This window comes from Sparus aurata, chromosome 22 (genome assembly GCF_900880675.1).
Source record: "Sparus aurata chromosome 22, fSpaAur1.1, whole genome shotgun sequence".
NCBI classification, from domain to species: Eukaryota; Metazoa; Chordata; class Actinopteri; order Spariformes; family Sparidae; genus Sparus; species Sparus aurata.
In genome coordinates, this window is record NC_044208.1 from 23,968,761 (window position 1) to 24,112,353 (window position 143,593).

The 143,593-nt window shown below is 44.2% G+C and overlaps 5 protein-coding genes across 7 annotated transcripts; 2 read left to right on the forward strand and 3 right to left on the reverse strand.

Annotated features, from left to right (window-relative positions):
• Positions 1-10,240: 10,240 nt before the first annotated feature.
• Positions 10,241-13,675, reverse strand: rhov (ras homolog family member V). Its single transcript, XM_030404254.1, has 3 exons — positions 13,321-13,675; positions 12,945-13,003; positions 10,241-12,086 (listed from the first exon to the last, which is right to left on the reverse strand). The coding sequence occupies exons 1-3, from the start codon at positions 13,523-13,525 to the stop codon at positions 11,640-11,642; spliced, it is 711 nt and encodes a 236-aa protein (XP_030260114.1). The 5' UTR covers positions 13,526-13,675; the 3' UTR covers positions 10,241-11,639.
• A 1,383-nt stretch (positions 13,676-15,058) lies between these two features.
• vps18 (VPS18 core subunit of CORVET and HOPS complexes) lies at positions 15,059-20,356 on the forward strand. The gene is made up of 9 exons (XM_030405801.1): positions 15,059-15,496; positions 15,648-15,789; positions 15,972-16,063; positions 16,378-16,628; positions 16,814-17,167; positions 17,277-18,539; positions 18,669-18,878; positions 19,031-19,267; positions 19,423-20,356. Exons 1-9 carry the CDS (start codon positions 15,394-15,396, stop codon positions 19,717-19,719), a joined length of 2,949 nt encoding a protein of 982 aa, XP_030261661.1. The 5' UTR covers positions 15,059-15,393; the 3' UTR covers positions 19,720-20,356.
• Positions 20,357-21,006: 650 nt separating this feature from the next.
• Positions 21,007-58,273, forward strand: ino80 (INO80 complex ATPase subunit). Of its 3 annotated transcripts, none has more exons than XM_030405661.1 (37): positions 21,007-21,175; positions 22,603-22,668; positions 23,096-23,287; positions 23,434-23,591; positions 23,688-23,755; positions 23,885-24,031; positions 24,165-24,285; positions 24,372-24,577; positions 24,672-24,725; positions 24,924-25,127; positions 25,248-25,452; positions 25,775-25,842; positions 25,937-26,158; positions 26,362-26,442; positions 26,806-26,901; positions 27,584-27,643; positions 28,175-28,317; positions 29,617-29,701; positions 29,814-29,931; positions 30,159-30,244; positions 31,790-31,957; positions 32,227-32,360; positions 32,565-32,632; positions 32,864-32,957; positions 33,174-33,390; positions 35,647-35,787; positions 36,476-36,701; positions 44,613-44,740; positions 49,694-49,788; positions 50,360-50,432; positions 51,638-51,796; positions 51,910-52,012; positions 52,111-52,199; positions 52,581-52,736; positions 53,146-53,317; positions 55,444-55,659; positions 56,622-58,273. In XM_030405661.1, exons 3-37 carry the CDS (start codon positions 23,136-23,138, stop codon positions 56,834-56,836), a joined length of 4,728 nt encoding a protein of 1,575 aa, XP_030261521.1. In that variant the 5' UTR covers positions 21,007-21,175; positions 22,603-22,668; positions 23,096-23,135; the 3' UTR covers positions 56,837-58,273. The 3 variants fall into 3 exon arrangements, with proteins under 3 accessions (XP_030261521.1, XP_030261520.1, XP_030261522.1); XM_030405660.1 differs by having other exon boundaries at positions 21,008-21,175; positions 56,619-58,273; XM_030405662.1 differs by having other exon boundaries at positions 21,008-21,175; positions 23,434-23,585; positions 56,619-58,273.
• Positions 58,274-60,790: 2,517 nt separating this feature from the next.
• Positions 60,791-62,598, reverse strand: chac1 (ChaC, cation transport regulator homolog 1 (E. coli)). Its single transcript, XM_030406015.1, has 3 exons — positions 61,922-62,598; positions 61,741-61,776; positions 60,791-61,622 (listed from the first exon to the last, which is right to left on the reverse strand). Exons 1-3 carry the CDS (start codon positions 62,090-62,092, stop codon positions 61,239-61,241), a joined length of 591 nt encoding a protein of 196 aa, XP_030261875.1. The 5' UTR covers positions 62,093-62,598; the 3' UTR covers positions 60,791-61,238.
• A 4,996-nt stretch (positions 62,599-67,594) lies between these two features.
• dll4 (delta-like 4 (Drosophila)) lies at positions 67,595-77,558 on the reverse strand. The gene is made up of 11 exons (XM_030406292.1): positions 77,090-77,558; positions 76,672-76,932; positions 76,256-76,313; positions 75,344-75,607; positions 72,769-72,829; positions 71,568-71,698; positions 71,165-71,334; positions 70,857-71,076; positions 69,721-70,426; positions 69,362-69,470; positions 67,595-68,887 (listed from the first exon to the last, which is right to left on the reverse strand). The coding sequence occupies exons 1-11, from the start codon at positions 77,141-77,143 to the stop codon at positions 68,882-68,884; spliced, it is 2,040 nt and encodes a 679-aa protein (XP_030262152.1). The 5' UTR covers positions 77,144-77,558; the 3' UTR covers positions 67,595-68,881.
• Between the last annotated feature and the right edge of the window lie 66,035 nt (positions 77,559-143,593).

The following is a 143,593-nucleotide window of genomic DNA, read 5'->3' on the forward strand; positions in this document are numbered from 1 at the left end:
GACTTGATTGTCCTCGTTTCCTCATGACATCACTCTACTGCTGTGTGTTGACAGCTCCTCAGTTTCTCCTCTCTGAGTGGTGCCGCAGTGTCTGTGACCAGCGACTGAGTCAGACAAATAATGTGGTTCGCATCAAACTTTAAAGGCCGCTCGCAAACAAATGTGACACCAGAGAGGGTCTTCTCATCCCCCGTTGAGTTCATTTTAATTATAAATCAGGCCGAGGAAGCAGACCGCAAACAAGCCCATCGACTCGCGCGATTACGTTGACGTCACTTTGCGCAATAATGTTTTTTGTCTGAAGCCCCATGAGAACTGATTGTGAATCATCCCAACGCTGAAACCTCACCACACTACTGTAATGACAAGCCTGACAATGTCTGATAATTGATATGCTCAGGTATGTGTGTGTGTCGACGATAAATACAGCACGGACGCTCTGCAATCAGCTGTCGAAGAGATGGATTTTCGAAGATGCTATGTCACTCGTCCAGTAGTGCCCCCATGGTTTCCACGCGCCCCACACGCGAGATGACATCACATGCAGCAGACAGACCGGATGAGTGACGGAGGGCTGCGATACAATCACACTGAAGATGGAACGACAGGATTACTGGACTGTAACCTGTGTTCCCTTTTGAGAATATGAACCTGCATTTCTATAAGGTCACAGTAAAAACAATGAAATGATGACATGAAAATCCTCAACCAATCGTAGAGCAACGGGGATTTTTTAAAAAGACATGTGACTCGAAAGCACGGGTGTCCACGTTTTCCCCTCGTAGGGCTGAATCTGAAACTTTATTTTGTTTTATTGTATTTTATCATCTATTTTTTTCCTGTTATGATTTAAGATAAAAATGGAGCTTAAGTTCCCTTAAGTTTGACTTTGTGAATTAGTTGCACTTCCAACTGAAATAAATCATAATTATGGATCCTAAATATTCAAAGAGCATTTTACCTCACAAATGATAAAAGAACGGAAATAGTAATTTATTTGCAACTAGTTTTATATATCTATATGATTTCTTTTAGGCCAAATTGAACCTTATGGCTGCCAACTTTGGCCCACAGGCCCCTCTTTGGACAGCAGCAATACTCCTAAGAAGGAAAAAACTAGATTTCCTTGGAGACATGGTGTTTTGGATTAAACCGACGTCATGTCATAGGATTAACGCGGTTATCTTAGATCTTTGTGGAATTAACAGTGAAGGCAACATTCACTGGAAAGTATCTAAAGAGAGTTAATCTCTCGGGCCGTGTCATTATTCTGAGGAAGCCCTGCAGCAAGTTTCTGTTGCGTCATGAATCCATGACACATCTGCTCTTTTCCCCAAAAAAGACTCAGAGGAACACTTTCACAAAGCTGAGGACTCCTTAAAAAGCATGTTTCCAAAAAAACAAGTCATAAAAGCATGTTGTTGTGTTCGGGTCTGGTTCTGTGACAGTGTCAATCCACAGCTGAAGCTCCTTCTTGTTTTCCTGGGGTAAACAGCCGTTTACGTAACTCCAGTTGCGTTGACATGGAATAAATTAGCGCTGTTTGCCTAATGTCACAGCGTGTACATCATGTTCTGTAGAGCTGTGAATGTGTGCTGTGTGTGAGGCTCCTCAAAACTAAATAAACAAGTGTCTTCTTCAAGCTTAGCACACTGTGTTCAACACGTAGCATCTTTTTTTTTTAGCATCTTTGGGGTTTAAAGCGGACATTTGTTACATAAATGATGAAGTAAAGTTTTGAGGTAATCGTGCATTACTTGTGTATTTCCATTTTGTACTATTTTATATTCCTAGGTGCCATTTTCCACTAAGTCAGTTTGGGAAATACACTCTATCGCCTTCTTGCTGAGAGTTAGATGAGAAGATTGATACCTCTAAGCTCCCAAAACCAGTAGCTGGCTAGCTTAGCTTAGCACAAAAACCAGATACTTGGCGCTTGCCTGACTTTTTGTCCAAAGGTAACAGGATCCACCAGCACCTGTGCGGCTCAGCATGTCTTGTTTCGCCTTGTAACACCACTGTGATAACTTTCACAGGCCCTGTCTCAATCTACGTCTCTAATTTATGAAAATATTTTCGAGTGTGTAGTTTTACTCGCACTTTTATATGCATTACACCATGTTATCTACATATTTACTTTGCATATCATCAAGGAGCTCAACATTTAATCTTAATTTTTGTCGCCGATGAGGCTGTCGGATCACAAACAGGCCAATGAAAACCCTGAAATACGAACAAAAACACAAATCTGTGCAGCAGGTTCTGGTTCAGAGAGGTGAACGTGACCACTGAGCAGAACAAAGCGGGAGTGGACTGATTTAGACAGCTAAATTAGATGGGGAACTGTTTGGAAGGTAAAAAAAAAAGAAGCAGATTGAAAGGACTGTCCCAGCATCAATCAGATTACTGAAGAGCTGACCCGGTCTGGCTTGTGTGTGGGGGTGTGTGTTCGTGTGTGTGTGAGCGTGTGGATGAGTGTCCTTCTCTTTTTAACATTTGTTTTGTACTTCTTTTGTATTCACCTGTATGTATTTATTTGCTTATTTATCTTATCTAAAATTTGCACTGCACTGACGCTTTTTACAAATGAAGTTCCTAACGGAAAAATAAAGTTCTTTGAATTTGAATTTGAATTTGAAAGGACTGTTTTACCTGAAATCTTCCCTGTAGCTGCTTAAGTAAAAGAGATGACACGCACCATCCACTTCAGTCGTTCAAGGCTTCAACGCTGTTTTGCTGTAACGCTCTAGAAATGTTTAATGGACAACAAAACTTTACCGAACCCTTCATCTGCATGGAGGTGAGCAGAAAATGACTGAATTCTCGTGTTGTTATCCTATAATCAGTCATACAACTGGTAAGAAAACAAAAAACACAGTTTCATTCACTGGTATCCTGACATCTCTGACTCACCTCTCTGCATTGATCTTCTTATCTAATTCTCAGTATGAAAGTAAGAAAGTGTTTTTTCCCAAGGTGTGGAACTGTTCCTTTAATTGAAGGAGCTGACCCCTTTTTTCCACCTCTCCAACCCAATCAAAAATAATAAAGATAAAGGTTTAAGGTCACATCCCGTCCAATCACACGTCTGATTTAATCTCTGGTGTTTAGAACTTCTGATTCGTATGAATTTTCCCCTGAATTTTTCTTTTTCCTCCTCTGTATGAGGACACACTTGTTTGATGGTGACACAAACAGGCTGAGTAAGCCACTTTACTGCGCTCTGAGTAAGCAGAGAGAGCAGCCAGCCACTCTCGGCTCAACAAGTCCAGACACACCTTATCGCTCTGACTGAAACACACAATATCTATTGTCATTTACCCGTGAGACTACATCATGTGTTGGCCAACAGTCATCGGCGACTGCCTGCCCTATGAGCATGTGCTCATGTACCTTCCACTCCTCTTCCACTGCCCGTATTCCTCTGGTCACGCATCATCTAACTGTGTATGTGTGTTTATTGTTGTTTATTGCTGTATTGCGCTGTCGCCTTGCATCATGCCCCCGCTTGCTTCGCTGCCACCACGTGTGTTTGTGTGGATGTCACAACAACCCCTGCCTCCCTCCTTTCCTGGCTCCCCCGACGCCACTGTGAGAACACCTCACCCCCTTGATTCCCAGACGTGGGGACACACCCAGTTCACAGGCTCGCAACCAATCGAATCACACGTGTACCGTATGCAAATGGCACTCAGTGTTGGCTCTCGAACGTGGTTAACTGTCACTTTTTCAGAACTGTGATTCAAAAACACTGACACAGTTAGAACATGTCTGTTTATCTGTCCATCTCTTCTTCCAGCTTGGCTGCAGATTAAGATGCGGCTCGATGAACTGCATGAAACCACACTCGTTATTACTGCTTGATGTGTCATCTTTACCTTGTTTACTTGCTGTACCTCTGATATGATATAAGAAACCTCTTTGGGACAACAGCACAGCAAACACTGAGGTCAAAGATCTGCCAGCACATCTTCAATGTAACTGGAATATATTCTAAAATATACCATTATTATTGGATTACCCAATTCTAATTTACTCAGACCATCTCATTTTTTAACTGTTTTACTCTCTGTTCCTGTTTTGTTAAGTGAAAACATAAATACAGACCATCTGCACAGGCTGGAGGAAGTAGTCAGATACTTTGCAGTTTAACGGTAACTCCACCACTTTTACACATTGCAGTTGTTGACACATCAATTCAGCACTCAGCAGAAATATCAGTTTTTTTCTATTCCATGCATTCCTCTTCCTTTTCGAAACCTGATGCCTACATTACCCACAATGCAATGTATCGATGGGGGCACTTTATCAGATTACATGCAGCTCCCAAAAGTCTTTAGGTTACTTTTTCCACATATGCAGTACTAATGTTCCTCAAGACCTGTAAACACACATTAATGTGTAAAATTGGCAGTTACCCCTTTAAATGGCACTGCTAAAATTATGCTGTAAAAATACATTAAAACAGTACTCTGTTAAAATATTCAGTTGAAATATGTAAGTATTATCAGGTATCCAGTGCAGAAAACTACTCATGAGTGGAATTTTTAATTATAACAGGATTAATCTGCTGATTATTTTCTCCATTACTTGATTGATTGTGTTTTTTTAAACAGCGATACCTTTACAAAGTTATTCATATCCAGCAGCCCACAAATCATAAATCAATAATTAAAATTATCAAAAGGAGAGGTAAATCTGCATTTGTGGGGTTGGAAGCAATTTACAGAAATCGGGTTTAAAATAGTTGCTTATTTGTTTTCTGTCCATCGTCCGGTTGATTAATGGACCAATTGTTTCAGATTAACTTGTCAAAACTGTTGGGTAGTTTAATTTGGTATTCTTATTCTTATTCTATAAACTCTTCAGGATTTTTATGTGTAAAAAACTTAATTTGAAAACTAATTAGTAACTAAAACTGTCAGATAAATGTAGGGAAGTAAAATAGTACAATGTTGCCCTCTGAAATGTGGAGTATTGGAGTATTGAACAGATCATTTAAAAGAAATGATCAATCAAAGTAAATATCTACTTAAGTAAATGTACTTAGTTACATTTGACCACTGCTCCCAGTATCACAATATCCTGCAAAAAAAAGGATCTGCACCTCCACCGCTGACTTCTGTCACAAAAGCAAATACAGTTTTCAGAAGTATTTTCTAAATCCACAACCAGCTTGTATCTCACACTTGATAACGATGCCTCATCGTCTCATTATACGCGGCGCTCAAACAAGGCATTCTGCGCTTCTCACAACGTCAACTCTTTAAAGTCGCATCAGAAGCAGGGTGTTGAGATCTGACGTAGATCACCCCCACTCTCTACTCTGGGAAGATAATACAGTCGTTGAGTGGTGATCATCCAGAGAATGGGTTGGCGGTGTGTCCTGCAGAGAGGACAGTGTGTAGATAAGACTGTCACACCTTTAGTGAGTAAACCAACACTCAGACATGCGTAAGATCACGTCTGATTTTCCATCAGGGAAGTAAAGCTTAAAATAGCCTTGGCGATATCTGAATAAACAACATTAGATGAGCAGAGGTGTTTTTCATAAATGACTCTCCTGGATGTTTATTTCAAAGACACTAATGTTTCATCTGTGGGAGCAACATGTTCGAAATGAAACAGGCTGATATATTCTGACTGTTCAAGCAACTTTGTTCATTTTTAAAAGAAAATACAACTTTAAAGGTCCAGTGTGTAGGATTTAGTGGTGTTAGGTTGCAGATTAATCCGACTAAACACCCCTCGCCTCACTCTTGCCCTCTCTAGACGCAGCGTATGGTTTGTCCCTTCGAGGCCACCATAGACAAACACTGTGGCGCAACACGGACTCATTCTAAAGTAACGAAAACATGACAATTCTAAGTTTCAAGTGAATTTACAGCTGTGAAAATATAATTATGAATATTTTATTCAATTTTTGCCCTTAAATCAGACACTGGACACTTAAAGGAACAGTTCAGCACAAAATGAAAATGTAAAAAGTACACATAGCACATCTAATAACTGTCACTAGCCTGCAGCATGTGCTGCTTCTGTCTGTATTATATCATGAACGCATATGCTGATATATATACAGACGCTGCAGACAGTTGCTGCACAGCGTTCTGTCTGTTTGATGTTGTGTTGTTTTTCTTTAGACAATATTGAGGCGTCGCTCATGTATAGACTTGTTTTATGTGTATTTCCTTTCATATGCCTCCGCTGCCAACACCACGTGGGACTGTAAAGTGAATCAACAAAGTAGTTTGACAATATGATCGTGAATTCAGTGACATTGTGCACCAGTCGTCTCCTTTTGCGACGCTTCACATCTGAGCTGCAGGGAGCTGATAGCGTCCTGGATATCTTTGGGTCATCAGTGGCATAATGAGCCCCGACGCGGCCTGTTTGAAGTGCTAAACGCCTCATCGTTCACAGAGTGCTAAGTGCGCTCTTTCACTTCTCAGATCTCAGGAGCTGCACCGCTTTGATCATGTGCGGCCATTGATGGTCATTCAGAAGTCATCAAGTCCCTTGACGACTGCAGATTAACAAAATCTGATAACGTCCCGCAGACAGAAGCGTATCTGATAATAATGTTGCTGCAAATGACATGACACTGTGCTGTCCTGCACAATGAGCAAAGGTTTATACGCTGTCTGCTTGCGACTCTGTCTGCAAGTGGTGGTGTTGGAGATAAGTTTGCACGTTACCCTCCCCGTGCATTACCCAACTGCACGGGTGACGAGGGCGGCAGACTCATGGAGGCGAGCTGAAGCTGTTGACTGTGGGACAGAAATACTCGTTGTTGCCTGCAGGCACAGTCACAGCCAGTAAACTGGGACGATTCTCACCGGCTTTGCTCGACACCGAAACTGACAGTTTATGTTTTGACAGCTTTTTTTTTTTTTTCTCTTTAATCAACAGCCGCTCGCACACTTAACGTGACTGACAGGTTGTGCTTTTGTTATGGAAATGAACCCTGGAGGTGAATTACATGTGACACACGGGGACAACAGTTATAGCCACCGTGTGCATTGTTCGGATCCGTTGATTCAAATATTGAGTTGAAATGAGTCATTAGTCGTGTTTGTGTCTTTCCAGGTTCAATTAGAAACATCTCCAGGCAATCGCAAAAACAGTAGCCAGTTAATTCATCGACGACAACAACGACACCGCAATCGACAGTGTAATCTGTGTGAAACAGTCACTGCGTGCCGTGCCAACACTTCCCCTAAGCGAGAACTACTTAAACTGTCATTTCAGGTGGCAGGGGCGCAGCAGCGAGCGAGCCAATTGGCTTTGTCCTGGGCCAGGCAGACCTGTCAGTGCACCTGCTGATTCCCAGGCCTCCTTTGCCAATCTGCGGCGACAGTGAAACCCAGCGAGAGTGAAACTGGCCCTGAGCCAGGGGAAGACCTGGTTGACTACTCCTGACACAATCGCTACAAGCAGGAGATCCTGGGAGGAGAACCGGCCCTGTGTATGGATGAGAACAAATGGATGACTAACCATGAGAAGAGAGAGAGGAGGAGGAGGAACAGTGCGCTGAACTCCTGGGAACCAAAAACCAGTCCGACGTGGCCCTCATTATTGCTCAATTATGAGTGTGCAACCTGCACGGGGTGTCTGTGTTTTGCATTATGTGTGTGACTCATGCGTCCACCGTATATCATATATGGAGCGCACGAAGCATCCGTGACAAATGGCTCGAGTGGAAAACAGTCATAAATAAGACGTGACATTCAAGTGCGATCCTCAAAGCAGCCTCGCGGCCTGAGTTGACCCGGAGGCCGCTCCCTTTCAAGACGTTAATAACCGCGCTGACCTTCACCTGCCCTCAAACAAAGCTGAGCTGCCCTTACCTTTCTGCAAAACACAGACACACACACACACACACACACACGGGATAACGATAAACACGGGATAAACCTTTTTGTTTGACAGCGATCACGTCTCAAAGGGGTTCCCTCGACTCCTCCTGAGCCCTCTAAACAAGTCGGGGCTTTAGGAGGCCCGTCTGCACTTAAAGGATCATTGTTCTTATTTTGGTGATTGTGTACATCATATCTGTTGTACGCGATAGTATCGCGCTTTGGGAACATGGCAGTACCGCCGCAGCGATGTCTGACGGGATAAGCAACTCGAGCAGGCAGACAATCAGACGTGTTGTAAACAAGCCGATTCTGACGCACTTCATCTGGAGGTCAAACGGAAAATGATGTGGGTAATTATCCCTTACTGCTCAGGAGGACGGTGTGCATGGACAACTATAGGTGTATAAATACTCTGAGTATCACTGTGAAGGTTGAGCAAGGAAGTTGTTGTAAACTGTAATGCACGTTTGGGGGGTAACTGTGCCGTCTGATGGTCGGATTGCTTGTGTTTTCTCTCTTGTTGACCTGGTTTTAGCCTCATTGGCCTCATCAGCGATTAATCCAGTGAATGCAGTGTTATTATTACTAATTGGAAAAGTGGCACAAACTACAAAAATAAACTGACGCTGTGCTGAAGTGTGCTAGCCCATCAATAGTGCCTCCCTTCCCTGGGGTTGAAGGATAAGTTTACCCAAAACTGAAAATTCAAATGAAAAGTTGGGGGAAGTTTTGTTGTCCACAAAACATTCTTGGAGCTTCGCAGCAAAATGGTGTTGAAGCATTCTCCTTACATGGGGGTGTTCACTGTAGCTGCCCCGCTAAAACTGTTAGCACACACCACCTCTGAAGTTGAAGCTACACAATTCTTCCATGTGTCGAGTGTATAAATAAAGTATTTTTCAGACACATTTGGGAACACCGGGCTTCTGGATACTTTGAATATGCCGGACAAGCTTTATACAAGTTGTTTTTTTGTAAGTCCACATCTACTGCAGTTGTTTGGGTGAACTTATCCTTGAAACCACTGGTTAGACACGTATTGTTAGGCATCGCAGGGATCACTGGTTGTGGTCAGGATGTGGGTGGGTTGAGCTTGTGCATCATAGAGATGACTTGTTGGGCTTAAGGCTAAGGTTAGGTGTGGGAAACATAAAACCAAGGGACAACGCACTTCAACAAAACAGCAGATAAGATTCCTCAAAACTTCATTAAATGCTTAACTGGACAGCTGAACGAAGCACAACGACCTGAAAACAAGACAAGGGATCACCTTAAACATTTCCAGCAGACCAACTAGCTAGTTGTCGGCCATTTGTTGCCGTGCACGCTGGGTTTTTAGAGGTTTTTCCACTAAAACAGCTGCCTGTTGCATCTGAAAACAAAGCTGATGGGAGCGAACCAGAGCAGTTAAAAAGATGAAAGAAGATTCAAAGCTCCACTGTGTATGTAAAAATATTGATGAGAGCAGCTTTAAATCATTATTTACGTTTGAAATCCCTCCTGAGCACAGCAGTGGATCAAGCTTCCCAAACCCTCATGGCTGGCCCCAGGTGATCCCCGAGTCAAAGTTCGCCATGGGTCCAACTGTGTCAGCGGTGTCCGATGACAAAACACCAGCTCCTCTCTGTGACCTCTCCATACGAGGTCATCCGTCCGAGACGAAGGATGTCCTGCTTTAACCCGTCGCTAACAGCCGCTTCAAACAGAACGCCGACACGTGACAATCGTGATGGACGGCACTCTGACTAATGGCAAACAGATTGCTGATGTATTGGGGTGAGTGTGTTTTTTTATTGTCTCGCTCATCTATGACTCATCCACCCTGTCCTGAACAAATGCAGCGCAGAGCTGCCCGGTCCAACATGTCTTCTCTGTCTTCAAGTGCACAAAAACGCCTCCGTGTCCGTGTGTTTTTCTTTTTATAGTCACACCTTTACGGACGAATGTCAGCGACGGTGTGCACACCCCATTGTTGTGATAAACCTCCACACGGCTACTGTTTATTCTCAATCAGTGAGTGCGATTCAATCACTCTCCCGTGTCTCTATAGCCCTTTGGAAGGAGCCACAATCAGACACAGCTATCAGTCACAGCATGGCACTGCCAAACCCCATCAGCAGTCATGTGGATTGCATTAGAATTGGTGGACCTGGAGCACAGCGGGAGGCCAGAGGTTACTTATCATATCTTTGGCCGGAGAGATGGTTCAGGAAAAGTACCTGGAGTGGTTGAGCTGGATTACTCCGGCTTCCCTGCGGAGAACAGCGCCCGCTCTTGAAAAACTCTTCCCTGAGCCTAAAGCAGTCGCTACTCTCGGTCTTGGCAAGTGATTGCTTTGTGAGTTGCACTTCCAAAAAGTATACACGTTACACAGACGGTATGATTTGCACTTCATTTATTTGCATCACATCACTCCGACATGTAAAAAAAAAAAGACACACAGGTGAGAGAGGGAGATAAGTGACAGTGATACCAAACATTCGTGGAGTACATCAACGCTTTAAAATCCATGTCTTCTCTTTACATTTCATATACTCAGACATGACAAGTAACCTGTTTTAACAAACAGAGTCTTATATACATTAAGCTCACTTCCACAAGAAGCATAGAAAAAGCCACGCTCACATGTATATATCCAGTGAGTGGAAAATGTGACGCCACAGGCACGAGGCTGTGTATTACTTTACGCTTACATTCAAGGCAGAGGCCGAGCAGCGTCCTCCAACTCTGTACACACCGGGCTATTGAGGAGATAAGGAGTGTATTGAGCATACAAACAAAGAGGTGTGAATGAAAAAAAAAGGCCGGGCTGTCGGAGGTGGTGGTGGGAGGATCAGCAGGGTGGAAGTTAAGACTCCTGCAGTGCTTTGCTTTCACAGATGCAGATTGATGGGCGAGAGGGACAAAGAGCTAAAGGTTTGCTAAAGAGGATGATTGTCAAACAAGTTCCTGCCCCAGTCTGAGGGAAATACGCTTGTTTCCAATTCGTCCCAAAGTACAGGGGACGCTGCTCGGCGAAAGACAAATTACGAGGTAATACCGCGGACGATAAGGTCGTCACTTGGTTTACCTGAGGACCAGATAATAATCAAGACAAACCAGCCAGGGGAGCTTTCACACACAGGTGAGGAAGAAGAATGTGGCACCTCGCACCGCAACCTGAACTTGCAGCTGCTGCATATAAATAGGACGCAGCAGCCAGCAGACAGCGAGAGCACAACAGAGAAGTGGCTAACGCCCATGTGCCTGAACGCAGCGCGACACTTTCTGTCAGTCTCTCGCTCTCGCCTGCGTTAAAGGCTGCAGCTGGCCACAGAGCACGCAATGCAAATTCACAGCATTTACATGACGGCTTGTCCTTTTCTCCCTGCGGATGTGAGAAAATATCAAGTCTGCTCGATATGTTTTCCCTCCTTTAAAGTCTCAGTTCACTCAATTCACAGCCCCCCTTTGATGCATTACACATGAAAGCTTTCACAGAAGTTGATTTTACATGTGAGACACATTTTTTTTTTTTCTTTTTTATAAAGTAACACATTTCAATATAAAGCAACAACACTGCTGGCCGAGAATCACCCAGAATCCTCTCTGCTGTCCCCACAGATGTTAGTTCCCAACGCTCACTGTGCTTATATCTGGTTTTTTCCTCGCACCATTTGGCATCCCAGCATAAAGTATGCCACTTAACAGGGAAGGATGCTAAATTGCCACAGGCGGGAGCTGTGACATCAAGCAAAAGTCAATAAATTAAAGAGTCTTGTCCACATTCTGGTGAGTTCAGATGAAGCAGAAGAACTTCTTCCAGCTACACCTGGAGAAAGCTTTGGTGCGCCTGTCCGAAAACCTCCTCTTCTTGCTCTTGCGAGTTTTGTTCTTAATGGCGGCGAAGATGGCCGCGTCGAACGCCTCCTTCAGGTTCTTCTGCGTGAGCGACGAGCACTCGATATAGTCCGCGGCCCTGATCTTCTCCGCCATGCTGCGAGCACGGGAGCTCAGGACGGGCTTGACGTTAGATCTGTCCAGGTTGATGAGGACGTTCACGTCCAGCAAGAGGTCCGACTGGGTCCCGACGAGCACGATGGGCGCGGACGGGTTGTGAGCCCTGATGTCCGACACCCACTTCTTGGTGATGTTGTGGAACGAGTCCGGGTTGACCATGCTGAAGCACAGGAGGAAGACGTCCGTGTGGGCGTAGGACAGAGCTCTGAATTCATCAAACTCCTCCTGAAGGGATCAAAAAAAAAGACAGGAAGCAAAATTTAGTGTCAATCAAAGTGAGTACAGACGTGACAGAGGAGTGAGCAGACAGACTGAGTCACTGATGTGTTGGGAAATGATCATCTATTAACATTCTGGGTGAAACTTTGTTACTGAGTCACATATTGGATGAAGCAAGGTTGTGGCGTTTTGTACTCTCATCCATCATGACACAAACAAAATTACTCATTTGATTTCTCCATTCATAATTTCCTGAGACAGTGAACATTAGTTCAGGGCTGCAACAGTTAATCGATTAGTTATTTGTTCAATTAATCACCAAATATTTGGATAATCGATTAATTAAAGTCAAGATTTCTCAGTTTCATTTTCTTAAAATTGAATTATGTAGTTTTGGGGAAGGAATTTTAAATCAGAAAGTAAAACTACTTTGTTTACATGTGGCGGACCCTGCCACCTCTCTAGCTACAAACTGTGTTCTGGGACCTAATTTTCCTCTGTCAACAGCTTGTTTATTCAGTTTCGGAGAGGATAAATATTTCTGAGTTTGTATTATTACCTCATTAAATTATGCAAATGTCAAAATTCTGAGTTTGAATTTCTTCTCCAAAACTACATTCTGCTCCTTTAAATGTGAGTACATCCTGGTTTCTTTACTGCCTAGTGACAGGGAACTGAAAATCTTTGGGTCGTGGACAGAACGAGACATCTGAGGATGTCATCTTGGGGCTCGGCAAACAATTTTCACCATTTCGTGACACTTTATAGACGAAACAACCAATTAAGTAATTGTGAAAATAATCAGCAGTGATTGCTAGTAAATCTTTCTTGTTCAAAATAATAATAACAAGTCTCCGGTCTTACCTGTCCAGCAGTGTCCAGAAGCTGAACTTTGTACGGTGCTCCTTCCACTTGGACCTGACCTGTTAGGGACCAACAACATCTTCGGTCAGTATCAATTAAGTTCACTTTCTAATAGATTTATTTCAAACATGAAAATCACACCCATGCATGCACAGAACCTACATGTACATCATTTTAAAGCAATCAAATTACTCTAAAATATCCTCAGAACAACTTATTCAGACTTGTGTAACTGCAAACTGAATTGTTTGTTAACTTGTAAGCAGTGACACAGTTCCTCCATGCTGAACCAAAGCAAACACACCAGCCTCCATGCAAATAAATGCCATTTTTACTCTCACTCTTAACTCTACAATAAAATCTCCTGGTGACTGACCTGAGAAGACGTCAAAGCCTGTCTGCTGGTACTCGGCCGGGTATCCGTTGGAGGTGTAGCTCACTATCATGCTCGTCTTCCCGACGGCTCCGTCACCGACCAGCATGCAGCTGATGACCCCGGGCTCCAGCTCGTCCTCCCGGGTCAGCCCGCAAGCGGAAGGCACTCGGGACTCGTGGTAAAAGTAATCCATGTTAGGTGGCATGTCGAGCTTCGCATTAAAGGTCGTGAACGCAGCCTCTCCTCCTGTGTGATCGCACTGAGAGTCGATACTGAGAGAGCCAGCTGAGGGGAGAGTCTGTCACCGCCCGGCTACTCGTACTGCTCTGACTGATGAGCGACATGTGAGGGGAGGGAGGCTTTAAAGGGGGGAGTCGGTGCTCAGACAGGTTGTGATTTGCATGGACACTCCCACCCAGAGAGGAGAGAGACAGACAGAGGAGAAGTGTTTGCAATGCTGAAGGTCTGCTATCCATCCTAAAAAAATTTACTTTCTAAAGTTTTGATTTCAACTTTTATTTATTTTTTTTTTTTCAGAAAAAAATCAGAATTGAAAGGCTTATTGCGACGTAGGTTTGCACATCCATGAAACTTTCCCTCAGTACTGCGCGCAACAATAAACACAAACATAGCCCACAACATCGTGTAGCAAAACTAACAACAGAAAAACTGGAGGAAATGATTTAACAAAAAATGTACGACAGGTTTTTAAAGATGCAACAGCCCTTGTAGGAAGTAGTCTGTCTATTTCAGGGAGTTTCGCCGACCGGGATGGGCTGGGTTAGCATTCGAACAAAGTTATCCATACAACACATTACAGACGGCATAATGTCAAAACTGCTATGTTTCTTCACATATTGTTGATCATTTCAATTTTATGTTTTCAACTAGAAATTTTACATATTGTCCCTTTAAAATAAATACGCGTAAGGGAAATCTACAGACATGATAATCCAATGTAAATGTGTTTTTATTTATTCATTTTAGAGCCTGACTGATACCTGATTTTTGAGGCTGATGCCGATACCGATATCAATAAAAAATCAGCTGATATTCACACATGTGCATTGATCCTTCAAATGTGGTTATGAAGCACTTGTGACAAAGATGAACAACAGAGGCAGGATATACACTTTAACAATACATACATATACTGTCTGAAATGACATCAGTGCACTGAAACAGTAAACTTACTGGGAATTGAATGATAATTATAAATGTTCCCAAGCATCTTTTTCTTCATTGTAACTTCTAATAAGTTGTATAGTTCTATGTATAAGTATATATATTGATACGGTCCCCAGAGATCTGTTTGAAGCTGGAAAAGTGGCAGGGTCCGCCACATATAAACAAAGTAAAACAGTAGAACTATTCTTGTTCTTTCAGGTCAGTTTGTTTATTCAGTTTATTAATTCATGAAGGCAGAGAGAGTTTGTTTATTTTCTTTGTTTATGCATGAAAAAAAAAACGTTCTGGTTTAAATCTCTCCCCCCAAAACTACATAATGCACCTTTAATAAAGTATATAAAAAAGATCAGATCAGAAAAATAATTAGGTAAATCAAAAGCTATGATATGCAAAGCCTCTACAACCATTCACTGCACAAAAACCAACACTGTGGAGGCGCACAGAAGTTTATTTCTCATTATCTTCATGATGATCTACCTGTTGTGAAGTTTGGACGAACTGCGCCACCCAGCGCCGAAGACGAGCACTACATCCAAAGTGATCACATGATTCCTTGTGTCACCTGATTCTCCGGGTCCACCCTGTGTTGTGCAGTCGGAAGCTAAGCTAGCTATTGTGAGAGGATGGATGGTTGAATTTTTAACATATTCCTGCGCGTCCTGCAGATATTCACATCATATTCGACATCTTTAACTCTTCATTTGGACGCATGCGCGGAGAGGAAAGTGCGCTCGCGTGCCATTAACGGGTGGAAGTTGTACTAGCTAGCTAGCTAGCTGCTTAGCCATGTCGTCTTAGGACTGTTTATTCGCCAGTGTCTCTCTTTTTTTCTTTTAACTGGGGAGAAATTAATTTACAGGTGTTGAAATAAGGTGAAATACGACCATGGCGTCGATACTTGACGAGTACGAGGACTCGCAAAACACCAGGCAAAGTGCGCAGCAGCACGGCCGCTTGTCAAGTGCCAACATCGGGCTAACACATTCAGGTAGGTCGCTCTCCTGCCTGGAGCTGCGTCAAGGATGCTACAACCTGATAATAATTAGGTTTTTTTAAAAGCAATGTTAAAGCACACAGTTAAATGTCGCAGTCATTGTGTTCACTCGCTGATTTCACCGATATTTCTGTGTGCTTCATAGGTTTTGTGAATGTGAGACTTGAGGAAGAGAAGCCGATATTCAACAAGCAGCGGATCGATTTTACACCGCCGGAGAAGATAAACCACCTTTCAGTCTGCAGCAATCAGCTCTGCATGAGTCTGGGAAAGGACACCCTGTTGAGGCAAATAGCACCATAATAAGCACTTAAAACCGTGTGATAGTGGTCACTTGTGTTTTTGTTTTGCCATGATCGGATTAGTTTTGCTTAATGTCTGTTCTTCATTGTGATTAGTGCTCATCTGTTTGTAAAAGATTTGTAACACACAATGCTGATACCAGTCTATCATGTTCTGTTTCTCGTAGGATTGATTTGGCCAAGCCTGATCAGCCTAATCAGATTGAATTAGGAAGGAAAGATGAGAGTAAAGTGCACAGACTGTTCCTGGACCCCACCGGTGAGAAAACCACAATGCTTATTCGAAGTCTTGATAGTTTGTTTTGATGAGACTGTCTTTCTATCTGTCTTATATCATCATAATATCCGCAGAATCTCTCTACGCCTTTAAAATGTGTATTGATTGTAAACATTTTGTAGGTGTTCTGCAGAAATGTTAGTAGTATGGCTACCTCAGAGACTGCAGCAACACATCAACCCTTGAATTGAACGCCCAGTGCTACTACATCCTTTTATAAGATCAATGTGGCAGTATCATGGTTATGACTCATTAACGGCAGCAGCAGTACCCACCTCCATATTTTCTCTCTGCAGGATCCCATCTGCTGATCAGCCTGACCACCAGCGAGTGTCTGTATCTCAACAGGAACACGCAGAAGGTGCGCAGTCTGTCCCGCTGGAGAGGCCACCTCATCGAGAGCGTGGGCTGGAACAAGCTGCTGGGCAATGAGACCAACACAGGGCCCATCCTGGTTGGCACCAGCCTGGGCATTATCTTTGAAGCAGAGATCTCTGCAGCCGAGGGCAGCCTGTTCAACACCAATCCAGATCAATACTTCAGACAGGTGTGACCATTCGTTAGGCATTGTGTTTTAGTACGTGTATCAAGTTTCAACATTAAGTTGGTCATGTTTATACATATTGTGTAAACTATTAAAGGTTTGTCCATACTACTGTAATCAAAAGTCATAGAAAATACTGTTAAAAAACTGTCTTTCTCTTGGTGAATAACATTTTTTTCACGGGACAGGTCCACTCCCTGGAGGAGGATGGCAAGCCTGCACCAGTCTGCTGCCTAGAGGTGGAGCGGGGCCTGGAGAACAAGTACTTCATCATCGCCACCACCCGCAAACGCCTGTTCCAGTTCGTGGGTAAAGTGGCCGAGGGGTCCGAGCAGCAAGGCTTCAGCTCCATCTTCAGCCAGAACCAGGACCTGCTACCCAGTTTCCAGGAGTTCCCAGCCAACATGGGCTACAGCGAGATCACCTTCTACACATCGAAGCTTCGCACCTCCCCAAAGGCATTTGCCTGGATGATGGGTAATGGAGTTCTTTATGGTCAGCTTGACTACGTCAGGCCTGATTCCCTGCTGAGTGATGTTCAGGTAAATGTCCGCGTGTCCCTCGACAATGTTTAGTTCTACCCACTACGTGTTTGCCTTTGCTGTCTTTATTTTTATGATTTGATGTACTTTCCTATTCACTATCAAACAGGTATGGGAGTACACCCCTGACATTGACCTTAGTGCCAACCGTCCCATCTCCATTGTGCTGACACAGTTCCACTTCCTGCTGCTGCTCCGTGACCGAGTTAAGGCTATCTGCACTCTGAATGGACAGGTGGTATATGAGGATGTATTCCCAGATAAATTCGGCGCCCTCAAAAAGATGATCAAGGACCCAGTTGGCGGGTTGGTGTGGATATACACCGAGCGAGCAGTTTTCCGGTACCACGTCCAGCGAGAGTCCAGGGATGTCTGGCAGATGTACATGAGCATGAATAAATTTGATTTGGCCAAGGAGTACTGCCGTGACCGGCCGGAGTGCATGGACATGGTGTTGGCTAAAGAGGCAGAGCACTGCTTCAAGAACAAGCGATACCTAGAGAGTGCCAAGTGCTATGCACTGACACAGAACTACTTTGAAGAAATAGCGCTCAAGTTCATTGAAGCCAAACAAGAGGATGCTCTAAAGGAGTTTCTGTTGAAGAAACTAAATAATCTGAAACAGAGCGAGAGAACACAGATCACCCTGCTAGTCACCTGGCTAGCTGAGCTCTACCTGAACCGGTTAGGCCAGCTGGAGAGTGATGGTAATATCATCATCTTCCAGGAGACCCGTGATGACTTTCGCCAATTCCTCAGCAACTCCAAACACAAGGAGTGCCTGTTCAACAACCGCAGCACCATCTACGACCTGCTTGCCAGCCACGGCAACGTTGACGACATGGTTTACTTCTCAGTCGTCATGCAGGACTATGAGAGAGTGATATCCCACTACTGCCAGCACGACGACTACAGCGCCGCTCTGGAGGTGCTCTCTAAGCACTGTGATCAGAAGCTTTTTTACAAGTTCTCCCCCGTCCTCATGCAGCACATTCCCAAAAACGTGGTGGATGCGTGGATTCAGATGGGCAAGCGGCTGGACCCAAAGAAGCTCATCCCGGCTCTGATGAACTACAGCCAGATGGGCAGCACCCAGCAAATCAACGAAACGATCCGCTACATGGAGTTCTGTGTGTACGAGCTGACTGTGACTGAGGAGGCCATCCATAACTACCTGCTGTCACTCTATGCGAAGTATAAGCCGGACCGTCTGCTGTGGTACCTGGAGCAGGCAGGTACACATGCCTCAGAGATCCACTATGACCTGAAGTACGCCCTCAGGCTGTGTGCAGAACATGGCTACCTCAAAGCCTGTGTCCTGGTTTATAGGATTATGGAGCTGTATGAGGAGGCAGTGGATCTTGCTTTACAAGTAAGAGATGTATTATTGTTTTGGGGGGTCAACATTGCATGTATATAAATACTATCAAGAATATGGTCAAGAATCTTGAATAACAATTTGACAAATGCATCTAACTTAAAATGTATTAATCGTTCATAGGTCGACGTAGACTCTGCCAAGTCATGTGCGGACCTGCCTGAGGATGACGAGGAGCTGAGGAAAAAGCTTTGGCTAAAGATCGCCCGCCATGTGGTGCAGGAGGAGAAAGATGTGAAGAAAGCCATGAACTGTCTGTCCAGCTGCAATCTGCTCAAGATCGAAGACATCCTGCCCTTCTTCCCCGACTTTGTCACCATTGACCATTTTAAGGTCCGTACATATTTTGAATTAGTATGGAAAGCATTCAAAACCACACAATACAGTCCGCCTCATTTTTTAGGTAGAGATGGATGTGATGCATGGTCACGGTACGGTTAACATAGAAACATGTTTTTTATCCTCTGTTGTTTGCGGTTTCTCAGGAGGCCATCTGCAGCTCCCTGGAGGAGTACAACCAGCACATCGAGGAGCTGAAGCAGGAAATGGAGGAGGCTACAGAAAGCGCTAAACGCATCAGAGAAGACATCCAGGAAATGAGGAACAAATATGGTGTAGTGGATTCTCAGGAAAAATGTGCTGCTTGTGACTTCCCATTACTCAACAGGCCCTTTTATTTGTTCCTGTGTGGACACATGTTCCACTATGACTGCCTGTTCCAGGTAACTGACTGCCGCTTCCTACTTTGTCAGTGTCAATAAAAGACTTTCTCTTTTGTGCCCTTTAACTAGCTAAGTAACTGTAAGTGCCATGTTTGAGAGTTGCAAAGCTCTGTTTTTTTTTTAACCCAGTTTTTTTGTTTTTTTCTGCCTCATAGGAAGTGACCCCTCACCTCACAGCATATAAGCAGAGTCGTCTGGAGGAGCTGCAGAAAAAGCTGGCTGCGACCGCGCAGTCCTCGAAGTCACGCCACCGCGCAGCAACCAAGGACGAAGGAGACACCTCCAGCCTGGGAAAGGGCAACGCAGGCACAAGCCGCGAGCAGATAAAATCGGACATTGATGACATCATTGCATCTGAATGCGTGTACTGCGGCGAACTGATGATCAAGTCCATTGACAAGCCTTTCATTGATCCACAGAAATTTGAGGAGGAGAAATCCAGCTGGCTATGAATGAATCCTCTCAATGTGAAAAGACACGGCAGCCCACCATCTGTATGTCAGTTACACTGCGCCATATTTAGGACTGGCCCATTCAGTGGATACAGACATTCATCTGATGGCCTGTTGGTAGTGCCTACTGCTGAAAACTGCATCAGCTTCAGTTGTTCTCTTCAGCGTACATTCATTTGTTGGCAGTATTTGAAGCTGATTTAAAGACCTTTGCACTTTGTATGGGACTGTGTAGCAAAATGTCAACATTGTCAGCAAAGATACAAGATGGGGTGATGTAAAATATTGCCAGGGCTGCACAGTGCATACAATGTGCCTGAACCTCTAATTATAATGGTAGAAAATGATTCAAAAGCTGCACTATACATCTATTAACTATATTTGGTCTTGCACTTGCTTTGTCTATTGGAAACATTACCTGCACTTAAGACAATATCTGTGATTCCTTAGTTTAGTTCATCCACTCCACTGTACAGATCTTTGTTGATGTTATCGTGGGGCCGATTAACAAACTGTTATCTCATGTATTCACTGTTCTGCATTTCAACTGTGGCAAATTAAAGCTTGGCAGTACTGATTAACTGATTGTTCTGGTTGTTTTAAAGTGTAATAAATATTTAACAAGTGATTTTAACAATCTGCCGTGTTGTGCTGAGAGTAATCAATGTCCTTCATCACAGTTCGTCAGGGGGATACGCCAATTCTCTGGAGTAGCCAAGAAAATCACATTTCACAGTAGAAGTAGGGCCTGGAAAAGACTTATTATTATTAACAATACTAAAGTTGGAGCCACAGTTACAGGAAGCATCATTGTCCAAAACCCTACCAGGGGAAGAAAATGTTTGTATCATAATTGTCACAATAAACTGGACCGAAACGGCCTTTTATATGGTCTATATATATTTTTGCAAATTGACATTTTCATTAAGTTAACTGTAAACACTTAACATCATAGAATAGCTTTATAATAGCCATATTTTATTGTGAATATCCATCAGTCCCACCATACCTAAAACGGAGTTCCCTTCTGATGACGTAAGACGTAGCTCGGTAATCTTCGCAGTGAGCAGACGCTGTTAATCGACATCGGAAATTCATCGATGAATTTGAAATGGTTGTGTATTTACGGCCGTAAATGGCACACACTGTAGCCATGTGCCTAAATGTATTTGCCAAATATACCGCTTGGATTTCTTTTTACAGCTGTGCCCTCGGAGACTCCGATAGACGAGCGTCCCTTTATCTGCGATTGATTAAAACGCCTGCTCCTTGCTGTACCCTCGCCATGGCGTCGTGTCTCTGCTCTCTCAGTAACAGAAAGTGGCCGCCTCTCTGCTGTTGCTGCCGACTCAAAGCTCACAGACTCGCTCGGCGCCCCAAACCGCCATTTTGGAGTCAGAGAACCGAGAGTCGGCAGCAGCGAAGAGAGAGACGGAAAGGGGGACACGGGGCCGAGGTGAGAGACTCCATGGTGGTTGTTATGGCGAAGGAGCAATGGGGGAAGATGGCCGGGAGGGAGAAAGAATTAAAACATGGGGATCATTCGTTCCGAGTCCCCCGCTCGTATCCGCAACAAGGGTACGAGAGGCGCGGGCGGAGGGCCTTGCTGTCGCTGCACCGCGGCTAGCCTGTTTTGAAGAATTGCTATTAAACCAATATCATATCTTAATACATTGTTTAGGAAGGGAGGTGGTGGCCTTAAAGAGACAGAACCGATTTGAATACTTCATATTAATGGTGCGAGAGGACGTCTGTGTCAAAACGCTTAGTGTCGGATAAGCTAACGTCTGTGATGAAAAGCTACACTAGAGGAGGGATAGCGAGGATGCTGCCGCTCTGCCACACAGGCTAGCTGTAAAGAAAACCAACTAGCGACGATAACTAACGCCTGTGGTGTGGTTTACTCTAACCAGTAAGCTGTCAGCGTGTGTGTAAACCAGCACCTTGACCCTTTACTATCATTGATCGGAGGCAATGCTACCGTGCTGACACAGCGAGGCTGCTAACGGTCGTTAGCTGGCGAGCTCACAACCCGGTGCCCCATCCAAGGTTAGCTAGCAGAACCCCCGGCTAATGCTAGCACGGATTTGCTAGCTAGCTAATCACAACATAACGGTGCCTTAGCGAATGAAGCTAAATAATTATCCAGGTGAACACAGCTCTCATATTTTCTTCATTTAGAAAAAAAAGAAAGAAAGGCCAAACTCCAGCTTGACTTTAGCTCCTATTATCCTCCCCACACTTCAGGCAGTCAGCAAGTCAAGTGAATATGTAAATGAGTAGTAATTACAGAGGAAACCACATTAAAGGTTAGCATCTGTCAAAACAATCACACATGCAGCCAAAGATGAAATTACAAGTTGAACAGCAGTGTAATACTCTGTTATGTCCCGTGTGTAATAGCCTTGGGGAAGTGAAACTATTAAAAGTTTATTTCCAGTTTGACCTTTTAACAAATTGAATGGAATGATGTGAAACTTATATGCAGTGTATTGAAACAAGTGGGGAAACAACTCTTCTTGGAAAAGTAGAAATGACCACCTTCATTAAACATTTACATTATAAACATGAGTTTAAGCCCTGTACAGTTTTAAAACACAGTGTTGCAGGTGCTTGCTTTCATTTACTTCATTTAATTGTATTTATTATTATTTTTATGAAAACATTTTGAACTTGAAAATATATGTTTATGGAAAAGCTCCTTATTTGAGAGTGGTGTACTCACGCACCGCTCACACTGTCAGTATTGCACAATGAAACAAACTCCATAAATAGAGAAAAAAAAAAGAGCACAACACGTGAAAGAGCGCGAGCACGCCATTAAAACACTTTGATATTGACACGTGAATATTGGTTTGTGACTGTGGGTTTCTTCTTCTGTAGGGGTGTTCATCGTTGTCTTGTCATTAATCTTGGAATCGAGAAAAAATGACATCCCTTCCTGAGAAGGTAGGTCCACTGTTTGTTCTGCAGCTTGCTCAGTGAGCCACGTGCTGGCACCGTACTGCACGCCCAGCCATTTGAGGAGAGTATTCTTGATATTTGGAACCAAATGTCCCGTTTTGTTACCATGACAAAATTTGAGATGTTGGCTGCGACTGAGATGTGCGGAGAAGGAGAATATCTCCCACATGCTGGACTAGAACATCTCTTGGGATAGTAAAGGCGAAAAAAAAAAAACCCCTCAGTAACTGCTTATAAACGCCTTGTGAGTCATTTACAAATCCTTTAAGTGGTATGAACCGTCACACCACCAGTTCTTGCTATGATTTAGGTGAATTATGATAAAACAGCAGTGTTACTCACCCCATAGTTAGTCTGTCCTGTGCTGCTCACTCTGACCTCGAGCCATCTGCCTCTGCTTCTCTCTCTTCAGTAAAAGTTGCTGCCCTGCTGGGCAGAGGTGCGTGTGCTGCATGGCGTCAGGGCAGGGTGGCCGGCTGGAGGCTGGGGCATCAGGGAGCTCTGCCCTGGCCAAACCTCTCTACCTGCAGCGCTTAGAAAGAACCCTGAGGTTGGACACGTTCCTGCGCCAGACTGCCGCCATCTTCAACAGAGACATTACCAGGTAACAGGCACATCCTGGGATCAGTTCTGGTCGGCTCTGCAGTTTTATCCGGCTCACGCTTGGATAGAGAGATTAGTCGTCCAAATGCTGTTTTTGTGTTGTTGGACAAATGGCGGGCTTAAAGCTGCATATTTTTCATGTTGTAGTGATGACAGTGATGACAGCGATGGTGCACTGGGGAGAGGGCTGTCCCTGGATCCCTCCGGTCAGCATACAGCTTTGACTGTGAAGACTGAGCCATGTGAGCAAGGGGAGGGGTTGGCAGAGGGGAAGCCCCTCAACGGAGTTCTTCTGCAAGGTAAAGGTAAGACATATCTAAACATGTTAATGTTTATGTTATTCACATATAACAGTGGAAGATATCATTTGATGTTTTCTTCTCTCCCTGTAAACTCCACAGACCAAAAGGCAGATAAAACTAGCTTCTACAATTTCTCCAAGCTGAAGAAGAACAGAAAATGGCTGAAGGTTTTTTTAATATTCTCCATCTTCCTACAGATTTAAGCATTTGATTGATTGACACATTACACGATTCCTCATTCCTTCGTGGTTTCTTTCTCATTCCTTCCTCCCTCGTTCCCTCTCTGTCTCCTGCAGAGCATCCTGTTGAGTGACGACACCACAGACTCGGACACAGACTCCGACGACTCCGACTTCAGTTTGTCACGGGAGGAGCTGCATGACATGCTGAGGCTGCATCGCTTCACCAGGCAGCATCAGAGCAAGTTCCACTCTGACCGAGAGGTACAGCCACACACACGCAACCACACACGCACACACACACACGCACACAAAGACAAAAAGTAGAATCGTCTGATGTGTGTTTTTTGTAACATCTTCTTTAAATTTTTCCATCTTTTGTATATTTCTCCTGCAGCTTCACCAGTATCAGTATTACAGCACTGGACTCCTCTCTACTCATGACCCGTTCTATGAGCAGCAGCGCCACCTACTGGGCCCAAAGAAGAAGAAGATTAAAGATGAGAAGAAATTCAAGGGTAAAAACAACATAATAATAACTGAATAATTCCTGGACCAGTCGATAAGATTTCACATCGATCATTCACATGCTTTCCTCTTACAGCCAAACTAAAAAAGGTGAAGAAAAAGAAGAAACGCGGAGAGGGAGACTTTTTGGACGAGGGGCGTCCTTACGTCACCAAGATCTTCGCAAAGTTTTCCCACGATGCTCCGCTACCCGTAGTGAAGAAGAAACACCTCACCATCGAGCAGCTGAACGCACGTCGACGGAAAGTCTGGCTGACCATCGCTAAGAAGGAGATCCCCAAGGTTAGTATGCACAATGCTGATAAACAAGCTCGTGCTCAAGAATTTCTGGTGAAACATCCAGTAACTAATTATTGTGTTTATACCTATTTTGCAGTCTTTCAAGCAGAAGACGTCTGCTAAGAACTTAGTACTGACCAATGCTAAAAAGGTAAGTCACATATACACACTACTCTGTTTGTTTATTCTGGAATATTCTGAATATTTTGTGAAATAAACTTGGTGAAGTTCCACATATTTTTGTTCCTGGTCGAGTCATCACACCAACTCTTCATTTTCAGACTGTGCAAAAGCTAATTGTAGATTAAGTTCATCATTAAACCTCTTTTTTTTTTTTTGTTTGTCCTAGTTGGCTCATCAGTGCATGAGAGAGGTTCGGCGTGCAGCTATCCAGGCCCAAAAGAACTGCAAGGAGACGTTACCGAGGGCTCGCCGCCTCACCAAGGAGATGATGCTCTACTGGAAGAAGTATGACAAAGTGGAGAAGGAGCACAGGAAGAGGGCGGAGAAGGAGGCGCTGGAGCAACGGAAGTTAGATGAAGAGATGAGAGAAGTAGGTGGAGCGGAAATTGTTTTCTTTGGTCATTTAGCACATTTTCTATTGAAGTATTTGCATCGACATACGTTCTGGAAACATGAAAAAAACATTGCTGCTCTCCTTCCTCTCCCGCAGGCCAAGCGTCAGCAGCGCAAATTGAATTTCCTCATCACCCAGACGGAGCTGTATGCTCATTTCATGAGCGGTAAAGCCAGCATCGGGGGTCCAGAGGGAGATACAGCCCAGGAGGAAATTCTGAGAAAGCTGGAAGACACCGCGGCGCAGAGACAGATCGATATCGGAGGAGGCGTAATGGTCAACATGGGACAGGAGGACTACGGTATGAACGGCTCAGTCGGGTTTATTCTGTTACTGGAGCGGAGTCAGCGGCTGAAACTCAATACCGAGTCCGTTGCTACAAACAGACCTGTTATTATTATATTTCTTACTTCTTCAGCCTCTTTTCTGTCTGTAAAATATATTTCATGTTTTTTTTCCTCCTCACAATGTTGAGCAGCAGGATATCTGTGCAGTGACCTACTAAAACTAAAAAACAGGTCACTGAGGAGTCACTTTGTTATCCAGTTTTGATATTCTACAGTTTCTAATAAATGAGAAACTACACGGGTCATTTTTTATCTTGGAATTGTATGCCATTTCAGATAGTGAACACTACAAGTCTCAGGCCTTGAGGAATGCCAAAGAAGCCTACCAGATTCATCAAGAGAGAGTAAGTCGATGCTCGCACAGCCTCAGAGATGAACTCATCATACACACACACACTCACACTCTGTGGAAAATAATCCCCAAATCTCTCGCCGTAGACGCGGATGTTTGATGAGGAGGCGAAGGACAGCCGCTGCGCTTCGCTACACGCGGCCTGCAGCTCATCCTCGGGCGCCGGCTCTGGCTTTGGAGAGAGCTACAGCCTCTCCAACCCGTCCATCAACGCGGGTGAAGACATTCCTCAGCCCACCATCTTCAACGGCAAACTCAAAGGCTACCAGCTGAAGGGCATGAACTGGCTGGCCAACCTCTACGAGCAGGTACCCACGTCGGCCTCGGACACGAGAAACAAAACAATATTTACTTCTTCTTTCTCTCAGTGCTTTCAGTTGGCATCGTGTCGGACATGTAAAATGTGTATCTGCTTATTGTTTTTGGTTTTTCAGGCACTGCAGAGCTTTCCACATTATTATGTGCTTTTTTAAATTCACACTGACAGATTTATTTTCTTCCCTCTCTGCAGGGAATCAATGGAATCCTGGCAGACGAGATGGGGCTGGGGAAGACAGTCCAGAGTATCGCCCTGCTGGCACACTTAGCAGAGGTGAGAGATTTTAACAAGCTTTGTGGAATATTCAGTTGTTCCCCCCCCCCCCCCGTACTCGATCACAAACATCCAACATCTTTGTGCACCTGCATCCTTTTAAAGAGTCCCACTGAATGACTCACATGACTTATTCATTGTTGCGAGTCGCCGATTCGCAGGTCGAACAGTCTCATAACACCAAAAGGAGAAAAAGTGGAATTCAGGGGAAATACGTGCTTTCACTGGCAGGAAGATGCACGGCGTGTTTCCCCGTTGCATCCTGTTATTTGGGCGCTCACACATGCACAGACACACACACACACGTGCGCGAGCACCTGTTGTGGCGGCTGACGATGTATTCTCCTCTTTGTTCCCGCACAGAGAGACAACATCTGGGGCCCGTTCCTGATCATCTCCCCTGCATCCACGCTCAACAACTGGCACCAGGAGTTCACCCGCTTTGTGCCCAAATTCAAGGTGAGAATGCACAAAGCGGAAACACCTTCGAAAACGCGTCCGCAGGAACCTCTGGCATCCCCGTCTCTGCCGTCCCCATCTGAGAGCCAAGAGGATGAAACCTGTCTGGGACTAATCATTAGGGGGCAGTATTGTACTACCAGACCGTGTGTTTAAAAACCTGTGTGTGTTCTTAAATGTTAAAACACAACATTTATCAATTACATCAGCTGTCAGCAATGCTTACATGCACACGCGCGCGCACGCACACGCACACATAGCCACTACAACGCGCACGATTCTTTGTTGTGCTCAACACTCAGCTATGCCAGTTTGAAAATAAATCAAATCCAGTCTGTTTTGCTAATGAGGTGTGAAAAGACCCCATTACACAATTTGAAGATAAGCTTCCTGAACACTCAAAGCAAGACTGACCCAAAACAATGGAACGCCAGCGTGCGTTGAGCGATGCAATGATGTGTAAATCTTTTCACATCGCATTTCCCATCAACGGCTCGCCAACTGGCGCAGTGATTCATACGTGATGCTATGTCTAAGTGTTTCTTCTGGAAACATCACTGTGGCTCTGTTTTCGTTTTGCATTGCTCGATGTCAATGCAGGCGGTTTGGAAAAGCTTGAAAATAGGAATCACACACAACTCGAGACTCACTATTCCCCATTTTTTATAATTTTGTCTCTCAGGTGTTGCCGTACTGGGGGAATCCTCATGATCGTAAGGTGATTCGGAAGTTTTGGAGCCAGGTAAGGAAGAGATGGTGACTATGAACACACAGATACAATGCTTTATTGTGTTATTTTGTAGCCCTGTAACAATTAACTATTTTTATTATATGATATATTGTCTGCCAGTGGTATATGATACAATAGCAAAGTAGTGCAGGAAGAAGATTTTTTTTCTTTTTCTTTTTATGTCAATGTTTGTTTTTAATATTCTGTGATGTTATTCTGTGATTTTATGCTTTTATCTTATGAAAGGTGACCTCGGGTGACTTGAAAGGCGCCATCAAACAAATAAAATGTATTATTATGAAATGTATTATAATCTGAGAGCAGTCACCTCTAATTTCTTAGGAAGATTCAGACATTGGAGATTTTAAAATATCCCAATTAAATAAAAAATAAATCAAATTAAACCACAAAACACAAACAAGTAAAACAAACTCTCGGAATCTGTTAACAAAAATGTACGGCACAATAGGTCACTTTGAGTTGAGTTCAGTCATTTTCTTCTGGTCTGTAAGTTGTGTTATGTGTTTGTCTGTGTTTCAACAGAAAACCCTTTACACACAAAACGCACCTTTCCACGTGGTGATCACGAGCTACCAGCTGGTGGTCCAGGACGTCAAGTACTTCCAGAGAGTCAAGTGGCAGTACATGGTCCTGGATGAGGCGCAGGCGCTGAAGAGCAGCACCAGGTAAAAACACGAACACGGCTGCCGTGTCACCATGTAACTCTGTATTCCCAAAACACATCGCAGAGCTCAGAGCTACGTGTTTTTTCGAATTAGTTTTTGAATGTTTCAGCCCAATGTGTATATATACATCTCTACATTAAAGGTTTCTCTAGCTTGTCATCTGCATTTTTTTTTATCCTGTGTTCGACTGCTAGTTTAAGCAGATAAACACACCATCCAAAAGACTGTCCTGAGCCCTATTTGCACAGGACTAGTATTACCAGCAGAGCTTGTGTCATTTAGAAATCACCTCCCCATGTTTGTGATTCATGTGGTGCACTCATACTGGATCAGCAAGGTCTGTATTTGACTCATATTTACTGACCGTATGTCCTGGATATGATGTCGAGGCTCCGTGTAACAACAACAAAGCGAGGCGTCTGTTCTGTAGCAGCCACATTATTAGTAGGGTTTAGAGTTGAACCTCCCACTTTCTGCATGTGTTACAAGCATAAATACGCATTTACAGCTCATTAAGATCAAATAGCAGATGCTTTGTGGCTGCACTTTAATATTACCCTGTGAAGTTCTTGTTGATCCTAACTGTGTCCGTCATCACTTTTAAATGTCAGTATAGTTGATATCACAGCACAGCTGCTGACTGACGGCTGTTCAACATGTAATGCGTCACGATCAGGTTTCTTACTTGTTCGTTTGTCTGACAACAGAAAAAAATACCGCCCCTAATCACGAAGATGCCGATTGGCGTGGGACTAGCTCTATTACACGACCTCTGAGTTTGTCAAAAGATGGCGGGTAATTTGCCGTAGAATTATTACATTGTGAATTGCGGACAAGGCAGAGTGGCACGGGATTAAGATCACATGTGGCCTCTGTATTTTTGTTATAATTTACTCGAGGTCCCCGAGGTAATATTGGTCCCGTGCGAATAGGGTTTAAGCTAACATGAACAGAGGCCAGCAGTTATTTTAAATAGTACAGTGGCTGGAACATGCTGAATAGCAAAATGTCTATTTTGAAAATCAACAAAACAAATTACGACCTGGAAAAATAAAGTTTCCTGTAATTGCATAACCATGCTTAATGTCCTTTTCTTCTATGACAAACTGGCCAAAACCTACAAAACCAGTCTGAAAATATCTTGAAATGAGAAACATACTCGCGCACATAAACAGCGTTCCACGGTTTGAGTAAGTGGTGTGATTACAGCACAGTTGAGTGCTGAATAAACATGATAAACTCGTGGAGCTGTTGCACCAGATCTCCCAACGTTCAACGTTTCCTTCTCTGTGTGTTCAGCGTTCGGTGGAAAATCCTTCTGCAGTTCCAGTGTCGAAACAGACTGCTGCTCACCGGGACGCCCATCCAGAACACAATGGCTGAGGTGAGCAGTGTGTGAGTGTGTGTGTGCGTGTGTGTGTGTTTACGCCAGCGCATGTGTGTTCATGAGATCCAGACAGAACTGTTGACGGCCGTATGTTATTACTGTCTCTCAGCTGTGGGCCCTGCTGCACTTCATCATGCCCACGCTGTTCGATTCCCACGACGAGTTTAACGAGTGGTTCTCCAAGGACATCGAGAGCCACGCCGAAAACAAGTCGGCCATCGACGAGAGTGAGTAGAACTCTACAACGGTGGGGGGAATAATGTTCCTCTCTGCTGACTGTTCAAGTTTTTTTTCCCCCCCGTCTTTTCCAGCCCACGACACGTACGATCTTCAACTCATTCGTATGGAAAAATTCCGTCATCTGTTTGCCAATGTTTGAGCTTTTATTTCTGCCCACAGTCCCATGTGATACATCCTGAAGCTAAACATCGACGGTTTAATGTTTGTGTTTCAGACCAACTGTCCAGGCTGCACATGATCCTCAAGCCTTTCATGCTGCGCAGAATCAAGAAGGATGTGGAAAACGAGCTCTCGGACAAGGTAGAGGAGCATAAACATGATTTGGATAGAATGCAAAAGGCTTAGAGAGTCTGGGCGTTCAGTGTTCAGGCACCTGGAAAGTGCTTGAATGTGTGTATAGTTTATGTAAAGATATTTGATTTAAGAACAATGCGGTATTCTATTTTGTCATTACAATGCATCCCTTCGTCTTTCCTTCCCTGCTGCGGTCTGTCCAAACGACACACAAGGTGTTGTAATAGGCTTGTGAATGATGCTCGCGCTGGCAGATCCCCTCGACAGATGTTGGACTCGGGGTCTCTCGCTGTCACACGCGGCACACACATACTCACTCACCGGCTTGTGGGAGTCTCGACACGCACAGTCAGAGGAATGGCAGAGTTCACGGCTCCCCCACATCTGTCTCTTCCCCGACATGCAGTCCTGCCAGCCCGCTTCCTTTTTTTCCTTCCCCGCTCTCGTTGGCTTTCTCTTGTTTTGTCAGCACAGTTCACTCGCGGTTCACGGTCGGGTTTTTACGCTTTGTTGTTGTTCGGTTTCACTGCTCTCGTTGACGCGCGACACTGGATAAACCAGAGATTTTTAAAGCTGGGCATCAAGTCCGCACTCATAAATATTGTTTTAGTTGAGCCCATGTGAAAGTGCTGTGTGTGTTCTGACGGAGGCATAACATGAGGCGGTAATGCTGAATTATTTGACTGTAGTGTAGCCACATGTTATATATGCAGCCTTTTTTAATTTAATTTTTTATAATGTAAGTCAATCTTTTGACTAACCAGGTCCAACTGAGGATATTTCCATTCACGTCTTATTACACATGCTCCCTCTTTTGTTTTATTCCATACCAAAATGCATGCAACCGCAGTGACTGATCATGACTTATAGCCCTGAACTTCACAAAACAAATTCAAGAAAAACCATAGAGACAGTTTACAATGTTATCAGGCCACTTCAAATGACATTTTATGATCTAATCATTCAGTTTTGCAGACTTAGTAGCCAAAACAGTGTCACAAGATACTCTCCGGGTGTTCACAAATATGGCCCGAGTTAGCGGGAGACTTGGGATGGGAACCATGTGAGGCCTGCTGGAAGACTTTTATAACCCAGTGATGGAATCACTTACTTGATATGAAAGAAAATTGGCGATAGAAGAAAGCTATTAACATACAATAAAGAAACGACTGGCTCTTGGTCAAAAGATGTGAGCACATTCTTTAATAATAAATATTCTGATGAGAGGCTCGGGACCATGAATACTTTTCACAATATCGACCAGCTGTGTTATTCTTCACACTTGTGGAAATTCATTTTTTAATTTTTTGCTCCTCTAAGTATTACCAGAAGCAGCTTGTCTTGTAAATATGGTCATGTCTTGTAATTCCACGTTCGATGGGCCTCAGATGTTTGTCATTACAAAACTCAACTAAACTCCATTAAACTGAAATCAAATAGCTCGTACAGGAATATTTCAATACGCCGTCTTTTACTCACTGAAGAGAAACAAGATGATAAAAACGACGTCGTATCCTTTAAACACACTCGTTCTGCTCTCTTTCCTTACAGATTGAGATCCTGACCTACTGCCAGCTGACGTCGCGACAGAGGTTGCTCTACCAGGCTCTGAGGAACAAGATCTCCATCGAGGATCTGCTGCAGTCCTCCATGGGCTCGGCCCAGCAGTCCCACACCACCACCTCCTCCCTCATGAACCTGGTCATGCAGTTCAGGAAGGTACGACCTGTGGCCTGCGTTCAACTGTCCTTAAGGTTTCCAGCACAAAAATTGAAATAAAGCAGTTTGGATTATTTTGTCAGAAGTAGCAGCCATGATGATTGATCACGGTTATTAGTTATAATAATTTCAGGAAGTATCGTCTCTGAATCTGAAACTCGGTATGAATAGCTGAACAATGAATTGGCAGTCTCAGAACAAGCACGAGTGGCGCCAGGATCCTTGCCTTTCTTTATTAAATCCACCGTCTTGTGTCTGCCTGTGTGTAGGTGTGTAACCACCCCGACTTGTTTGAGCGCCAGGAGACACGCTCTCCTTTCCACATGTCCCTCAAGCCCTACATCATGTCCAAGTTCCTCTACCGTCACGGCCTCCTCCACGGACACAACCAGGCCAAAAACAAGTAAGTGCTTCCACACGATAGAACTCACAGACACTCTCAAGGACAAGGAACATCCAATACAAACTAGTTTTAGTGGACATTTGTTGATTTGGGAGCAGCAGAGGGCTATTATCTCAATTATAGCTATTAGCAGAATCACTCTGGGTCGGATTTTGCTTCTTCTCGCATTGAGTGAGGTAACTTTGTCCACCGCTTTCTCCTCAGATTACTCCAAGTGCTGTTGTCTCCCTTCTCTCCAAACCACATCCAGCAGTCGCTCTTTCACAGGAAAGGTGAGCACGTGTGAAGCTACGTATACAAAGCCCTTGATGGAGCCGGAAGTTTGTTTACTCACCTGAGTGGATCTCTTTCATTTGACTTTCATTCCTCAGATTCACCCCAGCGCCTCCCTTCCCCCAACCCATTTCATCTTGTTTGTTATTTCCACATTTCTCTCTTGTTTTTCTTTTCTGTGTCTGTTCTCGTATCCTTCATTCCGTATTCTGTTTCTTATACTGCTCCAGGTGACGACAAAGGAAGCTGTTTCTCCTTCCTGCGCTTCATCGACGTGTCCCCAGCTGAGATGTCCAATCTCATGCTGCAAGGCACCTTAGCGAGGTAGGCTTTTAAGTTTCTCTCTTCAGATCTGTTTTCCCTTTTTGTTTCTGTCTGAAAGATGTCAGATAAGGTGGCTTAGGGGGTAAAAAAAGAACCTGTCCAAATGTATCTTAGCAGGGCTCCAAAAGTAGCAGAATTCTTTTTAAAGTGTTTCTATGAAAACTCATGTTCTGACTTCGGTTTTCTTCTCCTGCCTCCTGCTTCTTTCTTCCACAGATGGTTAGCTCTTTTTCTGTCCCTCAAAGCCGCGTATCGGCTCCACCATCGGCGCCTGTTCGGCCTTGAAGAAGAGAGTCGGGAGGAAACCAGAGACTTGCAGGGGGGCGGAGAGAGGTCACAGCCCAGGAGGAAGTGTCTTTCTGGCAAGGACCTGATTCTGTGGCTGAACAGGCCGACTAGTTTCCCGAATATGCACAACAGCCCTGTCCTGCAGGTAAGAAACCGACCAGACGCGCGCACTCGCACAAAAGTCTTTGAACAGTCGGGCACACTGGTGTGTGACAGACAGGTGAAACTCCAGGAGCGAGCTGTGTGCTTGCTGACAAAGCTGAAACTGTCCCCAGAGCATCAGTCAGTGTTTGGCCACACAGCCTGCCCTCTGCCTCGGGTTTTCTCTCCCTCCTCTGGGATCCAGCGTGGAACCAGATCCCTCTGTAGCCTCGCGACCCAGGAACACTGTCCTCCCTCCCCTCTGTATGTCTCCAGTGTCAGTGCTGACCAGCCGTCTCTGTACTTCTTCTGTCAGACATTTTCAAGATTGAAAAATAGTTTCACCATTTGCAGTCGGTCTTTAAGAGGAGGCGCGCATCGATTTCTGTAAGTCTGTCTAGCCACATCCACTGCGTCAGATCAATACGGAGCCCCTTCTGTTTTTTTCATGCTTTTTTAGTCTATTTTTTGTCTTGCACGCTCAATAAACAACCATTTATATTCCACATATCTCCTTTTCATCAATGATATGAAACCAGTTTGGCTGACAGCTGTTCTTTCAGCACCTCAGAGGCTCTAATGCTCACAGGAAAGCTGATTCTGAGGACGATTTTAACAGAAACCATATTGGTATTGAGTTAGTGCATGGTTAGTAATACTGTGACGGCTCAAACTGTTGAGTGGTACATTCAAACCCTTCTGGACGCTTGTTGCCACCACAGTTCTTTTAATTCGCACTCAAATGCTTTCAGACGTGTTAGATTTCCTCCATTTTGTTGTTTTATTTGGCGGCGTGGAAACCCGATTTATTACTCAGAAAGACAAAGTACAAAGCGTAGGTGCCAGTTCAAACACACACAGACCACCTCCAAAAAAATGTGCACAGCTGCAGCCTGCAGATGCACTACAAGGTCACTGCTGCAGGGATGTTTTAGTCATTCTGAATCCCATCAAGCCTTTCGCACAGCGATGAGTTAACCATCACCATCCTCCACCGATTCTAACTCAGCTTCTCGTGTGGAAAATACTCAAGAGAGAAAGCTGTCGGAGTAATTCCATCCTCCTCTTCCTCTCCTGGTCTCATCACTCTGAGTCAGGCAGCTGCCGAACGTCTTAGGTTCACCCCCCCCCTCCAGAGCGGCTTAAAGGAACGAAAGAGCAAGCACAACCTTAAGAAGCAACTTCAAATATGAGATAAAAAGAGAAACTTGCAGACACCTGGAGAGCCAGTGCTGTAAGCGTACCGTGTGACTGCGCTGACCCCCAGACTCCCACTTGAGCTCCTAGAAATTACTCGCCCCCACAGAACGTCTTTCAGCTCCTCATTTTTCTTTTGAAGCGGCGCGTCGCTGGCACACGGTGCCTCCTCTCTCTGCTCGGCTCATCGCTCTCTGGCCGTGCACTGAAGAGTTTGGTCAGCGTCGCCTTCAGCTGTCCTGCTGCTGCAGTGAGGAAGTGAGGCAACGCTGAACACCTCGACGTGTTTTCACATGGAACACATGCACTCACATATGTTTGTAAATTGAATGGACTTTTACCTTTTGTGTTATATGCTTTTTGCAGTTGTTTCTGATACTCCAACGAAGGAGAGAACTTGCTCACTCATGGTGACGATGACCTGAGCTTGCCATTTCTAATTTCTGCCATTAGATGGCACTGTGTATCCACCATTTCTGTGTCGTCACACAGTAACATACACATAACTTTTCCTCTTCCTTTAACACCTACTGCTGCGTTATATCCAAATTATTCATCATTATCTCCTCAGCATCAACCTTTACTCAAAATGTATGTATTTAATGTCTTTGAAAAAAAGAGCTTATACGATCAGGCTTGCAAGCGCAATTAAAATGATTTAAGTTGCGTAATCATAAGTTTTATATAACGTTTTAATCATTGAGCTGATATTTTATGTAACGTGCCGTCGAACGATACCTAAATATCCTGTTGGAGCCGTTTATAAAAAACAAACATGAGTGCTGCACTCGGTAACCTCTGCAGGCTTCGGTTTGTTTGCCTCTGTTTGCTGCATATTTCTTTTACATTTCCTCCAAATTGAAGATGTTGTTCTTCCATCTCCACAATTCTCGACACAAATCGGAGCAGGAATCAGTGCAGCAGGAGGCGTAACATCATCTGTGATGATTTGAAATTGCTAGCTGAAATCTAATAACTGTATTTGTGATTTTTTTTTTTTGGCTTTAATGAAACTGGATACTGGGAAGTAATGTAGAATTGTGTGTGTGTGTGTGTGTTTCAGGATCTGGTGTTCACAGCCCTCAGGCCGGGCACGATGGGACTCACAGACGTGATGATCCACAGCCGGAACTCTGCCACCTCCTCGCTGCGGCCCTGCCAGTCCGTACCGCCACCCAAGTTCCTGCTAGCCGCCACGCCCAGGGTATGTATGTGTGTATGTGTGTGTGTATATCTGTGTCTTTCTTTGTGCGTGTGTTTGAGCAGCAAGTGGGCCAATGAAGGCACTCTTGCATATCCTCTGTGTGCTTGTTAGGACAGTCTGTCTGTGTGTGTGTGTTTGTGTGGTGGCCCGTGGAAGACAGAGAAGCATTTGGGTGGTCGTGGAAAGGGAAGAGGGAAGCGCTGTGCACGGTGCTGTTGTAGGCTTTTCAACAATGAGTTACCCTTATCTGTGTGTGTTTGTGTGTGTGGTTGGGGTGTGGGGGTCACCACTGTGGTTTCCAGCTGCATTTAAAACAAACAGCCTCTTAAAAAAAAGGGCTTCTTGCTCAGGTTGTTCAGCAGCTGTTGAGCTGAGCGCACACACACACACACACACACACACACACACACACACACACACACACACACACACACACACAGAAAACCTGCTGATTCAGTGAAACCAGCCTTCATGCAGTAGTTTTACTATCGATCATTAGGTGGTAAATTTCAGTCAGAGGTTCTGTTTTTCATAATTAACATTTTAATTTAAAAGGTCTGAATATACAACCACACGCAAACAAAAGTAATAACATTGTATATCCTAGAATCTTCCCTCTCTCTCCACCAGGCAGTGTTATCCTTTGTTTCAGATATAGACATCCCTATCTTTCCTTTCGGTTTCCTAGGTGACAGCAGTTCCCATGGAGCGTTATTGTGACGACCGCAGCGCAGAGTACGAGTGGCGGGTGACACGCGGCGGAGGGGGCACAGTCTTCAAACAGTGTTTCCTCTACGGCTCCCCTGAACTCGCCTCAGACTGGCGCACGAGGTCCAATACCTTCCACCCACAATGCCCTGGGGGTGTGATGGCGCTTTACCCGCGGCACGGATGGTCGTTCATTCGGATACCTGGTGAGGACTTCATGTTTGTGTATTTTCCTCTTTGCAGCGTTTGGTTTTCTTTTGCAGTGTCTTTATCAGTCAGGTGTGCAGCCCTGCAGCCTGCAGTTGTTTGTAATGGACAGCCTGATGCTGTGTAGTTAAAAATGAGTGCCCATTAGTGAATACCGACATTTGTGACTGTCAGCAGCGGAGGAAAACACAGATGAAGCTGTCAACAAAAGCTCATAACTTCTGTAATGCTAGACCACGGTTTGCTTTGTCTTCATTCATAATTCAACTGACAGTTTTATCAAACTGGATATCCAGTTTTTGACCGAAGGGTGAAACAGGGGCCCGTGGGAGAGTCCAGAGAGGCCGAGCCCAGGGTCAGCAGGGCAGAGCCAGGCACATCGCCCCCCCCCTCTGTCACTGCCTGTGTGTCTGCCAGGCAGCCGATCCCTCACGGTCTAATGGACCTGCCGAGATAAAGAGGCTTCTGCGAGAGTCCGCTCGCATAAACACCTGCCAGTCATTTCCATTAAGGTTCGGCGGAATCGTAGGCGTACGTGCGCCTCGCAAGCGCTTTATCAGGAGCGCTCGGGCTCGCTGAGTTAAGAGTCAGCCGGAGCAGAGCGGGCGCTGAGTCTCTGCCAGGGTTCAGATGGCTGATGGATGTCCAGGGTGAGGGGGGCCATTACAGTTTTACAGACAACACTTCCCTTCTCACTGACCTGTGCAGCCCCTCTACGTCTGATAAAACGGTCTCTGTCATGGATCACGATGACTGCTTTTCTTTTTGTTATGTGGTGAGGCAGAGATTCCTGGCAAAGAAAACATTCTGATACGCCTGCAAAACACTCATTTTAAACTAACCCTAACCCTGGTACGTAAAAACACACTTTTACTTTAAGTTGTGTAATCCCTTAACGTGATACAAAACCATTTAACTTTGCCATAGACACTCTCCCTCAGATTTTAATATTGTAATGGTTGATTTTTGTCCTCTGCCCATCTGTGTGTACATGTGCTCGTGAGAGTGTTTGTGTGTAAAAATGAGAAACAAAACAAGTATTTGTGTGTCTGTGTGAGAACCGTCTGAAAGCTCTTGTGAAGTTAAACGGAGGCAGACAAAGCGAGGAAGTTTAGCTACTGGTCATTGTTCAAGTGCTTAGTTAGGTAACACTAATAGATGGTCCGTCTGTGTGTGTGTGTGTGTGTGTGTGTGTGTGTGTGTGTGTGTGTCCATTCAAGGAGCTCACACGGGTGCCTGAGGTGTCTCTCACCTCTCCCCACACACTCTCCCACGCTCAGCGGTGTTGCCTTTTCTTCACACACACACACACACACACAAACACACAGGGTGCCGAGGAGGACAAGCTCAACCCCTGTCCGGTCCCGCTAACCTACGGGAGCTGCAAAACTGATCTGAAATCAGCATCTAGCCACGGCCTCTAAAACCCGTCTGGTCTCCCACTTCTTTCTCAGCCTCGGTAGGAAGGAAGTGACCCAACACTCCGGCTGCCGTTCTCCGCTGAACACATTGTTGCCACATCAAGGCCCAGATATGTACAGTAGCCCGGCTGAAGTTTCCCAGCCTCCCTCTCCTCTGCTCTCCCAGCACCCACACCTTTCAGAACAAATGGCAGAGCTGAATAACTGTTTGTTTTGAGCGCCATGGCGTGAGTACGGCTGCCCGCTGATATCGATGGGGGAATCTAATCAGAGGACTTATTAGGAATCAGGCCACAGAGGAGGAAAAAACAATTGAGGCTTGTAATGTCTTGGGCCTTAGATTGTTTTTATTTGTTTTTGATGTTGTTATGATGTCGAGGACAAAAGCATTTCATCCATAAAGGCAAAAAATTAGCTGCTCCAGTGATTATGTGAGAGCGCTGCACCTTTCTGACAGGGAAGATGAACGCGGGGTGTATTCTCAGCCGTGCACTGAGCCCATGCAGTCATCTAGTCTGAGCCACCAGGCAGTGACAGCAGAAGCGGAGGTTTTCACTATAATTAGAGGGACATTCCAGCCTTGTTTGTTTGCTAAATTCCTGCATTGCTGCGGTCGTCTCTCTCTTTCACTTTTTCGCGGAAAACCTCACATATAGCAACAGTCGGGTGGCGTTATATTCCAGCCTCATTTCATGCTGTTATGATGTGTCAGGGTGAAGGAAAAAACGCATTTTGAACATGCGTGCCGCAGGATTATTTGCAGAACATTCCAGCGTGACACAGAAATAACCCCCCTCGCTGTCTGTGTGGCCCCTGTGTCGCTTTCAGTAATTAGAGGGAGCCGCTCCGCAAAATGACGGCCTTCTCACTACAGCGCCGACTCCTGACTCTTTTTCTAGCTTTATCGTGAGCTGGGAATGGACTGTCACTGCTGAGAAGGAGATGGCAGAGAGTTTGTGTGTGTGTGTGTGTGTGTGTGTGTGTGTGTGTGTGTGTGTCTATGTATCAATCAGACTATGAGAGAGCGAGAGAGAGAGAGGCCAGTCAGGTCTGGCCCAGGCAGCAGCCCACATCAGGCTGTGGGAAATGCAGTTCTGCCTTCCTGTCCCTTCAAAGAAACTTTGCTCTCCAGTAAAATGGCAGGAAGCTTCCCCCGGGCTCTCTGATAGACAGGCACAAAACAACACAGACGGCCAGTTTCACCACATCACCGTCTGACTCTACCCTCCTCAAGCTGCGTTAAACTGGCACCGGTACCCGTCTGCGGAATTTAGCAAATAAAAAAAAAAATGGAACAAAAACATCCAGCCAAGAAGTGAGTGAAGGGACGGAGATGTTTTGATTTCCTTGTCCGATTTATGGCCAATAATGTGGCCGTGAGAAGGGGGGAAAAAAAACCAGCTCACCGATGCTTAATGAAACTTAATCCAGAAGGAGACTGAAGGGGGAGACATTAGCCACATTATACCTCCACGATGACATCTTTTGAACATGGAGGCCAAGGAGCATCCAACTCACTCCCTCTCCCATAGCCAGCGAGCTTTTATCTGTGGTGTGTGTCGAGTCGCTGCCGGGCCAGGGGTAACTAGCGGTAATCTGTCTTAATGACAGAGTTCACAGTGGGCTGCTGTGGTGTGGTGAGATTCCCCCGCGAAACCTTCACAGACTGTCTGTCTCTGCCCCTGCTTAACGACTCCTAGAGAACCGAGGGGAGTGCTCGTCGAGGGGAGACAGTGATGTATTTGCAAACAGATTCCATAGATATATATATATGTATGTGTATATAAACGCACACAGATATAAATGCAGTCCATCATTCACTTTCTCTCACAAGTAGTCACGCAGACATGTTTTTCGGTGCTCTCAGGAATTCATGCTTGTCACTTGGCTCGGCTCCAGAGTGGAGATGCTGCGTGCTGGATGCAGACGGATCGTCATCGAGCTCTAACGAGACACTCAGATCTCCCCGTTTTTCTTGTCTGTCGCCTCACTCCCAGCATCCAAATCCTCCCGATGGCATCTGGCTCTTAGCTCCGCTGATGCCGCGGCGGCGAGAAAATTAAGTTTAAGTCCCGATTTTTGTCGATACGTGCAGAAGCAGCAAAGTAGTGTCGGGCTAATATTTCCATCATCAGCGGTGCTGAACAAGTGTTGCCCATTGACTTATTGATTTCACAGTGTAATATATCATTATACAGTGAGGGGCTGACGCTCGGTTCGATCGTTGATTCGACCTGCTCTGTGGCCCCCCATCTGTCTCTCTTTCTCACATAACCATCCATCCATCTTCTTTCATCAGCTCCGGATTCTTTTTTTTTTTTCTCCTTCCATTCTGCAATCTCGCTGCTGTTCATCTCCTTTCTCGATCGCATCTGGCCCACTTCCACCCCGGTTAGGGGGCGGCTCCGCTCTTGGCTTTGGCAGTAGCAGCAGCAGCAGCGGCAGAGGGGAAGGGGACAGGACAGGGCAGAAGATTCTAGTGGCGTATTAATGAAATTAGCGCCGTAGTTGGTTTGGGAGTATCAGGCGCCAGGCACCAGGGCTGGGCCGGGGTTAATTAGCTGGCAGCAGGCCTCTAATTGGGTCAGGACCGTGTCAGGCCCCTGGCTCTGGCCCTACAGGGATTGGATTACACCGTCAGGGGACAGACAGTAGGGGGAGGGAGAGAGAGGGTGTGTGTGGGGAGAGGGAGCTGGAGGGCGCAGTGGATGCGGTGGAAAGGGGGAGAGAGGAGGGACAGGGGAGTGTAGCCTAATCTGCCAGCAGGAGGTACGGGATCGGAGGAGACGGGGAGGGCTGGCTGGGCGAATACCGCTGTTAGGCTGGATTGGATTTAGGCGGGTGGGTGGTGGGGTGCTGTGAAAAGGGGGGGGGCAGGGCAGGTGGTGAAGCTTGATATGTGTATCCATAGCAACGGCAGAGTGGTGTGACACCACATGGGATTTGCTTGTGTTGTCGGGGTGTGGTCTCAGCGCAGCCCTCGTCCCCGTCAGTCCGCAATTAGAAAGTTGTTTTGTGACCGTTTTTTTTTTTTTTTGTTTTTGTTTTTGTGCGCTTTCAATCCACATTTTCCCTCCGAGAACGCGAGCTGATCCGAGGCTCCTTTTCACGCCGCTGCTTCTGTGCAAACTCGTCTCGATTGAATCTCAACTGGGCAAATCTTGAGGGCCAATTCATTTAAAAGTGCCACACGAGTTCGACGTGTGTAAATATCCGTTTAAATCCCTTTTAAGCCCCTCGCAATCCGTGTTACATGCACAGTTGCTGCATCCAGTTTGCTCACATTTCTGACCCCACGGTCGTGCATTTCGCTGCAGCCACATGCAGCTTATAATGTAAGCCATAAGTGTTATGTTGGAGTGAGACAGACCACCAGAGCCCTCCCAAATCGCAATTATTCATTTTCTTGGCCGTGCTTTACAGGGTATGGCAGCGATATTTAGAAATAGGGATTTTCTGTATGCAGCTCTAAATGTTTTGAACTCGGCCACCTCTCTCTGTAAGCCACATCGCTGGGCTTTAGGGAGTTTGGATAGTTGCAGGGGCGGGATATATACATATTATTTTTAAGGTCTTATCATTTTCTGTCCTGCATCCGTTTCTCTGTTTCTCTGCTGCCTTTTCAATATTTAGAATTGTTTTTGTATCGCTCATTCTGTCTATAGGTTGATTGTCACTGTCAATATGTCAGTGATCCGATGCCATGTGTGCCAGCTAAAAGGGGGCGCTGGGGCTTTAGCTGGCACACAAAGATCAAAATATGGGGAGATCCCATCAATGTAGTTAAAATGTCACAATGTGGCTTTCTTAAGAAGCAGAGCAGCTCTCCTATTAATGGTCTCCTTCATAATCCAGGCACAAACAAGAGGATTATCCAGACTGACATGTCTCTTCGTACAGAAATAATAGTATCCAACTGCTTAATATGGGATTTTCAGATTTACAGTTTATGCCCTTCAAGAATTAGTTTAAATACATACCACGTTTTAGTCGTGTTGGGCCGCAGAAATCCTCTATAGGGGGGTTGAACCTATCTTCAAACATGACATCGGAGTCTGCAGGCTTAGATATAATCTGCTAAACAGAAACAGATTGGAGGCAGGGGCTGAGCAATATTGCCTTATATGAGCATTTGCACCTTTGCCAAGTGGTGGTTTGCATTTGGGTGGTTGGCGGCGCGGCCCGCAGCGCTGGTCGCTGCCCTTGACTGAGCAGCGGCCCTGGTTAGACTGGCACCTGCGGTAAAGAGGCCCCGTCTCTTCTTGACCACAACATCACCGCCGCCGCCACCGTGCTAATACCGCCTCGCTGCAGCCGGAGCCACCACAGACCCCCTCTCACTCTCCGTCTGTCCCTTTCTGTCTGGACCTTTTTCTTCTGCTGCTCATGCCTACTCTTCTGCACGTCTCACGCTCTCCTCCTTTTTACTTTTCAATTCAGCCACTTTTCTCGACGCCAAGGCTAATTATAGGCCTCTGAAGGCCGGCTACAGTGTTTGTGTATCTCAAGGATTGCGGTGCTCTGCTGTCTTACTGCGCACTAAAATCGTGCCACAGCAATGCATAACAGCTGCATACCTTACAGTAAATCTAAAGTTAGCCGGATCTGCTTCAGATTAAGTTTACTGTCTCTTGCCATACGTGTGTTTTGACTGCCTTTTATTATCCTCCCATGCCCCTTTTCCCTTTTTCTTCCCTCAATGTCTTCATTTCCTTCGAGTTTCACAATTGCAGCCCACTTCATGTCAACTTATTCACTTGAAATATAACGAGGATTGACAACAGTAGTGAAAGGCATACTCTGCGTGCACCAGCTGTTTGGAGGAAACCCAAACAAGAGAAATAGGCAATGATAAACTTTGACTGAGAACTCATCCTGTCAGCGTTCGCACAGGATGAGGCACGGGACAGCGTGAGAGCTTCATGTCACGATTATCCCGGCCAAAGTCATTTGCGTTTCACGATATCCAGTTAATCATCAAACCGTGCTTAAAGGTGCAATACGTAGGAAATTAGCCACCTGTCGAATTCACACACCAAACAAGTAGAGTGTATCCGCAGTGTTTTTATTGAGATCCGTGAAACAATCTTATCCTGCCCGATCCCTGCTGAGAGGCTCTAACACTGTGTGACCGGGGCTGAGTGTGTCTGACAGGCTTACCCACCACTCCAGAGTGACCCGTAGGTGAGCCCTCCAATCCCTCCCCAGAGTGTTTCCCCTGTTCATCTGTTCTATTAGTTCCTCTTTAACACCTCTACAGGCCCTGACCTTGTTTCGGGGGGCTATACTGAAGGGTCACAGGTCAGGGTTCAGCCTGAGTACACATTAGCATTGAATGGTACCAGTTTAAAAAAAACAAAAACGGAGAAAGATCCAGTTGGTTTTGTGAGTCTCGTTGGATCATTAAGCGTAATGGCTGTCGGAGGGGTTTACGTATATTGTGGCAGGACGTTGTCGTATGCATGTTTTTATCACAGCCTCGGCTTCCTGACCTTGTGTTTTGGATTGATAGCACGTGATTTTAACGCGGTTGGTTACATTACTTTGACAAAGCAAGGAAATAAGACTGGGAAATATTTATTCGGCCAGGTTTTCACTGTGCAAAAGGGCTTGGGAACAAGTGTCCCGGCTCGAGTGCGAGGCGGCCAAGCCTGACTCCCCCTCAGGGACTCTCTTGTAACCCTTGGCTCGACCCTGTCAGCTGACCCTGGACCTGGCCTTAGGTTCTCCCCACTTAGGGTCACGACCCCTTGGTCAAACACCATAGTGTGCCTGTCACTGGGTCGATGGCAGCCCCGGCCCCCTTCTCATTCTGCCATTGTGCCAGATGACGTTAATTCCTCATCAGCTGGACGTGGAGGGGAACCACTTGAACAGCAGACCCCGGGTCAGATCGTTGAAGAACGCGCGATGTGGCGGCGGCGCTAACGTGACGAAGACCAACTGCTAGGCCGTATTTGTTTGTCTTTTGTGCCATTGTTGTGAAATGGAGTGTAAATCACCTTTTTCTCCCAATTTCTCTTTCTTTCCGTCCCTCTCTCGCTCTCTCTGCTCTCATCAGCACGTCCAGTCAATAAGGGCACATGCTTTATTTAAACAATCGGCAGATCAGGGACAGATTTAGGAGGCTGATCCGCTCCGGTGAAAGGGTCTTTATCCCGGAGAATGCTGCCCCGTCGAAGACTTATATTGATTCGGGAGGAGTTAATAACCTCTGAATTGATCGGGCTGCTTTCCTGTATTCAGTGAGGGTGCAGATGTATCACATTATGATATTATGTAAAAAGACTAAATCTTTGCAGCGAGGGGAAAAAAGTGACACGACGAGCTTGTAACTAATACATGCGTCAGCGTTTTCTCATGTTTTCTTAATAAACTTCACCAAAAATGTATTTTTAAATGTCACGCTGGACATCCTGACTGTGTAAAATAAAGTGGAACGAGCAGTTTTGGTATTCATTCATGTCTTTTTCTCTTTCCCTCTTCTAGATAAGGAGAGCCTGATCATGGAAAGTGGCAAACTCCACACATTGGATGTCCTGTTGAGTCGGCTAAAGTCCCAGGGACACAGAGTGCTCATCTACTCCCAGATGACCCGCATGATAGACCTGCTGGAGGTGCAAACACACACACACTCTACTGATGTTCATTGTTAATCAAAAAGTGGTTTAGTTTCATTTGAGTGCGCACACGTTACACAGACACCAACTACCAAGAATAATCTTTTCTGACGTTGCACCTTCGACGTGTCATTCGCCTTCATCCGTGCTGCTCCGCCTTCATCAGCAAGGTATTGAGCTGCTGTACTCCTAATCAGCCTGCCTGTCCCTCGTTAGTGCACTCATTAGACGGCTAATTAACAGGTCAGGCCTAATTAGCGGGGTCTCATCTGCAGGGGAGGCAGCCAGATGGGAGGGATGACTGGAAGGAGCGAGGGGGAGAGGAAAGGTGGAGGGGGGGAGATGCGAGTGGCGAGGGCCGCAAGGTTAGAAGAGGAAGAAGTGCGACAACAAAGTGCAAAATTTTATCCGTAGTGTTTTCAAGGTTAGGAATATGTTTGTATTCCAATAGAATCTTTCAAAAAAAGCTTGTTGACATAATCTGGTGTTTCATCTACACACCAACAATCTTTTGATAATCTAAAATAAATTGTTGTTTGTCGCCTTCTAGCGTCGAACGTTGCAAGAATTGAATAATCACGATGAAAACAAACAAACAAAGGAAATATATACAGCCCGAAAATAAGATAAATAAAAGTGTCAAATATAGTGGCCAAAATGAACAAAAACGTTTCAGCTGTTGGTTACTTTTTCATTGGTGAAATAGACATATTGACTCCTGTGGCTATAAAGCAGTTAGTAAACTGCAATTGCACGTATAGCATAAATGTAGATATGATCATATAGCATTGAGACTTTGGAAATTTTTGGTTCAGGTACTTTTTAAAGTGTACGTACCCTGAAAATAGTTGTAGGAGGGGCAGAAAGACAGAAAAAGAGATAAACCAGGGTGAGTTTAAGCCACTCTTGTTTCCCTTATCACCACAAGATAAATGATTTAATGGGCAGAGAGACAACGCAGATACGTCTTCATACCGTTAAGCTGATTTATGAACCTGGACTGTAAGAGAAGAAATCCACTTCATCACTTTCTGTGTCTTAATCATTTCTGTTTTCAAATAAGTTGGATCGGCGTTGCCGCTCTCTATGGGAAAAACAATAACGCAGAGCAGTTTCGCCGGCGGTCATGTGTCGATTGTCGAAAGTCTTGGCGCAACGCTCCATTGTTGCCTCCGTATTTGTTGCAAACATCGCTATGGAGCCAAAAGTCCTCGAGCATGATGTCATTGGGAATTCCTTCCCCATTCACACGGCGCGGTGCTGTTTCCACAGCCAAACCTTTTGATGGTAGATGGACCCAGCCCAGGTGGTTAAGGACCGTCTTCCTGTGTGTCTGAAAAACAGTGGGAATGCCTGTTGTGTTTAAAGGCCAGAGGAAAACGGCAGCGCTGAGGAGATGGCTCAGATAACGTGAGTCAGTCATTCTGTGTTAGTGTTCTTCTCACCGACTGTTCACCTGTAGTCGTCCCTCCCAGGCTGTGAGTGTCGGTGACCTCACACAGTGATTGGAGGCTGAGACAACATCTCTTCTGCTCAGAAATCCACAAATGAATTCTTATATTCAGCCAGTCTGGCTTCAGCTTTCCTCGGCCATATAGAAAAAAAAAATAAAAAATTCTGCAGATGGAGTTGATTTCCTGAACATGAGACTGTGACTAAGGGACAGAGTGGAGGAGAGGCCGACGCTAATCTCTGTCATTAGCGTCATTGTTTTCGTCGCCGGTCGGCTGCCGGTCCTTCTGGTGACATCACGTCGTCGGGGTGATGGATCGCCGAGATCCGGGTGGCCTGAAGAAAAATAACATTGTTGGCTTTCTCTGGCAGCAGCCGATAGCGGAGCCGGACCGCCAAGTCACTGCCTCCCCTGCTTGAGTTGTGCGTCTGCGGCTGCTTAGAAGGCACTTTACTGTACTGCAAGTCTGCGGCTTAGATTACAGCGCCTGGCGGGAATGCCCACACTTACTCCCCGCTGCTGCAGCCAGAAAATCAGCAGCAGATTTTTATCAAAGAATACAGATTGTAGATATAAAACTCTGACTGTATTTGCCTGTCACTTCCTCTTATTCATTACTAACCAACAGAAAAGCGGGGCACGGTGACACACTCAGAAAAATATTTATTACCTGTTATATTTTTCTGCCCCACTGTGATTGTAAATTCAAGAGAATAAAATAAAAATGTATCTCGTAACAACGCATTAAAGAGCCATGTGATAGGGGATCATGGGTAGTGAAGTTTTATTTATTGAGGTTGTTAAAGTCGAGGCTCTGGATAGACGGACGCTGTCGCAGTATTTTCCAGGCGGCTATCATGGCACACGCTCATGCAGCGGTCTGAACTGGGATGCTGTTCTGCTTTTATATGATATGAAATCACTCAAAGGAGAACTCTGCCAGTGTAGCTTTGCACCCCTTAAGCTTTGTTGGACTCGCGACGCACTGCTGCTAAAAGATATATGAAACACTATTCCACGTGTTCACGCGCGCCCACATTTGCCACAACCCGCCACAGACAATTAATTCCGAGTTATGCGTAGTAGCGGTTAATGTAGCCTCAAGGAGTGCGAGTCAGGAAAAAGAAAACCTGTAGTCTTAGGACCCCCACTGATGCTTCATCAAATGACATCACTTGAGGCAGTTTATCAGCCTCTAAGAGCTCCCTCTGGAGCCACAAAAGGCTTTAACTTGTAAACAGAGTCTGATGGGTAAAATTGCTGGAGTCCCCCTTTTAATTAAAAGCGGCTCTGTGTAACAATTTACCTGTATTAATCACTTTTTTTATTGGTCATTTATGAGTGAATTGTGTAAAAAATGAGACATTTCCTGTCTCTGCTGGTCGCCTATTCAAGGCTGAGGATGATCTGTTCCAGTTGTTAATCGCAGCAGGACTCTGGATTTCTTCGTTAAGGACTCGGGTTGGATTTCCACTCCAAAGGATGTGACTCTCTCTGCTGCGCTAACAGAGCAACAGTAGCTAACGTTACTTTTCAAATGGAGTCTGCTAACATAAAACAAACAACCGACCAAGTTCCAAAAAGCCCCTTTGATTGTGGCACTCGAACAAGTTCTCTTTCTTCTGATCTCAGGCTGGTAAAAAATGTTCGTGTCGTGTATTATGGCACTTACAGCGGTTATGACATATTGATGTGAAGTGAAGGGCATCTCCGTCCTAATGAAGACCTTTGTGACAATGTTGGCAGTCTACAGTTTTACTGGCTTGAATGTATTCACGGTGCCATTACGTCATGTTCTTTTAAGTAGTAGCTCTTTTGTAGCCGTTGGGTCGGAAACAGACTGTGACGGCGCGCTCTGTGTTCCCGACCTCAGACCTGCAATAAATACACAATGCAAAAAGATTTTTTTTCTCTCTCGACCGTGGGGACTCATTATCTTTTGGGAAGTTGAGAACAACCTGGCTGCCACTCTGAGAGGTTTTTTTTTTAACGCACATGCCAACTCTGAAGATTTAACGTTAAAAAATCCAGAAATATTACACAGGAAAGAGGAAACTACACCGTGCTTTTTAAACAAATGTCCGTCCTCCCGTGGCTCTCTCCTCCCATACATCATCTCAGGTTTGTTTGTCAGATATCACAACCTTAGAGATTTTTTTGTTTTTACTTGATATGATCCTGCTGACAGTTCGTTGAACAAGATCAACATTTTTTTCCAGGCAACCTACACCCTGATTTATAACATTTCGCAGTGGAACACATTACAAACTCGGTGGAAAGCAGCAGAAACACAGCAGTGTCACTTATGATTAACACCGGCTAGAGCAGAATCGGAGAGAAAATTGCCAGCTGTTGAGGTATAGGTTTCAGTGCGGTAGCTTGGAGAAGGTCCACAAAAAGCTTTGCAGTCGCAGAGCTTAAAACAGATCTCAGGTGATCCTCCTCTGAACGTTTTTATTCCTGATGATTTAGACTTGGATGAATCATTAAGATTAGGAGGAGCTGAGTAAGGCTTTCTGCAAGAGCAACATCCTGCTGGCACGCTATCAAACCTCAATTGAACAAGGTCAGCAGCAGTTTGGCGAGCGGCGGGCTAATGGTCCCTAATGTGGTGTTCACTCGGAGCAGATGGGGCTGTTGGGAACAGAGCCAGACGCACAGAAAGAGGAGGGCAGGAGGCCCCCCACCAGTGTCATGACAGGGGTTTGGGGGAGGTCACCGAAAACACTGTGTCAAATCATTGCTATCATTGGTAATGATGGTGAGAGGTGAGATGTGATGTGTGCCAGTAATCGTAACCACCTCGTCAGTTGTCGGGGGGGCACTGACATGTTTGATTGAGGGGGGTCAGGGGTCCGGGGGGCAATGCTTAAAGAGAGATCAACATGTCACCTCATCACTGCTGTTGCACTCGAGACGCCCACTTGCAAACACACACACACACACACACACGCAGAGACATTTGGGGGGATAGAATATCAAGTTCTGCATTTCTCAGAGTCTCTCCGGGCTGGGATTGAGGTTTCAACTCCAGCAAATGCGCATAAGAAATGTGGGATTTTGAGATTTTGGACACGAAAGTTGCTGTCGGACGGAAAGTCTCGCATGAAAGTTGAGTGTTTCCCACCCCTGGAACTCAACTAGTAGACCTGCAGGGCATGTCAGCTCCTTGGAGGGAGACTTAAATAGCACTGCATGTTTGAGAATATGTTAAATTCAAGAAAAAAAAACAGTTTTGAGATTTCAGTTTTTATTTTCAGCTTTGGGGGGTCTGTAAGTTTGTGGAAATGAAAACTGAAATGTCAAAATAATTGTGGATCATATCGAAATTGTAACATCTGTCTCAGTAATCGCAGTATTTATTTATTTGTACACATCGAGGAACACTAATACACACTTACAAACATGTCCTAATATTTGTTTTGTTTTTTTTGGAGACGATGTGCAGAATTATCTCATCAGTTTTTTTCATCCTCACCCTGTCCCGTCTTCCCCAGGAGTACATGGTTTACCGTAAACACACCTACATGCGCCTCGACGGATCCTCCAAGATTTCGGAGCGCAGAGACATGGTGGCCGACTTCCAGAGCCGGTGGGTAATGATAGATATGATCTACGGTGTGTGTTTATGAGTGCGAGTGCGTGCAGGAAACCAAACACCCCCTCCATTGGCCGGTAACTAACCGTAAATCTGCCTTTTTCGTACATCGCGGCAATCAGTGAACAGTTTAGTCTTACATGTATACGTCCAAATATGTGCACTTGTGTATATTTCATCCGCATGCTCTGGTTTACATTAGCGTGCAGCTCTGAGGCGCTGGGTTTTTGCTCTGGTTTTAGATGTAGGTTAGAGAGTTTTTGGTTTGTTTGGAGGCAACATGACTCCACCTTTGATATCAAGTACATGTTCCATTTGGCCTCTCTCCTCTTAAAGTTTTAATATGTTTTACTACTGTGTCATTGTCGATTATGCCCAGTTTTGCTGCCAGGCTTTACATCTGTCTCGACATTTTTGGAGACCGGTTCTTAACTTACATTATAACTTAATTTTGTGCCATTATGCTGCGTATGGATATTTTTTTTACTGTACCGCTGTAAATGATATCTTTTGATTTTTTTCTGTCCCCCTCCTGTTCCTCTCCTCCCCACACTGGCCTCTGCAGGACGGATATCTTCGTCTTTCTGCTGAGTACGAGAGCTGGAGGGCTCGGCATTAACCTGACCGCTGCTGACACTGTGAGTCGCTCAAGGAAAAGAAATAATCAGATTTCTGAATGTTGACAAACATATATATATATATATCTTGGTATTTCCTGTACAAAGTGAGTAAAATGTTCAGATGTAAGAAGTAAGAACTGTCCACCTGTTAAAGTCATGCTCAGAACAATTAGGGGAAGCATATCACCAGAGTAACAGTCATTCTTTTGTGTGCTAGCTAGCTGCTATTAAGCTCAGTTGGGCCAGTTATCGATGCAGTTAGCAGTGGAGCTCAGAGGAGTGTTGGTGTTTACACTGCTAGCCCAGAGGCTTCGGACTGGGACGGGCTGTGGCTAAATGTTTAGCATGCTAACTTCAGTAGATCTCTTTGCAGCATGATGCAGAGATAATTAATGACATTTTAGGCAATTTTCAAAACTAAACTAAAATGTTGCCCCTTTTTGAAATGGACTCATAACAAAACGCAAAGACAGGGTTTCCTTCCCTGTTTGAAAACACACAGCTGCACATTATATCAACATGTAATTAAATTTATTTAAAATCGAAAGCCTGTGTTAAATTTCAAGAGGACCATCCCTGAGAATACTCCTTCGGTTGTTTTCAACAACAATATTAAACGAGGGTGGTCTTCACAGCCTTTAAAATCAGGAAAAGCAAACACTTATTTACGTATCATGATAACGACATAATATCACCGTAGTGCCCGGCCCTACTTCAACAGCAACTCATAATTCAGAAATGCATCAAAGCCAGTGCAGCGTTGGGTCTCTGCCATGTGTTTTTCTGTGTCAGGAAACGGTCTAGATCGTTTGGGATTAGCCATAATAACATGTTGACATTGTGACTGTACAGTGTAGATGTACTGCATGTGGACTGAAGGAGGAGGGGCTCGGGCGTTGCATATATGAATGATGATTTCTCTTTATGTTTGTAAACATCTCTCAGTATAATCTCCCTTTGTGTCCTCCTATAGCCCCATTCTAGTGGGATTAGCTTTCACGACAATGAGTTGAAGTGACTGTTAACACAGGACATCTGTCATGTTAAAGGGCAGTTCACATGGGACAACACATCCTCAGAAATGACAGAGGAGGGAGTGTCCGCGCCATGTTCGTGCTTACGTCGCAGAAACTAAACTGCCTGGTTAATAACGACTGGCGCGAGGGTGACCTTGATGTTTTGGGTCGTTACAGACAAGTAAAGATCATTTTAATTCCCTTTAGGTCATCTTCTATGACAGCGACTGGAACCCCACAGTGGACCAACAGGCCATGGACAGAGCTCACAGGCTGGGTCAGACCAAGCAGGTCACTGTCTATCGCCTCATCTGTCAGGGTACCATCGAGGAGAGGATCCTGCAGCGGGCCAAGGAGAAGAGCGAGGTCTGAAACATTCAAGACTGTCCCAGTAAAACCGTTTCAGGAACGTTAATCACACTGCAAGTATGATTTCATTACAGAGTTGAATAATGCTTTATTGTCCTCGTGTTTTAAAGATCCAAAGGGTGGTGATCTCTGGAGGCAACTTCAAACCAGACACGCTCAAACCCAAAGAGGTGGTCAGCCTGCTGCTGGACGACGATGAGCTGGAGAAGAAATGTGCGTTTGCGATTTTATTCCGTTTTCTTTACCGTAACTTTAAGGAGGAAGGGGGGGGACATAGAGAAAATAATCAATTGTGTTTTCTCCTCTTGCAGTACGTCAGAGACAGGAGGAGAAGAGGCAGCAGGAGGAGTGCAGCAAGGTGAAGGAGCGCAAGAGAAAGAGGGAGAAGTACGCAGAGAAGGTACAGTGCAACATGTTTCTTATATTTAAGAGGAGAGTTTGACTTTAAGCTAGAGGAAAGGTCAGAGTGTCTCGTTGAAATCCAACCATTTGTTTGATGTGAGGTCAGGGGGCTCACCAAAATCATTGGATGTCATTCTCTGGGGACCGTCCCCGTACCGGATTTCACGGCAATCTGGCCCGTCTTTCTTGAGTTGTCTTGCTCTAGACTCAAATGTTGGACAGACGGGCAGGACAAATGACTGAACACTCCACATAGTCGTCCGTAGGCCTTGTAGAGGAGACTGAAGCATGTGAGATTTTAGCTGCAACAAGGAATGAACGTGACATGTGTGAAACCTAACCTCCCCTTCTCCTCCTTTTTCTGTTTTCTATCATGCAGAAGCAAAACCAGGAGTCGGAGAACAAGAGGAAAAAGGAGGTCAACCTGGTCATCTCTCACGCACCCTCAGCCGACAACTCCAACCTCTCTGCAGACGGGGACGACTCGTTCATCAGCGTTGAGATGGACTCGGCCATGCCCAGTCCGTTTAGTGAGGTGAGGGAGTTGGGAGGAAAACCTGAAGGGAGTCGGTGTTGTTTTATCAGCGTGCTGGAGGAGGAATGAAACTCTAGTTGTGAAAGTGATTTATGTTACGGAGGCATGAGTCCACAAACTGTCTCCGCTTAATATTCACTCCTTTTTCGGTTATTGATTGCTCTCTTACCCTGTGTTACTTTCTTCTTTCGTCTATCCTGTCTCAATTCCTTACTTTTCCTTATTTCTTAATCTCTACATCCTACGCACTCCATACTTCCTCTACTCCCGTCCTTCTTCTTCCTCATCGTTCCTTGCATCGTTCCTCTACTGTTTCCCCTTTTGCCTCACCGGCCCGGTTCCCTTGTTTTCCCGTGGTGCTGACCCCCAGCCTGTGTGTATGTCTGTGTGTGCTCCTGTGCACGGCCAGATCTCCCTGAGCAGCGAGCTCCAGCCCGGCTCGTTACCTCCGGATGCCGACGCGGACGAGAGCAGCAGCGACATGCTGGTCATCGTGGACGATCCGGTGTCGTCGGCGCCGCAGTCTCGCGCCACCAACTCGCCCTCCTCTGTGACCGGATCAGTGTCGGACAACATGAACGGTGAGAGGGCAAATAAGTTTCAGCTGACCTTTGACCTTCATAATTGAGGGAGTGGAGCAGTGGACTGTTTAGCTGCCAGTGTCTTATTTCAGGATCGTACAAGAATAAATATCATTATATTTACACTACAAAAGAAATTGTCAAACTTAGTTACAGTTACTCAAGTTTTGATTAATATTCCACTTCTTATCCATAGAAGAACATTTTACTCCACTAAATTTATTCGACAGTTGAAGTTACTGTTTAAATTTAACACACGTTATTATTTTAACATAAAGATTGATTATTTAGAATTTCTTGGTTGCTGTTGTAAACACGCTATTCAAAGTCGGCCCCGCCTCCCCGGCACAACTGTCGAGACTGCAAGAGAGCAGCTGTTGTTGAGTGAGTTAGAGAGTGAATGAAAGGAGTAAGCGGCATTAGCAAGAACAAAGCGGTTAATTAAAGAGATAAACATTGCAGCGCACGCTTCATCCTGTCTGCTGTTTTGCTCTCTGTCTCGGCTGTGTGTGTGTGTGTGTGTGTGTGTGTGTGTGTGTGTAGCCCTGCCCTCAGTCAAACAGACTGCTGGTCTTTATACAGCCGTTACAGTCAGAGAGCAGAAGAGAGATTTAACTGGTCGCAGTGTTTCTATAGAGTCACACTGATATTGACTCTTCAACACAGCAAAAATATGAAAAAAATCAGAAAACAGACAGCAGAGCAGATGCTGACCCTGCCACACACTTCCAGTGGGACATAAGTGATAATTGAGAGGAATTACTTTTATCTAAAGGACCTGAAGACTCCTTCTACCGCTGAATTTGAGAACGTCAATTAGCTGCTAAAAATATTCAAATCAGTATTGACTTGAAAAACCTTAATTCAGCCCTAAAGTAGGATCAAGGATCTTGAAAATGTAATTAGTACATAAAACTGTTTTTCCTTGCTAGAGGGACTATTTTTTTACAACCCAAGCAGTCTGACCCACACTGTCAAAATGTTCATGTTTCCTAATTTCGGATAATCCTGGTACATGCAATCCGTGCAGCCGCCCGTCATCCTCGCTGCTCCAGTGGTGCCAAATAAAACGTGACCTGCGTTATCCGACTGACATAAAGGTCATTACTGCGCACAGGAGTCATGCTTGTTATGTTCCCCTCACTATCAGGACTTGTGTTTTTATAGGCTTACGTGCATCGAGACAAGTAGTGCATTGCCTCATATGTATTATGCAGCTGATTATTAGATTTATGAGGCTTTTATTTGGCCTTGGCAGCCGTGTTTCAGTATGTTCTGTACTACGGTATCCAGATCAGCAGTCAGCCTATAGTTGACATTGTATATTTGTACTTTGGATGCGTCGCAATAAGGTAATCCCTCCTAAATACATGCAGCTTCATTGAAACCCATTTGGGATTTTTTTTGCTGCCATGCTAAGAGGCTCCTGCCAGAGAGATTATTTATGGCCCCTGCTTAAAAAAACCGGGAGAAAGTTGGTGCCCTCAGACACGTGAATGACGTTATAATGGAGGGTTTCAAAGACAGAACGAAGGTTGAGAATATGGGAGCAATTGGTAAACTTGGACGAGTGAGTGAAAAGGGAGGAAGAGTGAGATTAAGGCCTGAAAGGAGGGGAAGAGAGGGGGATTTAGAGAGGGGTTTTCATCTCATCTGTGCCTGGGTGTCAGTGATAGGATAGGCTCATCTCCCCCCACAGAGAAGGGTTGAATGCCACAGTGTCTGGATGGAAACATGCAAAACCCAGCGGAGAGAGTGGGGAGTCAGACGGGGGTGAGGTCGGGGGGAGAGAGAGAAGGTCCGGGAAGGATTAGACTCGTAACCAGTGAGGTGAGGCAGACACTGGCTCTAATTCTGCACACCATACGGAAAATAAGAGCAGTATTCCAGTTTTTGCTCGAGCCTGTAGTTATGGTAGTGATGAGTTATGGTTAACGTGATCGTAATGATCATTTTATTTTACAGTAAAACTTTATGAATGACTGGGTTAAGGCCAAGTCAGACAGAACATCTCTCTCACAGCAGTGTGTGTTCCACCTAACTTGATTTCAGTGATGTCTGCCAGGAATAAATCATAACGTATTCATGAGGATTATTCCTTTTATATGTTTGCCTTCCCCCTTCAGGTGTTTCAGCCTCAGACGCCATCAGTCCGGGCAGAGGCAGGTCAGGGCGGAGTCGGGGGCGGCCCAAAGGGTCAGGAGGCGGGACAAAGTCCGGAGGGAAAGGGCGCGGGCGCAAGTCGACAGCGGGCAGCGCGGCGGCTATGGCGGGAGCGATGGCTGGTGCCGCAGCTGCATCAGCAGCAGCGTATGCTGCTTACGGTTACAGTGTTTCTAAAGGTTAGTTCATATTGTGCACACTTACACACATCACAACTGTCCAATACTACTTGTAAAATGTCCTTTAATTTATATGTTATTACATTTCTTAGTCAAATGTCGTAACTGACCGTTATTGTCAGGTAGGATGAATGAATTTCTTCAGCCTGGTTGCAAGTTTTCTTCTCCTGTTTCACATTTTGGGAAGGATTTCACATTTTTGCCTCTAAATATAATCAAAAACAGGCTAAACTATGTGAAGAGGCTTTTTTAGCTGACTTTAGGAACAGTGTTGTTGTGAACTACAATGCTTGGCGTGTTTGTGGTCTTTTCTGCTGACATGGTGTAAACGTCATTCTCAAAGCTTCTTTTTAAGTGACTTTGTTGTTTCGGCCAAAGACGACAATGCTTTGAGAGTTATTTCTGAACTGAGATCTATAAAATTATAATAGACGGCATAAACATTTCAGCTTTAGGCCAGCATGAACATGTAAAGGCTGAGAAATTAAAACATTGAGTGAGGTGGAATAACTGTAGTCTGCTACAACAGCTCACATGGTAAATAGGGTATATAAATATGTAAATTCCTGCAGTGCTTATTTTATCAGTAATACAAAGAAAGTCATGTTATACTCACCGCTCTGCTGCTGTGAAATAATATCTTCAAACTTCCAGTAATTCCACTCTCTGTCTATCTACAGTCAGCAAAACTCATCAACACTTGATGTTTTTTCACATTAAAAGCCTATGTATTCAGGGGAAGGCTCAAGTCATTTTATTGTGAAAAATGTAGAGGAAGTGTTGTGATTCACTGGTAGTAACCTGACATTCAGAGAAAATGACTCATGATTTACCTGTGAAACAACACAGTGAGCGTATTAACACAACAGATAAACATTCACAAAGTGTAAACTTACAATGTAGTATTGAATTCTGACACACTGAGAGTAACCGTGCACCTGTTCATCCCTTTTTCCCAGCAGGCCTTGCTGCGTCCAGCCCCCTGCAGCCTTCCCTGGGCCGGTCTGGTACCAGCCCCGCCTTCAACCCCAGCAGGAGCTCCTCCCCCCAGGCCAAAGGAGGAGCCTCCACCCCGAGCCCCCACAAACAGCTGACCCAAGGCCACCACCACCACCACCACAGCGGCCACGGCGCAGTCAGGAAAGGCAAAGGCCCTGGTGGTCCCGGGGCCCGATGATGCACTCATACACCCATGAATGTGCCCTCACACACATGCACGCACAACTGTCTCGACATAGAACACACACCCATGCAGAAAAACTGACCTACTCTCACTGTGATCCCGACAGACGCCCCCTACGCCTGGCTCAGCAACTAATAGGACCCCCTTCACTCACACACACACACACACAGTCATTTAAAGGTACAGCCACCCCCCCACCAGCCTCCACATTACTTGTTCCACATTTTAGTTTTACGTGTCCTGGTCGATGCACAAAATCTGCCTTGAGTATGTTCTGTTTGCGTTGTGACGAGAGTATTTTCCAAGTGCTTTTTCCGAGAAGACAAACTGTACTTTTCTACCCGTGACAGGAAACTCTTTTGATTCACTACCTAGTTGTGACGTTGCAACACAGACGTGAACCGACGCGTGCGGATTCAAAGGGCTTCGAAATCCTCGTGATCGCCAGTCGTTAGGGAAGGCGAAGGAGTTTTCTGTCGGATGCACTGAGCCACGTCTTCCTTTTTTTTTTTTTTTTTTTGGTGTCGATGTTATTGACTCTCATTCGTGTACATTAGGGTTATTTAATTGTTCTGTAGATATGTTTCGATGGATGATTCTGCATTTCGGAGCTCAATGTGAAACCCACACCTTACCGACGAGAAACAGGTTACCAAACAAAAAAAAACGTTGACAGCTTTTCTACTAAAGCTCTTATTTTTGTAACGATGACGTGAGCGCCCGCACCGACGCGGCAGGTCTCGGCATTTTGAAGATTTCCTGTCCATAAAAATATATTCCCGTACAGAAGGAAAAATGAAAAATTGATTATATATTTTTTTGTCCAATGAGAAATTGAATGAATGGATGTTACAACAAAAAAAAATTATATTCCAAAATGAGGGGTACCGGTTGATACGGCAATGCTGCTAACAATAAATTTATGGATTACTTTTATTTTCTAATTATTTGGTTGTCTAATATTTAAGTTATTTGAGTTGTGTTATTAGAAATTATTCACTATAATTGCCGGCGGGATGTTTCACCTGTAGAACAGTGTAAATTGTACTGAAGCCATTTTTACTTTTCACAAGTTGTTTTTTTTTTTTTTTTCGTGATGAGGAGTCTGTGGTTCTCTTTGATGTCATTGATGTTTTGGGAGGGAAAAAGGAAAGAAAAAAAAGAAAAGGTCCACATCAGTGTCCTGAGTTGAGCACTACATCTGTTCTAGGTTGTTTTTTTTTTGTTTGTTTTGTGTCTATAGTGTGATTTAAAACAAAAAAAATACGATGTTCTATATTGATTGTACATAATGATGAGAGCGACATTTCCTCTGGCTTTTCCCTCATTTGCCTGTCTATTTTTATAGGTCATGTGTACATATGAAGAAATGCGTCGGCCATTTTACTAACAGGAGGAGCCAACTGAAAATAAAGGAGTGCTAAATCTGAATTCCCGTTGTGTCTGTGCTCTCGTAAAAAACGGTGTCATTCGCTCACATCGGATGGAAACATGAACAATATGAGAATATAAAGAAGCAAATAGGAGTTCTTGACTGAACAATTTAAAGGTACAGTACCCCAAAATTAAAAGAACATATTTTTCTCTGATGACCTTCAACTGGTGGTGCTCAAAGTGCCAAAAACATACATTTGAAAAACACCACAGCGATGTCTCCTTCCAGAAATCATCAAGATAATCCACAGAAATGGTGAGCAGCTCAATGCGGGAACTACTTTCTTTCTACCGAAATACACCCGCCATATCACCGCATAGAGGAAAAGATGCATCCACTAATGTGAGACAAGCTTTTAAACATTAATAGCGTCCTGCGTAGCTGAGCTGTAAGGTTAGCTTCCCCAGATAGCCTCTCTTTGATAGATGCACGTTTCCATTCCTCCTTCGGTAGAGAGAAGATCGTTCCGTCACGCTACTGCTCACAACAAGGCTGTTTGAGAGACGTTGCTGTTGAGTTTTTCAAACATATATTTTTTGGCGCTTCCGGCACCACAAGCTGAGTGCCTTTTAGTCCCATTATATTCAAGAGAATGCAGACACCTATGCAGCTGATACCTCCAAAATACAGCATATCACAAGAAAACCATCTAGATGGATAAATGTACACGACAGCTAAAAGGGGAAATATGAAGTTTTGATTTTGGGGCAAACTGTCCCTTTAAATACTGGGAACTACATTAAAGGCCGTGAATTTCCTGATATTGGTGCAGCTGCTGTGACCTGCGCTCTAACGTGGCTACTGTCCTCAGACTTCAGGTGAAGATACCTCCGTAACAACCGCAGCGTGTCCTTGAACAGAAGCCCTCCTGCACGCAACACACGTCAGAACGTTTCCTCCTCGATGCTCCTGCGTCCAGGTTTCGTGTTTCGCACTCCAGGTTGTTCGGCTTTTTGCACAGGTTTTTTGTTGAGACTATCACCGAGGTGCTGTGAATCAACCGTGGCCTTTTTTGGAAGCGCGGTTTTGTGTTCTTTGGCAGCTCTCCTGTAAAGCTTCAGGTCCCTGTTCTGTTCCCGTTGCCATGTTGAATACTTTTTTTTTGCACGGACTCAAAAAACATGCGCAATCACGGAGCTTAAGAAATGTTTACACACCAAAGCCGGAGCTGAAAGTCGATGGTTCATTCCAAATCTTTTCACCGAGCCTGCAAACCGCAGCCGCATTATGTTCACTTTGTGTTCAGTTTACGGTTCCAGATCACACGCTCTCTTTACAAAATGCTGCACAAAGCTCTGTATGAAGTCAAAAGTCCTGTTAATACACCCCCAGGTTACAGCCAGTGTTCGAAATATTCCTTTTTAAAAAAATCAAATCAATTCACTAATATCCTTGTATTGGAACTTCTTCACACCTCAGCAACTTGAGGGCTTTGTTTTTTCGGAAAGACATGTTGACATCGATTCCCGATGTGGTGTTTTTTTGTGTTCTGAGCAGCACAAACCAAATCCAACCCCCTCCATTGTGTTGTTGGGGTTGGAGGAAATCGCAAAAGCAGATATCCAAAATCCTGTCGCTTAAATCTGAGACTATCTGCGAGGCTCGGCAGCACCGCGAGTTCAAGAGAAAGATGCTTTTTTGTGTTATTTGGTTGAATTGACCCTTTAACCTATACATACATACATACATATATATATATATATATACTGACACACGTGGATTAAAGTCAGCATATTTTCACATGGTCTGCTGAGATTTCCATCTTGATGAGCGCCTCGGCGGCATGTTCTTCCTGGTGCACTCTGACATGAGCCGCGGAGCAGACTGTAAACACAGGACTTCCAGGTCTGGGCTTGTTCCCATGCAGCCAGCGGTTATATAAGCCTCTGCACCTAGATAGACTCTTGACTTGAACCACATCCAAGGTACAAGCTGCTCCAGCCAACGTTTGGGAGTGTCCGACGTATACTTGTATGCGTATAAACTGCACGAGCCTCTTCCAGAAAAGCACCGAGGCTTCTGGGTAATGCTGCTAAATCTGCAGCCTGGTCGAACCTGGAGCGTGGACGGATGTGTGAGAGTTATCTAGCTAACTTCAGCTCAGACCTGCTTCAGGCCTTGTATGGTTGTCAGATGTGGAAGCCGACATATCCATAAAAGTATCATCTAGTTTTTGACCTTTTCAGGCTTCGATTAGGGATGTAAATAAGTCAACATTAAAGGGGTGCTACGTAGTTTGAGAACTGCAGACTCAGAATTTTTATATTTACAATAATAAGGTAATACTCATTTACTTTTCTCATAACTGTATAAACAAGCTCAGAGGAAAATAAGGGTAAAGATAGAATGGTGGCAGGGTCCACCACATATAAACAAAGTAAAATAGAATGAAATTGTCTTCTTTATTGTTTAGATCATAACATTCAATGAAGATTTCTCTCTGATTAGAATGTCTAAAAGAAAACAAAGAGTTGAGTCAGTAACAGGAGGGAACAAACACAGGTCTTTTTTTCTTTTAACGTTTTTTTATTTCGTTCTTGTACACCTGATGGACAAACTGCCACAAGAAACGTTAACAGGTCTACACCTCGGGGGGGGATCAAACCCCCACAGCAAATGGGCAACAGATTCAATCGGGTGGACGGAATATGAACTGTGCAAATAAAGAGACATTGATGTGCCATTTTAAAAGAAACTAACAGATGTTTACAGTCAACAATTCAGTGATCATACATTTAGCAAATGCACAAAAACACGTACCAGGTGCAACGCTACAATGTTAACATGAGGTCATGCGTCAGTAAAAAACAAACACCACTGTCGTGCTTTCCTTTATTACTTTTGCAGCATTCGATGGATTCACTGCTGTAGCGGGAACCTACATCGCTCAATAAAAACATAGGTGGACTGCATGACAGGTGGAAAGCCTCTGTCGTGTGTGTAGTGTATTCAGGGTACGAGCTACTGGGCTGCTAACAGCAGGGACACCACGGTCAACGCCGCCGCCTCGATGGAGAACAGGTGATTGTCATCCACGTGCGGGCAGCTCCTCCTCATGAACTCGGCCAGCCGGAGCAGGTACTCCAGGTTGTGGCCCGTCTTCCCTCTGCTCATGGCGATCTGGCAGCCGATCATCTCGGCGCTGGCCGGCCCCAGGTAGAGGGGGTTGTCGGTGGTGGCGATGTACAGCAGCGCCTGAACTGGAGGCTGGCTCTCGCCCTCTGCGTAGAAATCCACCATTTTGGTGACGTAGCCGCCGCAGACCGTCTCGCGCACGTTTAGGTACTTGAGGGACTCCTCGACTTGAGGGCCCGTCACCTCGAACGCCACACCCCAAGTGCTCGCCTGTGGGGGGAAAAACACAAACAAGACGTGTTCAATGACTCTGTAAATCTGGAAACTCCGGTGTACTTTCTACAGCATCACTGGCTGAACCAAAAAGGAAGTGGAGCTTTCCACTTACGTCATCATCTTCAATCAGCGTCACCACTCTTCCGGGCTGCGGGGGAGAGGAAAAGAAATGGGTCACGTCACGGACAACGCCTGAAGATGTCCGAGCCAAAACTGCATCACAGTGTCGAACACAAGCAAATAAACCTCATGTTGTAAAAACAAAAAAAAAGTAAAACGTTAAAGCATCTCACCAACTCGTCGTTCCCGCGATGGAAGTTGTCTCCGTGCCAGAAACGCCTCTTGTAGCCTTGAATGTAGCCGACCTTGCTCCTCCTGTACTTGAAGTCCGGCTTCCACACCAGTGACCCGTACCCGAAGATCCACAGACTGCTCTTCCCGGCGACGATGTCTTGAGGCTTCATTTTTTTTGTTCGTTGTTCTTGATCGGTAGTGTTGACGACGTTCGGATGAATCGATGGATCACTCTTTCACAATTCGCTAGCGTTATCTTAGATGGCTGACTAGCTAGCTAGTGTTAGCTTCCTCCGGTCCAGGAGCAGTGGTACCGGCTCGCTGGCAGGTATACCGCGGACGGTATTCGAGCCCGACTGCTTGGCAGGGGCGAAGATGGAGTTTCGCGTCTTGTTTTGCCTTGCACTATGCATTGCCATTGCATTAGAGGTGCCGCATTATGCCTTAAAAATCCATGGCAGCCGTTAGGCCTTCAAATCAATTCGAAAATTAAAAAAAAACAGCTTCGGCCAGCTGCTTCGCCGGCCGGAGACGTTACTAATGACTAAACTATGACCGGACTGATCGAGGTTTGATGTCGCGGTGTCGGTGTTTAAACACCTTTCGGTGGATCTTCTCTCGGGCCGAGAGGCGACGGTGATTTGAAGCGTTTCCTCGATAACATGGCCGAACTGGCGCTCACGTATTTATACAGTCCAGGGCAGGTGGGCGAATCCGTGCTCGTCCTTTCGACCAATAATATTCAAGCTAGGGTCTTCCTCTGTGAGATCTCACCCAATCAGACTTCGGTGCGCCGAATGAGGCGGGATTTCAGACCAATTCGCCAACGCTATTGGCTCACAGTTTTCCTGAGCAGCACCGCCACATTTAAATGTGATTGGACGCTGAGCTGTCACTCCAACTGACTCGTGTCATGATTGGTCGCCCGTGTTGTCATTCTGTGAACACGTTTCCATACGGTTCAGACTTGATCTGGCTGATGCAACTTGCCTCTGCATTTCAGGGCCACAGCAACATACCAAGACATTGCATCAGACTACATAAAGCCTGTATATGGCCATGTAGTTTCTTTCACCATATATATCTCACAGAGAAAATTAAGGAAAACGATATGAAATGATTAGTGAAGTTACACACAACACAAAGTGAATAAATGATTCTTTCTCTAGGGAATCTGAATGCATTGACTTGAATATGGTGTGAATGGAAATCAGTGCTGACATGTAAATAAGCACCCTACATGGGTGTTTACATGAGCCAGGGCAGGAGAGGCTTGTAATCTAGACCCACAGCTCAAAGATCCAAAGGCAAGACACAGGTCACTGACAACTGAGCATCCTGTTTGCAGCCACCACGTTCATTTTTTAACCACAGGGAGAAAAGCTGTTGAAGGGAAAAGGGTACAGTTTGTTTTTAGTTGACATTTCCAGCAGACAGGGTCATTTTGACCTGCTGCATGTGATTGACCGGCGCAGCATTGGGTTATCAGCAGAAAATCCTACTCTTGCAGATTTATTCGAACTTTGTAAACACACATACACCCTTTTTTTTTAATAGACAGTTTGCTTTGGTAGCCAGATGCATGCTCGTAAGCAGACTTGGTGTTTTTCTGAGTTTGATAACCACCCCAAGCTGTTTGCCGACAGCCCATACACGCTCCTAATAATCTGAAATCTTGTAAATATAAAGATTGCAAAAGTAATTTAAAGACAAAGGTGAATCCCAAAACACAGCACACAGCCGAGACACATCAAGAGAGAACCGTGATCAGGAACATGGAAGACCTGATCCGATGTGCAAAGATGCCTACCGCGCCCGCTGGATCTGATATAGTGTTTATAGCAGAGGCTCATCTGTGCTCAATAGATAGATTATCTATAAATAGCTGGCATTATCTGCCTTGATACGAGGACAGACAACTGTATCAGCTCTTCATCAATCTAAAGCGCCACACAATCCAGGCCTTTGAGCAACCCTGTGTCATGCACAAGCTTCCATCCCATTATGCCGTGGCCCTTCATGTCCGTCCTCTCCCGGAGCCTGCTGCTACAGAGTCTCTGCTGCTAAGCCACCCCGACAGCACCGCCTGTAATCTAATGTACTGCTGTGATTGGATGTTTTGACCCATTGATGTGTCTGTTCGCCTTCGCTGGCCAGCATATACATTTAAGATAAGTCACCTTTCAAAAATATAAACTTATGTAGCAACTCGTGTGGACTTTCCCCTCATATCCCCGTGTTTCTTCTTGTTTTTCCAGCTCACAGATATGAAACATATGTGCATAAACACTTTCGGCTGCATAGCTACGGTATATCACTCCTGCGGCAATAGAGCCTGTTTTTCTAGTACGATGTAAACATTCTCTAGCAGGTTGGCAGCTTCTGGTCGGGTTAGTGGGACAAAACATCCACAACACAGAATTGTCTATGAGTTGCTGGATGCATCATTTATTTAAAGGTGCACTACGTAGTTTAGGGGAAGAAGAGAAAGATCTCCATTGACTGATTTTGTTCATGCCTCAACAAACCAAATAAACAGACTGTCTTTGTTTTCACGACTGAATGAACTGAATAAACAAGCCGACCTTAAAGGACAACACAATTTCACGCTGTTTTATTTTGTTTATATGTGGCGGACCCTGCCACCTTTCTAGCTTCAAACAGCGTTCTGGGGACTTCATTTTCCTCTGAGAACAGCTTGTTCATTCACTTATGGCAATAATTAATATTTCTGACTTTCTTGTATTATTAGCTCATTAATATTGCAAATATTAAAATTCTCCTCCAAAATGACACAGTGCCCCTTTAATAGTTCTGCTTGAAATTGTGTCAATCATCAACTCGAGTGCACCCGGGGTTTTATTTTGGCATGCACTGACCACTTATTTCCTGCGTGTGGGTTTCTTACTGACACCTAGTGTTAATTAATGAGACGACTACAAGTGCAGGAAGGGGCAAGGTTGCAGAGCGGTGAGTGACAGCGTCGCGATGTGTGAGTGCAATCTGCACGCGCATGCATGTACACAAACACGCACAGTCAAGAGCCGAGCGAGGCGTTCAATGAGAAGAAAGCAGAGGAGCTTCCGAGCTCCTCATGAAGAGAGAGTCAGATTTGACTTACAAATCTGCCTCCTGATTCCCCATTCACCAGATCAGTATCACACATTCCCCCAGCTCTTCCTTTCCTCAAGATAAATAGTGCTGATTGGCGTGTTTGTTGTCGTCGTCTCGCCTGTTTTGAAGTTGTTTCCTGAGAACCCCGAAGTCGTCTGCGCGAGCGAGTGCGATGCGTGAGAAACCCCGTTGGCCCGCGCCGGCATGTTCTGCATTTTTTAATCAGGGAGGAAGCAGGAACTGATGTCACAGGGTCACAAACAGGATGCTGTGATTATAACACAATGAAAAATGCCTGGCCATGCTATGGAGACCCCGGAGGCCAAAGAGCAGAGCCCTAGCATGTGTTTGCGGCCGCGGTGCGGGTGTGAACGAGGGCGTGAGTCTGCCTGTAGGTGTGAGCATCATGATGGTGGGAAGAAATTCTTAAGAACTATCGGGCTCGCGTTGGGGGGCTTTGACCGCATGATTAATCATTATGATAACGTGTGTTTTTCTCGAGGCAGGCCGGAAGCATCCTTTTTCCAAACTGTTTTTTTTTTTTTTTTTTTCAACAACGCGAGCCTTTAGATGAGGATGCCTAGGTCAACAGGCTGACAGGATGTGTGCGAGGGAAAAGCCGTCCAGATCCTCTGCCGAGTGTTGATTGCTGCTGATTAGGGGGTGTTGACTGTCGCAGGATTTCTGTTAACTGGAGGCAGGAGAGCTTTGATAATGCGGATGACACGTTTTTAGTGGATTTTCTGACACACTGGGAGGAATCTTACGACTAGACCAGATTGCTCTGACAAGTCAACTTTTCTTCTGTTTTTTTTTTTATTTATGTGGATCCAGATCCACCAGCTCCCATCTGGTTTCCCCTCCCCTCTGGTGCCAGGCCCTCTCCCCCTTGGTTTTGTCTGCGCGAATGGGTAGTACCGAACCGGGCATTGAAATATTGCTCTTAACCCTGAAGGGGAGGCAGGCAGTTGGGGAGCCTGTAAGTGCTCGAGTGTGTGTTTTTTTTTTTTTTTTTTTTATGGGAGGAGGTCTGTGCACTCTGTGTGTCATGCACACGGGGCGAGAGGCCTGGCATATGCTGCTGTTTTTATGGCACTACAGACTCACTCCGTGCTCCCCCCACGGCATCTGTTTGGTCGGCTGTGTGTATGTGTGTGTGTGTGTGTGTGTGTGTGCGTGGACGCGTGTGTTGCAAGCATCATGAGAGGAGGGGTGAGGGGGGTGTGTTCCCCTTTGCCCTGCGCCTGGCTTTGTTTCGCCATTTCCAGCTTGAGGGGGTGGTATCCGTGGAAACGGATTTGAATTTCAAGCCAATTTAGGGCCCAGAGAGAGGACGAGGAGTGGGTGAGCGGGGCTGGAGCCAAAGGCGTTTCCAGGAATTGCTCGAAGTAGTGATGGCACAAACAGGAGGGGGGGGGGGCTTTATGTCTCTATCTAACGTCCAAAACATTAAAGGGCCAATATGTAACTTTGTTTCAGTGGCAAATTTGGACTATATCACCATAACTGCAAATCAAGTCCATTTTGCTCTGATTTTTTTACAAATTTAAACACGTCTCAAAAGTAGATTAAAAATTGTTGCAAGCAAACTGCTATTCCCCGTATCAAGAGCTCTCTCTGTTTATTCATAGGCTCAATCCCAATTCCAATTTTTACCCCAACCCTCCTTTTTAGCCTGCAGCCTCGCCCCTCAGAAGACAGGTAACAAGGGTCGGGGGCTGAAATCTCCTCAAATGAAATTACGTTTGGACGTTTCCAATATGGCGTCCTCAGCCGCGGTGTTTTCTATTGCATCACCATGGCAACCCTGGTATTATCACAATGCATTTGCCATTCATCCGATGTAGAAGAAAAGCATGGATGCTTGTAATTTGTTCACTACTTCACTTTCATCGACTAAAAAAACCCAAGCAACTAGCAATGCTTTAGAGGCTCAAGTTAGCAACCAGTGCTGCTCAATTGCCAGACGGCGCAGATATCAGAGGAGCGGAACCAAGTGCAACAACTCCGCAGCTGGACTTTAGTTAAATTTCAGGGATCATATGCCATCGAAGTGGAGGAACACAACACTGATAATACTTTAAAATGAGAGGCTGTCATGCACAGATCAGCAATAACGGCATGTTAGCTAGCTACCAAGACATCAGCAAACCAATGGCGCTCGTTTTAAAGAAACGGTGCAGAACACATTTATACGACAGAGTTCTCATAACCCTCGGTTCAAAGAGAGCCTCTGAAAAACCTCCATATGGACGGCGCTAACACTTGGCCCGACCCCAACGAGAATCAGGACACCCTACAGCTAGGCGTGAACCCGCAAAACAGAAGGCCAACACTAGGCGGTAGGGTAAAGGGGTGTATTGGGAATTTGGCCTGGCGCTCATAAAAAGTTGCGTAGTAGAGCTTTAAATATGATGTGTGAATGTATGAGAGCGTCTGGATTTCATTTTCATAAAGCTGCTCATCAATTTTAGCATTGAAGTTTCCCCCTTTTAGATGAAGCCAAAGATAAAAAAAAACAAACAAAAACAAAACAATGAAACACACATACCATCATCATTTGTACGCAATTTCATTATTTTCAAAACAACCTCAAAAATAATTTCCTTTTCCATTCGCTGACATCAAATTAAAAACATTTTCCAAGGAAGTTTTATTCTTCAGAAGTTTGGTCCTTATAAATATGCATTATATACAAAATAATATTATAAAACATATAAAGAGCAGTGTGTCATATTTAAATTAAACTCTGGAAATAATCATTTTAAAAAATTACATTATTGGTTCTGTATTTTTTTGAAATTTATCATAGGCAGGCAGTGGTGTGACAGTCTTTTCTCCTTGTTTTTGAGTCTTTCTCAGTCGCGTTGCATAAAAAAAACCCCAAAAAAAACAACACGCATTTTTCTATGCAATCTTTTCCTTCCTCTTGGATCTTGCTGGCACGGCAATGACTATTGCGCTCCCGTGGTTTTTCTCTTCAAATCCCTGTTGATTAAAAACTTGTCCCCCCCCCCCCCCCCCACCCCGATCTACTTTGTGTAGTGCAAATGATCCAAGAACACACAAGGGCACAATTTTTTAAGCATTCAAACCCCCCTCTCTTTTTTTAAGGCTTCTAGTGAATTTGGGCGGCATACAATCTTCAGCGTCCAACCGGTCGTTTTTTTCACATGATTGACAGTCGAAGATTAGTTTCAGACATTCATAACTCTCAGTGTTTGTGAGGTTGGATTGCGACGGTGGGCGAGTTCACTCGTCTCGACCCTGAGTCTTGCATAGCAGGCGAAGATGGCATGAGTGAGTGTGTGTGTGTGTGTGGTGGGGGGGTTGGGGAGTTGGGGGTTTGAAGGTGGTCAAACCTTAGGCACCTTTTTTTTTTTTTTTTTTTACTGATTGGTTGGCTGTCAAAGTCATCATGATTATCACACAAGGCCGGGTCAGACACGAGGGCAATGGGGGGGCAATGATCCACCTTCACCTCCTTCCACCGCTCCAAGGATGGCCGAGATTATAAATTAATATTTCACCGATGCTCTGTCAGTTCTGTTCGCCACGCATTGTCACAACAGGTCCTTCACTGTACATGTTTTGCATACAAACACTCGGTCAACATAAAGTTTTCTCAGTTCTTGTTTTGTTTTTGTCTTTTTTTTTTTTCCCCGCAGGGCAGCCGTTTCTGCCCTCTCCAGTTCTCAAGTGTTCCAGAGCAGCAGTGGACATCTTAGAAACAATCTCCAGTCTCTTCTCAGCATTTGTAAACAATCCAGAATGTGAAATTCTGCCTCGATTGTGTCTTTTTTTCCCCCCTTCCGTCCCTCCTCGCTTTTCAGACCCCTCACAGTTTATACCTGCAGGGAAAACAAGGAGAAGAGAGAGAAACCGCATCAGAAAATGAAACGACAAAATTATCCCAAAGTGTTTTCACAGTTTTTTTTTTGTTTTTTTTAAACCATTACAGGTCATCGACATTATATTTTTCTTGGAAATGAGCTTCTTAAAAATTTCGCTAAATGCCACAGCAGTAAAACATAGCACCTTTGAGACCGAGCCGAGCCAAACATGTGTGAGGAATCAGCGTAAGTTCATACTTTGGGTCATCATGTGGCCAAGATAAAGACTGGCCGGGGTAATTTACAGAAACAAATAATGCAGCTGATTGGGCTTTCCCCAGCTCGGGCTCGTACACCAGGAACGCCACCATCGCCCCGTCGTCGGTGAGCGATTGTGCACTCGGGACCACATGATGCATTTCGAGTGGAGGACTTTTTGCGGAAATGCTGATGAAGATGTGATTTTTTAAAATTTATTTATTTTTGGCTTACCTCTGTTGCTATGACGCATTCCCTCCTCTCCTCTGCTATAACGAATACCGACTGGTACATGGAGTCTCTTGAGGAACATATCGTTGATATCCTACACTCTGGCTTTTCACTGCAAACACAAATCACACTGTGTGTTAACACAAACTAGAAGCACATGGCGGAGCTGTGCATTAGGTGCGTGCATATAGAGTGATGCAGCGGGGAGGAAACGTCTATAAACTCCGTAAATGATGGTTTGCGAGTTTGAAAGGTAAAAAAAACAACAATTGGGGCTCATTGTGTTTAAACAGAATCGGATCAACAGCACTGTATGAACACATTAAATGAAGGCGAGTGAGAGAGAATATAGTTCCTCTCACCTGTACAGTCGACTCGACGGCATTTTGTCTTCTAAACATTTGTCATAAATAAGACTTTTATCCTCTTGCGACTTTTCATCCTTGAACTCCTTTGATTTGGAGTTGTAAGAGTCCAAGTGATAGTTTTTGTGGATAAAGTTCGACTTCTCCGAGTCGCAGTCCACCTCCAGGCTGATTTTCTGGTTGGTGTTTTTCAGCTGCGACGCCGGGATCAGGTTGTCCCTCTGAACATTGGACAGGTTGTTCATAGTCTCCGTGTCCCCGCTCTCTCTCTGGGCCTGCCTGTGGATGTGCCTCAAAGCCAAGCCCACCATGCACAGCAGCACCAGCAGCGCCACCAGCCCCACGGCCAGAGAGACCGCCGCCCACTGGAAGCCAGAGTTGATTATGGTATCGCATTGAGGCCCGGTGGACCCTGAAGGGCACAAGCAGGTTGCTGGGGGCTTGCCCGGCCCGCCGCCTCCCATGCAAACACCCCCGTTGAGGCAGGGACGAACGGTACACTCGTCCAGGATTCTGTCGCAGTTGCGTCCGCCGTAGCCCGCGGGACAGTCGCAGGTGTAGTCGTTGATTCGGTCTTGGCAGTTGCCGCCGTTGAGGCAGGGGTTACCGGCACACTCGTTGATATTGATCTCGCAGCGCTGGCCCGTGAATCCTGCGCGGCAGCTGCACACGCGCATGCCGCCGTGGATCAGACACAGACCACCTACGGGAGAGGAGAAGAGGTTGTTGGTATGAATGACACGGCATTGCAACATCAAGCGTTTCAAAACCAGAAAGACGAGGCCCCCTCAGTTCACACATCTCCATCGAATCCACAGTGTGACCGCAGCACTGTGTATTGTTCTCCCAGCCCCACAGCCCGCCATGTTTACAAGAAGACAGAAATCCAGCCTGCGCTGGATATTTGTCCCCTTTCATCAACAACCGCAGCGAGCTGTGGCGACATTTACAAGCTGCTGCTCTGAGCTGCCGAGTGTTTATACGGAGGACAATAGACACCAAGTTCCCACCAATTCCTGTTGTTCCTCGCTGCTTCCAGTTGCAGGAATTTGAAGGGGGGGGGGGGAGAAGAGCGAGGGGAAGTTCAGAAAGGTGGGGGAGGGGGGGGGGCAAAAAGGGGAGGAAGACTGTACCATTAGCGCAGGGAAGCGACGTGCACTTGTCCACTCTCTTCTCGCAGTTGAGTCCGGTGTAGCCGCGGGGACACTCGCACATGTAGCTGCGGCCATTGTCCTTCTCCCAGCATTTGCCACTGTGGAAACAGGGGGAGTCGGCGCAGGTCAGCAGGCTGTGCTCGCAGTGGGAGCCCTCGAAACCTTGGAGACACTTGCATGTGTAGCCGCTCTCCAAATTCTGGGGAAGAGAGGGAGGAATTAGTCCGAGGAGCAGAGCGGAAAAAGCAACTGTCAGCTTGACCACACAAAAGGCGCCGCCGACTCACGGTGCAGACGCCGCCGTTCCTGCAGGGGTTGCTGTCACACTCCTGCATCTCCAGCTCACAGTTGACCCCCGTGAAGCCGGGCAGGCACGTGCACGTATAGCTGCCCTGTCCTGTGTTCATGCAGGTGGCGCCGTTCACGCAGGGATGGTGATGGGTGCAGAAGTTCAGATCTGGCCGAGACAGAGAGAGAGAGAGAAGAGTGTTTGTTTACAGGGGAGAAAAAAAAGAAAAAGAAAAAAGCCATCTACCCCGGATGTGCCCGGAGCTATGAATGGAACACTTCAGAGGAAACCTAATTTACTAATGCTTTCAAGTTAATTCAAATGAAAACACTGCGCAAGTAATACGAGAAGTTGGTCTTTAAAAAAGGAACAGCAGCAGTGGTCCAAGTTGTGTGGTGTACCTTGGTCACATAATAGGCCTCCCCAGCCCTCCTGACAGTTACACTGCCACGGCAGCTGGCAGGTGCCGTGCTTGCAGGCCGGGTACTTCTTACACTCGTCACAGAACGTGCCCTGCCAGCCCTCCCTGCATCTGCAAAAACAAGACAAAACAGGCCATTTAATCCATTTCTCCCGCTGTATGTCTTACGGCTGCCATGAACAACAAATCCGAGTCTGGTCCTTTCAGCATTATTTGATTTCGAGTCGACGTTGATTAATCGAGAGCAGGCTTCTTTCGCTTTATAGCGCTGCCATGGATTACATTATAAAATCAGTCATCAATCATGTAACAGGACATTAATAGCTGCTTCACAGTTGGATACAATCATTTAACGCTTGTATCAATCCATCACGAAAACAGTTTTTTTCCGCGACGTGTCAGGGCCGGAGACGGTGTTACACATTGGCTCCTACAAAATAAAAGCATCGTCTGTGTTCATGAGGATATGTAACGCGTATTAAGGATAAATAATGATAATATAATGAAATAGTGAAAAGTGACTTCAAAACATCTGGCAGAACACTGAAAGTCATTTTTTCTCACTTCCCATGAATATCTGTTTCTCAGCGCAGTGTTTCAGCAACCTTGACATGTACTTTTAAGGTTCCAGCATTTAATTATTTCATTTTTATTTTTTCCTGAGTGAGCAGCTTTGCAGCGTCGGTTATCTAAACGGGGGATTTAACCTCAATTTGGGTCCGTTCTGGCGGTGGGAATGATGGATTTGCATCTGAAAAAACGAGGGCAAAATGGGATTCAGGAGGAATTTCTCACAGCGAGCGAATGTGTGTGTGAATTATCCTCGCTGGTGAGTGAGTGAGTGAGACAGGGTAGTGACAAGAAGGGAACATGGGAAGCAGAGAAGCCAGCGAGTGACGCAGGGAGAGACATGAGAGGGAGCGGACCGAAACCCTGTTGATTTAGTGGACTTTCGTGGACGGCTCAGATTGGTCGTGTGCAGCCATGATGATGTTAATGTGACAATAATCTTAAAAAAAAATAAAAAAAAATAAATGGATTTCTTGGAGATGAAATCGCAGCCAAAGCTCTCCACGCGGCTGTAACTGGCCCCATTTCGCACCGCTCCCCCATATGTGTGTTTTCCTTCCTACACGACGGCCAACACCTATTTCCCACACTTCATAATTATTAATACTTACACACACTCGCCAGGTTTGGAGCAGTTTCCATTCCTCTCGCTGCAGCCTTCCAGACAGATAGCTGAAGCAAAAGAGAGAGAGGAGAGAAGAAGAAGAAAAAAAAAAACAGACATACAGTGAGTCTGCTGCTCTTTTTTATGCATTTAAACTTCAAATAAGAAGTCAAAACAATGAGAAAACACTTAAAACAACAGTCACACTACATTACAACAACAACCAAGCAGTTCCCTTCTAACAGGCCTCAGTGATGTTCAAGTGCAACCTGTCTCCATCTGATCCTGACCCTGTCCGCCACACCCCGGGCCGCGGCTCTGGTTTGGTCCCGTTTTAAGTGCGCCGCCTCTCGCATGACACTGATTCGCGGGACGACATATCAGGCGGCTGACGGTAAGCGGTCGGTTTTAGTCCCGAACAGATGCTCGCTCTCAATAGCAGACAGCTGTCACTATTGTTGTTTGTGGTCCGCCACAACCATATTTGCAGCTGCTACTACCGCGCGCCCAACAATGAAGGGGAGGGAGGGGGGGCTAAAACATCGATGGCGCGTGGCGGATAATAATGCCGCGATTAACCTTGGCGCGTGCAGTCGGCCGGGCTCCTCCCACCACCACCACCCGGATTAAGTTACCGGGCAGGCGCCATACTGTACTTAATGAAGGTAGAGGAAATACTTTTTTAATCTTATTTTTTAAGTAAACACAATCACTGACTTGAATGTGACTTCCTTAACTTTTAAATTGTGATAAAAAGCTGGAGTTAAAGACGCACCTGTTGAAGCCAATTTGAACATTGACAAGCTAGCAACAGGAAGTTAGCCCTCATATTTAGCTAGCCCCTTACAGTTGTGTTCATTAGCCACTTGTTATCTATCTATCTATCTATCTATCTATCTATCTATAATGTACAATGTGCATTGTATTGTGCTTTTGAATATTGACTAGCTACGACGAGAAGTTAGCCTTCATATTAAGTAACTCCTATAGCTATGTTCATTAGCCACTTGTTATCTTAGCCCTTTCAGCTGTGTTCATTAGCCATTTGTTTAAGTTTAATTAGGATGACTCTAATGACTGTCAATCTATGTATGCTAAATGCATTTAGCCCCTACAGTTGAGTTCATTACCCAACAACTATCTATGTGTACCTGAAGAGTACAATGTGTAAGCAACATTTTATTGTGATTAGTGTGATTTTGAATATTGACAAGCTAAAGGAAATTAGCCCTTACACAGCTGTGTTCATTAACCATTTATTCCAAGTTTAGTGACAATGACTCTATCTATCTATCTATCTATCTATCTATCTATCTATCTATCTGTCTATCTATCTATCTATGCATAATGTGTGCATTTATTGTGCTTTTGAATATTAACAACCTAACAGTCATGAGCTCCTACATTTAGCCCCTGCAGTTGAGTTCATTAGCTGTTTGTTTTCAGTTTAATTAAGATGACTGTAAAGAATACTTATCTATCTATCTATCTATCTATCTGTCTGTCTGTCTGTCTGTCTGTCTGATTGTGCTTTTCCAAACACAACGTTTCTCTGTCCTTGAGTAGGCGCAGACGTGTGGCCAAGCTTGTTTAAATTGATGTATGGCAGTGTGAGAGAGGAGGGAAATTATAGTGTCTGAAAGATGCCCAATCTATCTTTCTCATGTATATTTTCTGTAGTCACCGACGATTGATGTGTCTGTAATTGCGACACGTGAGCCCATCTGGTTAGAATTTGGCGCCACAGTCAAAATAGCACATGCCAATTTCTCTTTCACCACCGAGTGACACGGATGACAGATCCGCTGTCGCCCATGTGGTCACACATCCAGCACATGGTAACTATTACTCTCACGGTGCCTCCTTCCAATCTACTCTTTGATTAATTTGTTTTGGTGAAAAGGGCCCTTGGTATTGTGGAGCCAAATGGCACCAGGCCTCCTTGCGGGCCCATTCAGAGCTGTCCAAAACATGCAAGTGTTGGTCTATGATTTGGCCGAGAGGGTTTGCACAAGTATAATGTGCCTGTTGTCATGCTAAGCCGTCTGTCCCTCAACCAAAATTCAATGAGTGTTCGCAAAGCCACAACCAATTACATGACAGAATTATATGATTACAAATAATATGAGGCAAATAGGTCTGAAAAATGCATTCTACACCAAAATTGCCTATCAGACCTGCCAGATATGATGACATCATATGTTATTATGGCACTCATCATCTTGTGGCCATAAAATGATGACCTATTTGTAATCTCACAACTTATCAATTACTGATATGTTATGCACGCTCATGACTCTTTATTCTCTCTGATAACTAAAGCGTAACGAGGAAAGGGCAAAGGTCGCACGCCACAGGAAGACTTTGTATGGACTTGTGAGTGTCCAAACAGCCCTAACAAAGCTCCACAGCTAGGCCGAAACAGGTTCCACTATTTATAAGTCATCTGCAAACATCTGGATGAGCCTCTACATTGACACAAGCTCAGAAAAACAAAACTCCAACCATGAACTGAAAGAGATATACAGGAAGCATGCCAGGTGTGAACAGGCCTACTAGACGATAATTTATTGGTCGCTTACGTTCTTCACAGTAGTTCCCCTTCCATCCAGGCAGACAGGATAACTGCCCATCACGGTTGCAGGTGTAGTGGCCAAATCGATCGTCCCTGGGCGTGCACCTTTTGTTACAATTCTCTCCGTAGTAACTTTCGTTGCAGATGAACCGGTAAGAATATCTCAGCTCTGTCTGTTTTCCAGCCTGCATATCCTGAGACCAGTCGGTGCCGACACCCAGCTGTCTTTGGATGGCGAAAAGGCTAATCAAAAAGTCTGGGTTGTTTGTATCTGAAAGAGGAAGAAAAAGAGAAAGAGGAAGTCAGATTAATGTAGTGGTGTTTGCGTGATTATGGTTTTATGTCAAGAACATCATAAATGGCTTTGGGGTTCAAAAGTCATCCACTTTCTCTTTAATAATCTGCCCAGCACCAAGCTGCATCCCTTATCAAATCCCATACAGCTTAGATGAAAGATAAACTCAGGTTGAAATTTCCTCTTTCTTTCCGTCAGCAAAAACATTCCCAGGCCCAGTCCCCTCTTCCAAAGGGCGGAACAGAGTAAGGTGTAAAATACAGGAAGATGTAGTCAGGGGTTTTTGGCAGGCACTGCATATTCTCACCAAAGCCCACAGCTCTTTCCCACGCCAAAAATAAACCAGAGGAAGTTCAATTGTATTGGGTATAAGAATGAAAAAGGTGTTCTGAAGTTCATAACAAAGGGGTGAATATAGGCGTGAAAATGTGTGAAATCGTGAACAATTAACAAGAGGTGGAGAGAAACATGACGAGTGACTGAGCTGTGTTTAACTGCCTCATTTTTTGGGGGTGCTTTCTTTCTTTTGTGCATGTATTGAGAATGGGAAACTAGTTGGAGAGCCTCATGATGTTAAATGTACAGACAGAGCTCCCTCCTGTGGTACAAAGATGTTGCACTTACCTACAGGTAGATTTCCATAAGGTGAATGCCAGGCTTCAATAATTAATGAAAATGACCCCTAAGGAGAAAAAACATGCAGTTAATTAATGTCCATTGTACTATTTATTTATTTTTAGTAACCCAGAATTTAGAGAGAAAAGCTGATATTATGTCTTATTCTGCTGTTTTTGATAGGCTGCTGATTGTTAAAGGGAGCTATTTAATTTACACTTCATGGAGACATTTACAGTCATGCCCCTCTGGTATTTTTAAAATGAACGACGTCGTAGCGGTCCAATCTTGTTTATCGACACACTGTTACCTAATGATATGGATTAGAAGAGCTGACCAATAACCGGTGCGCTCCCAAAATGCATAGCAGCTCCCTTGAAACAACATTTAATAGACAAAGTGGACGCGCTGCTCCACGCTCTTACCGGCCATCCAAAGTTGAAGGGTATTTGAATCGGTCTAGGTAAAGTGCCACTGTCCTTGGCGCTGAAAGAGTTCGTCCCCAGCACCGCTGTCATTGTACTTCCAAAGATGCATTCACCTGGCGAGACCACAGCCTGATAGTTCTTCAGGCAAATTCTAAAATAAGTCCTGCAGTTGGGCTTGCACGCGTTCCCGTTCGCCAGCAAACCCTTGTGGTTTTTAAATTCGTGCAGATCGAGCTCAAAAACACCGGATCCAAATACCTAAAAAGAGAAGGAGATATGGTTTAGGAACACGTCGCTTCGGGTACACACAGCGTAGAGAAATTAAACAAGTGGCTCTCCATGTGTGGTTTTTTTGTTGTTGTGTGTGTGTTGGTCTGAGGACCACCGGGGGAGATGCGTTCATCCTCCTTCATACCTGTGATATTAACGTGGTGCTGAATGCGATGGTAAAGGTGAACCAGGCTGCCATCCTTCTCGCTTCTCCAGGGCAGCCGCGTCACCAGCCAGCTAATAAAGCAGCAAAACCTTCCTACTCCAAAGTATTTACACCAAGGTAAACAAATGGAAGAAAAAAAAAAAAAGAAAAAAAATCTCTAAAAACACGTATAAATCCTTCTTCACTCCCAGGGAGTTCACCCGTAGCTCCTTGTTGGCGTGCGTCAAAAGCGTCCAGAGAAAGCGTTTCCAACCCTCCAAGTTATCCAAAAGGTGAGGGAAGAGCAATATCCACAGCCTGGAGCTGCTTCTTTCTGTCAGCAGGCGTCCCCTCCTCGCATGGTACTGTACTCCACAATGGTCACTCGGCGGTGTGCGCGCGTCTCAGAGCTTGTTTTGGTGCTGAACTTGGTGCGTCAGTGCGCCACGGACGTTCATCACTCGTCTTATTACTCGTGAATGAACCGTAGTGTGTCTCCTCCCAGATATATAGACTTGCACTGCGCTGCTCATTACATAAACTGCCAATCACTCCTCTGACACCGCCCACTCCACATATTCAACCCCCTTCCCTTCCAACCCAACAACAATTATCCAGATCTAATACCCACTGGCACTGCACTGCTGACTGACCACCATGGATACTGGGCGATTATTAACAAGCCCTAACATCTGTTGACTTATTTTTAGCGCACAATACGCCGGACGCACATTTACACATTGTGGACAGTGAGTAAGGACAATGAAGGAGAGCTGAAACTTCGAGAATAGAAAGCAGGATTTCAATTACAGTCTCTACTCCTTCCCTGCCCCTCGGTTCCACTCAATTGCACGCCTAATTAGGCCTTACTACAGCGCTGGAGCCGTGCGCACGGGTTCCTTTCAGAGCCCCTGACTCTCTGTGGGGTCATCTGCGTCTCTCCCCTCGGGCTGTATCACAAACAATGAAACGAGAAACGCGATTAAAAGGAAAACATCTCATCCCAGAATTTGTTTTAATGGCCGGTGACGCAGAAATTCACTTTTACCGTTTTATTCTTTTGAGGCAAAGCAGACGCATTTAAAGCTCATGGCACATATGGAGAAGCAATGTCCTCATGCGCCTAAATCAACCTACAGACTTCAATTTAATATACATTTCTTCTTAATATTAATTATATACACATGCGGTTTCCTTTTACGCACGGACACACGGGCCTTTTCTACGTTACTCCGGGTGTGTTTCATCTCGTCGGCGGCGTGTGCCCCTCCATGCCCACCCATGCGTTTTACGGTTTAGTGGCAGCGTGCCTCCTATTGTTGCGGCGCGTGTCCCTCTCTCGCCCTCATGCGGGTGTAATGTGCGGGACGGGAGACATAACTATTCAGCTGTATGCAAATGAGCCCTCTCCCTCGCTCTCTCCCTCTCTCTCCCCCCCTCTCTCTATCTCTCTTACACACACACACACACGCACACACAAACACACAATCACCTGCATCCGTAAAATTGCTTTATTCGTCCCTGTAGCCTTTAACAGCTCTCAGCAGATTGAGATAAAAGATTTAATTTGATGGCCTGAAAGTGACAGTGGTGATAATAAACGGAGGTGTTCTCTCTGTCTCCCTGAATCAGTTTGCCATGACGATAAATAACTTTACACACTCCTAAATATTCAAGGAAGCTATCAAAAACACAACAAGATTAATTAAATGTGTCTCTCTGGTGAATTAATTAATTTTTATTTCACTCACAAAAGGAAATCGCCTCCAAAGAAATTCACCACAAACCATAAAATAACATTCTGCGCATCCTCTGCTTGCATATTCGCCTGAATAATCGCTCTCCCTCAGTGTTTCTCCCTGCATACATGGCTTGTTTTTGATCGTCTGATTGGTTGTATTTGTTATTCGATCGCCAGTGTCTCTCTCATTTACCATCTGGTGGGAGACTGGCAGCGCGACGCACCGTTTTGTATCGTCTGTTCACGGAGGGGACAAGCCAATTTTCTCCAACCTGTTCATCTAAATTCTGTTTGGCATCGGCGTGTCCGTTTGTGGAGAAGAACTACAGTAATCCCCTAAAAACATTCAGAGGGATTTTTTTTTTTTTTATTCCCCCCCATGTTGTGAGAAAGTGGAATCATCATGCAGCAACAAGATTTTGTTCTACATGAGGAGAATACAGTAGGCTTGTGTTAAAGATGATAGTAAGGCCACTGGAGATAATGTTTTAAGCATCAAATAGGTAGTAATACTGTTATTATTGTTAATGTTATATATGGTGCAATTGTGCATTTTTTTTTTTATGGTAATTATGTTAGAAAGTATCATACAAAGCTATAAAGAGCACTCATTTTGCTCATTTGCTATTGTGTCATGGACTAATTTGTGGCCATTTTCATAAGTGTTCCATGTGATAAGAAATCAGGATAGTCTGAAAAGCTGACACAACTTTTCTGTGACAAAAAAGATACAATTTTATAGAGACATGTGTGTATTTTCTATGTATGATTGCGTTTTAAAGTCGGTGTGATTTTCCCTTGAACTCCACACGATCTCTGCATGTTTGCGCTTCATCTGTTGTTTTTTGTACTGTAGCTGTGCACCGCCAAGAGTGAAAATGGAAAAGCATCTATATTTATTCAGTGTTTATGTGGGGCAGACAGAGTGGGTCGGTTGAATGCTTGTCATATTGACACACCTGTTGTGTCTCCAATGGGTCCACAGAGACACAATGGCGTTGACTCGGCGAGGCTGTGTGCCATGCGGCTCCTGTCTGTGTCTATATGCCCTCGGCTGCTGATTCTGTTACTTGTTGACTTTACAATGTTGATGACTCTTTGTGATTTCATCAAACGAAATCTCGGACTGAGAGCAGAATATATGAGGTGATGGTAAAGTGTGGTCAGGTTTTGATACTACATTTACTCAGATACTGTACTTATGAACAATTTTGAAGTACATGTGTTTTCATTTTTTTTTTACTACTTTAAACTTCTACTCCACTGCCTTTAAGATGCCAATAATGTACTTTGTACCTATTTTTGACAGCTTGCACCCACTTTAGATGGGGTGGTGCGAACGCTTTTTGGCTTAACAGCTACAGTAAAGATTTTTCAGAAGTGGCCCAAATAACATCTCTTCAAATCAATTTGGAATCTCTGGGTTTCCAGAGACTTGGATTACACTGTATGAGCAGTGTGGAGCCATTTTATGTTACTTGACATTTTTTTAAATGTTTTAAACAAGTCCCCACCAACTTCAGTCGTTAAGGAGAATGCTGCAACGCTGTTTTGCAGTTAAGCTCAAGAAATGTTTGGTGGACTAAGAAACTTTTCATGTTGGGTGAACTCATCCTTTAGGTAAACATTTTTAATGCATGCAATCTTACTTGTAACAGAGTATTTCTTCAATGCACGCTTTGCTACCTTAAGAGAAATATCTGAATTTTTCTTCCTTCGCTGCCAAACAGCAACGTGATTTGTCTGCACTTATCATGTTTGTCCTCGACGGGTGAATTGAGTTGCGGCTCCAGGTTTGCCCTCATTATTGCCCCGTCTGTCCTGCCAGTAATGGTTTCTAATGGAGAATATTGCCCAGCTTATCTCCTTTTATAGCCGTATGTCTCCAGTCCAGCTACCATGGAACGGCCATAAAAAAGGGTGACAATTGTCGGTTTATAGTAGGTTTAACAGGTGAGCGCGGCTGATAACACAAATCTCCCTTCACTATGAGGAATAGTGAGTGACATGTGAGCCGTATGTGCTTTTTCCACACAACTCGAACAAACCATACACCGGCTATACTTTATCATAATGCTGTCAGATGGCCTCGGTTTTTATTACACTGCTTGCGCTAGACACACATCTCATTTATTGATTTACCTTAACGGCCTCTTTATTCTTTGTGAACCGTGTGTTTTATAAAAAGAAGTGTGAACAGTAAAATGGTAAAGAGGAATGCTTTATTTGAATAATAGTGCGGACATCAAAAGCAAGCAAACTTTTAAAGCTTTTTGAAAACACGTTGAGCGGCGTCTACAGTCACCAGCATCACTGAGGGCGAGCTGAGCCGCTGTCAACAGATGCTTTCTGTGGTTTTATTTATAACGTGCCTCGCTGAAAAAGCATTGTATTATTACACCCTTATGCAATGCCAGGCAGCAACTGGAGCCTTCAACAAACCAACTGCTCTGGTGCGGCTCATACCGATGCTATTTGGACCCATTCACTAAACCGCATGCTGCGACCCCGCATAAATTGAGATGTCGCATCAAAGCTCTCTGCTTTCCAGCAACACAGCAGGCTACGACTGACCAGACTTTAGTTCATTCTCAAATCTTCATCCAAATGCTTTGATGTGTGTGCACAAGCTTGTACGTGTGGGTGTCATGGAAGATGAAGAAGGCATCTCGTCTGTCTCATGTCTCCTCTGCTTCCCCTGCTGCCTCGTACTCCACAGAGGCCATTTCAAGATTGTTCCATCTGCTTGACGGATGCTTTCCCCAATTGTTTGTGGATTTGAGGGACGCTGTTGAGAAAGCCGCAGTTCCTGTTCTCACCATTCTGGCCAGTTCTCATGAATAAACCGCGATCTTCTGACAAGGAAGCATAAACAGGTTGATTGGTCGGAGAGCGGACACGAGAATATCTATTGTTGTCGATGGAATGCGGAGAATGCTGCCGTATTAAATATGAAGCGAGAATGCTGCCATGACATCAGCCTCTCATTCTATCACCATCATCATCATCATCATCATCATTTTGAGCTTGTTATGAGTGATTTGAAAACATGGGGTGAAAGCTACTGTGAAGGCAAACTCAGTAATGCAACTTAAATTGAATACATTTTAGACAGGTGTGTTTTCTGATTTGGTGATCTTCTTTTTCAACCTCAGCCTCATTTTAACTACGGCCTTCAACCAAGATGGAAAAACTAAAACTAGCACAAGATTAGACGATGCTGAAGGAGAAATATTGGAAAAGGGACTAACAAGGACTCAGGTGTAAAGAGTTTGCTGAGAATTAAGAACTCATTTTAACCTTAGCTGCTGCTCTACATTTTAAAATGGGTTGCCAGGCCAGGTTGCCATTTTACAGAATATTCTGATGAATTAAGATACTATGCAGTTATACTTAATAATCAAAATGTGGAGTAAAATAATCTTTAAGGAGCTTTATTAGTTTAACCAAACACAATTCTTTGTAGCTTTGTTTTTTACTCCACACTACAGAATTTAAATCTTGAGTGTCAGTTAACACGCCCACCCTCAGTTCCTGGTAGGCTTATAACAAATAGCACTAGTGCAGCTGTTGTTATGTTCCTCATGGCACAGCATAGCAGGATCCAGCAGGTCACTCAATGCTTCTGCATTGTCTCTAAAACAGACACCTGTGTGCACATGAGTAAATGCACCAATGCATGAGCAGCTTTGTGTAGTTTTGACTGTGACAACAATGTTTAAATATTTCTATTGTAGCAAATAATAAACATTTATCTGTTTTTGAGTGCATGTTTTCCACTGACCTATGACCTATGACCAATGAAAGGGATTGAATTCTACTGTGTTAGTCTTGTAACTAACATGCATATTTGAAGTTTAAATCGAGTTTCATGTCAGGACATGATATTTTGTTGCCAATGGCAACCTGGCAACCATTAGAGTCAAGCTCTGATTCTTGAAATGAAACATAAAAAATGATCTCATGCAACAAGATGCATGCAATATCGACCCCTAACTGGTACTTGTCCATCTTTGGAGTTGTTCTAGCTCCTGAGCTCTCTAAGAATGTGCAACAGAATACTTCACAAAGAGATCAGTGAGAACTGCAACTAATCTTCTAATCGTAAAGTGACATGAAAATGAAATTCGAAAGAGTAATTCGTCATGCATTTGTTTGTTTGTGTTACTCATAATACATCATGTAATTCTCCAGAGATAATCTCTTTAAAACTGTGTTTATTGGCTTTTGTTCATTTCGAGTGAACAGAACAAACATTCATTCTTTGGACATAATTGAACTCTTGCACGTAGACATTATGCGACAACACGTTCCCTTTTAGTCTTTTAGTATGCAGACAATGAGAGGAGGAAAGTACCACATGTTATCAGATAACACATGGATTCATTTAAAGCCTCGACACATTTTACATGTCTTAACTGCAGACGAGTTGGACGCACATTATGGAAACGAAACAGAAGAACAGCAGGTGAAATAGATTTAGACTTCATATCATGGGAGTATGACAGTAGATTGACTTGGCGCTATACGCTACATGTCTGCGCAGTCGGACATATTTATCTGATCCCGTTAAGCTGGTTGGCGGGACACCTGTTATATTGATCAGGAGGCCCCGGTGATATTTGCTCGCCTTAATGCAGCTTATGTTTGAAGTCCAGCTGGGCTTTATCGTAAAAGTATTATAAATCTTGATTTAAGTGAAGGGAGGCCAATATGTTGCGGCGGATTGACAGTGACGTCGGCAGTAAGACCAGAGGAGGACGGGAGATTTACGAGCTGCTCTCCAGAGGCGCAGGTTCAGTTCCCGGCTGTGCGACCTCCCCCTCTGAGCCACACCTGAGAGGGCTCCTTTTAGGAAGTCACCGGTGACCTGCATAAAAGAAAGTCAAAGAAAATCAGTCATCAGGTCGGAGTCTCTCTGGATTTCTCATTTGCTCCGGTTGCAGGTGAAGGAAATGACCCGCAGAGGTGGAGTAGTTAAGATCTGTTGGCCTCGCTGATGAAAGCCAAATGAAGGTTAAATGTTGTAAAGCTTTTTAAAAGCTGAAGTCCTTTATGTCGTATGATCTGATTGAAACGTGTTCCTAGTTTTCTGTTAGTTGGACCCAGCAGAGTAAAAGTCTGTTGAAGGTAATTTGAGAAACTGAAACATGCTGTAGATAAATCCATGAGTGGGTGCTTTTACTCAGAGGTTAGTTAGTTTCTCACGATCTAAAACCAGAAACAAGTTCTCCAGTTCATTAGTTGACATTTTGGCATCACAGGATCATAATGGCGCTTGAATCTCATGTGTCTGCCTTGATGATGTTCTCCCCCATGCTCTGTTTTGGAACTTTCTTTTCCTTTCTTTGACTTTTTGCTGTTTACTACAAACAGCGGTGCACCAGCACTGACCTGGCCTTTTGACGAGTACACTGGCAACATGAACCAACAGGGCTGCTCACTGCAGGGAAGTTGTCGTCACCAAAAGTCACCTTTTCTGAGATCTGGAGGAGGGGGTGGAGGTCAGCTTAAGTAACTTCACATGGGGTATATGTGACTATTTAAACGTTTAATCGAAGTACAGTGAGGGTTAAATTGAATTAAGGTGTCTTAGCTGTCAGGCTATAAATAATGGATTTGGGAGTGAGTGTAACTGAAGAGGGGCTTTGCAGGATTCACTCGGCCCATTTTGGTGAAAATCAAGCCGAGCACAGAGCACTCGGGGTTGTAGTGAACTGTTAAAAGGCTATCCCATTTTTATGGATTTAAATCAAAGTTTATGTTTCAATTTAAATAAGAAATATAGTGCATTTCTAGAAAGCGGGCAAAGAGAGTTTTGGAAAACCCCTTTAAATTGGATGGCGCATGCAGACTTAACCACATTTAGGTGGGATCGTATTATGGGACCCAGGTGGAAATAATTCAGAAGTCAGACACACATGCTGCGATCACTGACGTGGTCTCAGAATATATAGATTGTATAAATTTGCTGCCTTCTCCACACTTCAACTCTTGTAGCCATGGAAACACACGGGCTATATAGGCTAAATTTAGTGACAGCGGCTCCTGAAGTTGATAAAAGCATCGACTATCATTCACTGTGAACAGAGAACCGTCATTATTCATTCAGATAAGTGGAGGGGCTCACACCACTCGCTGGTAATGAATGCTCAGAACGAATTTATGAGCATGTAGTCCAGCATCGAGAACATACATTAGTATTAGTAGTGATCATGTGGTGAACAAAAAATAACACAGTTAATACCAAATTTATCCTCCTCGTTTTGCATGTTTAATATAAAAAAGTAAGAACTGATCTTTTTTAACCTGCCTGAAGGAAATTAATGTGTTTATTTTCACTTTTCTTTTAATCTTAGTCCTTTTTCAGGAGTTCATATATCACTTATTTAGAAATGAAATCTATGACACCCATCAGATGAGCGGCGAGTTAGAGAATCCACTACTCAAATCCCTCCGCGGGCGTGGACGTCCCAGCGGATTGGTGCCACAAATGCGAGTGTTTAGGAGTGAGAGTGAAGTGGGTGTACACAGTCTCTCCAAAGCCTTAACCACAATGAGATTAGTGTCAGTCGGCAGCATTAATCCCAATAGTCTCCCAGCAGCAGCAGCAGAACCAGGCTGGCCCACCGTTAGCCGAGGAAAACACCATGGGGAGACCGAAGGGAGTGGGGTAGAGCGACTTAACCAAATAATGGATTAATCAGATACAGCCATAGAGGAGGAGGCGGCTTTTTGAATAATATGTAAAGCAAAACAAATGCTAGGATGTCAGCGATACAATAGGGTCAGATGGAGCAGGCTGGAGGGAGGTTTGGGTGTCTAATTAGGGTCCAGTTTTGAAGGCGGTGTAAAAAAAGGCTTAACAAAATCCAGTGACCAGAATAAAACAATGATTAGATGATTAATTGATTGTTCAATTGATAACAAAATAAATAACCTGCAACCACTTTGATAATCAGTTGATAATTTTTAGTCATTTACAAGCAGAAATAATTAACATCAGTTTCCCGTAATCTGAATTTTAGGCCCCAAATTGTTGACAGGTCTTAAAGATGGATTGGATTTTAAAGTTAACATTAGCTGTTATAAAGTTCAGTGGTAACACTTGACATGACACCTGTGATCAACATGAAGGAGGTTTTTGTCTTCGCTGTCAGGAAGCATCATTCAGCCAGTTCTGTCACTTTTAATGCAAAGTTGACATTGAGTTGTGTTTGTTATGAAAACCTGACAGTAACCAAGACAACATAAACTGTAATAAACATGTCAGAGCAGACCTAATATGTTGATGTCTGCAACATATGACACAGGGTTTGGTGGACAAATAAATGCAGTCATAATCTACTCACCTCCTTAGTTCCTTAGTTCACAAAACATATCTGGAGCTTTGCAGCAAAACAAGGATGAAGCATGCTCCTAAACACCAGAAGGAGACGGGGACTCTGAAAACATGTTATTTACACCCTCAATGCACTGTCGAGCTTGTGCACCCACTTCAGACAGGGTGTGCTAACAGCTCAACTAATCTTAGTAGCTACAGTGAAGATTTCAATTTAAAAAGGTGTGAATAGAATCTTTTCATATGAATTTGGGATCTCTGGGCTTCCATAGACTTGCATCACATAGGGCGAGCTGCTTTGTGTTTTTTACTTCAGTTGTTTTTAAGATTTTGAAACCATCTACTTCAGTTGTTAAGAGTTTGTTTGCAAAGTCGTTTTGCTGCGAGGCTACAGAAATGCTTTGTGAACTCCAAAACATGACCCAGCTTTCCATCCCTATTAGGGTGAGTAGATAAGACTGAATTTTCATTTTTGAGTGACTCTTTCCTTTGACTTTGACTTTTTTGGAAACTGCAGAAACCCTGTGTGACTACCACATATTAGAACTAGATCATTGCAAAATTACATTCTTATGGAAAGTGTTTTTTAACCACTGTTGGTGACCTTATAAACACAGCTATCTGTTTTTTCAGAGATTAAAACCTGTCCTGCTTTTTTGGCAAAGCAGCAACTCTTCTGCAGAAACTCTCTTCTACCCACTGATTCCCCACCAGAGACATCCCCAGGCTCCCGTCCCCTCCCTTCCCCTCCGACGTTGGTACGATCCAAAAGCCCGGCAGTTTGTTTGCTTGGGAAAGGAGAATATCCTCTGAGGTCAAGTCAAACAGGATGTGCTAGAGTGTGGTCCTTCGGTCCTATTGGCTCTTTGTAATAACGCTCTCAGTGGGGCTAACACACACACACACACACACATACACACAAACACGTATGAACATGTGCACGCGTGTGCACACATCTGAAATGCCATACCTAACAACCACAAACTCAGTTTTGCAAAATGCCTATCTGACAGGCTATCCAGTTGTATTTACCTTAAAAGAGGAGTTTGTGATTACAGCAGCGTGCTCGGGGCAGGCTTGTTTGAATAAGACGTTGCGTTGGGAAAATGTCAAACACTAAAACTAATAAACAGAATCTGCTGCAGATGAAGACGCCACTTAGTGAAAGCAAGAGCGCAATCAGAGGAATAGCTGCATCAGCAACTGGTCATGGCTTTTTATTTTTTTGTGGCTGACCTCCAGAGTTAATCAGCAATCCTGGAAATGTTTGTTAGCTGCAGTGTATCCAAGCAAACATGAGATTTGGTTCTTTCATAAAGCGTTCCCTGAACTGTAATTTCCAAAACCCAGAAATTCTTTCGCCCACCTCAGGCTGAGTGCCAATAGAGTAGGAGAGAGAAAGGAAAGGCAAATTAAAGTTGTTGTTTATTTTTGGCAACATTGCGGTTTATAGATTCTGCTAAACAGCTGCACAATACACAAGATTCATAGATAAAGCCTGATGAATAACTATCTGTGTAAGTGTACTTTTAGTAAGGTCTACTACTGGCCAAATTTCACTGAAGGGTAACTTCACCAATTTGCATTTACAGGTCTTGAGAAGTAGTTCTGCGGATTGTTGCTTTCCAGTAAAAACCACATATCTCCAAAAATGAAATGTTTTCATGAGCTAAAAAAAACAGCCATGTTTTCAGCTTTGTGGCAATGCATTTTTCAAATGTCATACAATGGCTTTGTAAATAGTTAGTTTGGCTTAAGGAATAGGAGAATTGTCTCAACTCGTGGAGCAGTCCCTCCTTCAGTTTGATCAATACCTGAAAAAACACCAAATTTGGAGGTAAGTGTGTGAAAAAGTATCGATTCTTGTAGTCGGGAGGAAGGTTCTTGTAGTCTGATAAATTGCCTCCAGTGATGTCATTCAGTGGCTAAGTTGCATTGTGGGTAACTGGTGTAGACAGTTTAAAAACAAATGATCAAAATCGATACAGCCAAACCAAAGATATCACCATCTTTCCAGACCCTGGAGTGCACATTACCCACAATACACCCACAATGCAATTTAGCCACTGGAAGCAATTTATGAAATTACATGTAGTTTCCTCTAGTGACACAAAAGGTTTATACTGCTTTTCATTTATGCAGTAGTACTCCCCAAGACCCTGTAAACACACTGTAATGTGTAGAATGTTGTGGAGTTATCCTTTAAAAATATTCCAGTTATGCTGATGAGGCGTAAACTCAAATTTTATTTGCAGTATATAGTCAAGAATCATAAATAACAATTTGCCTCAAGGGGCTTTATAGTCTGTACAGAATGCAACACCCTCTGTTGTTCAACCCTCAATTTTCTGAGTGAATTAAATCCTCCCTAAAAAACAGAATTCAAGAATCCTCAGGCAACAGAGAGGGGATACCTCTCCCACGGACTGATATGCAATATGTGTTGCTTGGACACAACAAACTTACAAAATCACACCAAGCAAATTACAGAAACATGTTAGATGCACGTAGATTGTACAATTTGTAAATAACGGTTCCATGTGAAACAAAAGGCCTGATTAAAAAACAATAGAATGAAACCTCATCCAACATGAACTAAAAGTGAAGTTTATAGCACTCAGCAATGCAATGATGAAATACATCACTCATCCAGAATTCAATCCATACTGTTGAGTCATATTGACATGGAAATACAAAATGGAAAAACCTCACCTCGGGCCATGTGATGTAATTCTCCAGTGTAGTTGTGGGATGTATTATCTCCCATCAGAGGTTCTGTCAGATTCGATGAGTGGTTGGTTGCATGAAGAAGCAAATGCACAAAGTCAATGGGAGAATAAACTGCAACCAAAACAAACAGAATGAACCAATATGCAGTCCTCAAAACAAGTTTACCCAGACAGCAAATTGTGTTTACATATAGAAATGGGTCTGAGTTGGGTTGAGATGTTTATTGATGTTAACACCAGTCTGGCGCATTTCCTTTATACATATCTCAGTATTTTCGTCATAGACACTGACCTAATGCAGGATGTTGAAGTAGTGTCTACGTCATCATGCACATACTGCAGAAGCATTACTGCTATCTACCCGGTGCTTGACTCGTACAGCAGTCAGCCTGGAGCCTCAAACAGGCAGCGCCTGGAGGCAAAATAGTGGTCACATGGTCCCTGCCACTGAACTGTCTGCAACATATGTCAGAGGGTTTGCTGGACAAATGAAATTAATGTAAGTTTACATAAATGTGATCACATGAATTAGCATTTGTGACATTCATATAGCACAGCAGTTTTATAATTGACACTTCTAAAAGTACTTTTAGCTTCTTATCCTTTCATTGTCACATGGTTAAAATAAAGCTTTATGTAATAATATGGAAATAATACTTTGTATTAGTTGCTTATGAATCATGACACAATGAATGTTACAGGCTATAAATTGTACTGAGTTACGTATTTTCTTGATCTTTTATGTGTTGTATGATAATAAGGTGATTGGGTTTGAATTAGATACCAGATATATACATTACAGTTGCAGTACGGTACAGCAGATTAAAAAAAAACAAAAAAACATTGATCCTGCATGCTGTCATTGAGCTCAGGTAAACGAGAGATGACTCAATCACCACGTGTTTTGCAATCCCACATCTACAATGCTCCGCTTGAGTCCAACAGATGACGTGACTATGTCTCTGAAAGGTCAATTATGTCATTTAAAGGTTATTGGCAGTTTTTCAGGGTTAGGAGCAAACGTGAAGGGATGGAATTGTGCATTTAACTGACATCACATGCGTATAGGATGACAGAGTTTAGTGACACAAAGTGGACGGCGTGACAACTTGTCCTTTTTTTTGGAGACAAATGAAGGGGATATTGAAAAGGAGGTAAAGGTCCATTAGAACATCCTAATAGGAGACCAATGGCTAGGAAATTGAATCAATCAGGAAGAAGAGGTCAGAGGAAATGACCTCCGGGTCAGTGAACCCCACCTCTCAGCCCCAGGAAGGGTTCTGTCACGGTGCTGTTCAGCCGGCTTAACTTATATCTGTTGAAAGGAGCAGGGCAGCCTCATTTTTTAAACGCTGCAGAGAATCAACACTGAATATCTGCTTTCCTACAAATGTCAAAATAAACGTGCCGCAAGAAATATTTTGAATATAGAACCTGGCGTACGCTTTCCAGTGCACAATTTCTTTTTATAACTCCAAAATCAAATTCACATGGATCAGTCTGATATCTTGTACTTTCCACACCCACATTCAAACATAAGTGGTCATTGCTGAGCGCTTAATGAATATTAATGTGTGGAAATTAGCCTGCTGATCAATGGTTCCTCACAGTGAATCATGGTCACATAGGTCAGAGATTCCTTAAATGTATGCACAACAAATATATGTACATTTAACAGTTGTTGGAAACATTCCTTTTTTGCAACATTTCCTCATTTCTTCAAACGGTTTTCTTCAGACTTGCTCCACAGTTAGATGGGAAAATAGCTGTTTTTCAATGTAAAACCTTATTACACCACTTACGGAAGATAAAGGGCGCATGAAAAGGGTACAACATGTAAGAGACCAGACTCATCCCCCACCAGGGATGACCACTGGTCTGGGGGTTTCAAGTCTGCTGTTGGAAGGACTCAACGGCCCCACTTAGCACTGATTAGCTCAGGGCTTAATGAGGGTCATAGTTAGACCTTCTTGTGTGGCTTTCCTGGTCAGTGTGAGGCCGAGGAAGCCTGCGAAGAAAGATCTAAGACTCGATCGCACTGAGCAGTTATCCAACAGCTATATGAAGGTTTCCTCGATGCTGGGTGGCCAGCAGCAGAGTCGAGGCGCAGAGGATGCGATGAAGGAAGCATGTAAGGAAAACTGTCCTGAGGTAGAGGATGAGAGTAATGATATTTCTGTTTATCTGCGGAGATGGTCCTGAGGTATTTTTGGATGGCCGTTGTTTTTTCCTCCGTAAATTCCAGGTTCCGGCTGTTTTTCCTTCTCCTTGTTCCCAGCCTGTGAATGCAGGGCCGCTTCCTCTCCCTCCTTCCTATTCTGAGCCTCTGATTGCATGGAGGTGGGGGTGGTTAACAGGATAGTGTGTGTAAATGTGTGTGAGTGCAGGAGTGAGTTGTGTGTGTGTGTTGTGAATCTGGGGGGGGGAGGAGGAATGTTGCAATATGTATTTTCTGTGTCAGTCGGTTTTAAACGAATGAAAGCGTGTGTGTCTGTGTGTCTCGGGTGTTGGGTGTGGAGGATGTAACCATTAAAGAGATCAGCGTGTCAACTGTTCCCCAAGTGCCGCTTTCTCCGATCCAGCTGGTGATGGGAGGTGTGTGTGTGTGTGTGTGTGTGTGTGCACTCTATGCCCTGCACACTCCTCTCAGCAAGGAACGGACAGATGGATCTTTGCTTTGGCCAACGTCGTCTGAGTCTGGCTTCTGATCTAACTGTACAGCCGTGCTCGCAGGCCAAATCACTCTGTAAATTAACCTGCTTTTATCGAAACGAGCAAAGAGCTACAAACAGGCCAGAGGAGAACGATTAATTCACATAAATACAACGTTTGAATCTATTTATTTATGATCAAAGTCGATTCTCTGTGACTAATCGATATTTACTTTTGCGCTTATTTCATGTCGCTGCATGCCACAAATTGCCAAAAAAAACCCCACCACATATACAACATGCTGCATTTGTTCTGTTGCCTTTTGGTTGCCGTGCAATTAGACATGTTGATATATCATTAATCTCAGCAAAAGGTTTTATTTGACACTTTGGAACAGAGTTATTAGACTGGCATCTTTGCCGCTCATGTCTTCATCTTGTGCTTTTATTAGTTTATAAACTCTGCACCATAGTTTATAAATTTGGAGCTGGGATTTGGAGTTAAGAGTTGGAAAAAGGGACGGTGAACATTTATATTTGGGTAAGGCGAGGACAAAAATGTAAAAATCTTGGTCTGGTCCAATCGGAAATGTTTACATCCATCAATTTGATATTTCATCCAGCCATTGCTGTGTAAGCTTGGATCGGGATTGCTAGATGTTACTGTAAACACTTGAGAGAATCAAGTATTGCACAGACATTTCCAGCTTCTCAGAATCAGTTCAGCCTCTCTGTTTCTGTCATTTAACAGCAGAGAAACAACGGACGGTATGTGACTCATGTTGTACACAACACGGGACAAAGTACAACTGAATTTGTATTTGAGTTCCAGGGAAATAAATCTCAAGTGCAAGAGAAAAAGGGAGAACCGCAGTCTCACTCAGAACTACTTCACCTTTTATTGGGCTTATTTGTGTGATCCTAGTCAAGCAATGTTGTTTTAAATCTGTTTCCTGTTAAATTGTCTTACTTTATATTCTTAAAGTAAAAGATTGCTTTCAGTCAACTTTTTCTTGTGTGAGTAATTCAAATTCAGCGTAACTATGTTGAATTCTGAAAGGAAGAGTTTGACATTCTGGGAAAACGTGCCTGTCCACCTTGTTGCTGAGAAGTAGATGAGAAGATTGATACCACTCTCAAGTTTGTAGGCTAAGTATGAAGCTAACGCCAGCAGTTGTTTTTGCTTAGATTAATCAAGCTAAGTAAGCTAGCTAGCTAACAGCGGGGGAAATCTGTTTCTACCCGTTTCCGGTCTTTGTGCTAAGCTAAGTTAGCCAGGTGTTGGTGGTAGCTTCGTGTTATTATCCCACCACAGCTTAACAGTTGTGTTTAATTCAGCTCATAAATTGCTGTATCAGAACCACAAGAAAACAGCTGCTGCGTGAGTAAAGTGTAGAGAACGCAACCAACGAAGCCAACGACTCACGGGCAGATTTTGGCAGGTCTTGTGAGAACTGCGGTGGGTTCCGTAATAAAGTGGTGCCTTCGTATTTACCAGACTGACATTAGGGTGGTGTCAGTGTTTTCACTGTACTCTCAGGAAGAAAGTGAGCACTGCCACAAAATGTCAGACTATGTCAAACCTATTAGTCACACACATTTGGAGCAGGTGACATGAAATAGCCGGTCAAAGGGCAGAGACAAAAGTGTGTGTGTGTGTGCGTGTGTGTGTGTGTGGGGTTGTGTGTGTCCTTTGGTCCTCTGGATGAACAGTTCAGTGTTGACATAAAAAACAAAGTCACACTGCAGCATGCTCCTCTGTTTACAGCACAACAAGCCACCCAAACCACCGCCATATTGGATTTTTCCTCTGTCTGCAGTTTTTTTTTAAGCGTCATGACCGAGCTGTGTTGTTTAATGTAGAGTGTAAACACACCGACGTGCCCCATGAAAGCACCATGTCAGGCTTGTTTCTCCGTGGGGGTCTCCTGTTTATCTTCTTATTTCTCCAAAGTGCACTCGAGCGTTTCATGCAGCCTGATTTACCAGATTTACAGACGATGTTTCCCCGAGGACTTGTAGGAATAAACAGCACAGTTGTGTTTCCACACTTCTGCTTTTACTATCATTTGGCGTTATGAGAGTAAGTGCGTGATACATTTCTGAAACCATTGTCTGCATCTTTCTCATCTGTCACGCGCGGTAAATCTAGTCTGCTAGTCCTCGTCTGCTTCCTCTCAGGGACTTCCAGAGATATTTGCGCCGACAGCTTAGATGCTTGAACTCTTTTTCTTTCGTTCCTATTATAGCTAGACGGGAGATAGATGTGTAGCATTTTCTGGGGATTATGAAAAATGTTTCTTCCCCAGACAAGCAAGAGCTTTCTGCTTGAAAAGATATGTTCTTATCCTCTCTCCCCACAGGACGGTTGTCTGGAATTTCCAGCTGAAGGCAAAGCGATAGGGGCGGTGTTATCTGTGTTTAGACTATAAATGTTTATGAGGAATATATTTTTTCACTGTAGCAAAAAAACAGGCCTTGTGTATGAGTGCCGTGTGTGTACGTCTTATTGAATGCAAGTGTGCACGAAGGCCGGAGTTACAGAGTCAGGTTAGGAATGGATAGATAAGCAACGCACACGCTGCTAAGGTTTGTTTTACAGGGATAGAAGGAATTTGTCTTTTCCTGGACTCGTACATCAATATGGCAGATGTTTCCTAAAGGATGGATCATGAGGCCTTTCAAACGGATTCACAAACTACCTTAATTGCTGTTTGTTTTGTCTCCCGCCGCCTCCCCCCTCCCCCCTTTCCCCCCCCATCCCCTCCACTCTCGGTCTTGCGTCAAAACATCTGAGGAGCATTTTCAAGAACAAAAAGGAACTCGTATTGCCGCTGCGCATTTGGCTCTCGGACACATGGGGAACTGTGTATTGTTTCCAAGCTTTTATCCATCCACCATTTGATCTCCGCTCCCGTCCGCAGCCCAGAAATGTGCGCAGCCTGCTCCGGCCCTCTCATTTGAGCTGAATAGTGAATCCCATTCATGGTGTTTTTCCATGCCCGAGATGGGTATTGGGCGCTGATAGGATATCAAGCACACCTAAGTGCTTCCCTTTCCTCCCTCTCTTTATTTTCTTTCCTTTTCTCATCGGCCTCTGCCTCTCTATCAGGCCCCCCACACATGCCCCGTGTCACGTCCTGTAGCGAACAACAGCCCTACCTTCCCTGGAAGGCACGGCGATCGCTGCCATAGATCAGTCCTCCACATGTGCACAGGATTGATGGAGAGCTCGAAGAAAGATTTACCGTGGAGGTTTTTTGGAAGCAGCAAGATTAGTCATGTTTTAGCCTTCCAACCTTTACAATTACAATCGCTCTCTGTCTGTCTCTCTCTCTCTCTCTCTCGCTCCACCCTTTTCCCTCCTGATTCAAACACAAAATGACAGCAAAGTCTTTTGATTTTTGTCATTCTTGCTTTCCCACTCCCCAGTAATTCACATAGGAATGAATGATCCTAAGTACACAAGCTCACTCTCCTTTTACCTCACTGCGTGTGTTTATTGACCACCAGCCATCTTTCAGCCCCCATCATCATCATCATCAGGTGGGACTGTGTTTGTTGATGTTGTCCTGGTAACAACGTCGGTTGCCAAGAGTCGCCTGACCACTGCTGAAAAGGAGCGGGACCCCAAAGCTTTGTGTTTTGAAACACCCTCAACTCCACAACACTGTGTTTCATCACAGAAAAGCAACATTATGCAACAATTAGAGCCTAGAATAACAGCTTCATGATCATTTTGAGAGGCAAAATGGTGCCTGGCCATTACCACTCCATCCCACAAATGCCAGTTCTTGCTGTCTGTAACTTGGGTTTAGCAGGTATGATCTCCAGTATGATCCCCCATTTGGTGCTACATCACACACCACCAGCCATTGGTCCTTAGCTGGCTAATGAAAGAAGCTAGCGTGGTATTCTCAAAGCAGACATACTGGTGTTAGTTCTGATCTGTGTAAGAACAACAAACCAGAAGCAGACTTACATCCCTGCCAGTGTTATTTATGAAGGACTGTGATGTATTGTGTAACAATATTATATCTCTTTTAATTATCTCAGGCCAATGTGCCAAAAGGTTTTGTCAGTCTTTGTTAATCTCATGCCAGTTAGCCTTTAAAGTGTGCAATCTTGCAATCCTCAGCTAGCTTGTAATAAATAACGCTGTCAGATCTGTTCAATGCGAAGCTTAGCCCACATTCAACCACCAATGACAATGGGCTTTTTGTTATGCAATTATTTATCACCAATGTAACAATAAATCCTGTAATAATTTTCTACCCTGTCAGTCGACATGGCTCTTTGGCATCTGGTGTCAACTTCACCGGTTGATACACAGAACAATCTGCGAAGTTGCCTTAGAATAAGAGCACACCCTTCCAAAACATACTTGGCAGGTGATTGGATGAACCGCCTGACGGCGCTATCACAGGCTAACTTTAACCAATCAAAGCCACAGTAGGAGAGCGCTATCACCAACTGAGCCAGTTGGTAAATCAAACTCTTGATGAGGCCGCTCAAGCGAAGAGCGAAAACATCTTTCTCGTCCAGAAGAGCTTTCACTGCCATTTTTGCTGTTCTTCCAATGACAAATACTCTCCAGTTTGGATTTCTTAAGAAGATGCCATTGTTGTTTTCAGTCACTTCTCTCGCTAGTCTTCATATATAAACCATACCCATTGTTCCCAGCAGTTCCTCGTGAGATGCTGTCGGTCTGAACCACTGTTGCCTGGACAGAAGAGCATAGCTGACGCCTGGCAAGATGGATCTGACAGATCCAGCCTGACAAGGTAAATCAATGTCACCACTCTTGTTTCATCACTGAACAGAGCCATCACTCAAGTTTTATCCTGAGCTGTCAGTTTTTTTTTTGAAATCCTGGCGAATGCTATGCTCACTGTGAGACACTAGTTGTTAGTGCTTGCCAAGGGTGTACGAACGGGACAAGCTTCATCTTGACTGGCATCTTGGTTTCCCATCCAACAGGGAAGGGTGGAATGACCTCATGTGCAAGTGACTCAACATTTGTCTCAAGTACTACTCTACGTGCACAGCTGCATCAGTGAGCGCGGCAAGATAATGAAATGAAGCCCGGAATGATGCGGTGATGCATGCGACTAACGGGCATTGCTTTACGTGGCAATCGAAGGGACGAGGTGAGCTCATTGTACAGTGCAAAGTACGCAGAGTAAACCGACTGTGTGCGAGTGTTAGGAGTGCAGTTTGTAGCTGCTTCCAGCCCCTCGCCCTCTCTGTGGCAGCGGTGATTCATGTGATTGAGAAGAGTGTGGGAGGGGAAGTGGGGTGGAAGGGGAGGAAGAGAGGCAGGAAGTAGGGGGGAAAAGCTGGTCTATCAACGAGGCCTGATAATGGAGACCCACAGGAAACCGCTGAGGAGGATTTTCCACGATGTCGCACAGGAGCCCTGGCACTAAAGCTGACGAACACACATACGCACACACATACACACACACACACATGCGTTGTTTTACCCCTTCCCCACCCCCACCCCACCTCTAATCCCACACAAACAGGGCCACCCACGCCCACATGGGTGCCGTGTAATACAGCAGCCAAAAAGTAGCCTCTCATCAACCGCCTCAATCAGTGTTTTTAAGTTGATCGGCAGATCCGTCAGCATGTTCTCCTTATCTCCTATATTGGCTGCACCTGCTCCAGCTGGGGGCACCGTGCCAGCTCCCGTCCCCGGGCCTGTCATTGGCTGGCAGTTCTTAGGTCCACGGGGCATGTTGGCCAATAAACAAGGGGAAAAGCGACTGTACACAGAGATAGACGAGGCCCGCATCTTCCTCTTAATTTGAAACTTAGGGCTCCGGACGCACGAGCGGAGCAGCCGTCTGATCTGACATCAAAACATATTCTTCAAATATGAGACGTAAGCACGCTAAGAGAAAGGTGTCCAAAAAGGGAACTTGGCTCAACCCCCAGATCAGGCTGAAAGGAGAGCGAGGAGGCATGTGTGCTAATGCGTGTGCGTTGAACATGTTTGTCCCATACACGGACAGGGAGGGGTCCGTGTTTTCCTTCTGCTCTTCCCTTTGGTTACACTGTTGTTTCCCAGGCCCCCCCTGTATACAAACACATCCCATTAGGAAGGCTGCTGAGACCTCTTTCGCACACACACACACACACACGCACGCACACACACACACACACACACAGCATGGACCCAGGAGGAAAATCAATGCAGAAGACCTTGTTTCTCTTCCTATGGTGCGGTCGTTAGGGAAATGGAGAGGCACTTCCATCTGCATGCGCCTGCTGCTAACGACATCTTTAGGCTACTCCGCCGCTGTTTAGCTGCTGCTACTGTTTTTTTTTCTCCAACCACTGGTCCTGGTCAAAGCGTGAAATAAATTTTACCAATCATTAACATAAACAGCTGCTTTCTGAATATCTGCCAGCTGCAGATTGAATTGTCACAATACCCTCGTCGTTAACTCATTGATATTTAATGTGTATTTTGATGGATGGGGCGTTCATTTTTCGCGTGCTGTTATGTTTGCCTTCGGGGGGTTTATGATCATTTGTGTAGTGTGCGAGCTCTGGCTGCTGTGTGCGTACGGCTCGACGTGTCGTGCCGCTTGTTTCAGGAGCTCCTCAGGACGTCCTGTAGAGCGGTCCCCCTCCCCCTCCGCTGAAAAAGAAAAACACACACAAACAGACACAAACATGCACACACATCATCCGAGCAACCCCCCCCCCCCCCAAATTCCACCTCCACCTCCTCCTTCTCTCTCACAGCTCCAGCTCCTTATCTTCAGCGTCCAGGCAGCTGCGTGTTTGTCTATGTGTGTGCGTGTGTGTGACGGAGACAGACAAAGTGTGTGTGTGTGTGTGTGTGTGTGTGCACGCATCCATGTGTGTAAGCGCATATTGAGAAAATAGGTGTGAAGTACAGTCACCGAGGTTGCCTTTCAAGTTCTCCTTCCCCCCCCTCGACTGCGGTCAGCAGTCGGAGTTGGGAGGGATCAGGATTAACAGCTGCACCGGCTCGCTCAGTCTGTCGGCCGCAGATGAAGGAAGGTCTGCTCCAGCGAGAGGGATCACAACCAGAGTTCATCCTAGGACTTTGTCTGGGAGCAGAGGAGTGCAACATGATGTCATTTTGGAGACGAATGCAAAAAGCGGACCTGAGCAGACGATTTTAGACTATATTGTTTATTGGAAACATCTGTCATGATACACATGCTTCTTAGATTTTTATTAATGTATGATGTTACAGTTTAAACCCTCCCCCGTGAATTCCCCTTTGACTGTTGTCGAAATTGACCAATGCAATTGCCAGCACGATACCTGAATTTCAGATCGGACACCAAAGTTTAAATTTTGTGAACACTTTCGATGAATTTCATGTCTATGATGCATTTTAAGCAATTTCATGAGACACGCAGAGAAGTTCACAACACTGTGCTCAAACTGTTTTCTTAGATAACATCTGACAGATGCTAACATCAATGCTGACATACCCACAATGATAATGCTAACATTTTGACGTTTGTTTTGGTTCAACAACTTTGTTTAGTGTGTTAACATGCTAACGTTTGCTAATTAGCACTTACACAGGGTACAGTTTAGTTTAGTCGTACTACAGAGTATTGGAGAAATCAACATTTATGACAGGGACATCAAAGTGTGCACCAAATGGCTAGAAATGATGATGCTAAACTTGAAGTATTTATTTAGAATAATGCTAATTGCCATTAAACAGCAGGCTAAGTAAGCCAATAAAAAAGTTTTTCCCTCCACTCATCCAAACATGGCCTTTTTGGAGAGCAATTTAAAATGTTTGTTCTAAGTTACCAAGTACTTTCAAAGTCAGCGACTCATTGTTTGTGGGACCATTTCATATTTCAGCGATGAGGAGGTTAGTTTAATCACGAGTGCTGAGAGAAATTTATGTGCAGATGGTTTTACTCAGGTTGCTGCAGTCCTGTGGGCCGAGAGAGTCAGGGAACCCCTGCAGTATGTTTCTGTCTCTGTGTGTTTGTAGCCCATTAAAACATCGGCTCGGGCTGTTTACAGGCAGAGCGAGAGCATCATAGTGGATTTATGTGGCCCTGACACAGATTGGGTGGCAAGAAAGAGGTAGTGTTGCGTTCAAAGTCAGACACAAAGGTCCAGCAGTCCTTTCTGCCATTGGCTTCTAATAATACAGAGATGGGAGGCCTTAATATGTTGCACTCAAGTGTGATGAATTGGAGCAACACTCTTTCAAGTCTAACATACAAGACGCGGCGTTGGCCCACACTTGGTTCTACAACGTTTGTCACACTATCCTTTGTTTACGCCTGCTTGAATCCTTCGCTGCACACATCTCAAGTTGTTTCTACATGTCCGATTCTCTGTTTACTCGACCGTCTGGGTTTGCACATCGTTGATTTTGTAAATGGCTGCGTTTGATGTCCTCCCCTCCTTGCCCGGAGGCTCTCTGCGTGAATGTGGGATGTTTGTATTTCTCCGGCGTGTTGTTTTTGGGGTTGCTGGAAGTTTGTGCAGAGATTCGGGGTCGCTCGTCCGTGTTATCTGTCACTTTGTGTCTTGCTGTGATTTGGGATTGTTTGTCTGTGTTTTTGTCTTGATTATTATGGGATGCAGCTTGCTGCTGAGCCACTTCCTGTTTATTGTCCTCATCCTGGCCCCGGGATCATCACTGACATCACAAGGTTGTTTACGGTGTGGGAACCAAGGTAAGCTATATTTACCAGGAGTGTGAAGCTATCTCTTAACCTTTGAACTTATAAAGTAGTAGCTCATTGCTTTAGCATTTTTTGATAATAAGCCAGAGCCGGTGGAGCGAGGAGAAGCGCGTATGTAGTGTGTTTCTACATGTGCACCCCACATTCTCACATGCAGCAGGACACTGGATCTGAACACTTGTCAGTCTCTTTAGAAACAATAGCTAAAACTAGATTAGTTTGTTTTTATTCATTTTTCACACCGTTCCCACACTCGCAGCCAAGTGACGGCATATCAGCGCGTTGAATATTTTTGGAACATTGTACATTTTATGAGGATGTCCCAGAGCAACATATTTTACATGTCTGAATCCTGTCCAGACACTGTCTCTGTCTGGTCTTTGCGAACCTCTCATAAACTGTAGTATAACACATAAACAATCAGATAATAAAAGCCTAACTACTGAACGCACTTCAGTAACAGTTTATGGACCTTTGACCGCATCCTCTTTAGGTGATGATGGTAAGCATGCGTGTCTTACATATGCAGACTACAGTTTGAAAAGTTGAGAAGTAACACCTGCGTAAGAAGCCCACTAGTCATTGTAAAAACAAGCCTATAGATATCATCTTGACAGGGTTCAGTCACCTCAGAGTTTGGAATCTGTATGAGCATTCTCCAAATATATGGAGAAGATTTACAGCCCGCGTCTGTCAGGACACAAGCTTACAAGCCCGCTGTCAACTCCAGGAGGACTGTTATTTAGCGCTTGTGACCTACGCTGTCCTGTAAGGAATTTTTTTTTGTATGCAAAGGGTAAAATAAAAGGAATAGTTTGACATTTTGAGCATTACCATGTTCATTTTCTAGATGAGAAAACCGATACAACTCTCATGTCCGTGTGCCGAATATAATAATAACAGCTACAGTGGGCATAGCTTAGCATAAAGGACTGGGAAAGAGGGGAAACAGCTAGCCTCGCTCTTTCGAAAAAAGATAACGAAAGCACCTCTAAAGCTCGTTAATTAAAACCTTAAATCTTGTGTGACGACAGGTCACGGTCAGAGGAGCTGACTGGGGTCAAACAGTCAGGGGACAAAAACTTAGGTGACGTTCGATGACACAGTTTGAAACACCGGAGATTAGGCTATTTTGGGTTGTCGTCGAACATTCTGCGTTCAATCATCTGATCCACTGATTTACGTGACTGCATATGTTCTGAACGGCTTATACTACTGGAATTTATTTCAGCCTGGCTCGTAGCTGGTGACTGGCTGGTTTGTCACAGTCTAGACCAACTCTGCTGTGAGGAATACAGGAAAATGTAATAACGCTGCACAAACAGGGGCTTTTTAATTCTCTTCAGTGGCAGTAAACACAACACACAGCCTTTCAATAACTATTATGCTGCAAGCTGAGCTCATCTACACATTTTATGGAGCAGTAATAGCATGCACTGTGTTTGACTGCTACAACAAAGCTGGGGCCTTTCTTACACACAGACACACTCACAACAAATCCACCATAAGCTCAGACATTGTCGCCAATGATCGCCACAGTAGCAGACTTAGACGTTACCCTTAGTACCACAACAAAAAGTCTTGCTGTCCCCTTCTTTTCCAGCGCCAGTGGTTATGGTTTTACACATGGTTACGTGCTGGAGTATTTCTTGGCAGGGAGCAGGAACTTCCTGGAGTCTCGGCTGGCTGCGTGACAGTAAACTCCCCACAAAACCACAACTTGTTGTTACACTTACAGATGTAATAAACGCGATACAGTGTGTAAATTAAGGAGCTTTAAAGGTGCATGTAGATTTTGTTTGCTTCTGATGGAGCCGGGCTAGCTGCTTCCCCCTATTTCAGGTCTTTGTGCTAAGCTAACTGGCTGCCGGCTGTCGTTTCATGTTTGCTGCACAGTCTTCAGAGTGGTTTTCACTTCTCATCCAACTGTCTGCAAGAAAGCGATTCTTTTCCCCCTTCAAAGAATTAATTAAAATATGACATGCTCTCTAATTGATATGGATTAATGCTAAAATGAACAGGTAACCCATTTCAGCGATAAAAGAAAAGTTGCGATGACAAAAAGAGAGAAAGGCCCGGGCAGCCGTGCAGCCGTGAAATATAGGATGAGAGTGGAATGCAGCAGGGAAAACACAGAGGTAATGAGAGAAAGTTTGGCAGCGCCGCGGTCGTTCCGCGACTCCAGCGGGGTGAGTCATGTGCAGGGTGGAGACTCTCTGCTGCCTCAGTGCCAATCAGGCCGGGCGCTGTGCTGCCAACTTCTGTTTAAACAAAACACACGAGGGGGGAACGCAGGCAGCCCCCAGTTTTACTTCAACGTCCTGCCTTCAGTCCTCACCCCATTTCCTTTAAGATCACAGCCAGCTTCCTCTTTCATCTCTTGCCTCGTCCTGATGCACGGGGAAGAGGAACAAACCTCTACTTAGCTGGTTAATTGATTTTTTTTTTCGGGTAGGGGGGGATTTTCTTGTGTGTCACGTGCGATGAGAACCAAGTTGCCTGGTGCTTTGCGGGCCACGATGAGCTCAACAGAACTGCCCTTTTAGATTTAGTCATCCTTGACTTTTAGGATTCAATGTTCAACAAATCTCACATTTCTTGACGGAGCTGCCCTTACTGCCTGTATTATTGTCCCGATCAGCATGTTTCGTTGTCTGCCTCCGAAGCGTGTCTTTGAAGAGATGGGCGCCGAAGTTGCACAACCTGTTTGATCCCCGTCGCTCAGGTCACTTTCACCGTTGTGAAGCAAACACGAACAAATATTGGTTTTGATGCGGCATACAGGAAATTAAACTCAGTCACGTTGCTACATACGAAACATTTGTGTACCTCGTTTCTATCCAACTTCCTGTCATAAGTCTGCACCGCACGTCATGGAAAACAGCAGCTCCTTCTACATATGTCACTCTCAATTTCTTCAAGTCTTGGTTTTAAATCTTTGTCTAGAATGCACGTTAGGATGCCAAAATCCTCCCCGGGAGAGCCGTGAACACATGCTACCATGTTTTTCGGTGCGTTCTATATGATTTTTTTATTTCCACAAGTTCAGCACAGATGTTACTGGGCGTTTAAGGCAAACACTCCAGGTTCACGAGGACATATAAAATGGTTATTGTGTGGAGCAAGCCGCATATTTCCACGAGGGGTATAATTTTACTGGCGAGGCTATTAAATTAGCACAATAGCATAGTTTTGTGGCCGCTGTAAATGAATTATTGCCTAATGCTCCTCGCCCTCCCTCTGTGCAGGTTGATAAGAATCAGCTGCTTTAGCTTCATGTTGAACTTTTGAATGAAAAGTCTTGGAAAGAGATACGGGATCAATATATCCAGGTGACACTGGCCTCCAGTGAAACATAGAGAGACCTCGAGGTGATGTGAATCGAGGAGTTGGGAAAAGTGGTCATTGTTTGGAATTCGTACATGACGAAACACACCGTATCTACTTTATTTTTGCACGTACACTATGACGCTTGTGTTGTACTTCTCATCTGCTAAAGCAGTCAGTCCCAAGCTTGAGAATGAAATTGGAAATATCTTCTGGAGCCCACTCAAAATTTATACCACATCCTCAAGCCTACTGGGTGATCTCGTGTTGGAGTCCTCCTCAAATAAACTCGCCCTCTTGTTTGGATTGCGTTTCCTTCAGTGCCGCCTACACACGCGCATCACTGGCAAGTTCAAACTTAATATGAACATGAATAAAAAAAATCCAAAACATTTATTGTAAACTTTGGGAGCCACTGTTCTAAACAATAAATCTGGATTTCTTTTTTTTTTTTTTTTTACAACTTGAGTCTCATTTTTATACCTTTGGCCATCATTTTTATTGTTTATGATAAGATTGTACTCAACAACCCCGCCGGCTATGCTCAGATGTGGGACTGCGGCGAGGCTGCGACGATAAAATTTGAAAGGGCAGGGAACACGGCCCTTAGAAGATCATCCAAAAGCAAAAGTTTAGCCGGATCATCAAATGACAAACTGGAGGTAAACCCCAAAGTGGCCGCGCCAGGAAGTCTGTCAGCTGGATGTTTGGTTTGGCTAATTATTTCACCTTTCGCTTTTGTTTTTCTCCTCCACATGAGATCGTGGAGAAGAGAAACCTATTATCCCCCCACTCATTTCCAAAATCCTCCCTATCTGAATGTTAGAAACTCACAGCTAAAAGCTTGCCAGGAGGCAGCCCTGGTCCCCTCCCTGCTGGGTGCTGCCGAGGTGGGCCAACCGCAACCTTGTTAATGGCTTGCAAAGCGCGAGATCCACACCATTGGAAGAGCGGCTAACAACTCTGGTGTGGCTGTTTTAACTGTACTTCCCTAATGTGGCTCTTTAAGCCCGCCATAGGGAAGTAAAGCTTTGCGTGCCAATATCACATCTTCTATTGCAAGAGCTGATTAGTCTGATTAGTTTTTATACAAAGAGCGGAGAAGGGGCAACAATGTAGTAATGAGCAGGGGAGTGAAGTGGGCGGCACTGTGACAATGCAAGAAGCTGTAGTTTACTACAGTTCCACACAGTCTGCGCTCCCAGCGAGACGGCCGCGTGATTTGAGGCCACGCCCCCCTCTTCCTCCATCCGACTAATCAGCTTCTGGAGTCGTAGCCGAGGCCGCCATGGCTACAAATGCTCCTGGTGGCAAAAAGGTTTCCTCTCGCCTCTTACCTTCCCTGACATCCCTCTCTCTCTCTCTCTCTCTCTCTCTCTCTCCCTCTCTCTCTCTCTCCCTCCCTCCCCGCTCTTGGCCTTATACCTCCAAGCCTGGGAGCGGAATTCTGGGAACATTTTTCCATGTGAAACAGCGAGGGTCAGCGCAGGGGTGTGACGCCACGGCATTGTTCCCGCTGCGAGGAGAGGAACCGTGCGCCGTGAGGCCAATTCCTGTCCGCTCCAAAAAAACAGCCACTTTCTCACACCGCTTTCCTTCCTCCGCCAGACAGCTCAAAACAATCCCAGAGTGTTTGTGGGTACGAGGCACAGCCACGCAGGCCAGAGAACAAGCGAGCGGAGGGAGTGGGAGAGGGAGAAAAAATTGAATTAAAAGAGGAGGAGAAAGAAGTTTTTTTTTTTTTTTTTTTTCCTGTTGGTTTATCCAGACTGTTTATGGGCTATTGAAAACAAACAAAGGGGGAAAAAAAAGATCCCACTGTGCCCAACTGACACTCGCTCGAACAAACGGCGGGCTGACATTATTTCACTCTAAGTGGGCCTGAACAGCCGGCTGTTAGCCCGCCCGCCCGGGTCTCAGCGTAATCTGTTTTGTTGTAAAAACAATGAAACATTCTTGTCATAAAAAATGATTGCTGCTCGCACGGCCCGGAGTTTTTCATATTTTTTTTTCCCCGTCACCCACATTCTCATAAAAATGCATCTGTGTATATTCACATAGCTCCTCTGGGTCAGCTTTGAGTTAAGAGAAAAATTCAAATGAGGCTTTCCAGAGCGTCTTCAGCTCGGTCTCTTTGACTTGGAGCCAAAAAAGCGTCTTGCCTCATTTCACCATAAATAGTCCCCGGAGAGCCAAACTATAGGATGTAATCATATCTCAGAGACATCGCCGTAACCTCAAATTAGTTTTTGCCAAGTCCTATATCCGTCAACAGCAAAGCTAGGCTGCTATTTAAAACTTCGGGATGACACTTTGACAAAAGGGTGCACTTCTGTTATCATATATAATTAGTCACTTCCCATGATTTGGTAAATTGCAGCATTGGTTTTCAACCCTCCACATAGCCAGTTTAGGCCGGAATGAGCAGATACTGGTCGTTGGTTGCAGCCCTCCTCGGGTCAGAGGTGTTACAAGTTCCAAATGTTTGTATTTCTGCGTGTGCATATGTGCTGTGTGTATATAAAAGAGGACGCTGCCTTGCATACGTGCACCTCTCGGCACTGACTCGGACTGTCTCTCTCCTCCCCCCTCTCATCCCTAACCCCAGCCGTCCCCTCTCACGACCCCCTCGAGAGCGGTGACGGTCCCATTGTTTTATGCTATGCAATCTGCACGTATTGACACCCCACGAGCAGCGTTCCGCCCCGCCTTATCATACGTCATTTATGGTGTACGGCTGATACAGAGCGCAGCCGTCGAGCTCTGCATTCGATGTATGCCTTCCTGCAGACTGTGAGGAGGAAACACGATAGGAAGGATGAGCCGTCCAAATCCCTCTCGTACGTAAAACGGGAGACATTCCTATTTTGGTGCTCGGTTTCCTTTTTAATACCTTTCTTCAAGGTTTATTTGACTTTTTCATAGCGCTCCTGTTTATGTTTTTTTTTTTTTCATGACTGTGTTGTTTTTTCCCTACCTGTTTTGTCCAGAATGGAAACTGAGAGCACGGAGGAGGAGAGAAAATAGCAGCGGCTGCTCTCTAGAGTTTCCTGCCTGCTGTCGGGCTTGTCTGCGTGCGTGCCCTGTCCTCCGTCCTCCTTGGCCTGCTTGTCCTCCCCGACCCGCCCCCTCCCGTCTGAGGATGCGTGTGTGTGTGTGTGTGTGTGTGTGCGTGGGCTGGATGTCTGGGAAAGCCTCTGACACAGCTGAGGGAGGAGATGAGCAACAGGCCTAATATAGTTTGCAAGTGTGTGTGTGTGTGTGTGTGTGTTTTTATTTGTGTGTATGTGCGCGTGTGATGTGTACCATTAAGGAAGCACCTGTCCCGTGTGACCGTCAGTTGTGTTGCGTTTATCTGACCCCTCTCACATCAGGTGGCTTCCTGGTTTGCGTCAGATGCTGCTCCCCAAGGCCTGCCGCGATTGGTCGACAGAGGCTCCTCCTGTTCCTCTAGCTGCTGTTCATTGATCTTTAGAGGGTTGTTGCCTCCCTCACACTTCTTCCAAGGCCCAACATTAGACACAACTCAAGAGGACAACTTTTTCCCCCATTCATCCTTCACAGTATTGAAACTGTTCTATGAATGGGGCAGGGTCAGATTTAAAGGGCCAGTATGTAAGATATGCTGTGATTAAAACAGTCACAAAACAGTTATTTTATTACTGATAAAATGTTATTACACACTACTGTCCTGACTAAACAACAAAATATAAATGTACGCAGCCTGATGTCAAGCTTTTTTTTGCTTTTATTGAACTAAGACGAACTTGGCAAACCAAATGAAACACACTAAAACCGTCTTTCAACAATCGCCTTTGCTTTGGTTGAAATAAATCCTCAGTTCACAGAGTAAGATGTGAGCATACTCCAGCTCTGCACAACGTTTTTCATCTCCGAGCCGTGTGTTCAGTCTCAGTCTTGTGTCGGGGCGTGTTCAATGGGAGGCTGCCAGACCTGGTTGCGCTGACCCATGTTGCCTGTTCTGCCTCCCACTGTCATCCAATGTTGCAGGTCTCTGCAAACTCCGGTCAGGGGTCTCAACCTCATAGAGTGGGTGTTAGCGTTATAAACTAGCTAGCCACAGCTCATCTGTTTGCAGGTTACTTCTTCATGTACCTTGCTTCAAAGATTACAAAGAATCCTGAGTGGTAAATCTACCAAAATCAATGCAGACTTCTGTGTGCTGTGAGAGAGAGAGCTCCGCTTCTCAAACCCACTGCTGGCACTTGTAAATGCTTGGTGTTTAGTCCAGTAGTTCATGTATTTGTGTTTGTTATTGTTATTGTGTTGTTTTCAGGGGGATGTTCACAGGGGTTTCAGCACAGCAAATGGCAATATAGACATGCTGCACACGCTTCCTATTCTTTCTTTTAGTGCTTTAAAATGCACTCAAGACGCAGCAGAGACTTCCTCGACCCCCTGCGCCCGCTGAATCTTTACGACCTCCATCAAAGTCCGTCTTCACCTGGTAAACAGGACACTCCTGTCCTATTCTCATCCTTCATGCTGAATACTTTACAGTCTGCCCCGCTGGCTCATTCCCATATTATGGCCTGATCCTTAGTGCTGTTTCCCATCAGGATGGGAATGATCTACTGTGTGTAAGTCTTGTTGGCTGTTTGATGCCTTCTTGAGGATTTCGTCTTGTTTCTGACTGATTGGCTTATATCTAATATCGTAAATGTTGTTGTAAGTGTGTCTCTGGTAAAGAGGAAAGGCTTTTATCTTTCCTCCGCTCCCTTTCTTTCTGTTGTTCCTCTTTCTCAGTCATTTCCCCCTCTATTTTCTCCCACTATCCGCATCTTTTCATCCTAATATTCGCCCTGGAGACATTTATCTAAGAAAGCGGCCGCAGTTTTTTACATTAGTCGTGCTTACAACAATTCTACCCTGTTTTTTAACCTCCAGCCAGCAAAGGTTTTGAACTCTGTTTGTTCAGCAGCAGGAGACTTTTCCTTGATCCCTTCAAAGGCAGCCTACTGTATTCTCTGATCCAAGCTGCAGGGACGAGACCAGCTGGGTAACTGCACACATCATTTGGGAAATTAAACGGTGGTGGGAGCACAGAAATAGCAAACAGACTCAGCTGACCCCCCTCGTCCTTCCAACCCCCCATCCCATCAGGCACAATACGGCACAGAAACAGGGGGATAGTCTGCTCAATAATGTGAAACATTATCGATCCCTATGATTAACCCACCTTGCCTTCTGTTCACTCAAGGACACTTTAATACTGCAGCGCAAATGGCTGCTTGCTCAATAAGTTTCCCGGACAAAACATTCCAGTCGATCTATAAAGTCTTTTAGGATATTATAAAAGTTTCCTTTTTAGAACAAACTTCAGAACTTTGACTTTCACAGCGGCTTCGTTGCCTCTCAGAATGTATGAATAACAGCCTCGACCCTGAAGATCTCGCGCACTTGAGCTGCACAAAGGGCTGTAGATTGTTTGTGATGCATGGTTTCCAGGCAGGCGCTGTAGCTTGAAGCTGTCACCATGTTAACGTCAAGGTCAGACGAGCAGAGAGGAGCAGTCGTGAGGAAGTAATAATAGGCAGTAACAGTAATTTAGTTGAAAAAGCACTTTTTCTCCACTGTCCTTGCCTGGACAAGGACGAATCCTCCCCTTCAGCAATGTATTAAACGCTACGGTGACACTGTATTTTGAGAATAACTGTTCCCTGACAACCCCGCATTGCTAAATTATACCCGCTGTTATTCCTTAAGAGCATCCTGACTGCCGCTCTGACATGATAAATGGACCCACAGGACAGCTAACCTAAGTGCATTTATGAGTGGCAGTAATCGAATATGGCTTAAAGGAAGTGATTCAATTACTTTTGTGTGTGACACGGCGTGCCCTCTTTTTTTTTTTTTCTCTTAGTCTAATGGTATGGTGCCTGTAAAGAATGCAGACCGAATAGCTCTGTCACTGCACTTAAGGAGAGCAGTGGGATCTATATTTGGGAAGCACCGAGTGCTTTTCAATAGTGTAAAGTGCCCTCAGCCATGTCTCTCATTTTTGAAGATGGGTAAAAAGCAAATTCCCAGTGTGTACTGATAATAACATATTGCCACATTCGCTGTGTTTATAATATCTTTTAAACTCTCTTTGAGTGGATCAGTTGCAGCTTCTCTTACTCAAGGGTTTATTGACAAGAGTGCCACTTTTTGACATCGCAAATGTCATTTAGAGTTTATTTTCAAAGATTTTTTTTTCAGTACTTGAGTGGTTAGAGGGAGACTGAGGGGATGCAACATGCAAAAACTGTCCCTGGCTGGATTCGAACTTTTGACAATACATTCAATGTCTTTACAGGCTGCCACACTGCAAAGTATATCGGTTCATTTTCTTAATTGTCCTGTACTCTTAAATATATTAAATTAGAATTAAATATATTAAATTAGAATCATCCATCCTCAAAATACGAGTGTAAGGAGGTGAAGAGAGTCTGTCACCATGAAAGACAGAAGATAACTTAGCAGGAAGTAAGGAGCTATTTAAATAATACTGTAAAAAATATATTTGAATATTGTGTTCAGCTTATGCAGGGAAACACATCTCATCTAAAACTACAGCCGGTTGATGTTTAGCTTAGGCAACATACAGATGTGAAAGCTAGCTAAAAGAAAAACCGGTCCAACACCTAAATCTAACTAATTAACACATTATAACTAATTTGTTTAATCTGCACAAAAACTGAAGTGTAGTCACAAGTTTTTTTTTTTTTAGGAGTTATTTCATTAACTATTTATTTTCCCTCTGCTGCTTCTAGTCTTTACGCTAACCTAAGCTGAACAGCCGTGGCTTCATATTTCGCACAAAGGCATGAGAGTGGTTTTGATCTTCAAGCCAAGAGTCATACTTAAAATGTCGAATTATTCCTTTAAGGAGCGACAACATACAGACGCGTACAGCACAAGACACTAATAGCAACCCCAGACAGCCCGTTGTTGGTAGATAACAGACACGAGAGCGTGACGTGTTTGCAGCAGAGCCTGAGTAGAGCCTTATCCCATCTAGATAGAGAAAGATGTTGTCACTACAGTCTGGTTTGTAACATAGTCGCACAAAATCTTCCACCACAATCACAGCAGCCCTCAGCTTTTGTCGGCATGCTGCTTTCTGTCTCTGATCAACAACGCGGCTACCTCTTACACGACAACAAGCAGGCTGCTTCCTTTCTCGTAAACGGGCCTGTTTTCTGGGATTTTCCACATGTCCGCGCTCTTATCCAGCAGGTGTTTAAACCCCCCCTCCACCTCCTTAAAATCCTCCTATTTTGACCTCCTGTGACACTGACTGAAACAAGTAACTGTTAAAGTGGCTGGTTTCCCTGTGGTACCCCATCCTCCCCCCCCCAATGCTGTAGGAAAAATAATGAGCCTAATTGACTTTGGGGTAATTTTCTCGTAATTTCCTTTTTAATGGGCAACGGTTTGATGCCATTTGTTTGGTAAATGACATGTGCCCTTAATGGTCTCTCTCTGTGAAAGAAACCCTCCCCCCCATTTTCTCTCAAGTCCCAAGTGATCTTCAGATCCTGAGAGGGCTTAAGTAAAAAAAAAAAAAAAAAAGAAGTCTCATTTAAAGCTGGGCTGTATACCCAAGTGGGACAACAAGAAATGTCGCAGTGACGGCTAATTGTGAAGAGCTGGCTTCGGATCAGATTTCAATGCGAGCTGATTGGGGGGTCAACTCAAATCGAAGTCCGACATTATGAAACCAGGATTCGTGTCGCTGATGTTTTTGCGCGGACGTCATGGTGTTTCTTCTCTGTTTCGGGGTGTGTATACATGTGTGCCTTTAGTTATGGAGGTTCTCTCATCAGGGGTTCGGTTCCCAGGGATATTTACTCCCCGAGGCACAAGTGTGACATTGGCCAGAGCGTGATTTGGTGGGAGAAACACAGCCCCTACATCATACAGTGGAACACAGGGCCTCTTACACACACTCACACTCACACACACACACACACACACACACACACACACACACACACACACACACAGCCATCTGGGCAAGGCAAACGTCAATTATATCCAATTCACTCGGTGCCACTCAAGAATTGAAGTCGTATTGTAGCACCATTAAAACAATGATGTATACTGTAGCGCCGTGGAGACAAACGAGCAATACATTTCTTATTGGCTTACCCGGCAAACGCCAACAACACCTCCTCTAACACCAACAGAAAAACACGTCCGTGTGATGATTGTTCACTCGAATGAATGGCGCGTCAGTCTGCGGCCTCGCCTCCGTACGCCGCTGATGTATTGGCTCAATTATCTCAAAATGATTCGGCTGTGAGAAACAAATATTTCACCAGCCTTGCAGTGTCAGAATTATGTATGCGGAGGTAAACACGCGTTTCCTTGAGGGTTTCTGGGAAATGTACATGGAGGGGAACTAGAGGGTTTCGGAGCAGTTGAGACCCGCAGCCCTTCTTGTTCCCGGGTAATTCCGCGACGTAAATTCATATGAATCGAGACAGTGGCGATCTAACAAAGCTGTAAGCTGTGGAGGCCTGTGTGTGCGTGATGAATGTCGTTGAGGAAACGGAGAGGTGATGTCATCTGAACTCCACAAACTGCAGCACATGTGGGCCTATTTTTTAATCTGAATATTAATCTTTGAAAATAAATGGAGTTTTAAACGTGAACGTCGGTAAATTTCTTTCCTCAATAGATCAAAATGTGGATGAAGTTAAGGCTCCCGACTCCGTGCGCTATAATGATGCACTACTTGTTTTTTTTTTTTTTGAATCAGGAAATGTAGACCCATATTTTTAGATATACTATCTGCACATTGTTGTGCTGTGTCTTTTTAAAGATACTTTTAAGGTTATTGTGTGCCTTTATTAGACAGAAGACAGGAAATGAGAGGAAAGAGAGATGGAGAATGCAACAAAGGTCTCTGGCCGGACGTGAATCAGGGATGTTGCAGTTTTACGCTTGGCACCTTAACCCTTAAGCCACCAGGTCAGCCCAGGTATTCTGGTGTTTATAAACCTTGTATTCACATGTTTGAGTGTGTAATTGATTCATAATTAACAAGAGCCGTGGAATCGGTCTTCTAAGCGTCTCACAGATATATTTCAGTACTTTCTTTTTAGATAATAAGATCCTTTTTGTAACCAGAAAATCTCTGTCAAGGAGAAGTCTGGTTCTGAAATCATGAGACTGAGGTTGCAGGAAGACGACTTGGAGAGAGGGGTTTGGAAGTGCCTGCAAGACTTCATTTCCTAAGTCACGGCTGACTGTTTAGCTCATTTTGACAATCTGGATAAGGTGACTACTGTAACAACTCACTCCATGAGATTTTAGAGCACGACTTCTTGAATTTTAACTATTTCGGGACACAAAAAAGGATTTTATTAGTTAACAGAAGGTCTTTCCTCCAGATACAACTGTTTGTCGTAATGATGTCAGTCTTAGTGGATGTAACGTTGCCCCAAAGGATTACATTGCAGCCATTGAAGCCATCTATCCACTGGACCAAATTCCAAAAGCTTAGCAAGTATGAATCATCTTTACACCCAAACATATAATTATACAGCTATAAAATATGGGGCTTCCCCTTTTACCTTTCAGGGAGCATGATAATACAATATATTCATGACATTTCAGGACTCATACAGCATTCAGTACATGTCAAATCTTCCAAATGCAAGTTGGACTTTCTTACTGTAGGTATTCCCGGAGCTTTTAGTCCTAGCCAATGCCACAGGATAAAGTCTAGATTGCATTTGAATATTTAACACACGTATGCCCCAAGGCTGATGTGATTTGTCATTGCGATGCTTGGTAAATTTGAATGTCATCAACATTAATTTACTTGAAAAATAAAGCGACTGAGACTTGAACTGCGAGTGCGAAACTGTTAAATGTAAATCAGCATGAAATAACACCTACACGTGTCCATGAATTCATTGCATTCTGTTCTGTTTATTCTTATTCAGAGAAAACATGTCGCAGCAAACCAGATTAAAAAAAAACGATAAATAAATAAACAGACTATCAATCAAACTGTCAAAGCTCTCAAGGTGACATGCATCGCCCGAGTCAAACCACACAGTGCTGCCTGTATACTCTTAATGGAATTTGCTCCTCGGAAAAAGACGCCGAACTCCACAAAAGTCCCTCGAGCTGTGCGCAGATTGCAGATCTGTGCAGTACATGGTTTTGGAGACATGGATAAGAATGCTCCAAAAACAAGATCGCACACGTAGGAACAGAGATAAGAGTGTGCATGCTGTGCCGCATGTATAGGATTGTAACAAACCAGGGAACGGGGAAAGTACCCCGAAACTGATCTATGTTTAATCAGATAGAAATGACGTTGATGTGATTCTCCCGAGATGGAAGTGCACTGCAAGTCAGTGCAGGAGAGCAGCTGGGATGTGGAAACTTTTGGGGAAAAAGAAAGAAAAAGGAAACATGGTCTGGAATGAAGCAGGGATGGGTGCTTTTTTATTTTTTAATACAGCCTAGAAGTTGCATGCAGAACTCATTATCGCAAATTAGATTATATCAGTGGTCCTGTAATGGTTCAGTTTAACCAATCTAAGAGATTGCACGAAAACAAAAGAACATAGACTCGACCCAGTTTTTGCCTTTCTTTTCAATTCCTGTATGATGTTCCAGTCGGCAGAATAAAGTGTTTGCATTGTACGTTTCCGCAAACCACCAATATGTCGAATTCTCATGGGAACTAGATGTTTCTAGAAAAAACATGTCATACCACATTCCAGTTTCTGGTAAACGAGCGGACTTTCCTGTCAGGAGGAGATGGCAGTGGTGTGATAGCTGGACAGAACAGTTATCGTTTTCTGTTTTGGGATGTTTGGGAAATTTGCAGCAGAAAACCAGGTTTTTTTTTTTGTCGGGAGAAATTCCACTGTACAGAACCAGCTGGGTCAGAACTTGATCTTTTCCTAACCCTAACCAAGTTGTTTCTCTGCCTAAACCTAACCAGACCATAAGCACATTGTTTTGATAACACTGTAATGAAAACTGAATGTAAAGTTTCGACAAATCAAAACATAGAAAGTCTTGAAACGAAGTGTTATCCAACTCTTTTGCCAGGTACTTCAGTGGCGACGTCGTGTGTCACAGCAGCAAAAATGAATCGTGTGTGGCAGCAGAGCCTCGACTGCAGTCCTAATGTGCTGCCTCTGGCCTGAATCAGCCAAAGTCAAAGCGATAAGTCCCCTTCCTGTCTCCCACTGTGTTTTTTGTAGCGCTGTTTCACACAGTAATGTGTATGACATCGTCTCCTAATCAATCGGAGCCATAACTCCTAACAGTCCATTTGAGTGGATGCCAGAAAGTCACAAACAAAGCCATGCCATTCCCATCCTCCCTCGACCTTTTCTTTTTTTTTTTTTTAACATGTGAAATCAGCATGAGGTTTTCAGACATTCCAGAGGCTGGAAGAATGACAGCTCGCCTGGTGATTGTCTGGATCTGGATTTTGAGTGGAGGAGAGAGAAAAGGCCAAGAGAGCAATATGGGAGGAACCTTCAAAATGCAGAATTCTGATTAGATGGAGAGAGGACGGGAAAAAAAAGCTCGCTGTTTTTTCAGAATATCCCAGTCAAAGGCAATATAAATCATACTTTGGATGATGAATTAATAAAACGACTTCATGGAAAGTAGAATTTGTGAACGTCTTCTTTGTGAGAGTCGGGGTAACGAATAATACACAGCATGTTACTCTGTGCTGACGGCTTTAAAACAATGAGTCCATCAATTTAAATCGCTGCTGCAGCTTGAATCTATTATCGCGGGCCAAAATAATTCACATGCTCGGAGAAATATTAAAGGAATTTCCTTATAGGCGAACACAGCGGCCCAGAGCTCTTGAGTATTTGGCTCAGATATTCATTAATATGTTTCAGGGTTACTTTATTATCTGCGAGGTGGAAATTGTACATTTTTTTACAGTCGGTCTGGTGTCATGAAGTGACCGTATGAGTAATACGCCAATGTCTGAAGTCATTTCATGTGTTATCCCAACACATTTCTGGGTTTTAGTGTTTCATTTGACACCATTTTGTCTCTACCAGATCCTGTTGCACAGAGATGGCCTATCCAGCTTAAGATACACACTCATGACATGCACAATGTCCTTAAACGTTGCATGCAATTCATACACATCCCATGATATCCTGTTGTTACAGTGAACACGGAATCCAAATCCTATAACATCTCTTTGGATCGGACCCTGAATCCTGGCACCTTGTTCTGGCCATTGAATACTGATTTCCAGTGACTTGCTGGTTTCCGGTGGCTGATGTAACCTCAGACAAACCTCGGAACAGTTTGAGTGGCCTCTGCTTTAAAGATGCCGCTTTGTGAGCCAAGCACAGCTGCCATCGGTTGACACTGCTGTATGGATGCGTGTTTATTGAGAACAGTCCAAATAGTTTACATTGTCCCTTATCGAAATATCGCATGCGCATTTTCGAAAAAAAAAACCACTCGCGTAAACTGTTCTGCGCTACTTGTGTTCCCTCGCGCATTGTTGGCCTTATCTTCCTGACACCATGCCCCTGCGACAAACAGACCACGGCACAATGAGAATAAAAAAAACAGGACGAATGTGATATTTGCGCGCCCTTGAAAACCGCTCGTGTGTGTGTGGGTTATTGTTCGGCCTGTGTACAGTTTAGCTCCTCACGAGCGTGTAATACAGCGCGTGTGCATGCGTCTGCATGTGTACCGCACACCAGCACCCACCGCTGCAGTAGAGTGGAGCGGCCCGACCTGTTGACGGTGATGACAAGATGACGGGTCAAAGCGTTTATTTTTCCACTATTTTATTGTAAATACAGCTTGGGGCTGCAGGGGGAACGCACGCCGCTCGCGCTCGGAAAGTGAAAACACAGGCAGGCACCTGGAGGGGAGGAGGAGGAGGGGAGGAGGGGAGGAGGGGAGGGGAGGAGGGGAGGAGGGGAGGATGAAGCGTGTAAACGTTCCGCTTCATGGAACAGCCAAGATGCAACTCGAATGGAGCGTTCGGCGTTTTTGGCCGCAGGACCTAAGATTGGGTTTCAGCTTACCGCGCATTCTCAGCAACTCTGCGAGGTGGATGAAAACTCTTAACAAGATCCACACGCCATAAAATCTGTTGCCTAAACGCCTTCTTTGTTGCGCTTCCTGCTGAAGCGCCTGAGTAAAGCTGAGCTCGTTTGCTCTCACGTTGGTGCGTTTCTGCGGTGCGGTAGCGCGACTGAAACACCTTCTTCTCCACTTCAGGTGGCTCTCCTTCTGTTTAAGCCATTAGTCGAGAAATGTGGTAGAGCACAATGAGTGCGCGTAGACACAATGGTGCCGACACATGCAGACAATAATGGAGTGAATTTATACAGCGCGTTTTTCAGCCCCCATGACGGGTTTAACATTGTAAAAAGAGGCGGAACTCACACATGGAAAGCTTAACAAAAAGGAGCTCAGGTGGCGTGTAGAGGTAGACGCACAGCAGTGTTTGATCCTGCAGAATAAAGCTGACGTCTGGAAATCATAAGGCCGTTAAAGCTGTTTTAATGTTACAGCACAGGGCACTTCATTTAAAATAAGTGACTTATTTTGGGGGGGAAAGTCGGAAATTGTAGTTTTGTTAAGTTCAGTGGTCACACAGTAAGAAAAGCCTGCTTCCTGTCCTGAATATAAAAAGGTACCGACTTGACTTTTGCACCCCGCGCTGAGGCGAGCGCTGCAGTGTTTGAGGTGTGACCTGTGCCTGACCCGAGTGACCTGCCCAGCTGTAACATGATGCGCCAGCACGCGGTTCACCTCTCATCGCTTGTTAAGCAACCCTGGCCAAATGAGAGACGCGGCAACTCAGGCATCAAAAAGCCGTCTTAAATAACAAGCTGAGCGGGGAAAAAATGGTTCGTGTCTAGAAAGTCCCAAGAGGTCGATCAGTCACTGGAGAGGCTGATGAGCATTTGGAAGAGAATCAGTTGTTTGTCAGTGGATGTGTTTCAGTTGTGGAAAGCGTTTTATCACATTGTCATCTCCAATGCAAAGAAAGAAAACACCTGACGCTGCTTCCTGATGTGGATCCAGCAACTTTTTTTTGTTCATTTTTCATTTCTGCGTCCAAGTTTCACAACATTTTTTAATCACGCAAGCGGTGATCGATGATCGATGATCGATGATTTATAACCACCTTGGTGAACCTCAGACCTTTCATACTTGCAAGACGCTTTACATTCCGATCAGCCTCGGCCGTGTTTCGTGTTCGGCGCTAACTGGCTAATGTGATCATGAAAAATCAAACACTATACCTGCTTAACATCGGTGTGGGCATGTTAGCATGCTGACGTTCACATTAAGCACAAAAACAGCAGAAGTACTATCACGATTGTAGACTCATTGACAGTAAAACGAAAAAGATGATGAAGGGGAGAATGCTGTAGGGTCTGGTTACCTTGTGAAGTTGCTTACATAGCTTGTTCTGGGGTTCTCAGTGGGATCAGATCAGGATATCCTTCTCAGCGCCACCCGCTAACCCAAATGTGGTCACATCTGGCTCCAAAAAGCCAAGATGGCGACGGCCGTAATGCCTAACTCAAGGCCTCGCAAACCACTATGTGATGTCATGGTGGATTGACACTTGTGTGTCTTGTCATCTATAAATGTTTAAAACAAAACATATGTTTCACACAGACAGCAAAATGATAATAATCCCAGCGTGTAGTCTTATGATAGAAGTTTGGAAGCAGCAAACAGAAAACACACTCTCAACTGTTGTCCCTTGGTCATGACCCCGGCAAACTAACAACACTAAAAGCATTTTCTTAAACGACTGGGATTAGCACACTCTTCCACTTTCTTACAACTGCTCGGCCGGTTTGATCCCCTTCTTTCTCAGGTACTCTCCTTACCCACGGTCGGGCGTTTTCAGAGGCGGGTAAATAGAAAACAGATGCCTGCTAATGCACAGGAAGCGTTTTAAGGGTTCAGATGTAACCGTTTGTGACACACTGTGTCGATGCGGCGGGCTCGCCGGGCCAGCTGTGTGCTTTTGTTGGGGGAATGATAGAGGGTGTAGTCGCTGAAATTGTGTATGTCTTCACCTGTGTCCAATATAAAGATGAAGTTTCTGATGAGAGCATCCTGCTGGAAACAAGCCGTGACCAAAACCAGGCCGCTGAGCAAAAAGAGTCGAGCTTAGAATGATTGGTTTTGCTGGAAGGAGGGATTACTGTGGGTATAAGTTCATGTTATTAAAATTTGCACACAAGGTTTTAAAAGTTTATTAAAGTCACTCTCCGGGGCCGTTGTTTTTGTCGATAGCGTCATGTAATTTCCTTTTTGGGTGGGATACCGTTTACGTGTGTGTGCGCTGAGAGAGATGTCTGTGACGTCTCTGTCTGTGTTATTCTGTTTGTGTATGTAGCTCTGTTTGTCGCTGCAAATGTGTGTATTTGACCGAGCTTTTATGTTCTTTTTTCAGCGGGGAGGTCAGATTCCGAATTTGGGTGTTCTGCGCTGGCCACAGAACAGTGCTATCATCAAACAGGCAAACACATTGTTCTCATTTAGCATCGCATGGGAGAGTAGAGGCTTGGCAGCTAGCAGCAGAGGCCCCTTCTACTGATGCAAAAAAGGTCATTTAATATATAAAGTAAGTGACGTTTAATTGGAAACGTTTGACAAAAGGCTTGTCAGTGATTAGCTAAGTAATAAGTATGGTAACAATTAGTTTTGATCAAAAGCTGCGCACTTTGACTAAGTCAGCATGTTAGATGGTTAGTCCAATTAGATCTTTTAACTGTTGAATCCCAGAAACAATTAAATTTCAATACGTCTTAATCAGTGTGTGACTCGTGGATGACTGCAAACACATGCCGTCCAGAAAGTTTCATCACTTCTCATACTCAGTGACAGCAGCTCTCACGTGGACTTTTAATAGATGTGATTCCAGTTTTTAATTTAAGCAATATGTGTGAAGAAATTCTGCTTTAATGAATGGATAGTACAACAGGACAGAATGATTTTGCATGGATTTCTTGTCTTTCCCAGGTAAAATGCAGGAATTAGCTAGTACTCTGAGATGGATATTGATATCTCGGTTGAATTTATGTGCGCTGTATGAGCAACATCCCAGGTTGGAATCCAGACGAAGGTGTTTGACATACTTTTTCTTGTCTTTCTCTACCACCTGATGCAGTGTTACACCAACCAAATAATTGGTTAAGTTAAGGCAACTTGGTTAGGTTTAGGCAGCAAAGTTTGTTGCTTAGGTTCAGGCAACTAAAATACTTGGTAAGGTTTAGGAAAAGATCATGGTTTGGGGGTCGGGGTTAACATTCACAACAGCAATGATTACCAAAAACAAAAAAAATTGAGGAGCCAAGAATAATCATCAGGCATTTAGCACTTTGTGTGACGCAGCACTTATGGTGCAGCCCCTGGACGAAATGCCACATTTTCGGGAAGTCCCTTTTATTGCAGTTACTGGAAACTATGAAGCCTGTTCATGTTAACTTCCTATGATTAGTTCAGGGTGTATGTTTGCTGTTCCTCCCGCTAGTTTATATAATAGATGTAATCAACAGACTGGTCAGTCTTCAGGAATGCCCACAATGTATTTGCAATTATTTTGCATTTAAGAAAACTCGGTGGGGCGTCTTTTACTTTGCCGTATCTGTTGGATTATTACCTTTGAGTGCAATGTAGCTGTCTTTTACATCAGTGTCCTCGCCTCTGTATCTGTTACCATAGACCGACAGCCCCTACATGTCACGCTGTTATTCTAACTTGAAGGTAATCTACTCATTCACATAAGGAGGCATGCTTGGAGGGTGAGATTACAAACGAGCAGCGTAATCCTTCTGCGACTACAGTTGTGTGTGTAATTGTGAGTGGTTCTTGTCTTAAATAACAGCGACAGTCGTGGTGTGGTCTGGAGACAGCCGGCACACAGACTCTCTTCTGAGCAACTTAAAAAGATGCCCGTGTTTTTAATGCTTCAAATTAACATTTAATACTGTTAAAGTTTTAGGACACTAAAAAACACCCACATTTTTTGAAACGATCTCCTAACACGGTTCTTATTCGGACGCTTCATTGTATTTTGGCTGCGATGGCGGCTGAACAAGCCCACAACACAAAGACGAGGGTCAAGTTGAGTGTTTGCCAATATGCAGAGTAGTGGGCCATTAAATTGGTGGCTGACAGTGGCAGCCACTACAGAGCCGCTGAGTGTAATTGAGTGGAAAAGCTGGTTCGTGCAGTGGTGTTGTTTGTGGTGTGATGACAGGTGAGAGCAGCAGGAGTGTTGCTCTCACTCGGGCTCTTTTAACTGGTATTAGTGGCCCACTGCAACGTCCACACCTGCTCCGGCAGCAGAACATGATCACAACAAAGTGCTGAATACTGACTCACAGACTGCTCTGCTTGTGGTGCAGCTGAACCACTCAGTACATGTTCATCACCAGGGGAGGTGAGAGTGAAAGTTTTAAAGGAATGGTTAGACATTTTTAGAAATACCGTCAGCGTGTTAGGTTGCTTGCAGAGAGAAGAATAATGATATCACTCTCATGTCAGTATGAAACTGCAGCAACAGACAGTTAGCTTAGCTTAGCAAAAAGACTGAAAATAGGTGAAAACAGATAGCCACGTGTTGTTTTTACTTGGCACTTATACTTAAATAAAACAAATGATGTGTATCCATGTGCGTGTGCATTAGTGACCTTTAGAAGTGATGACAGAATCAGACCAGCTGTTTCCAGTCTCTATTCTAAGCTAAGCTAACTGAAGTCTGGATGTAGTTTCAAATTCAGCTTAAAAAACATGACAGCGGTATCAAACATCAAACTCTAGACACATCTAACTCTTGACAAGAGAGCAAAAAAAAAAAACACATTTCCAAAGTGTCAAACAGTTCCCTCAGGAATTTAATTACACAATCTATCCCGCTGACACTTTGTTCCTTGTTAAAACCAACAGCCCATTGTAGTAAAATGTCTCCATGTACCTGAAGCCCAGGAGGCAGAAACAGATCTCTGCCTGTTGACTGCTGAATCAGTGCCCCAAGGGCCCAGCTGTGAGCTGCTGCTGATGGAAGAAGTAGCCTTCACCGTAGTATGCAAATTTTACACATTACGCACAATTAAATATCAGCCTAATGCAATCAAATAGGTGACCAGCTCCTTTAGCTTTGCTGACAACATCCATATCACAAAGATGCTGCATGCTCGCAGCAAACAACATGTGTTCATCAGTGAACAAGCTAATAGTGAGTACTATTGATTTTCTATTCTAATTCTTTGCAAGAAAGCTAACGTGTATATTCGCTGCAAAGTCGACCAATCCTTTAAAGCACTGTTTTCCCGCTCTGTCTGACGCTCTGTTTTAGCGCCTGTCTCTTTAAGACCGCCCCTTCCTGGATACCCAGTCTGCTCTGATTTGTCAGCTCGCACATGCCTAAGATAGCACTGCTAACAACAACAGAGCAGCCGTAAAAAAAATCAATACCTACATGCCTTACTAGCCGGAAGGCAGAAATTATGCAAATGTGTGATATGGTCACGTAGTGTGATGTCACAAAGTCACGGAATTAAAGGCGTGGCTACTGACGAGGCTGTTTTCTGTGAGAAAGAGGAGCTTTTCTTTTTGCAGACTTTTATTTTTTAAACTTTCAAGACCTTTTACATGCACAAGAACATTTCAGAAAACAGCGAAGGGAAGGAAAATAACAAAAAGCGTAATAATCTCCTTTAATGAGTCCAGCTCAAACCAGCGTCTGAACACGAGCAGAGCTCCCAGTGTGAGTTGAATCTGCTGTAACAGGCCAGTGATGCCGGCCAAGATGAGGAACAGCAGGGTAGATGGAGTGATGGCAGAGGGGAATTTTGTTGAAAGCATGTATAAGACGGAACAGAAAGAGGTGATGAAACATGGAAGTTTTAAACCGCCAATCATCTAGGTCACGATGAAACGTTCATATGTCTTTTATCATGTGCCACAGTTATATAAACATGGCCCTGCCAATAAATGTCTCTTTGGATCTCGCTGAGCATATTCTAAGGAGTGCCCCCCAAATTGTTTGGTACTCTTTGTTGAGCAACTGGCAGACAACATTTGGCACTCAGGACCCACAATAGCACAATCTGTCCTATCCCAGTAAACCACAGAGAGGTCACAGCGAGGGCACAGACGGCCAAATAAGACACGGGCTGCTTTCTCACACATCATCTTTGCAAATACACCCACCGTTTTCCGTTATGGTGTGATTTAGAGCTATTGTGTGGGAATGAGCTTTTACTGGTCACAATAACGTCGTTATATGATTTGCAGCTCGAGAGCGAGCGCGCCGTGGCCGTCTGCGCTCCCACTCCTGCGATGTGGAACTGTTGTGCTTGGATTCACAGGGGAGCTGTTTACTGTGGCACCGCTCATTCTAGCCATTGTTTCTGCGCTCTTAATGACAGACTCGGCCACAATGGAAATCAAAATGGAGACCCTGTGCCAACGTGATATGCATGCAAACTGAAGAGTTCATAAGGCCAGAGGTGAGGAATCAAAACAGTGAAAAAAAACTGAGAGTCAGACTCAAGGAGATTCAGAGGGAAGTTTTTTTATTCCTTATTACATCTAACAGTCTTAACTTTTTATTTAGTCTTAGCCTTAATCTTGTAACCTGTAGTTTTATCACATTTAGTGAACCAAATCTTTTTGTTTGTCAAGTTTGACTTCAATTAAAGTCTTAAAGTCAATGAAATCCATAACTAACTTTGTCTAGCATGAATAAATGAAAACTGTTTAAAGTCTGCCATTTTTTTTCACACTATTTAGTTCAAGGTTGCTCGAACGTTGTGCCTGGGGGGGGGCCTTATCTTAATTGTTTTCTCTCCTGTATGTCTTACGACCTAAACTTCTTCTGCAGGGTCTCCCTCGTAGATAACAATATTTTGTGGCTTAGCTCACAGAAAATACCATGAACGAGGCAGGGAAGTGTGACTGCTCTTCACAGAATCATACTGGATGACTTGTCAGCAAAACATTTTCAGCAGCCTTTTTTTTCCTCCTCTTTTCCACTATTATAATATCAATGTCCATTTCTGTCTTTCAGTCACTGTACAAACTAAAATATTCTAATATTACAACACATACTCCAAGTTCACATTTGACAATGTGTTCCTGCGTCATTGTTTACCAGAAATCTTAGTTTCTGCCCGTTCAGACGTAAACATTGAAAAATCAACGTCCTCATGGAAAAACAGAGTTTATAATATTTCGTCTGCTCGGTTTGGCTAGACATCATTTTGGTCAAGTTTTGTCAACGAAATTGCAGTTAGTGTTTAATGACCTTTGTGTTCTCTGATCTTCGTCACCACACTAACCAACACTAACAACGTACTGTATAGATATTACGAAACTACATTCACCTCCTTTAAAGCTTTCCACTGCTTTATTTCATTAATAACACATGTCTACTTTCCTCCTCTGAGTGATGACTGTAATTAACCAGAGCACTGATGTCTGGATTGTCCCTGTAATCTGCTCTGTTCGGTCTCTGGGATATTTACACGGCCCTATAAGTGAATCAGTCAGCACATCTGCAAATTAATGAGGCATGCTGGGTACGATTTCATGGTTTCCTCGCCGGCGCAGACAATCCGGAGTGATTTCTAATGAAAATTTGTCATAGACGACGGCTGAAAGAAGCGTAACTGACGTATCTATATACTGCCGCAAAGTGCGAGGCAGGTTGTCAAACTTGGAACATGTGTCTTTGTGTCGTTCCATTATTATGTTTAGCAGTTCAGCCGTTGGAGTGCCAATTAATGTTTCACTGCGGTTTACATGCTGTCATTTCACGCTCACAGTAATAACTACATTTCAATCATAGCCTTATTTGCCTGTCATGCCAAGGCCAAGTAATGCAGTCTGAGGTGTGACTTTCTGCGGGGAGTTCCTGCGTTTTCCGGCTATTAAAAACACTGCTCTGACAGGCAGGTTTTCCCTGTAGGGCTTGTCAGTTACCCGGCCTAATCATGTTCCCCAGCTGCCGATGGAGCGCCAAAGCTTACAGACAACAAGTGGTGATTTTGTCAGACAGGTTCCAGTGACCCTCTGTCCCGCGTTTCCCGGTAAATCAGCGTTGTTTTTTTTTTTGTTTTGTTTTAGAGACTGACGGAGCGGGGCGGGGAGGAGGCGCGACCGCGAGGCAGCTAGATACCGGCTTGTGCCAGGGCCTGAGCAAATAAACAAGAGGAGCGATTATTTCAGCACACACGACTCGGCTAATTCAGAATGAATTAAGGGCGACCCGGCTCACAGCGCCGATAAGCCGGACCCCCTGTCGCTCTCGGCCCCCTTCACCTCTGTTTTCTTAACTAATGCCCTCCCCGCTCCATCCCCGGGCCGATTTAATCAGTTTAAGATCTGCGTAGTGTCTGCTCACCATTCAGGAATGAAAACGTCAAAGCAAATGATCTGAACGAAAGCCAATTCACACGTCCTATACGATATTTCAGAGGCAGACAGCACACTGCCTTGCGTTGGGAGTTCCTCATCGACTACGGACCACTTAAGAGATTTTTGTGGATTTACAGCCAGTTCCCTGCGCTTGACGCCAAACTTTTTACTCAATGTCAAGGCGACCTTATGCTTTCTACTCCGGCAAGCAGGATGGTGATTTACATTCTGAGATGAAACATTGCAGCCATGCCTTTCTTGCACAACGTAAATAAATGATTCACGTAATGACTGCAGCAAACTACTACTCCTCAAAATAATCCAATTAATCGTCGTCTTTTTCGGGCGAGCTCCCCTTTATTTTGAAACTCATTCCAAGTGGATGGTTTGCAGATGTTTCCTCACCGAGACTCATCGGTGAACTTCACCCAGTACCAGGGCTTGGATTACACTCTTTTTTTTTTTTGTTTTTTTCTCATGGTGAGATGGAGCTGAAGGTAGATAAAGGAAGGAGTGTTATTCTATGATTAGAGCCGGAGCAGCTCCTTAATGACCCTCCCCCCCCCCCCCCCCCCCATCACTCCCTCCTCCTTCCAGATCAGTCATCGGCCGTCTGGTCTCTCTGGCCAGCATCACGTAGACCGCAGACCTCTGGTCCCCATTAGTACTCCCCCTTTTTGTACAGTATCTCTGAGTCCGATGGTTAAAAGACCCAGGCGGGTTCCGTTCCACATTAGTTTTGGCCTGGTATCTGGCCTCGGCAGTGTGTTTGTGGCGCTGCCCTGCAGCACTCCACGATGATTGAGCGCCGCTGAGTTTCCCCTGCTTTGATGCCCAAAAAGTCCCCTGATAGAGAGCGGACAGACTGCGACATTTACTGCTGACCATTTGCTTTTTCTCGGTCTCAGTCGGAGGCCAACACAATTACAGGTTGATGGAAGGGTTAGCTTGTGTACTCCTTTGCGGGGGTGAATCTGTGTGTGTTCTTGTGTGTCTTGCTCTTACAGCCCAAAGGTATTGAGTCAGAGGAAACAGAGCCCGGGGGAAATGAGACTGTTAGTCAGGTCCTGTTCCTGTTGTCGATGTTGTCACCACAAGCGAGAAGAAGCAAATAGGAAGACATGACTTCATCACTATTGCACAGGAACTTTGTCCACAGTGTGAAATCTGGATGTGGATGAATATCAAAGCCTAGCTCTATGATTCATTGATTTTCTGCTTACTTTCCAGTTGTTACTCACAATTATGACATTGATCAGCTCTAAATACAGTCACCTGAGGGACGTATCTTTAGGACACAGTCTTTATTTTATGATGCGCATTTTGACTTCATACAACAGTTTTTTGTGTTTAAGTGTCTAGAACTGACTCGACCTTTGACATATAATTTTTTGAGTTGTGTACTTTTAACAATGCTCAGAGCCAGAGGAAAGAAAGAAGGTCAGAAAGTCAAGGGACCATCACTAGATGTCATGTGAACAAAACTTGAAAACATTACCTACATTTTTGGCAATTGCTCTATTAAACAATGAAGACGACAACTTCCATGATCTCACACCGCTTCACAAGGCTTTAAAGGAGGATTTTAGTTTAAAAGAAATCGCAAAATTATCAACTAAATGTAAAGAAAAAACTGTTGTGACATTACATGAAACTTTATTTATTGTGTTGCAGATACATCTGCTGAAGTTAGCATGCTAACCAGCCAGCGCTGTAACTCCCCCAGTGCTCTGAGCTCTTACAGTTGGAGAGTCAGCTAACTGAGCTAACTAGCTAACAGCAGCTAATGTTAGGAGCATTTTGCAGTTACTCTGTTAATGTGTTGCCCCGCTAATTGTTTGAAGTGTGAATTTGACAGGTGGCCAGTTTCTTACACATCGCACCGCTTATACTACGTGTATTGTTTTCATTGTAATGATAAAAGAAGGAATACAATGTAGTGCGTTTAAAAGTAAAGCCAGAATGGATCCGAGGATCATGACACAGTCGGCTCCAAACTGTTACATTTTAAAGATTTTTCAGATCAAGGCATGATCAAACATGATGAAATAATGACAAGTATTACAAGCAGTCAGTCTGGAATTGTTGTGATCACGGAGTGAAACTGTAAGTGCTCTCGGCAGCACTACTTCTTGGAAGCTTCAAAACTGAACATTTCTTGTAAGATATTGTGTCGTCCACATTGTGATTCTCATTTATTTTTAAACACAGTTTGTAAATACATTTTAGAAAAGTGCCCTCTGTTTGGTTTGTGGAGCTTTTGTTTGCTGCCTCAGGGCTGCGGTACGCTCAGATGTTTTTCTCTGGATCTACCCCTGACAAAACACTGTGGTTCTTGGCTGAGACAAGTCGGTATCTTATCAGCATTCATGTCTGATTACTGGTCAGGTGGAAAACCTCTCTGTGTGTGGTATGGAGTGCTCGTTCTCTCTCTCTTCCTCTGTATCTCTGCACATCTGTTTCACCTGCATCTCTATCTGAGCTTTTCTGTGAAACTTGGAATTTTTTTTATATACCTACCAGGAACTGTCCACCCTGATGATGCCACTGAGCGTAAAAGAGGAAACACCCTCCTGACATTTTATCGTTTTATTTCTTATCTCACTTCAGAACAACAGAAACCTGAATCCTTCTCTTACTCACTCAGTTTTTATCTTCTCACATAAAAGTCCTGCCTCTTACTTATACGTTCACGGATCACACGAGGGAGCACATGGTGTCACTTCATGGTTTATCTGATATGCAAACGAGGGGGAGATAATACAGATCTCCCCTGACTTCTTTTGCTGACATGCTTCCAGTTTAACAAGTAAGACCAGCCAGTCTTCACAAATGTGCATATTCTAATTGTTCAATTGCATAACAACAGTGTCTGTGATTGTTGTGAGCACCGCTCCTGTCTCCGTTGAGCAAAATAGTACGACGACCAATCGCAGAGCTCTCTCCATCTCCTTCCATCCTTGGAAATCTGCTGAGTGACAGTGGCCATGGCAACAGCCAGGCTCTGTGCGGCTCCCTTGCACCCCCGCTGTGCATGGTTTGATGGCAGTTAAACGTGTCGTGGAGTAATTGGGTTGTGGACCGGATGAGATATGTCCCCTAAGGTGTGACAGAATGTGAGAAATGGAGCAGGTGGTGGAAGCCCAGAGGCTCTCCCATAGCCATCGCAACATTCAGGCCAATAGTTGTTTTCTTAGCAGGTTGTAAACCACGCCGCTCTGTCATCCTGCCTGTGTGACAGCATGGAGTGTGCACAGGTCTGCAAAATAACATTTGCCAGCAAGTTGTGGTGTTAGATGGGGTTAAACGGCAATATTAACTAAATGCTACCAGTTGGTCTGCTTTTTCATTAGCACTGTGGGCTGTCAGAGATTTCAACTGTAGCCTTGAACATTTTAACAACTTTATAAAAATATCTAACTCCATGAGTCTGTTGGAGATCTTCTGAGTTTGTAGGCTGCTAAAAATGTTTGAGGATTTTTTTCCCCCCTCCGGTTCAGACATTTTGCTTTTCATCCGTTGTCTTTTTCATTCTTCGGTTCGTTTTTTTTCTGTGAATAAATGAACAAATGTTCAACACGCTCTCATCCAAGGTTGTCGAATACAGACGCCGCTTTGTCACAATCCTCAGAGACTCATACAGACACACAGTGTACTCTTTAAAGCCTTCCTGCTGAACATGGAACAGCACTTTGGTTAGGTTTAGGCGCTAAATCTACTTGGTTATCATTTATGCCTGGTTTCACACAGAACACACACCCTGATCCCCTGGATGAAAGTCCTGTGTGAGGCCCTCCACTCAACCCCGTCTTCTCTGGGACTTTGTCACTCTCTGTACTACGTCTAGCGGAGCAGTTCAACCGACAGGATACAGGTACGTTTAAACTAAACGTTCCTTTATGATGCAACTTTACGCTTGTTTGGGTCCAATCTTCTATTTCTGTCTTCTCACAACACTGTGCTCATGCTCGGGCTTAAAATACCGGCTTTGGTCGCCACAAACAAGTCAACAACATGTCTGTTTTCAAAAAAACACCCAGTTTGGTCACCAGATAAACAGGAGGAAATGTCCCCACAGACTCCAGTTGGTCCGACTTCCCGTACAAATAGCCAGTTTTGGTTGTTGCAGACACAGCTGGAAATGTCCCATGGTATCCTAAAAAAACACAACTCCAGCTGTGGTCACCTGTTTGATAGAATGTGGCCTGTAATAATGCTACCAACCTCCTCCTCCACCTCCTGGCGTAAAAAGTATGTAATGTGAACGTGATATGCGACGTTTCATCTTCTCACTTTTCATGTCAACTGCGACACGAGCTTCATCAGCCTCTCCACAGCAACATGTACATTAGCAGCCAGCGGTATCTCCAAAATGCACACCCCGTCCAACCCAATTGACAGAAGTGATCCAAATGGATCTGCGTTTCCCGTGTCCTGGCATGTGAAGAGCGCTGTAACTGAGTAGCATAAGCCTATCAGCGTGTGTAGAGACGACATCAGACGGATGCCATGTGAAAGGAACGAGCTGTCACATTACACTTGTAGCAACATCCATGAACAGCACCAAGGCCATGCCAAACATGATCGGGTGTCGGTGTCGCAGCAGCGGCCGGCCAGGTGCGTGACATCACCCGGTATCACAGCCCACGGGCGTGACGCCAGCCGGGCTGCCGTGTGGCACGTTGGGAGGAGGGTGGATGAATACTGTATGTGATGGAGTTCTTCCAAAAAATTACTACTTTGGCTTCTTGACATTTTCAGTACACTTTTACTTACGCAGCATTCAATGAAGGCCAGAGAAAGTATTTCACGGTGTGGTATTACTTCTTTTATTAAAGTGAAATATATGAATACTTTTATTTCTACTATTGATTACCTGACACAGACGTGTTTTACAGCAGCGAGGACCCTCACAGGATGATAAATCCAAGGGGTTGCGAGATGATTGATTAGGGGGGAAGAGATTCTTGGCTTTTCTCAAAGCCGAAAATAGAACAAGGCATGCGACTCACTCAAATGAATAGTTTTGCCAATAATACTGACCTGATGTTGAGTCAGTGTGTATAAACTAGATGGTTATGTGTCGTCTTACAGAGGACAAAATAGCCAACAAAATTGAAAGGCGTTACTTTTATGTGTTAAAAGTTTATACAGCTTAATTTCTCTTGTCAGTGCCCTTGGTAAAGATCTGGAGTTGGTCTCTTGGGTTAAATGCTGAGATCTAGTTTCACTATGTCCTACATTGGGTGATATGTGAAAATAAGAAATCTTTTTTTTCCTTTTCTTCTTCTTATAATAAACTCTTGGAAAAAACATTATATTTCCTCCGCCAAGGTCGTTATGTTCTCACCTATGTCTGTTTGTGTGATGTTTGTTGGTTGGCTTGTCGATAGCGTTACATAAAAACTACGTCACGGCTTTCCAGGGTTCCAACTGGGTCTCGGCCCAGAATAGACCCTGTTAACTTTCGGTGCCTATCTGGATAAAGGGACAAATCCAGGAATTTCTCTTAATTTTCTTTAACATTGCGAGATACGTGATTTCAAGGTCGCTGATATCTAGTGAGAACAATTTGATGCTGATCCAAAAATAAATTAAGACTCAGCAAATTTAAATACAGGCTTGATTGAATTTAAGGGGACTGTTGGGTCTTGATGGAGGTATTCACCTTACTGAGGGCCATTCTAGTGTTTATGTAGAAGTTCCCTTAATTTGAGTAACTATTGAATAAACACATAGGGTTCAGGTACAAGTCCGAATTCATTGTATTCACTCATACCAAGCTACTTAATCCATACACATTGACTCACATGATAGAAACACATTGCATTAAACTGTAATAGAATAATAAAAGTTACCGTTCTAGACAAATAGATAAACAAATTGAACTTGTCTATAAGGGACAAAAACAACAACATTTAAAGTGACAGCGTCCCGACACTACAGAACTAACCTTTCCTTTCACATATAATACATAAAACATGTTCACAGATGGGGTACGCAGCCGCGGTTAAGGCATACAAAGGCTTTGCTTAAGCCTTTTGGAGCCGCGAACCGAAATTGATAAACAAAAGACTCCCAGTTCCTGTGCTCGGCACCATAAATCTGAGGTGTCCACAGCGTGAAGGAAGTATGTTTAAATCATCAGTGAAGTGCCGCCGGTCAATCATAGGGAAAAGTGCATTTCCATAATACCCTTAAGGATAAACAGAACTACCGGACTGAGTGGGATACAATGGTGTGAAATTGTACCCTGGTGCAGGACATCTAGCCGGCATAGCAACAACACAGCGCAGTGTGCCAGTCAGAGGGATTAAGTTGTTTTGAAGCCACAGTTGATTGTACAACAGATAGTGAGGGAGGGAGCCGGCCCATACAGCCAGATAATGGTGTGAGATAGCCTCCCACAAAGCTGCATAGCCAGGAGCCTGGCAATACTGGGAAGCGTGCGTTTGTGTACGTGTCTATGTGTGTGTGCTTGTGTGTGTACTTTACGCAAGGGAGAGTACGCTCGAGTGTACGCGTGCTTACGTATGCGCTTCCATCTGTTTGTATACACATGGTAATCTGAATCAGCCGCGAAACTCGAGCAGGCTCGCCCACCACGTGTCTGAATTATTCAAGGTGCTTTGGCTGAAAACTCGATCACCTGGAGGATCCGTTCTACCGCCACCAAGCGCCCCCGCTCGCTCCGAGAGAGAGAGAAAGAAGGGGAGGAGGCGCAGAAAAAGGAGACCGCTGGAAAGGAAAGCGGATACCACACTTGCTCTCTGTGGTATGTTCACCTAAACAGGCTGAATGAATTATCCAAAGATGGTGTATAATACCGAAGGAGCCGTCCGCAAATCTGCAAAGCTGTCGTTGCCATGTAGAGGAATTACTGCGCACACCGGGAGATTGCTTGGAGGGATCACGTACTGTCGCGTCAAGTCTTAATTTTCTTTATGTTTCCATAAGCTTGATTTTCCTACAGTTTTGAAAGAAATTGCTGTGTCCTTGGTGGTTTGAATCAAAATAATGACAACTTCCAGTATCCTCCTAATCCCCCACGGCTCCCCAGCAGCTGCCTTGATTTCATCCAACCTAATTTGCAGAGGAAAGCAAATTGTGGGCATTTGACCATCTGGTTCTACGCCTATCCCCCAAAATAGAGCCTTTTTCCTGCCCAGTCAGAGGTCCCAATTTTATTAACAGCATTGGGCACAAGACACCCGGGAATTAGCCCTCTGCCTAAGTATACCATGGGGGCAAGAGCCCTGGCTCTGGAGGGGAAGTCAAGCCATGAAAATGGTGATTTGTCAGTGTTGTAGCTGTGAAAGGCGTCCTCCCAGGGAGCAGGGTTGCTCTATAAGACTCCAACTGGCAGGGAATTACTTGGTTCAGTAGAGCAGGGTGCTGAAGCTGTTCAACATCCCTGTGCCATCCGGGCCTGCAGGATCATGAAGCCTCACGAGGGCCAAAAAGGCCCTGAGCTACTTCTTGTGGTTCCTGTCAGACCTGCCAGTTCCCACCAAGGTTTTGATGAAATTCGTGGTTAACTTCTTCCAGGAGAATTTTCAGGCGTGTGTACAATACGATCATAATGTGAGCTATGTCAGGCAATTTGTGGTTTTCTGTCTCATTTGCCTGCCGACAGCATCCCGGCAGCACAGAGAACATTTAGTTATAATGAGCCAATATCCTGCGGTATGATGTGCCATTATTTAATGATTTCATTGAAACGGCACAATGATGTAGCACTCACAGAGAGATGTATCCTGAAAAAGTGTTACATTGTTTGCTGGCAATAAACCGAACCTCATGTGTTTGAATGGGCCCCCCAGTCTCCACGTAAACCCCCTGAGGCAGCAACACAAACATCGGTGAGCCTATGATTATGTGGCCAGCTAAATGAATATTCACACTCAGCAGACTGACTGCGAAGCTGAGATAGCAGCTGGGGCCCGGGGCCTGGGGCCCAGACACCCCTACAACTGCTCGTTGGAACGGCTGCTATTCATCTGGATGAGGAGACGGCCACTACAGCCAAGCTCCCCAACTGTTGCCAGAACAGGACTGGACCGAGAGAAGCCAGGGAAGACCAGGCAAGGGAGAGGCTGGACAAACAAACAAAACAAAAACAAATTACCATAAAATAGAAAAATGAAAGGTGGCAGGATGACTCTACCGGCTTAGCATTTAATCTCTATCATGATGGGATGTTTTAATCATCATCAGCAGCAGCAGCAGCAGCAGCAGCAGCTGCAGCAGCAACTGAACGGCTTGATGATGACAACAGCACATAATATGGCACTCAAATCAATAGAATCAACAAAAATGCTCTCACTGAAACAGGCAGAGTAGCTCAGGGTCTCATTCATTACCCTGTCTGGTATCCCCATTATTTACCTTTGTATTATGATGACTAGTTTCCTGGAGTAAAACTGTATAGCCTACAAAGAAGTATCTGAAAAAGCACTTAATTTAAGTCTTTCGTGATATTTGCATTAATGTTTTGTCACATTTTATTAGTGAGCCTAAAACTATATTTTTTTTGCCTAAAACATAAGTAATCTATAAAACTATGAATAATAAATATATCTGATAGAAAACAGGCAAGATATTCACATGAACAGAGGGGTCTGGGTCCTTCAGAAATTATCTCTTTCAGTTTCTCTGCGGTACTCATCCAAGTGACTCACTTCAATGTCATTTCCCATTCCTATCTTGGTACGACCGAGTTCCCAGTCTGCATTTTCAACTGGAACTCCCCCTGAAGTTGGACATACGCCGCGGAAAGCCACACACACACACACACACACACACACACCTCACTAGCTGCGACCTCAAATTCGAAGATGGCTGCGATGATAGTTGTAGAATGTGTAGTTTATTAGCACTAAAGTCGAATTTGTGTCTCTTATACACAGTACTGTCCAATTTCTATCTCTGGACATGTTGTTTCTGTGTCTGTATGTGCATAATACCACATATTGAATTGTTACCAACTGTATTGCTAGCTTTGGCCAACAATGGCTTACTTGACCAGAACCGGGTTCTCCGACTTGTTGAACTGGAACTCTGTCAACTCAGGTCTGAAGTGGATTCCAGTTCTGACTTCTGAGCGCCAATATTATTAGTAAAGTCCAATGCAAACTGATTTGAACCGAACAGAAGTGAGTTTTCTGCATCACCGTTTATTTTTTAACATGCCGCTTGGTAGGAACAGAAAACAGAATTGGGCCCAAGTAGCTTCCTTGTGTGACTTCACAGAAATTTCTGTTCAAAGATAAACTAATCTTACACGTTTAATAAAGAAGTGCTGATATTTATATTCATGTGTCAACATCATAAAAGTCTCACCGTCGTAATACATTTCTGAGAAGTTCATGGAGCAGAGAGTATGTACAAATAGAGTGAACATTTGGACCGGTAAAATAATTTTCTTATTTTCAAGTCTCACCAGTCTACCCCGTTCAGTTTGAATTACATGAAATTACTGGAATAGAACATAGAAAAACACTTACTTCTGTAAAACATCAAGGGTGTTTAAAGAATCCCTCCTTACATGTTTTTTTTCAGTGTTTGTTACTATGAAAAATACACAATACAGTCAAATAGTGACTACTGATTCAGACATAATGAAACATCTGTCACATCTCTTATGATGTTTATATAAAACGGGACGACCAGAGCGACCGTAGCGATCACTCTGGACTTTAATTGCTACCTGGAAAAACACACAGGTGTGCTTTAACGGCCCACTCAAGCCATAAAACAACTGTTTCTGTTGATCACTGCTGCTCATAATGGACTTTATTAGATATTTTATCAGTGTTTTGCACTGATAGCCATCCATTAAATAGTAACTGGCCATATGCCCTTATGACATCGGAGCAAGACTAAAACATTTTTTTTTTTTTATTGTGCCTTTCCTTGATTGTGTTTTTATAGTGGGTGTTCAGAGAGCCGCCATGTAAAGAATAAGGTGTGAGGTCAAGGGAAAGTCTCCAAGCTTACAGGCTTACTGTGAATGTATAGCGTACGATGATCCAGTAATGGGTTTTGACATATGCAAGTTTCAGTCATGAAGCAGCCTTGAAATCTGATGCTCCATTTCATATATTCTGTGGATAAAATACAGATTGTTTCCCGAGCCAGCCACCACTTTGTCTCACCTTTGTGCGAGTGTTTTTGCCTGTACCCTGCACTATAGCTTGAGTACTTCGCGATGTTGCTGTCACACATTTTGTTTATGACTTAGGATGAAGTGAAGCGTCCCTTGTTTCCCCTCTGCATCTAATGATGCGGTCCTCTGCCCCAGTACCAAACAAAGCAGTAAATATCCCTCCGTTGTTTGATCCCTGAGAAAAGGAAGAGGCTTTGAACACTTTTCCTGGAACTGGCAGCAACACAGTTGTACAGAAAACAGGGTGTTTCTTCCTCGCTGACAGAGATTTAGTAGTGTAGAGGTAATGAGCATCAACATGAAAAACAACAGCCGGTTTCACAGGTATCAGTTGAATGAAAGGATACAGATCCATCAGATTCAATCTTGGGGGGCAAAAACATGAAACTGCTTTATTACGGGGGATACAAACAAAGGGAGGTATTGATATTATCATTGTCACTCATGAGATTCAACAGCTGGTGTGCAACTAATCCCCTTAATCTGAAACTAGTGCAATGGCTTCATCTAGAGCCTTCTGTGAAAGCAAGACTTCTCCAAAGAAAGTTGGACATTACGCTCAACCACTTAATAGATTAATATTATATATATTCCCTTTTTATATAAACCCACATGCCAAATTGATTGACAAAAGATTAAGCTTTTAAAAAATCTTTCTGAGAAAAGAACAAACAAAGCACCAAAGCCAAGCTGTAGATGTTTTAATGCAACAACAAAATCATAACAGAGTTTGGTCAAATCGTACAAGTACATAGTACATTATGTGATATATAATGATATGATATGATAAGGTATTGTATAGCATAGTAAAGTATAGTATAATATAGCATAGCATAGCATAGCATAGATGGCATAGCATAATATAGTTGAGTTTAGTATAGTAAAGTATAGCAGAATGTAGCATAATATAAAATAGCATAGTAGGGTATAGCTTGTTTGCAGTCATGTGATCTCGATGATGCACAGAAGTCAGATGGGGGGCAGGAAGTGAAAAGCAACTGTTTGGGAATCGTTGTGAATGGGGGAAAGTGAATACACTAAAGCCTTGGATGGTCTTAGCCCGCAGCAGGTATCATCAGAACATTTCTAGACACATTAGATATGATCTACACTTTCCGAAGTTATTTTTCCCCAGGTTTGACCTGTTTGCCTTGATCGGTCAGCTTGATATCACGAATGACTTAGTCCTGCAGACCTCCTACTCCACAGCTAGCCAAATGAAGGCGTATAAGAGTCTTGAGGCTTAAAACTATTTCTGTATTTCTTAAATTTTGGGCCAAATATATAAAGTTCAGTTGCAAAATGATTGTAGCCTTCGCTTTCATGAAGTGGTCATAGCACACACGCAAGTGTTGTCTGACTCAGCTCCTCCAGACATTAGACAGGTTTTAATCCATGTCTGCCGCCGTTTCTCCTTGAGTTGACTAACCTTCTCGGCTCCATATGTCACTACTTTCGGGACTTGAAAGTAGCTCTTGTGTTTTTTCCCTCATTTGACCGGTTGTCACAGCTGCAAACAGCTCGAGACTTTGGCATTTTTATAGCGTATTCCTTTCCATGCAGAAATCCCTCCCTGCCCCCCATCTGCAGTTCTGTGCTGTGTAATTCTTGAATTAAGTAATGACTGGTCTATCCTATATACTCTACTATTAGTACAATAGAAGCACAAGATACAGGACTAGATCTTTTGAAAATGTAAAGAAATTGCTTCAACGAAAATTATAAGTATCTTCACATGAGTCTACGTGAGGTGGCTCACTCGTCTGACCACTGCAAAGGGTCAGATGTCAGTTAGTGTAACCGTGTCGCCAGGTCATCCATTACAACCTGTAAGGATCAGCCCTGAGGATGCTTGTGAAAAACAGTCCTATCCAGTTACAGAGCATACATACATACATACATACATAGAGTATAGTAATGCAGCACACACACACACACACACACACACACACACACACTTGAAGACACAGAAGGCCTCATCCCAGAGGAGCAGTAGAGGATCAGAGAGCAGAGACAAGAGGATATCCATTAGGAAGTCTCTGTAATTGGGGTGCAGCGGGGGGGCAACGACTCATGCAGAGCAGCAGCGCAGAAAACACCCGGTTTAAAACTAAATTAGAGCCCTAACGTCCGCACGTTTAGGATAGCCGCGCGAAAAAATGCATATGAATCCTCCCATGCTCAGCTTCTCATGGTGATATTTATCTGTCTAAATGGTTCAATCTATCCAATATGTCTCTCGTAAATCTTTTGCAGCTCAGCAAGGGTGGACGTTCCCCAGATGTTGCCTTATTATTTATGCTCGAGCTCACGGGGGATAAAGAGAGCCGTGCGAGAGTGACGGCAGCAAATTGACTCATCCCGAGCCGTCACGTTATCCAACTCAGCTGTCATCAGAGTCTGCTTTTATACATGTTGGACTGCCGCTGCTGCTGCTGTGCTGGTACTTAATGCTGACTTATTCGGCACCGGGAGGGGGGCGGCATCTGTGACGAAACTCATAATGTTTTTTTTTTTTTTTTACTTCTCTGACCAAATCCGTGAGGTCTACACCAAATACAGAGAACATTTGACTTTTGACTTGTGTTTGCGGCTTTGATAAGTAACGCTGATTCGATTTCTGCTTAATCGCACCTCCATCCTGAAAACTATTCTCTGCTATCCATTAGCCGTCCACTTGGGAATGCAGCAGTGGGGGGTTTTCAAGTGTGAGGTATTGTTTTAAACCGTTACAGTATCAGAACCTGTGTCACCCTCTGCCAAGTCATGACGTGTTATTTCCAGCGGGAGCATAGGTTGCACACTCACACTTTTTTTGCTCTTTTCATTGGTCTTTCTCCATCTCTTCCTATCTCACTTTGTCTCGTTTCCTTCTTTCTTTCTTTTTTGTATCTATTCATCTCACTCTTTGTCCATTAAATCCTGGCGGTCGTTATTCTCTTTCCCGTCTTTTTTATCACCCCCCCGTCCTCTCGCTCCATCCATCCATCCTCCCTGCTGTTTGACAGGGCGTGTGTGTTGTTTTTATCCCAGTGACATCGGGTCTCTTCCCAGGGCACGTCCCGGGGAACGGCCAGTTCAGCCTGATGGCTCCCCTGGGTCCTGGCCCTTCATGAGCCTCCATGTTCCCCTGCTAAATTACAACCTGTCCCACACACACACACACACACACACACACACACACACACACACACACACTCACGTGAACCCGTGGACAAAAACACACGCAAACACACAAACATAGAGTCCTGAACATGTAGTACAATGCACGTGAGCAGCGACAGACCTTGACACTGTATGTATAGATATGCACACATTCACACGTATGAGAAGAGAAGTACCTTTTGCAGGAGGGCGTGGGCTATGTATGTGCACACACACACACACACACACACACACACACACACACACACACACACACACACATACACACGCACGCACGTATACACACACAGTGCATGTTTATTCAGGTATATCCTTCCTGACTTTGCCAGTAAACCTGTTGTAGTCATGTGATTATATATCAACCTTTGTGGGAAAGAAAGACAGAAAAAAAGAAAAGACAAGGAAAAGAAAACAGAAGAAAAAATCAGGAAAAGGAACAAGAAGAAACCAAAATTGAAAATACAAGGGGAAAAAAACGATAAAAAGGAGCAAAAAGAAATAAAAACAGGAACATTTAAAAAAGGAAAGGAAAAGAAAAAGAAACAAATAGATAAAAAATAGATAAAAAGCAAAGACAAGGAAAAGAAAAGAGAAAGATTTTTAAAAAGCTATAAGAAAATAAAAGCAAATAAGCAAAGACAAGTAAAAGACAAGAAAAAGGAATAAAGGAGAAAAAAGACATTTAAAAGAAAAGACAAGGGAAATTAAAGAAAAATAAATTAGAAAAAAGATGTAAAAAGCAAAGACAGGGAAATAAAATAGAATAAAATTAAGAAGAAAACATTGATAAAGTAAGGCAAGGCAAGGCAAGTTTATTTATATAGCACAATTCAGGCACAAGGAAACTCAAAGTGCTTTACAGGATCATAAAAATAACATTAAAAGACATTAAAAATGGCCAATAAAAACATGCAGTGAGGACAAAGCCTCTGCACATGGGACGCCTGCTCTACCAACTGAGCTAAATGGCGCCTCCAATAAAAACATTTACAAACAAGTAAGAATACATCAAGAAACAAAACATTAAAGTTAAGAGAAATGGAAGTAGGCTAGGATATATTCTTCAGATGATAGTAGGCTGACTTTGTAATTGTCTTAGTGTGGTTGCTGAAATTGAGGTCTGAGTCCATGATTACAACGAGGTTTCTGACTTGGTTTGTAGTTTTCAACATTACAGATTGAAGTTGAGCAGAGACTGTTAGTCGTCCTTCTTGGCTCCAAAAACAATTATTTCAGTCTTATCTTTGTTTAACTGAAGAAAACGTTGACACATCCAGTCATCGATTTGTTCAATGCATCTACTCAGCGTTTGTATGGGATTATAGTCCCCTGGTGATATGGTTATATAAATGTGTGTGTCATCTGCATAACTATGATAACATATCTTGTTGTTTTTCATTATCTGAGCTAGAGGAAGCATGTAAATGTTGAATAGTAGAGGCCCCAGAATGGAGCCCTGGGGTACTCCGCTTATCATTTTCATCCATAAACCAATTTTGGTGCTGTACCAGAGAGTCCAACTCAGTTTTCCAGTCGGTCCAGTAGTATATTGTGGTCTACTTTGTCAAATGCAGCACTGAGATTCAGTAATACTAAGACTGACATTTCCCCACTGTCTGTGTTTAAATAAATGTCATTGAGGACCTTGATAAGAGCGGTCTCAGTGCTATGATGTGGTCGAAATCCTGATTGGAATACATCAAAACAGTCTTTTATTATTAAGAAATTGTTCAGCTGTTTGCAAAACATGTTTTTCAATGATTCAATGATTCCTACATTAATGACTGCAGTCTTCATGGCTTGGGGGAAGTACACCTGAGAGAAAAGACGTGTTGACAATCTGTAGCAGATCTGGAGTCGTGCAGTCTGAAACTTTTTTGAGGAAACCCTGCTGGTAAAATGTCCAGGCAGCAAGAGGAAGATTTCAAATGCTGTGTAATGTCTTGCAGGTTTGTGTTATTGATTGGATCAAATTGTGTCATGGTATTAAAGTTGGTGTTAGATGGACACAACAGCAACACACCTCCTGTACTTTGGTACAGTGGCACTGACTGTAGAAAAAGAAATTAAAAAAGAAAAGAGAAGGAAAAGTAAAGAAAAAGAAAGGACTATAGGGCCACAGGTTTCTAAATCAATGTGTGCCTGCATGGTCCTGTGAGGCTTTTCTGGATAAATATCACCGTCTGAGAGAATGAAAATGAAATGGTCTTGTCACTGAAATGAAAGAGAAAGCCGTCTTTAATGACTCGAAGTCAGACAGATCGAAAGAGAGAGATTACTTGTCCAGAGTGAGACGGGCAGACTGAGCGACAGATAGAGAGATTGCCACAGGGCTCCGTGATAGCAGCGCTCTAATTAATAGGTTGTAAAAGCAGATGAGCGTGGAGGATGCAGGATGTCAGTGTCATTGTACACACACACACACACACACACACTCACACACACACATGCGCTGAGCGAGCCTGCCCATTAGAGATAAACGCAGCCGCTCGGTGGTGAAAGGCGGAGTCATCCCTCTTCTTGATTTCGTGCAGGACGCTCCCCATAACAAATTAGAACAGCAAATGTGGGCTTTTAGCGGAGCAGGAACTGGGGTGAAAGTTGAAACAACTGTAAAACTCACACCTTACTGACGCTACCGTGTCAGTTTCTGAATATTACCTAACAGATGTGTTACCTAACCCTTGTATTTGGAGCAACGGTCACCGTGACGGATGGGCTGTCCACACTGTATACTCTATTAGCCCATTAGCCCGGATTCAAATCCTCACTAATAAACAAGCACACAGGACACACCAGCCGACGGGGCAGCAGGCCTGCAGTTCTTCTGTGCTGCTGTCAGGCTATTTTACGTCTCTACTTTGACCCCTGGCAGCTTTACTACTGCTTGATAAATACACACATGAAGTATATGTCCTGCAACTCGCGTATATTACCACTCCACAACTGTTTTTCACCACAACTCACCCCCCTATCTATCTTCTCCTTAGATCAGTTGATCTCTCCCATCTCTGAGTCTTGGTTTTTTTTTTATCCCTACAGCTTAATCTGAATTTATTGCTGTTTACGTGTCTTCGTGTTGTTTTGCAGCAACGTGCTCCTTCACTTTGTCATCTGGTGTGACAGTTTTACTAACAAGCGCCATTACAGCAGGGGAGTGTAATGTGTGCTCATTTCCTGCTACTGGGACATCTTTCAGCTCATTGTCCCCTCAGAATGGTTTTCTTCCTGTATATCAAATTGCCACTTTTGTTTCCATAGCTGACAAAGTGTCTGATTGTGCTCGTCTGACCTGTGGAGCTCCACAGGGGTCAATCTTGGGCCCTGTCTCGTTATCACTTTTTTTTTTCTCCAGTGGTTAAGCAGTTGTTTGTCGAGATTGTCCTCCCAAGAAGGAAAACAGCATCACTCGTTTGAGCCCTAAAACCACATATGCTAATAATCAAGTGACAAAGCCCGCTAGTAGGGGAAGTAATCACGATAGGAGTAAAGAAGTAAGGCAGATGATGTTATCGAGCACAGCCCAGTCGTCAGAATGAAATGTTGGCAGTTAATGTTTCTGCAAACCAGGCTGTTGAGAATTGGGGGGGATGGTGGTGGCGGAGTTATACGACAAGGCTTCCAAATGGGTCAAACAGAGGAGACAATGACGTTAGCAACACGAGCTTCATTAGCTTCGATCACACCCAAAACATTTAAGTTTATTAGTAGTTCATTACTGCCTGTTTCCTCCTCCGAACAAAGAAAAGAACATTAATAAACATACATAAATGTTTCAGCATTTGTAAGCACTGCAACAGTTGATATTTGAAGGAGATCTTTGGATAATTTCAAGCTGTGTTTTGGGCGACAAAACCAGCTGTTTTTAACGTGACCTCAGGACATCTTCAGTCGTCTTTGTGGCAACCTGAACTGGGTATTTTAAGCCAAAGCTGGATCCTTTTCCGTACCCTGACAAAGTTACTTTTTTGCCTTAACCTAACCAGAGCGTAAGTAGAGCACTGTCACAGCAGCAATTTAAAAATCTAACAAAATGCTTTCGTAATGGTTTGAAGAAGCGAACTTTACCAACATTTATTTTGGCAATGGGATGAAGAGCAACACAGTCGGGGTTGATGAATGAATCAACAAACATCAGACTTTAACTGGGGAGATGCTAATGGTTTCCAATTTTTCACCCAACTGTCAACATTGTTGTTAAATCATGACAACAATGACTCCATAACCTCGACCACATGTTCATCAGTCATTATGATGATTACTCTTATACATCTATCTTATACTATTATCTACATTGTAACCACCCAGTTTCCATGATGAAAAAATCCCCTGCAGAAGCTTTAATCAGCGTTGTCTTCCTCCTCCCTGAAAACCATTAGCCTTACACAACACTGTCACACCTTAATGATGAAACTTGATAGAGACCTGCGTGTCAGACACTTACAGCCCTTTCTTTCTTCAGCTTCACTCCTCATAAATCATAGAGGTGTGTTTGATCTTCACAGTTTACAGAGGTACTCATAACACTAAGCCAGCACATTAGACTGTGTGTGTGTTTTATGTTTCTATGCAGCCAGGAAGAGAGGGGGATCTGAAGGAGTGATGGAGGGGGTCGAAGGAGGAAAATGATACCGCAGTAATCCACCTCTCCTTTCACCTCCCGCCGCTTTTTTTCCCTCCCTGCTTTTATGCATCTCCCGCTCATGCCACACATGCCGGTGTCCATTTCTTTCCACAACTTCCTCCACAGTCCCCCCTCGTTCTGTCTTTCTTTCTAACTTTCTAACTTTCTTCCTTTCTTGAACACAGGTTGGTGTAATAGTTAAACATATGACACAACATGAATTAGCTGAACTATGCATCACGTTAACACCTTTTATCTATTGTAACAGAAAGTATTGTGTATTTTACCACACTATATTTAATCAGATTAACTGTTGATGTTTTTAAAATGACTAGTGAGAGAATTACCTAAATTCGTGATGTAATCTGTTGAAAGCCATGCTTGCACTTATTTGTTTAAGGCCAATATCTCAAGATCATAAGTTGATTATTTTGTTATCTTGAGATAATTAACTCTGTTATCTCAAGCTAATGAGATAATCAAACCTTTATCACAATAAAAACAAATGTTTTAAACATATTGCACCTTCAAGTTTGGTTTAGTTTACATGATAACATGGAATCTATCTATCTATCTATCTATCTATCTATCTATCTATCTAT

Coding starts and splice junctions, on each gene's coding strand:
- rhov (XM_030404254.1), bottom strand. CDS start 13,525: ATGCCACCTAACATGGATTACTTTTACCACGAGTCCCGAGTGCCTTCC. Junction 13,004..13,320: donor AGGCTTTGACGTCTTCTCAG/GTCAGTCACCAG, acceptor GGTCCCTAACAG/GTCAGGTCCAAGTGGAAGGA. Junction 12,087..12,944: donor TTCTGGACACTGCTGGACAG/GTAAGACCGGAG, acceptor TGATCCCTTCAG/GAGGAGTTTGATGAATTCAG.
- vps18 (XM_030405801.1), top strand. CDS start 15,394: ATGGCGTCGATACTTGACGAGTACGAGGACTCGCAAAACACCAGGCAA. Junction 18,879..19,030: donor TCACCATTGACCATTTTAAG/GTCCGTACATAT, acceptor GCGGTTTCTCAG/GAGGCCATCTGCAGCTCCCT. Junction 19,268..19,422: donor ACTATGACTGCCTGTTCCAG/GTAACTGACTGC, acceptor TCTGCCTCATAG/GAAGTGACCCCTCACCTCAC.
- ino80 (XM_030405660.1), top strand. CDS start 23,136: ATGGCGTCAGGGCAGGGTGGCCGGCTGGAGGCTGGGGCATCAGGGAGC. Junction 31,958..32,226: donor TGGTCATGCAGTTCAGGAAG/GTACGACCTGTG, acceptor GCCTGTGTGTAG/GTGTGTAACCACCCCGACTT. Junction 35,788..36,475: donor TGCTAGCCGCCACGCCCAGG/GTATGTATGTGT, acceptor TCGGTTTCCTAG/GTGACAGCAGTTCCCATGGA.
- chac1 (XM_030406015.1), bottom strand. CDS start 62,092: ATGAAGCCTCAAGACATCGTCGCCGGGAAGAGCAGTCTGTGGATCTTC. Junction 61,777..61,921: donor ATCGCGGGAACGACGAGTTG/GTGAGATGCTTT, acceptor TCTCCCCCGCAG/CCCGGAAGAGTGGTGACGCT. Junction 61,623..61,740: donor CGCTGATTGAAGATGATGAC/GTAAGTGGAAAG, acceptor TTCCCCCCACAG/GCGAGCACTTGGGGTGTGGC.
- dll4 (XM_030406292.1), bottom strand. CDS start 77,143: ATGGCAGCCTGGTTCACCTTTACCATCGCATTCAGCACCACGTTAATA. Junction 71,699..72,768: donor TCCAAACCTGGCGAGTGTGT/GTAAGTATTAAT, acceptor TTGTTTTTGCAG/ATGCAGGGAGGGCTGGCAGG. Junction 71,335..71,567: donor AGGCCTATTATGTGACCAAG/GTACACCACACA, acceptor TGTCTCGGCCAG/ATCTGAACTTCTGCACCCAT.